The sequence below is a fragment of the Hesperophylax consimilis genome, chromosome 27 (assembly GCF_061612785.1).
Source record: "Hesperophylax consimilis isolate HC1 chromosome 27, BYU_Hcon_1.0, whole genome shotgun sequence".
Lineage (NCBI taxonomy): Eukaryota > Metazoa > Arthropoda > Insecta > Trichoptera > Limnephilidae > Hesperophylax > Hesperophylax consimilis.
Window position 1 is genome coordinate 18481003 of NC_142862.1, and position 144179 is coordinate 18625181.

At 32.8% G+C, this 144179-nt stretch overlaps 2 protein-coding genes across 2 annotated transcripts; one reads left to right on the forward strand and one right to left on the reverse strand.

The window, feature by feature from the left end:
- The first annotated feature begins 16882 nt into the window (after positions 1–16882).
- On the forward strand, positions 16883–43080 carry Dgk (diacyl glycerol kinase 1). Its single transcript, XM_089648315.1, has 20 exons — positions 16883–16893; positions 18669–18892; positions 26895–27030; positions 30290–30438; positions 31337–31461; positions 31553–31629; positions 32586–32746; positions 33390–33601; positions 34179–34320; positions 35805–35816; positions 36399–36557; positions 37984–38070; positions 38181–38271; positions 38599–38698; positions 38843–38938; positions 39570–39725; positions 40623–40794; positions 41707–41775; positions 41895–42007; positions 42988–43080. Exons 1-20 carry the CDS (start codon positions 16883–16885, stop codon positions 43078–43080), a joined length of 2385 nt encoding a protein of 794 aa, XP_089504441.1.
- Positions 43081–59832: 16752 nt separating this feature from the next.
- Positions 59833–88674, reverse strand: LOC149410695 (uncharacterized). Its single transcript, XM_089648316.1, has 20 exons — positions 88574–88674; positions 82197–82311; positions 79288–79403; positions 78463–78549; positions 77486–77595; positions 77214–77321; positions 69412–69577; positions 67654–67808; positions 67081–67196; positions 66836–66990; positions 66344–66518; positions 65779–65927; positions 65063–65232; positions 64052–64185; positions 63822–63958; positions 63484–63631; positions 62842–62946; positions 62625–62745; positions 61047–61268; positions 59833–59942 (listed from the first exon to the last, which is right to left on the reverse strand). The coding sequence occupies exons 1-20, from the start codon at positions 88672–88674 to the stop codon at positions 59833–59835; spliced, it is 2700 nt and encodes an 899-aa protein (XP_089504442.1).
- Between the last annotated feature and the right edge of the window lie 55505 nt (positions 88675–144179).

Genomic DNA, 144179 nt, shown 5'->3' on the forward strand with positions numbered 1-144179 from the left:
TATTCCAAAAAAAACTAAATATTGATCACTATCCTGACCGACCGTTTGGACACCCCTAATCAACAGCTTTAAAGCGACGCCTATGCTATCCGCCTAGCAACGCGCGCCGTGAATCCGGCGAGACGCCTACTGTAGTAACACTGTACTGAAACTGAAAGATCGAAATAAAATTTTATTTATATTTCTCTGGAAAATCGATTAATTCTTTGTTGAGCATGATTTTTACGGAGATTATTATAAAGAAACGATAGGGTTAAAATTCGAGGGTGATGATAGCTAGATATTTTTTTTAATGTCTTGAAGCAATTAAAATTCAACGGCTTGGTAACGATGACAGTAAAATATAAGAAAACAATTACAAAATTTAAAATGTATCATCATTTATAACATCTTCGTGGAGGCATAATAATCAAGAAGATATGGCACCGGGGCATAATCGGGAAGCACGCCAAACGTACACAGTTGACATTCGTCACATGAGAACGGGTCGCTTCAACGACTCGTTCTTGAGTTTAACAGCTCGGTTGTGAAACTATTTGCCGTCCTCTGCGTTTCCTCCCTCCTATAACATGGGTCTCATAATGACCCGTGTTCACTACTTCCTCTCTTTAAAAAGACCCTCTACTCTGCTGGCCTATGTCATCTCTGGAGATGCTCAGTGCCTTCTGCGTGTAATTAATATCAAAAAGGTAATATTAAATATATCATATTACAACCTTTTTGAGTATAAAAGTGATGATTTGAAATTAATTTATACTCACAACAGAGCAATAGAGCAAAAATTTGACAAAAATAAGAAGAAAATTATTTGATAAAGAATATAAAAAAATAAGTATTTAAAAAAATACATTTTTATTTTAATATTTTATAAAAGACATTAATATATGTATTTTACAGGGTTTTCCAATAAAATGTGTTATTTTGATATTTAATTGTAAAAGATCAATGGTTTCGTTGCTTATGTGGCACGTAACGCCGTCTTGTTGAAATTAAACGTTTTCTAGATCAATACCATCTAATTTCGGCCATAAAAAAATCATTAATCATCTCTCGGTAGCGCAATCCATTTACCGTAACTGTTGCTAAAGCCTCATTGTCGAAAAAGTAAGGTCCAATGACTCCGCTGGACCATAAACCGCACCAAACAGTCACACGTTGAGGATAGATAGGGTTTTCACCAATAACTCTTGGGTTTTCCGAGTCCCAGATGCGACAATTTTTCTTGTTGACGAAGCCAACGAGGTGGAAATGGGCCTCATCACTCAAGATGATTTGCATTTGATTCACGCAAGTGAATTTTAATAATTTCAATGCATTTTTGAAGCGTGTATTGTTCCATTCCTATTAATGGCGTAGTTTCTGCTTGTCAAATGTCAAAAAATGACAGCTTCAAAAGTAACATCTACCGAAATAGCGGGCTATTTAAAATAACACCTCTTATTGGAAAACCCTGTAGCTAGAGTTTAACCAACGCTCTTTCGTGGTGATGTTTCGTAATTATAAGCTCAATATATATTTTTAATAACTATATAAGTAAAAAATTATTATAATCAGTAATTTATTGCATGTAATATCAATACAAATTGAAAATATCTCCCTAGTAAAAATAAATGCGAAGGGATTTGAACCCGCGCCTTCTGATGTCCGGTGAGACGCTCTAGACCACTGAGCCACGCCAAATAATTCAATATGTACTAGTACTTTACTCAACAATTACTGATTATTATATTTTTTTCACCTTAAACAACCAACTTAATTTTTGTAGGGAAGGCTTTGTTATTGCTAAATTTCCCACTAGATGGCGTCGAGACATATTATATCTACATTTGTTGGTGAAATATTTTGACTTGTCAAATATTATTATTTTTTCAATGATAAACTAATGTTTATAAGACAAGGTTTTTATGCATAGCACAAAGGATAATAAATTATTATAAGCAATAATTAGTCGCCTGTAATATCAATACAAATTTCAAGATATTTTCAAACAATATTGCTTTAACAACTGAGCTAATCCGACCCTATTTCTTTTGGTCATATTTAACGTCATTCTTAATATTTGCCAGTATGATATTGTTAAATATTTCAAAATAAAATAGGATCGTATTAGCTCAGTTGGTAGAGCAGCGCCCCAATAAGGCGAAGTACTGGGTTATGCGACCGTATCTTTTGCTGTTTAATTTTCGTTTCACAATTGCTAATATTATCTTCAATAATTCAATATTTTTTCATTGCTGAAATTAACACATATTTTCAAATATCGAAACTCTTTCTTGAACAAATAATCAATTTCACTGGCCTTTTTAGGGCCCAGGAGTTGAAAAGTTTTTATAAATATTGAAAAAAATCAGTTTTCTATTAAATTGGCACTGGTCACACTGATCGTGAATTTCTGTTCATAGCTTTTTCTCAATCGTTCAATATTTCGACAAAAGGCTAAGACCATCTTTATTTGGAAGCCACTGGAAATGAAAACAGTTATGGCGCCAAAAAAGGACTGTTATCATTGGTCCTACAAAAATACATTAACCCTCGATCACTCGCGCGGGGTGCTGTCAGCACCCCACGCAATTTCGAACGTAATAATTAATAATAATTTGTCTAGTTACGAGTCCGCGCGTCTCAGTACCTTCAAGTGACCTTTAAACCCACGAGTGTTCGTAACGTGAGGACGTGTCAAAGTTTGCGTGGGGTGGTCACGACACCCCGCGAGTGCTCGTGATTTACTTATGCGGAGGTTACTTTATCAGCAAGGTTACAATAAATAAGAAAATTTTATTTGATTTCGTTAATTAACCCTTATATTTATGATTTTCAATGAGAAAGTTTATGTAACAAAAATAAGAAGTATAGTTTGGTTATTTGAGGAACGATCTCAATATTATGACTAAAAAAGCTAATTATTATAATGTTTTGCAGAACAGTAATAATACTTTTTTATTTACATACGTCGTACAACACTAAATAATAAAATGCTGGTATAATTCCATTAACTGATACTATATGTGTAAAATGTAGTATGTGGGGTAGCCACAACACCCCGTGAGGGCTTACGAGGCTAAAAACCGTGCGAGTGATCGAGGGTTAAGCAACGAAAATAACGGACTACTTGTATAAGGACTAATAGGATCACTTATGTTAAAAAAAAAATAATAACCTAGTACTTTACTTAGACAATTAGAATTAGAGTGTGTGACAAAACCCGACAGTTGGTCTAGAGCAGTGGCTCTCAACCGTTGCTCCGCGGAACAGTATTCACGTTTCGTTGAATCAGATTTATCACTCTACAATAATACCATAATTTATTTATGTGAATAATGCACAAGACTCCCATCTGCTTCCGACGGTCTGGAGCCAGTGAGACTATGGCATCCACAATCAGGTTATTTTGTGAGGCTAAAGGTAGTGAGGAAGGGAAGGAGATAGAAAAAAGGAAGGTGTGGGAGTACCGGGTTATTTAGAGCTGGTCACCATACATAGCTAAAGCCATTTGGACGATACTGAGAGTATTTTCCACTCAGCAACGTGCCTCAAGTATACTATGTATTATTTCAAATGAATAATTTGTGAAATAACGCAAATAATTTAATAAAGTTACATTTTTAAATATCAAAACAAGAGTAAAAATTTCAATAAAATTATCATCAAAAAATCTAATTCGGTTGTCTGTGTCTGAAATGTTAGTTATCCCTGCGTGAATTTTTAAACGTTCGTTGAAATCCAATTCGGTCTAAATTTAGAGTCATTTTTAAAACGAAATTGGAACTGATTGTGTCAAAAATGATTTAGAAGACTACCTTTTTGTAAAAATAATTATGTAAATGGGTACCTTTTTGTCCAAAAGACAAAAAATGGGACATATTTGTCCAAAAGACATTTCTAACCTGAAAAATATTTTATTCAAATTAATTAATTATTATTCTATATTTGAAATGCTTAAGAAGTATTTTTCGTTAATTTTTATTTTATACTAGCGGTGTTCATTTAAAAGGTAAATTTTGTTTTGTGTTGATTCTAGAAAAGACAAAAAAAATATAATTGTAAGTAAAACAATAAAAGCTTAAATGAGAACTTTAGTTACGGGGACAATATAAATGTAACACCAATCAGATTATAAACAAAGCAGTAAAAATATCTGGTTCAAAAACAAGAAATACAAAAGACTTCACAAACATTATCATATCAAACAACTATAGTTTGCATATGCATGAAGACATTAAGGACGGGTTGTTTTGAACAATTCGACAAGTTTCAACGTTCATTCGTCAAGTTCTGTTTTTATTTCAGTTATGTCAAACAACTAGCCTATAATAATATAGTTACAGAACTTGAGTAGGACTTTCACAAAACCCGAAAATGAACATTTGAATTTGACGAATTGTTCTATTTCTCCGAAAGAACCCGTCCTGAAATTTTGCATCGACTATGTGGTTTCCATTTATGTATTACAAATATAAAATATATTAAATAAAAAAATTTAATCTAATCAGAAAATAAATCGTGAAATACATTTCCTTCAAATTGTACAAACGATCTTATAATTAATTATCTTGTTCCAACTGTGTTTTTCAATAATTGATTCATTGAGTGTACGTAAACAGTTTGCATGTACTATTATCCTCAGCACGGGAGATCCCAGTGAGGATATCATTAAATCCATTTATTATGAAAAAAAGATAATAAAACACTTATCATTACTTCTAATTATCTTCTACAAATAATTCAGCACTCCTTACACACCAACACTAAACCAGTCTTCAATTCTGACACCTACACCAGAACAAAACACGATCACAAAATTAAATTCACTTATCGTCATCTACTTACACGACTAAATTTGCAATTAACTCCTTACAATACATTGCACATAAGCAATATAACGCATTACCTTGTAATCTAAAACTTCCGGCAACGAACAAAAAAACATTGGCAAAAGCCCTTAAAAGCTATTTCCTCAGCAGTTTTATTTATGATTGACACATACTTTCTTTGGAACTCTAAAATAACTTCTGAATTTATTTATTTTAATGTACCTATCTATGTTGTCTTGTCTTTAGTATAATGTTGTCTTTCCCGAAATGAGTTTTGTAAACTCACTGGGAATAATACATTATAAGTTATTATTTTTTAATGTATTTTTTGTAATAAAAATTATTATATAAAATCGTGAAAAACTTTACTTTACTGAATGTCCTGAATTGTGAAAAGTAGTTAAATTAAAAGTACTCACGCGGCACACGCATTCGAAAATTATTTTTAATGAAAAACATTGCAAACGAGATCGAATTAAAATAATTAGTGTTCAATATAATATAATAGCATTTTTTCTGAAGTAGATACATTCAATTGCAACGAAAATAAATATATAATCTCTGTTAAAAAAGTGTTCATATCCGAAATAAACCAAAGTACATACATTATGGGGTAACTCTTGAAGTAATTTAAAATAATCATTTGTGTTTTTCAATTTAATTATTTACTTAACCCTTCAGGCTAATTTGTTCGCTTTTAGGAACAACTGATACGGTCTTCCATACTGTCTTGAGAAGAAATATGATCTAAAAGATATTCAAATTGAGTAATAAACCACAGAAAAAATAATATGCGCACCTTTATGAAACCAAAGGTTCTAATTGCAATTCGATAAAACTTATGAAACTTTTCAAATTTGTTATTAATTATTTTTATATGAAACGACAAAAAAGTGTTTGTAAAACATATTGTTTAATAAAATGCGCGTTTTTGTATATTTTTTCTTATGAGTTTATATTATTTAGAAATATCGTAAAGTGGGCCAATTTGATTTATTTTTGTTTGCATTCAAAATTTTTATATTTAAAAAAAATATATGTATATTTCTTATAATAAAACTTGAAAGCGTATCACATTTCAAAAAAAGTTTTTTTTTTCGGATTCGTTCAGAAATATTCCATTTATTTATTTGTATTTTATTTCAAAACAGAAATACACCGGAGTTAAGAAAATTGATTCCTGAAAAGATTTAAGGCTCCGTAGTAGGCGTACAAAAAGAAGAACAAGATTACTGGAGATTATTTGGAAGGGAGGGATGTTAAACAAATGTTATAGGAAAAGCGCTAATATTAAGAAACGATTATTATTAATGGCGTATGCGACCTCTGTAAAACATTTAATAAAATACAACTCATTTAAAATAGAACAAAAATCTTGACAAATGTCTTATGGTATTTAAATAAACTCTGTGATTTTCTTTCATACCTATAACATGTTAAATAACAGAACCCGATGTGTTTTATATAATTTTCGAAGCATGCTTTGCAGTTTTTTTTAGCGAGTGAACGAAGTAATGAATAAAATGATTATTATGAATGATTTATGATAAATGATATTAAATGATATATGCCTTTTTATATCGTATAATCTTAAAGTGTTAATGATAAAAATAATAAAGAGGATGATTTGTATAGCGCCGTTTTTGTGATAAATCACCTTAAGCGCAAGAAAAGTTTGTTATATTTCGGTGGAAATTACGAATGCGACATTTTTTCGCTCTGAATTCTGTCTTTTATTTATTTACAGTGACAGTTGGTTCCAAGCTTTAGGGACTAACGTAACGCGATTAACTGATAATTTTATTTATCCAACCAAGAAAATAATTTCCCTCAAGGCCTATGTCAAATTTGGGGATGCTGTAAGAGGGATTTTTTTAGGGAAAGGAAGGAGAAGAAGTTCTGGGGATGAAAAATGAATGAATGAAACTCATGAATGAATGAAACTCATGAATGAATGAAACTCATGAATGAATGAAACTTATGAATGAATGAAACTTATGAATGAATGAAACTCATGAATGAATGAAACTCATGAATGAATGAAACTTATGAATGAATGAAACTCATGAATGAATGAAACTCATGAATGGTGAGTAGAATTCTGAGTTTCAGTGTGTCCAGGAGTGACAGACGTATGAATACACAACTCCCACAGCGGTGCAAGGCGATGGGTCGATAGAGTCCGGCTGGAGAGATCAAAAGGGCTCCTTCAACCAGTCTATCTTGATCTGGACCACCACGCAGTGGACAAACGCATCTGCCATGAAGACCCAGACAAATCTCACCCCATTAACCCCAAATCACTCGAGGAGAACTATGACAGAGGTTAAGTTTATCCAATAATTAGGTGTCCTAACATATATTTTTTTTATTGATTTCAGGATATCGAGTATGAAGGCTTTAGACGGTTTCTCGATACTTTCCTTGATGTGGAGACGCCCGATGAACTATGCAGGTAAGATTTAAATTTAAACATCCAACCTTCTATGATCCTGCCGCTGAGAGCTCAATTGTTAACCTATTTCTTAATGGTCGTTCTCACAAGAGCGACACTGAAGGTACCTTCCACTATGGTACGAAATACAAATATTATACTTAACATTTTCGTATATATACTTAACATTTTCGTATATATACTTAACATTTTTGTACATATACTTAACATTTTTGTATATATATTTAACATTTTTGTATACAATCACGCCGTTTCCTCGCAAGGGTAGACAGAGAGGAGGGACCGCCAAACAACTTGGTCTTGACACATATTCCTTGCGTAAATCACATTCATACATCGTCTCATACGTAATCTTCTATTATTATTTGTTATATGAGCCTACTCAAGTATTTGGTTAACTTGTTTGTGCCATGTCTTCCTCGGACGTCGCTGACTTCTTCCACCATTCACATTAGCATTATGTATTCTTCTTACACTATATTCTTAGTGCATTTTCTCTTTATGCCCCAAACCATCAAAGCGAGCCTATAAGCTCATCTCCAGATTTCTTGCAAGAGCATACACAATTTACCACATATATTTATATTTACTCCCCGGGGATCTCATCTCATTTCCACTTAATTTTTAATACAAAATTCTAATATTACATTCATTATTTTTTTATAGGCCAATACTGATGTCGAATTCTTTAACCACTGATTGTCCACTCAGGCATGCAGGTCGTTGATCTTACTCCGTACAAATTGTTTGTTTTTTTTTCCTTGTGTAAAAATAAATCTTGAAGAAGTATTTGTGAATTGAAACTTCTTTACGCGCGTTATGCAATTTCGAGGACCGGAGTAAAACCAACTCATGACCGTCATGATAAACCGTGATCATTTCGCTATAGGAGCCTAGCCAATATTATATACCTACTTTCGGTCGCTCTCCAAACTCAGCTTCGCGGTCTAGAAGCAAAGCGCCCGATTGTCGTCGTGAAGAACCGAGGCTCGATTCCTGCTTTAACTATTTATTTTTTTTCTTTTTGTGATTTTTTTAATAATATTTTTTTAAAGTGATAAAATGCTCTCGTGCTGCGACTTTTAGATATTTTGACTATATGATGTTTTGGTCGAATACGTAATAACCGCGGTCTAGAGGCAGAGCGTTCGACACTCGTTATGCAGGACCCGGGTTCGAATCCCATATTTCTATGACTTTTAATTTTTTTTTTCTTTTTGTGATTTTTTTAATAATATTTTTTTTTTAAGTGATAAAATGCTCTCGTGCTGCGACTTTTAGATATTTTGACTATATGATATTATACTCTACTCGTATGCAGGACCCGGGTTCGAATCCCATATTTTTATAATTTTTAATGTTTTTTTATCAACGATTTGTAATAATGTAGTAAAAAATTAGATAAACTTGTTAATTTAAATTTAATTTACTTTACGGTACCTTTATGATATTTCGGTCGAAATATAGCTTTCAAATTTTAATTAATTTTGAATCATTAAAATAACTAATCAAGGCCGATAACGCCGCGTCGCGCGAAATATCTCTCCTCGCGGTCTAGAGGCAGAGCGTTCGACACTCGTTATGCAGGACCCGGGTTCGAATCCCAAATTTTTATAACTTTTAATTTAATTTAATTTTCACATGCTACTTATAAATATGTCAATAGACAGAAAAAAAGAGAGAATGAAATGAAAAGAGAGAGAGAAGAATACTAAAAGTTTCACTTCCATCGTGCGTAGGCTTGCCACACACTGTATTTTTTTATGTGAATACCGTATATAATAACTGCTCACAACCAAACATGTATTCGCAAGATTTTGGAATTAAAATATAAATATTTTTATGTTTTGAATTCGGCAAAATGCATGTTTTGCATTTTTGTGGAAAATCACCCAAAGTGCGCTTTCGATGGTTGTGGTATTCGAAAATCATATGAAATCCAAGAAAACCTTTAAAATAACCCCCCGTAACCTCCCTTGGGTGCAGCACACGAGTGCGAATATAAATTAATAACGGCAACATGATGTTGGCGGATCCGATTCGCTTTTTCCGCCAGGCAGCCGCTCCCCCAACCCGCATCACTCGCACCACCCCACCCGGCTAGAACACCACCACCCCGTGTTGCTCGTTTATCTATTTTTGTACGGAGATGGATGATAGGGGCTCAAGTCTGTATTGCATCATCATTTTTTTACAAGGCTGATTATTAAATTATTTTTAATTAGATTAATAATTAAACAAGGGCCATGAATTAGTATGAAAACATTGTTCTCCAATACTACTGCAAATCGCATCTACGCAGAGCTGTAACCCGTCTTTGGTTCTAGCCTGTGCAATTTCGTCGTAGCTTAACGATAGTCTTAGCCATTCATGCCATAGCTTCCATGCCGTATCTCTTTTTGTGGTCAAAATAAATAATGTTTTTTTTTCTACTCCTTGGGACTTTATTTGCTGATTTTAGTATACAGTGCATCGATACCATTAGAGTATTATTCTCTATTTTACGACACAAACTGATAAGGAAATTAAAAAAGGCATTCCTTCTAATTTTGTATTACTGTAAGATTAGAATAGTGAGGTAGCAGTATTTGCATTTAAAAGTTTACAATTAATAGACACAAATAATTATGATATATTCCAAAAAGTCATCGACCGCACATTTTTTTTTTTTTATTATTTTTTTAAACATACAACAAACGATGTTGTATTCCCATGAGTTATTAAACTCATTAAGGGATCGCCAATTGGTTGTTTTGAAATAGAAGAGTAAAAAAAGTAAAAAAAGAGTTTTGTACAGAAAAATTAGATTAAAAATTAAAAATAACCAACCCAACCCAATGTGCAGACACAATGTATGAAGAAAACATTTACAAAACATTTCACAGAATCAACATACAGACACAACATATGAAGAATCACTTTACAGATATGTCACAAAAAAAATTGTCTTATAAGACTTTATGAATTATTATAATCACTCATTTGATTTATGTACTGTTGGTGTCAAAAAGTTGAAAAAGTATCCTCAATGATGAACTGTATAAATGCATAAAAACAAAATCAGGAAAATACATTAAAAAGTACGGGGTCAAAAATAAACAGACCTAATACAAGATGTTTTACATTCAAAATACATGAGAAGATTAAAAAAGCTCATCATCTCTGGATGTACAAAGTTTGGTATTTGGAGATAATTAGGACGGCTATCAGAACAGAGTTTGTACCTACTTATGACTCGTTTTCCAAATAAAATTTGAAAAAATAGGATTTCAATATATCGTTTCGAGATTTGTTAGAGGCATTTTTAGGATTTAAAAAAAAAAAATCGCACCTTGCGCCACAATATGAAGTATGTCAAAAAAATACAAATAAATAGTAGTATTATCTGTGTGTAAGGATAGAACGGCCAACCTTATGATTCCAGAGATAGCCTCATTTTTAATGTCAGCGCCATACAAATTTTTCTTAAAAAAATTATAACTCCTTCATTTGTACACGCAATTGCTTCGTACGACATTTTATAGCATAGTAATGATCAGCAGAATCCATTTCTAGCCAAAAAAAATACCCTTGAAGATTCAAGTTTCTATGTCTATGAGAGCCGATTTTCAGCCCACCGTGCGACGGATTGAACAGCTACGAAACAAATACTAAGATGTTGTTGATATATTTAGTACATCAATTTCAATTTATAACCATACCTTATTGAAGTTTTTTTCATCAGTTAGTGGAATATTTTAATAGAGGTATTTAATTTGACTAACACATAATTTTGTCGACGAAGGAAAAAAATATATTTTGGATTTTTATGTTTTGTGCCTACATGCTGTGTAGATCTCAAGTTCAGTGATTTGTATTTCTATTTATTTTTGTGCAATTGTTTTAAATAGTCGTTTCCTGCACTATTTGCGTGTAAAATTTCGTCATATATATATATATATATGTGGATGTAAAAGCCTTAATAGGCGTGAAATAAATTAAAAAAAAAATCTAATAGCGTTCTGAACCTTTGGTTTCATAAAGGGGCACATTTCAATTCTTCTGTAGTTAATTTATATATTTGAATATAAAGCATGGTGTTTTCTCTACTTGTCTTTACATGTAATGTCACCAACTTACAAACTTACTTGCACCTTTATAATCTTGATCCTGAAAGTTGATATACACCATTATATTTCACGTCCGAACAAATTGAACTCGAGAGGATCGAACGGGTGTCTGATGGATGACTCGAACGAGCTTGGCAATACTACCCTGTAGCTCAGTGGTTAGATCAGCTGCCAACCAATCTTACATGCAAGGTTCCATGTCAGATCAACGATTTAGGATTGGGAAAGGAAATATAATTAAAAGAAGGTTCCATGACTTCATGTAAGGTTATCCATGCAGAATTTGGTGGTCCGTTTGATATATTCTCTTTGATATATCTTAACAAACTGATTGCAAAATTTAGATCACAGGTGGGAATGCTTTTCATGTTCTACCAGTATTTCAATAGAAGATGCTCCGAGTAATAAGTGTCATTGATCCTTTCTGCACCAATACATAGTCAGAAAATATTCCAAACGCGCAAACAACATTTATATGCGGTTATCACCTGTCACGTAAGAACGGGTATTTTCTACAACTTGTCCGACTGCTCTGTTTTATCCTGTTACCAAGTATCACTCTAGTGAAAGACTACCGTTCAAAATGCAAATGTTGCTTGCATGGCTTTATCTGTTTTTGGTCATCAGATCTGAATATCCAGGTGCTTACCACATTTCCTCTTCCCCATTTATTTCTATCCACTCCTATCAGCATTACAACATATCGAATAGTTGAAAGCAGATTGTGCGCATTTTACATATAATTTAATAAAATTGAGATAAACTTCAGCAAGTTTCATTATCAGAGCTTTACAGTTCATATCTGCTTCTTCAGACGTCAGTCGAACAGATTTTCTAGCGTAATAATAATATTTTCACTAAAATCAAATTAACCCCTCCAGTGTTTGATGGTCATTTATGACCAGGCGGCCATATTTTATAAACGATTCTATCAACGATACAATACGGCCAAAGCTAACGATGCAAACTGTTTATGCTCTTTATCAATAACAGTCCACAAATAGAAGCCAGTATAATATCTGATAGCTGGAAATCGGTTGTTCCATGGAATTAATTAGGTGTAATTTCAGACTCCGGATCGCTTGGGTTTCCGAGAATATTACTTGTTTCCCGACTGGAGCTGTAAAACACTTGAGATGATGGATTGGTTTGGGCCGTGGGTGGACTTGAGGTGCTTGGGATTCTGTTTTGAAGATTCTGGACATCTATTGTAATGATCGACACTATCACATGAAAAATTTCTTAATTAAATCGGGTTTTAATTTAATTTTCACTAGTTTTATTCAACTTTTGAAGGTTAAACCAATCAATGTTATATATAAGAAGAAGATGATAATAACAAATATAAAATAAACATGAAACAGAACAAGACACAGAAAATAAAACAGTCTTAACTGGGAATCTAACACAGGATCTCAGTCTTACCGGGAAAATGTCTTAAACCACTAGACCAGGTGTGGCGAACCTTTTTGGGTCCGCGTGCCAAAAATCCTCAAACATTATTTCTAGATTGTGTGGCGTGCCCAAGCTGTAAAAAAATTAACCAAATAGATAAAATAAAAATGTTTTTTTTTAAAATTTTATTCATAAGCTTAAAAATTACAGATTATAGAGCTTTGTAGAAAACAGTGGCACGGCGAAAAATAAAAACCGGTAAAATTTGACAGGCAGCGAACTCCATAAACAACTTGTGAGTGTTGCAAACATAAATAAACCAATCATATTGCAAGCGTAAAAAAAATATTCCTATCGATTTCTCTGGAAAAATTGTCAGTTTCGGCGGGAACATTGAATGAAATTTTCAAATGTAACGTAAGTTAAATTTGAAATTTCGAAACAACCCAATTCTGGTTTGAAAAAAATCAACAGAATGACTGTTAAATTTGAAAAGAAAAGAAGAATATGAACCTTTGTTCAGATATTTTTGAAAAAACTGGTCAAATCAAAAAAATATATTTTTTAAACTTAAAAATTACAAAAAATTTTTACTTGGAAATCGTTAGTGTGCCATCCAAATGATCAAACGTGCCACCTCGGGCACGCGTGCCCTAGGTTCGCCACACCTGCACTAGACCATTGGAACTAATTATTACACGTCATTTTAACCGATCTTATATTTAAAATTATAATATTTTCTCGCAACAAATTTTTCGCATATTTTAGCAGCTATATTTTTTGAACGGTCGCAAATTTGAAAATAATTGTTACTTAACCTAGATAGTGTCTCAGATAAACATATCTGATTTTTATTTCTCTGGGATACCCATTGACTTCTATGCTAAGTCTAAATTAATATTCTATTTTTATTGGAACAACATCTCTTTAACTTTTAAGGCTTTACCCATCAATGTTAAAAAACAGAACAAGATACGGAAAATAAAAAAGAAAACGGTCTCAACTGAGAATCGAACCCAGTCTAACAGGGAAAACGTCTTTATTAAATTCCCAGTTGAGACCGATATCTTTTTTTATGTGTCTTGTTCTGTTTCATGTTTATTTTAGATATGCTAGTATTTTCTTCTTCTTCTTTAATAGGTTTCAATTAATTAATTTTTATTATTTTTCGGAATAACTTATTGAGTAAAACCTCAAATTATAATATTTAAATATTGAAAACAATATTAGTGATTCTTAAACGCAAATCTGAAACAGAAAAATCAGAAAAGGAAACGGTCACATCTGGGACCATCTGGGACCATCTGGTCCTAGATGTGACCGTTTCCTTTTCTGATTTTTCTGTTTCAGATTTGCGTTTAAGAATCACTAATATTGTCTTCAATATTTAATTAATTTTTGATGTATTTATACGTTTTTTTTATTTGCTTTCAGTTTGGTTCTCCATATTGTCATCCAAAGTCTTGTTGGTTTTACGATAATTAAAACTCAAATGATATTTTATTATAATTCAACATTGAAATTGCATCTCGTCTTATTTTTCATTTAATAATTGACAGGAGCTACTTGTAAATACTTTGTAATTAATTTCCTAAGATTTCGTGTACCGAATAATGTAGATTGTTATTTTATAGCCATGTATATGGATATACTATAGCCCTTTATATGGGATAGTATATCCCTGTATATGAGTATACCATGGCCCTATAAATGTGGATTGTATAGCCTTTTATATATGGATAGCAAAGCCTTATATATGAGGATACTATAACCATAAAATTGGGGATAGTATGGCCCTATAGATTAGTATACTATAGCCCTATAAATGGGGATTGTATGGCCTTATATATGGAGATAGTACAGTCATATAAATGGGAATAGTATAGCCTTATTTATGGGGATACTACAGCCCTACAATTGGGGATAGTGTAGCCTTATATAGGGTGAGGCAAAATTAATCACCCGAGGTTCTTTTCCTGTAATTTTTTTTATGATAAACTTTGGTACTGTTACGTAACCGCTAAGATGGAATAAGCTTCATCGTTCATGATAACTATCGATGAAAAATCGTCCACCTCTTCGTTGAGATTCAGGATGGCTTGAGCGTAGGTTATACACGTTTGGCAGTCAACATTTAACAGCTGTTGCACTGTCTGCACTTTGTAAGAGAACATCTTCAAATATTTCACCAAAATTCAGCGTAGGGACCGCCGGCTAATGCCCAGTTGCGTAGCACATCGTCTGTTCGATGTTCCGGGCTCGTCTTCGACATCTTGGGCAACAGCAGCGATATTCTCAGCAGAACGGCTGCTCCGGGGGCGGTCAGCCTTGGGAACATCTCGTGTTGTCCCAGTCTCTTCAAGGCGAGTGGCCAAACGCCGCAGTTTTTGTCCAGTTGGTGTCGGACGGCCAGGAATTCTGCTACGAAATTGTTACGCAAAAAAATGGAAACCATTATTCCACGTTTTTGCAGAGTAATCCAATTTATGTCTTGTTTATTTGTATTCTGCATTTGTTTACTTTACAAATGTTTTAACCGAATTGACATTTGACGCTATTTGCAAAAGTTATAGCGTTTTCCAATAGGCTGATTACTTCTGCTCACCTTATACTAAAGCCCTATAATTAGAGACACTATAGCGGTATATGGTAATACTATAGCCCTATTTTTGGTAATACTGTATCCTTATATGTGGGGATACTATGACCGCATATAATGAGTCTATAGCCCTATAATGGGACGATGGCCCCATAAATGGAAAAAATATAGCCATATTTGTGGGGATACTACGTAACTCGTTTAACCCTAAAAATGGGGAAACTGTAACCCAATATACGGGGATACTATAGCACTGTATGTTAGCCCGGAGTGAAAGAGGTCGAAAAAAAATTTTCTTCGAATTTCAAAAACCCTACATCATTTAATGTTGCTGTAGATAAATAGCTGTTGAAAAATATTTTTTATTTTTTTTTGACATGATCTTCAGGTGGCGCAGAGGACCTGAAACTTTGAAAAAATGATCGATTCTAGAAATTTTTTAAAAATTTAAAACAAAATTATTATCATATTTAACTTTATTATTTGCATTAAAATATAAGGAACATTAAGAATATATATATTTTTTAATAATTTCAGCCTTCAGTCGTGTCATATGCGTATGGGATAGCTCCCTGAATTCCAGAGGAAAAGTGTAATTTTGTTTCGAATTTCGGCATTTCTTTTCTCGATTTTATTCTTGCTCGAATATATCCATCGCGTGCTATACTTCCGCAAACAGCCAAGATAGCTTCAGTGACCAGCTTCACACCTCTCTCCACAGCCTGTGTGTGACAGGGAAAATTTTCAATCCGGATATTTATATCTTCGCTCATAATTTTGTCCCACAATTCACTTTCACCGTATTTTTTGTGAATGATGGCTCGAATATTTTTTCTGTCTTCCAGTTTATCAAATCATAATAATCGTTGGCTTTGAAGTTAATTTTTAGAGTCAAGAATGTCCTTACTTTTTTCTCCTTTGCATTTTGTCGGGCTTTAAGAATTCTTCTTACTGCTAATTCTTTTATATGTTGTCTTTCGTCTTGTAGCATCGCTAATAAAATATTTTCAGAATGAGCGAAGAAAGAGTTCCGCTCGATTATTCGAAAAACAATTGTTTTCAGCTCATATTTTAAATAGGAGGATCTTTTTATCATACTAAGGACATGTTTCGGACCATCTTTATATAAAGGTTTTGGTTTTATGGTGAACCATATTGACGCATACACTTTTATCACAAACGTAGCAATCTCAACCAGACTATGAGTTGGAAACTTTGTTGCTACATATAGTCTCAATATTCTATTTGCACAGGTTAGCCAACGAGAGTGTGCCAGCTTTCCTGGTTGCTTATTAGCCAAATCAGTTTTTACGCTGCCTTGTGTTACAGCTTGACAAATTTCATACAGATATTTTTGATCATTGCTTAGAATTTTCACGTCTATATCGGGTAAGACTGTCGTAATTTTATCAAATTTTACCACAAGGAGATCTTCACAGTGCTGTAACATCTAGCCAATGACTCCTGCAAACCTATTGGGACCTGAAGTACTGCCATCCAAAGTATTAAAAAGATGACGCAGTGGTAATTTGTTGGCATGCAACAAACATATAAACCAGTGTAATGGTTTATTTAAATGTCTTTCAATCAATGCGATTGCTCCATTCTTGAAGCCCGTGTTTACAGCCGTTCCATCGCATCTAATGGCTACAATGGTTGATAAATCTCCGAAGTGCAAATTTAAAAATTCTACAATTGAATCCTTAATAGAATTAGCGGTTCCAGAAGGAGGCGCGACGTGGCCAATGTACTGAGAATCTGGCTCGGAGAGCAAAACAATATGTTCTTCAGTAATGGTTCTCCTGTGGTACTTGTTATCATGTTTTTCCTGCACAATGGTCTTGTCTTTCCGACCATCAAAATATAACCCACTTATTTTACCGTCAGAACTCCCGAAGCTCGAAATCTGCCTTCTTTGCAACTCTTCTCGAACTTTTCGGCGCTCGCGTCGTAATTTACTTCTATCTATTACTTTTGAGAAATCTTGTTTAGAAATAAAACCAATATCTTGAAGAACTGTACTGGCGATGGTTGATGCTGATCTGTCGGAGACACCATTCCTGTCACAGGCAGTGGCAAAATTTTTTAATCGATGCCTCATCTGATTTGTTTGTGATTTCTATGTGGATGGCGTGGAGTATGCCGGAAAAAGTGTATAAAAGTCTGGATCTTGATTGTTGTCTGATAATCTTACACTATCATCCGAGGTCTCTGAAGTCTCTGGTGAGGGGCTCAGAGGTTTCTCAACAGTCTGTTTTTGAAGTAATTTATTTTGCCTCATCAGTCGTAATTGCCTACGCTCCAAAGCCTTGGTTGCCACTATATCTTTTGAGCCGATATACATTTTGCGGTTACTTCTCTGATCTTGCAGGAATTCTAGCTCCTTCTTGGGTATTTTCACTAAACATTTACAAAAATCGACACAGCAATATCAAAGAGTTTTTTTGTTGCATCTTCATAAAATTCAGTTTTCTTTTTAGGTACTCGACATTTCTTTAAGCATTTGTACTTGTGATAATACCGGGTTAGTTTAGTTACAATTTGACGTTCAGTTACAATAGGAATAGACGCTTTATTCCACAACGTAATTAGATCAATTGCAATTACTTCACATATATCTTTCACAGAAGGATCTTTTCCATTTGATAACCACTGCAAGTCATTTCTAATCCACAAATAAGATGAAGTTGGAATTTGATGATATTTTGTGGACTTTATAGGGTACTACCAAGGCACCCATTGGTAATATAGGAAACACGAAATTTGAAAAAAAGTTTTTTCACTCCGCCCTACAGTGTATGTGGAGATACAAGAGCCGAGAATGTTGTGGTCCTATAAATGAAGATATTGTGGACCTATAAATGGGGATAGTATAGCCTTTTACACGGTGTCTGGCAACTGGTAGTATCAGCGAGAAACTGGTGAATTTACAATAAACGGAGGAACCAAAAAAAATCGATCTGAAATCGATTTTTTTTATTTCGGTAACTAAGGAATTAAAAACTTTTTTCCTATTTAACAGCTGATAATAACCCCCTAGCAACCAATTTTTTCTTTAATTTCAAGTACAAAAATTCCAACTTTCGAATTACGATTTACTCGAAAACGAAAGCTCAATCAAAAAAATTTAGCCACAAACTCAACTCAATATGTGATTTAGATTCAACAGGAGTGAGAACAAAACATGTATTTTAATAACAGTAGATCTTAGATAGAATTTTAGATTTCTTTTTTCCTAAGCTTTGGAGCTTGTGGATAGCGGTAAATTACCTTATTATATCAACATCTTCTCTTTCCAGGCATTTATTCCTCTCGTTCGTCCGCCGCCCCCCGGGACTCACCCCCCTGGACGCGGATGGGGCCTCCGGGGGCGTAGGGCTTGTGAGCCAGGCCCCAGGCGGCTCGGGGGCCTCGGGTCTCGTGAGCCGCCTGCACGGTCTGACGGAGCGCCTGCATCTCACGTCACTGCATCATCACCATCATCAGAGACAGAGTAGCGAGGAGAATTCCAGAAGTAGAACAGGTAAGAGACATCTGATGTAATTTTTTTTATGTGGCACCTCACAAGATCGTCCCTGTCTGTTCAGTGTAAGGACAAGGGAACTATATTGCCACCCGATGGGTCAGACGTGTTTTATTAATGCGGATCTCAAAGAGGCCCGGATTATATAATGATGAAAAAACGAGTCAAAGAAACAACCCGTTCTCATGAAGCTAACATCAATTGTGAACAGGTGTTCCGCTCGTGTCCGTCGAGTTTTGCGTGCGTGCACCGGTACACAAGGAATCAATGCTGCTAGCTACTTAGGCTCTATTGAAATACCTGTGTAACAACCTCAGTATGCCTACTTCACACCTGTGAATTACAGATGGCAATCGATCTGTTAAAAATCAATTGTCAAGTAGACAGAACGACCTGCTTTGCATAGAAACAAGTAGGTTTATCAAATATTTCCGAGCTCTAGCCCAGAGGTGGCTCCCAAAGTCAATTGTTGAAATTACCTGATATTTGTACAGGATTAGAAACTGATCACTATCAAAGAATCTGCTACTCGAGTCTGGTTAGTAGTAACTATTTCGATTCTGAATTATAGTCAATTGTAAAACTACCACTCAGAATCGAAACTTTACATATTTATTGTTCTTAAAATCGATTTGAATATTACTCAGTTTTGTAAATATAAAGTTTAAAAAAAAAAAAAAAAAAAATGGCTTTAGATGTTATTATTAGAGCTGAATAGTCGGATACTTCGCGACCTTCCCCTCTCTCATTCCTATATCGTTCTCCTCCCCACTCAATACGGCATCACAACATTCCATAAGGGGTATGCCATTGTCCCACTGGTTCTATACCACTGAGTAGATAGTTAATTTGGAAGGCGGGAATAGGTACCGCCGCCGCTGGAATAATTTATAGGAATGGTTACTCTCTCGAAACATCGTCTTGTACCGCAGTGAGCATGTTGGATTCAAACGTCCGTTACTCCTGGATAAACTGACCCCTGGATTCCTACCCGCCCCTCATATATTTTTCCTTCTCTCCTTCAGAACTTTTCTCCTTCCTTTTCTAAAAAGACCCCCACACGGAATCCTAAAATGACCCCCACACGGAATCCTAAAATATAACATAGGCCCAAAAAAAGTTTTAAATAAACGGCTGGTATATGGAATTACCATATTATTTAATTAATAATATGGTAATTAACATTCTTTAAAATATTAATATGAAAACATATAAAACTGCTTACTAAAGTTTGAGGCCAATGAATTCACCTAGATTTCACTCTCCATCCTATATTTTTAGGTTCTATAAATTTGGCACATTATGATAAGCGATCGCTCAAAACGTTTTTGCAAACTTGGCATAATATGCCAAAAATCGCTCGAGTGGCATTTACCCTGTGGATCGTGTAAAAAATATATGTATCCATGTTTATTTAACTACACTTTCTCACCATCATTCACCTGAAAATTAATGTTTTGCTATGAATTCCAGTTTGAATACTGAGGGAATGAATAATATTTAAAAAAAAGTAACCACACACTACATTCATTTTTCAGAACGACATACACAAAATACAAAGATATATTTTCAGACGCCGATGTTTTCCATCTGTCCTTAGTTGAGTTCACTTAATGCATATTGGAAAAAATTAAATCAAATTGTTAATTACGTACCCTCTTCCTGTGCTGTTTGTAAGGATCTAAGATATATGAGTTATTTTCATTAAAGTGTGCAAGATATATAAAATATCTCGCTAATTTTTATTAAGGCGTTTACGATATCTTAGATAACTCACTTATTTTCATTAAGGTGTGTAAGATATCTAAGATATATCACTTATTTTCATTAAGGTGTGTAAGATACCTAAGATATTTCACTTATTTTCATTAAGGTGTGTAAGATATCTCACTTATTTTCATTAAGGTATGTAAGATATCTAAGATATCTCACTTATTTTCATTAAGGTGTGTAAGATATCTAAGATATCTCACTTATTTTCATGAAGGTGTGTAAGATATCTAAGATATCTCACTTATTTTCATTAAGGTGTTTTAATGTTTTTCTGTTTACTTATGTTTTTTTTTCTGAATGTAACATGAATTTTATGTTGAAACTTCACTGGTTAATGTAACATGTAAAATGTTATTATTTATATAATATTGTAAAACTGTTTGTGTCCCCAATACACTATAATAAAATAAAAAAAATACTGAAAAAAAAATCATTTTATACTAGCGTACAAAAAGATTTTTGACTAGTAAATATTATTTTCCCAGCGAGTATGATAATCTTATTTCAATAAGGTTTTATTTTTTTAATTTTAAAACGTAATCTTCTTTTAAATTAAGGGTGAAAGTGGATTTTACCAAAAATGTTTATGGTATTAATTAACTTCTCAATTTTTACAAACACCAATTAATTTTAAAAACATTTGAAGGATACGGCTCAGTAAAGAACGTACAAAAATAATATGAAACTAATTTGAATTCTATTATTTTTTTAACGCTTCATTAAAATTAAAATGTTTATTATTTTGTACTGACGCAGACCCATGAAAATCACGGGTGAGACTCAATTCTTGACTAATCTGGTTCAATTTTCAGTTTTTGTTAAAATCTTATATTCGTGTAAATCTGTAAGATTTTGAAAATGGCACCAAATTTTAACTTATTGATCCCAGAGTTACGCAGGATGCACAGACAACTGAAATTAGTATTTTTGACTCGTGCACACCACGTGTTACGACAGCCTCCATGGTCAAGGGTTAAGGCTCTCGACTAGCAATTCGAAAGGCGCGGGTTCAAATCTATTGTATTAAAATATTATTCTATTTTAAATAATATACAGTATGGTATTATTTGAGATTTTCACGGCCAAAAGTATGATAGTGATTTGTTTTTGGGATATTATGCCGTGTTGATTAACTTCTAGAGCACGGCTGATTACGGAGGCAATCAAAATAAGCTAAGCTTAGTAGTTCTTGGTATCCGGTAATTGACGGCTACACCAGAAATAAACGCAAAAAACCACTTTAAAATTATACATTAATATCAGCTCTTAGAGGGTTGGAGCTGGCAACACGGTATCGCATCTTCATACATAAACACACATTTCACCACAACCTTGGATTACACATCTGCCCTGATGATGGACACTACAATGCTGTCCGTAACGTTAGCTAAGGAAGAATATAGCGCAACACGGCATAATACCCCAAAAACAAATTACTAAAATATACAGTATACTTACTGCACGTCCCAGAGTGGATTCTCTCAGTATCAATTTTCATTCGATCTGAATATCCAGGTACCCCACCTTCCTTTTCCCCCATCTCCTTCCACTCCTCATTACCTTCAGCCACACAACATACCCTAATAGGAGATGTCATAGTCTCACTGGCTCCATATGGTTGGGAGCAGTTGGGACTCTCTTTGCGATATTCACATAAAAAAGCGCAGATTACGGGATAATCTGAATTCTTGACAATTCAATACCATTTTTGAAAATGTCACAATTTTTCTATCTAAAATGTTATAGGTAGGTACTTTATCGCTTGTCTGAATCCTTAACACATCAATTTCAATTTGTAAAATGACACTTAAAATTAAAGCAAATTTGAGTTCATTGATCTAGATTTCACGCAGGACTAACGCACAGAAAACTGAAATCAGCATGTTTGAATACAATATAAATGTAGGATAGTATTGTGACAATGAAAGATAATGATGTTGTTGTTGTCACAGCGTTTATTGTGAGTCAGAATAACATATCAGTTGAGTTGCGCAGTTGGAAGATGGCTCTGGATCGATGATGATGATGACACCAGGCGTAGACGACGATGGCGGCGATGTAGTCGTGGAGACCGGCCTTGTTGCTGCGTTCAGCACTGATGAAGAGGTGGGGTCTTCCCGGTACTCCAGTGTGAACGAGGTAGGCGAAAGTGCGATGGACTGGTCTGCAGATGAGTGGAAGATGCTGACCGGCGAATGCCACGGGGCCGAGGCGCAGGCTAACGTTATGCCAAGGTGGACTTGTTGACTGGGGTGATGATGTACTTAGGTCCTCCACCGCTTATATAGCTGCTGATTCCTTTATTCTTGTCTGCCACGGGTTGGAGTAGCGTCTGGACCTCAAACCCGCAGGACTGCTGACTCGGTTCACTGTATGAGCATTTGCATCACCCTGTATGCAAACATCCTATTATCAGCAGTTTTACGTATCGCAGTACCGATATTTTTATTGAAGTTTCATAAGACTGATTGCTGTCTCAGCTTTTTAACTCGTGCAGTCTGGTTATGATATGATGGCCCTAGAAGCGGTGACGTAACCGCTACATAAATATAAAAACAAAATGTTTACCATTCTCATTTTTTGTAACCCTTTAAAAAATATTCTCATTTGCGTTTTAAAAAAACGTTACACGAAACGATTCAAATCTGATTGATGACCATTCAACGATGGGATTTTTAATGGTTTTGAAAAGAAAACGCCTTCACCAACATTAAGAGGAACGACTGCGCGGCCTTTTTCAAGCAAAACTTCATTTTTAAATCAATAGGCAAATATCTAGGACGGATATGAAATATTTTATTTATTTGTGCAATATAATAATGTATGGTAAAAAATAGTAAATCAATTGTTCATGATTTAAGAGTTGGTGGCGTTTATATGTGAGCTAACGAAAATTATTTTTATAAATACGATTTGACGGCCTCCGTGCTCTAGGGGTAAGGCTCTCAACTAGCAAGCTGAAGGTCGCGGGTTCAAGTCCAGGCGTGCGCAAGTAAATTTTATTTGATTAATTTGTGTTATTTCACAATTTTTTCATTAAAAATAATATATAATACACTTTCAGCACGTTCCAGAGTGGAAGATACTCTCAGTATAGCCCAACTGTAAGACAACCCTTCAGAATTGAAACGTGACCAGATTTGAATAGCCAGGTACTCCGCCACCATCCTCTTTCCCATATCCTTCTCCTCTCCACTACCTTCAGCCTCAAAACATACCGTGAATAGGGATGCTATAACTTCACTGGCTCCAAATGGTTGGGAGCAGTTAAGACTCTTGTGCGGTTTTACAGATAAAAAAATATTAAAATTTTAATGTCATACTAGTCATGCAAATATTATGAAATATAGAATAAAAAATCAAAAGCATTTTGATGAACAAGTTTAAATCACAAACGACAGATTTACTTTGCAATACAAATTTTTTGTATTCGTATATCAACAAAAATTTTAATGATTAACTAATGTTAATTAGGTAAGGTTTTTAAAGGATAACAAATTATTATAAGCAATAATTATTCACCTAGAATACTCATTCAAAATGAAAATATCTCCCGAGAAAGAATCTTACCATCGGCGGCATTTTTCCTTTCTCGCGAGATTTTTTCAATTTAGGCCACTTGCACGCATTCTATCATGACTTGAAAAAATCACGTGGATAGACGTTCCTACTAAGATTACGAAAATGTTAGATTTTTTAATAATACTCGTAAAATCCTTTTTTTACTTTACAACGTCACCACGTAAATATATTTGACATTTGACATTACATGACATACATTACAAAAGGATAATAATTTATGAACGCCCATATGTTTTTTTTTACTATTTATATGTAATTAGTTATAATATGGACATGTTGATAAAACGGCAATTCTTTATTTCGCCATTAAGGTATCCATTGTATTTCGCCCGATTAAATATTTGATAAACTTACTAAATTCCGCTGCATGCAAAGGCTCTTTAAAAAAACAGCACTTGATTTTAACAATATCTAACGGACATAACGATCATATTATTATTCTTGTAGTAATTATGTTGGGTTTGTCGAATTCCGCTGAATTCTAAGGCTCTGATTTCAACTTAATTATCGAATGGAGACAACTACTTAAGTCGGGGGTTTAAGTAAACATTCATAAAATAGGTTTTTAGGGTTTAGTTTGGGTTATTGTGATTGTGTGTATTTCCTACCGTTCTTTATTATTTAATGGCATTATATTATAAGCCGTAGAAAATTTAGTCGGACGGTTTCAAGTACTACTTAGTACACAGTGCCAAGCGCCAAGGTACCTAGGCGTTATAGAACATAGTGGTAATTTCGGCCGTTGCTCAGCGTTATGGGTGGCAATTTTGGTAGCCATAGAAACTGTGAAATATAAAAAAGCCATAGAAACGTGTTCGGGAACGTTGTTAGGTGCAACTTGAATCGTATTGGCACCTTAGATAAGCGACAGCGGGAAGCTACTCAGTCAGCCTACTACGCGCTACGTTTTAACGAGCTATCAAAATAACTTACTCTTTCCGCGCCGCGATTACTTAAATAATCCTTGCTGTAATAAATCTATTATAAAATATTATCTGGTTTACTTTCAACACCGAACACATCGTCAACCTTCGCAACAAATATTATAGGGGATTGCCAATGCAAATGTTCTAAAATACCTACAATACAAAGTTAAGAAGTTAAGCCTAAAATAAAATAAAATTCTATGTAAGTTACCATTAATTTTTTTATTATCTAGTCATTTTAGGTTTTTTATTTTTTCCTCAGTCTTAAAAAAAAAATTCTTTCAAAAATTTGCTGTGAAAGGAAACGAAATTGTGTTTATATTTTTTGTAATTGAAAACTTAATTTTTTAATACGGTTGGATAACCAGGAAATGCTCTCATAATCAGTATTAATTACGTCAGTTATCATATTGTAGAATCCTCGCATTTTTCCCACATTCACAAAATACCCAGCCGGTTTAAATTCTCAGAAATTCCCGCAATCTAGGGATATTTGATATATTATTGACCGATCGGTGGCCGAGTTGACATCGCGCTTGGGTCCCACCCAGGCGTAGTGTGTTCAATTCCTCGGCTGGCTAAGTCCTCCATCACAACACAAGCGACATTTTCCGCTTTTTATGGTGGTAGTAGGAGATTTTCAAATATTGTCAGGTTATTCGTAACCCGGGAATGTTTGTCTTTCTTTTTAAAAAAAAAAAAAATGGCTTTTTTTTTTTAAATTTTTGGCTGTTTAGTAAAAATATATTCCCACCCATTAATTATGACCCGCCTTTTCGGCTTATAAAAAAATGGTCCGATTTTGCGGATTAAAATTTTAAACAAATCGCCATTGTTTCAAAAATACTATTAAAAACAGAAAAAGGAGTATTATTATTTAAAAATTTAAAATGGTATGCAAGCGACTATTATTGCTTATAATAATTTGTAAAAAATTTGGTACCTTTTTTGCATTGTTTTATTTTATATTTCACTATGTGAACTACCATGTTAATTGAGCATTTTTTTAAATAATTACTATTTATGCCGCCGCAGACGAGACTTTAATAGCGCTGACAGTAATGTCACCTCAGTTGGACTAGGTTATAAATGATTTTTTTTTCAAAAATGCCTTTTACATGCAATACCATTTCTTTGCTCATTTCTATAACAAAAAATAAGTTTCAGAGCTAACTGTGTTGTATTTCCGTAGATACTTGTATGGTGAAATTCTAACAGAAAAGCTTTAATTTATTTAACAAGGTTCTAACATCACATTGCACCTTTTGCAATTGCCATTTTGTTTGTATCTGACAGTTGTTCGTTTTTATGAGGCGCAGTTCGTCATTTTAATTGGATAGGGTTCTAACTTTGCCTTACCATGTTCTAATGTGTGTCAAAGTTTGCAAATACGATTTCTCATAATCTTTTTTTAACATTTTCTGATTTTGAGGTTCAACCTTGTGTAATTATTTTAGTTTAACACATAGTAAATGAAAACATTTAAATCTTTGACACATCATGTCTCAGAACAAGGTAAAGTGAAGTTAGAACCCTGTCCCACTGAGGTGACGAGTTGGAAACCACTCTCCCTAGATTCGTCTCGTTCTTGTGTGCACTAAACTTAATGATAAAAAATAGCGAATAATAGTAATCAGTTTCCCATTTCGTCCGTGTCATTTTTCAAATAACATTTGCTTTACGGCGGCAATATAAGAGAAATGATTTTTTTTTTCTTTCAGGGAGTGTTCATCCTGTGGTCCAGCAGCTGATGCAGACCAGCTACTCCTGCCAGGATGGGGTCGACAAGAGGCCGGTAGACTCTAGTCCCAACCATAGCCAAATGTCCAGAAATTCATCCAGAAAGTCCAATAACTCGCTCCTAGTCAATAATGGCAAGTATCAAGGTATTAAAATAACTGTGTTTATGAATCTAACTTAGGCTCATCGTTTCTGGTTCTGTACCAAGATATTTAAAATAACTGCTAATTAATATTATTTCAATCTCCCGGTTTTTTATTTATTATTTGGATTATCTGGAATATATTATTGTATGACGAACACCCCTGCTATAGGTCACCCCAAGTGATTCGCTAAGTTTGGTGAAGTTTGTTTAGGTCTTGAGACTGGTTAAGGGAGACTTTTTGGCTTCTGCAGTCGGACTCTCTCAACCCATCACCTTGCTGCTTATTGGGAGGGATGGATTCATATGTCCGTTACTCCTGGACAAATTGACGCCTCGGATTCCTACCCACCTCTCATACATTTTTCTTTCCCAGAACATTCTCTCATTCCTTTCCCTAAAAAGAACTCCGACACACCATAGCAAAAGATGACATAGGCCCAGAGGGATTTTTTTTCTAAGGGCCTCCTGTGTGGAGCTAATGCAAAAAAAAACAATAGAAATAGATACAAATGAACAGGTTTTAATAGAATCGTTGATGTTTGATCTGCCTTAGATGATGATCCAAGATTTGGTGTCTGATTTATAATTAGTGTTCTGTCTATTGACCAGTGGAAGTGCGTTGTACAGCTTTGTTTCAAGAGTTGTTTTTAGATTGTACCCTTTTAGTTCTAGTATCACGAGCAGTTTGAATATTGTCAAATACAGTTCTGTGTTTGAAGATGTAAGAGGTAAGAGATTGCATTGTCCAAAACAAAGACAGTCCTAAAGATTTTGTCCAAACTCCCAATGGTTTTAGAAAAATCTTTATAATTAGTTTCTGAGCTTTAAAGAGTTACTATTATAGTTTGACCGAAAACAAAATACCATTTTCTGGCATCGTCCAGAATGGCGCGCGTTGAGACGACGCGAGTGAACAGAACTAGTAATAAATTATGCCCTTTCTGCACATTATTTTGTTGTGGTGTAGCTATAACCACCATGAAGCTTCTCCGCAGGTGTAGACAGAGATGATGGACCGCAATTTATTTAGTTTTCTTACTAGAGTAATTCCGAATGAGTAACAAATCTCATTTTAAGGCGGGAGGCACTTACAATACATAGGTGGGAGTTAATAGGTACAATTTTACATATTTATAGGTATTTTGATGTTAAAATTATTAGTTTCACATTAAAAAAACAGCACAGAAATAGTAAAAGGGAGATTAAGTATATAATATATTTTTCTTCTATAATATTATGTATTTAATTGTTTTGATACGAAGCTGTACTCGTACATACGTCCGTTTAAGAGATACAGTTGGCCATTTCAGTTAAGCATGCACTTGGGCATATGAACATTCCAATTTTTATTTCCGTTTATCTCAAAATTATGTATTTGTAGATAGGCCTCTGTGATCATAAACCCAGAATTCGTAACTGTAAACCGTTTAAATCTCTTTAATATTCATTGTTTATAAAGGTAATAAAGCAGATAAGGATTAACGACCTTTTAAAATCAAATATGAAATCAAATCACTATCTCGTTATTAATGGGAGGGTTCTTTGAATTCTCCCTTATTTTATTTCCATCATTAGACTTTACCGCAAATCACCCCCCTTGTATTATTTTCGCGGAAATTCTACCTCTATTGCCTAAATTAAAACACCAATTAGTTTGCGTTGTATAATAATAGTAAAAATTTAAGCAAATGGAGATAATTAAATCCGCACTACGATCTCCCGTGCTGAGGATATCAATTACATATTATTAAAATTGAATAGTATGGATAATACGAAGTAATTATTAATATTTTATGTAGTTTTTTATTGTGAAATAAATTTAAATGAATGAATTTCTGATAGCTAATGTTTTGTATATTGCTTTTTATTTGAGATTTAAATGTTACTATTTATAAATAAAATTATGAGTTTTGAATGAGAGTGGGATTTTGTTGTTGAGTTTAGTACCACAGAATATGATTTTTTTTACCTGAATGTTGTATTTGTAGTTGCTTGTTAAATATGTTTTTGATTCTGAAATCTATTGTTTATTATTTTACAAGTAATAATTATTCGCCTGAAACACTCATCCACATTAGAAAATCTTCTGATAAAAGATACATGACGTCAACGGAACTCAAACCCGTGTCCCTTCGATTTCCGGTCGACATCTCTGACCACTGAGCTATGGCGGCTTATCTCTTATCCGCGAAATAATTCAATATATACTAGTGTTTCATTCAACAATTACTGCTTGTTACATTTTTTCACCTGGAAACAATCAACTTTATTTTATATGAGAAAGGCATTGTAAGTGCTAACTCTCTCACTAGATGGCGTCGACACAAATTGTCTACATTTTTAGGTGAAATACTTGAAATTTTCAAATATGAATTATTATTTTTTGGTAAACTAATGTTTAAGACAAGATTTTTTTATGCATACCACAAAGGGTAACAATATGATTAAGATGTTATTTATTGTATTTTGTGTTTATTAATATGAAGACGTATTTTTTGTAATGGAGTTGTTTAATTGATGTGATGTCAAGATTGCTGAAGATTTCGTCGAGTGACTTTCCAGAATAATGTTCATTGTGAATTTTTGTGTTTCAATTAGTGATTTTAGGATATTGTCATTTCCATTGACCCAAGCGATACCATATTCTCATACATCACACGAGGACAGTACAATACTGTCTTGTCCCAGCTCCGGACGCATTGTCCTAGTGTGAACTGTAGTTTGGAGGACAGGATATTATCCCAGAGATAAACGGGCAAGCTATCTCCACAGGATAGTGTTTTACCGCCACCACCGGTCGCGTTTTCAGAGTGTAAATGCGTTTGGACAAAACAGTAGGACAATAGCCAATCGCTCCACGTGTACATATCTCGGCGTTCGGACCTCGTATTTAGACTTAAAATGGAATGGAACGAAATGGAACACTACAATACATCTTGGTATAAAAGACTTAATATTTTTAGCGATCTCGCTCGTAACACGCGTTGCGTCGTCGTGAATTCATTTTCGTAGTGTTCCTCGTTTGAACTACGCAGAACTGTTGAATTGTCCAATTGTCCTGCCTTTCGCAATCGATGCTGTTCAAGAAACAGGGGCACGACAATATTGTATTGTCCTCGTGTTATAATAGTGATTGGTAAAGAGCCATGCAGGTCTTGATTAAAACTTTTTTGTAAAGGACATTCTTGAGGGTTTTGAAAAAATAATTTTCCAACTGTTGAATTTGGTTAGCCTTCAAATATGTTATTTATTTTCAGACATTAAGAGTCTGGTTAGGAAGTCATCAGCCCTGGATGTCCACACCGTGAAGGTGTCGCTGAAAGATATCGTCTGCTACCTCTCTCTCCTGGAGGCTGGGAGACCAGAAGATAAACTAGAATGTATGCATTTTGTTTAATTCTTAAACTTATTTCTACCATGCAAATGTCATTCTACCATTTTATAGGAAGAAATGTATTCAAATGGTACCTACGGAATAATATGTATGCTTTGGTGACCGGATAAATCATCACAATGATAATTCATCACATCTTTAAAAAGTTGTATAAAGTCATGGAAAGTGATGAAACAAAAACTTTATTAACTGGTTTAAGTAGGTAAGGTTAGGTTAGGTAAGGTTAAAAAAAAAATTCATCGTTTCTAATGACTTTATATCACTTTTTAAAAGTGTGTTGAATTGTCACTGTGTTGAGTTATCATGGAACCGTATGCTTTGAATCAACTACGACATCAGTCGGACTTTGACCGCCGAAAGGCGCACATTGAAATAACCAGACCCTGCAAATAAAAGTACAGTATGCTAAGGTAAGGCAAAGATATATTTTGTTTTAAACGAACAGCTACCTTAAAAATGAGTGAGTTTGGGAAAATTATCACACATTTGTAAAAGTGTCTAACTAGACATTGTAAAAAAGTATTCAATTTTGGGAATAAGCTGCAACTTTTTTTTACCCAGTTTTTTTTTTTTTTATTTGCGCGTCATTGTAAAAAAGTCCATGTAATTCGTAAGTAGATTTTATTTTCGAGTGTTTAAAAGTGGTTACACACTGCGAGTTGCCTGCATACAGATTCATTTATTGACAAATCACAGACAAGGAGACGGTCACGTCGCCTCCTGCGCTCCTCACAACTTGGTTTGTCTATCACTTTAAATATCTATGGATCTACCGTACATGATTTTTCTTGTTCCTCATATGTTGAAGTAAAGTTGAAGGTATGCTGATGTTATTCCGTCAGTTATTCATAATTAATTTGATCCATTTGAATTTATTTTTCCAGTCATGTTCCGTCTCTACGACACTGACGGCAATGGGGTCCTGGATACGAATGAGATGGACTGCATTGTCAACCAGATGATGAACGTGGCAGAATACCTCGGCTGGGATGTCTCGGAGTTGAGACCCGTAAGTGATATTTTCTTTAAAGAATTGTCTATCAGAAATAAGAACCTTGTATTTTTCAAAACGGAATTTCGTTAATTTTTTTTTATTACAGATTTTGCAAGAGATGATGGTAGAAATTGACTACGATGCTGATGGAACTGTCTCTCTTGAGGAATGGAAGAGAGGAGGGTATGTTTCAAAAGTATTATCTTATAATAATTATCTTTCATATGTCACGTTATTTTAATTATATCTTTTCAGCAACCATCTTTAGATCATCTTTAGTAATCGTTAATACATCTTTGACACTTCTTTATAATCTTCATGCTCACAGGACGTTTTCCTTCAAACTTAAAGCCTCCTAGTATGCGTTCAAAGATGGTGTGAAGGGGAGATATGTAAATATGAATGTTAAGAAGGGCGCTAATATTAAAAAGCGATAATAATTGCAGATTTCACGGTTGTGTCGAAACCGGTAGCAAAGTGAACAAAATTTAAGTAACAAATGTACATTAAAAAATAAAACTCAATACAACAATAATCTCCAGAAATTGTTACATAGTTAATGCCCAAGAAACACAAAAAAAAATTCAAAATCAAATTTGAATATTATCTAAAGTTTTTCCAATGATTACAAAATTTTAACATTAAGTTATTTTTATTAAATTTAAAAAATGGGTTAGTGGCAAAAAATGCATCTTTATGACTGCCTAACTATGTCCGCCTTTGGAGGAATATTATTCTATTCTTGGAAGAAATAATCAGCAAAAAATATTTTTTACCATGACACTATCTGGATTGCATTTAATTCGGAAATAATCTTGCGATATTAAATAAAGATAGCAGCCAATAAAAATATGCGTTAAATAATAAAGATAATGTTGGTAGTTCTTAGTCGAAGTATAAAAGTATAGTTACTAACTAAATAAATAAGCTTGGATTAGCTCAGTGGTCGATCAAATCTCCGACAAAGCAAAGGTTCTGGGTTTAATTCCTACATACGACCGTAAATTTTTCTGTGGTTTCTGATTCATATATTCGTTTGATAATCACTAATATTGTCTTCAATGATTAAATAATGATTTAATTTAATTTATTAGCTTCGCACAAGATCATCTAAGAACAGCTTAATACATTATGTTTAGGCTAACGACAATTCCACTCCTGGTGCTCCTGGGCCTAGACACCAGTCTCACTGGGGACGGAGAACACGCCTGGAGACTTAAGCACTTCAACAGGCCGGCCTACTGCAACCTCTGCCTAACCCGCCTGGTGGGTCTCGGGAAGAAGGGATTGTGCTGTATATGTAAGTTTGGTTCCATGACAAAACAGAATACGAAAGAAAAATGATGAACAAAAAAAACTGATCTAACCTGAACTAACTTAACCCAACCCTTTTTATCATGTTCTGTTTTGTTAATTGGATATTTGAAACAATAAATTGACACATTGCCTTCTTTTTGAGAACTAAATGAAAATCTCCAAGCTCCATGGTTCTTGGTGGAAATGAACGATTTTAATAAAAAAAATATAGACAAAACTATACAACTTTCATGATGCCAGAGTTTGCAGTTCGGTGTATTGGCTGCCTTAGTCGTTGATATTTATATTTGAATATTAATTTTAAAATCTAAATGTGAAACGTAAAATTAAAAACAAATGCATTATATCTATAATTTTATTTAATGATTCTGTGATGACAGAAGCAAATAATTTAAAAATATTCTAGAGAACAGAATGTGACAAATTCTATCCACAACCGCTCAAGATTTTTTTTAATTTTTCTGTGTATTTCTGCTTGCTGTGCTTTTAATGTGTTTCTAAAAATATGCAAATCTTACTTACTCAAAACCAAAAACAAAAATAAGTGTGGTCTTGTTGGTGTCCCTTGTAGAATTCCTGAAAATACACATTCCATACAAATTTGATCGATCCTCATTTTTTTTCAGTTTGTAAATACACAGTCCACGAGCGTTGCGTCCAGCGCGCACCATCAAACTGTATACAGACCCACGCCGGAGTTTCTCGTGGTGGGGCAGAATCCAAGGGGCCCCCGAGACACCACTGGGTGGGGGGCAACTGTAGGGGGCGATGCGCCAGATGCAGGGCCCCCATGCAGGGAGGAGTCGCGGGGGTGCGGTGTCGGTGGTGCCAGACTTTGGTGAGTCGCATTTTTTAAACAGTATGCCATTGAAAATAATTTCCCTCGGGGCCTGTGTCATCTTTGGGAATGTTGTGTGGAGGGTATTTTTAATAAAATGAAGGAGATGAAATGTAAAAGTGTGTGGGTGGGTAAGAATCTTGAGGTCAGTGAGTTTAGGAGTTACAGATACGTCCCTCCCACTGCGGTGCAAGCAAGAGGGTCAGCTCTTACAGCCAGCAGTTCTTTTCAAATCGTCAGCCCATCTCAATAAACCGTCTATGGCAATTATGAATTTTAATGAAATCCTCTTGCCAAAACAATTTGGTTTTTAGAAACAAATACTTGATCGATAAAATGATTCGCTACAGCACTAGGCACTCTTTTTCGGTTAAGGGTTGACAATGATCCTGGTTTAGAATTACCTTTTACTTCTGTTTCAAGTTTTTAATTAATTTTTCAGTAAAATTGTAAAATTTATTTGTATTTTATACGGCGATGAATCGATAAAAAGCATTACCTTTTCACAATTACTCTTTTTCGATCAAGATTGGTGCATTGCAATACATATTTATTATCTATTAATATTTATCTACAGGTCCACAACAGATGCAGCGGTGGCATCAAGGTGGAATGCAGCTTAGGCCCTCACGCCATGCACGTGCTACCTCCAGGATGTCTCTACCCTCGGGTGTTGGACAGGCAGAGAAGTCTTCCCCCACCTACACCTTCAGACGTAAGTGTATTTTAAAATACCAACAGTTATTTATTCACGTCTTGTAGGCTTTACGTGTAAAAATTGCCATAGGTAAGTCATTCAGGAGTAAAATAAACGATATTTTCAGGTAAAATACAAGTAATCATTGAGAGTTTGGCTGTATAAAGTAGTTCAATAATAAATATATAATAACAACAGCACAAAATAAGTACTTAAGGTATTATGAATGCTGTTGCAGAGCAATGTGTAGTAACTTTGTTGATATTCATAAAAATAAACATGAACAAAACAAACTGTTGTACAGCATGTTTGTAGTTAGCGAACATCTATTACGCCAGATTGGGTGGTTTATAGATCAAAGCAAAATTAATACAGTTATAAAAGGCACATGAAGAAGTATGAAAGATATAAAGATAAATCGAAAGTTATACAATGGAATTTGATAAGTGTGTTATAGTAATATAATAACGTATTTAAAAATAAGTTCGTCGGCATAAATAAGTAAAACAATAAACGTAAGCAGTTTTTCATAAAGCACGTTTGTAATCAACAAACCTTCATAACGCCCAATTGGATGTTTCACAGTACATAGAGAAATTGATATAAAGATAAAAATTGCAGATAAAAAAAGAATTGTATATATTATAGCTAAACTCCTTTTTATGGATCTGTTACAAATATTAGTTATATAGTTAAACTCCATTTTTAAAGATCTGTTACGAATATTAGTTAATTAGCTAAACTCTATTTTATTATAAATCTTTGACAAATATTAGTTCTACAGCTAAACTCAATTTTTATAGATCTGTTACACAAATTAGTGATATAGCTAAACTTTATTTTTTTTAAATCTGTTACAAATATCAGTTATATGGATAAACTCCATTTTTTATAAATCTGTTACAAATATTAATTTTATAGCTAAGCTCCATATTTTATAGAACTGTTACAAATATTAGCTATATAGATAAACGCCACTTTTTATAAATGTGTTACAAATATTAGTTTTATGGCTAAACTCATTTTTTTATAGATCTTTTACGAATATTAGTTTAGCTAAACTCTGTTTTTTTATAGATCTGTTACAAATATTACTTTTACAGCTAAACTCCATTTTTTAAAGATCTTTTACACATATTAGTGATATGGCTTAATTTTTTTTTTAAAATCTGTTAACAATATTAGTTATATGGATAAACTCCATTTTTTATAAATCTGTTTCAAATATTAATTTTATAGCTAAACTCCATTTTTTATAGATCTGTTACGAATATTAGTTAATTAGCTTAACTCTATTTTTTATAGGTCTGTTACAAATATTAGTTATACAGCTAAACTCCATTTTTTATAGATCTATTACATTTATTAGAGATATAGCCAAACTTCATTTTTTTAAATCTGTTAGGAAAGTGATGTGTTGAATTGTCATTGTGTTGAGTTATCATGGAACCATATCCGATCCCGTCGTTTTTGTTTGCCAACATATTTATTTTATCTGTGAACAAGTGCACAGCTATTGTGAAGGCGTCACCAGTGTTCTTCATACAGTGATCTTCTTCGTGTTATATTACTATGTTTTTTAGATACATGTAAAGAAGAGCATATATGGTAGGCGGGCGGCGTGGATTTTATTTTTTTGAAAGACGATGAAATTTTGCACACTTGAACTACAAAACAAAAGGAAATTCACTGTTTACATAAGATTTCGAAAAACTAGGCAAAAAGTCCAAGAAAGGCCGTGGACTTCTGATTTGAACATTTTGTGATTCAACAATACAAAAGAAATCAATCCTTAATCTGAGCCACATATTTATTGAAATATTTGTGGCTTAATAATTTATTTTCACCTGGACATATCTTGGTATAAGCGGAAACTGGCTAACGACAAACATTTTCTCAATGAATTAGTAGGTCAAATAAAGTGCGTTGCACTAATTTCTTTATGCGGTTACCACTTACCCTTATCTAGTGTGTTTTGGTTAGAATTTTTTTATTAATTCTTTACTTTCTCTTATATCTAGATTTGCCCCTCCCCTGGTCTATGCATGACCACCTCCCAATCTATGCCCATCACCCCCACGAATGTCCGCCCCCCTCCAGCGGCCTTTGTCGCAGCATCTCGCCCGCCCGGCTGTCCATTGCTAGTCTTCGTCAACCCCAAGAGTGGCGGAAGGCAAGGAGCAAGAATTATGAGGAAGTTCCAGTATATCCTAAATCCGAGACAAGTACACGATTTGAGTAAGGGAGGACCAGCAAATGGTGAGTAATTATTATACTCCTTATTTTGATGCTCTCTCTTATCCGAGGTTGGCTCTCATCGGGGAAATCCTCATGTGGCTGTGAATACCTTGTGGCTTTGAAACTGTTTCAAAGCCACAAGGTCCAGCGACGTTTTTTCCTGCCATTTATTTCTCTACTATGCCCACCCAGGCAACTTGGATTTAATAACTCTGCTAGATAAGTCCTCCAACATTGCAAAAGCATTATTTTCCGCTTATAATGAATGTAGTAGGGGGCAGTCAAATATTATCAGGTTATTCGTAAACCAGGAAAGTTTGTCTTTCTTTTTATAAAAAAGTCTTCCTTCGAATTTTCTTCAGACTTTATGTTCGGGTTAAATCTTCCCCACAAGAAAAACTAAACCCATCCACACACTTTTCCACAAATGATCATCTAGTAAATCCACATTATGAAAGTGCATTATATAAGCATAATAAATACAAAACAATACAATAACAACAACACGTCAACTCACCAGAGATACAATGGGAAAATAATTCACCGACTCTAGATATTTTCATGTCAGAGGGTTCGGCTCGGTAGAACTCCTAACTGGACCTATAAATCCTACTGATCTCTCAATATAAATATTTAAAAAATCTTTCGTAATCCTACATGTATTTAATATGAAGGATTTTCGCATTTTTATATATAAATTCTTTGATAGATCTAATACGCCTAAATTTTGAATGAGAGAGCTAGGTATAATGCCAGTATCCGAAATAACAAATGGCAATATTTTTATCGTCTGAGAGTGCAAATTCTTTTTATCTCATTTCCTAAATCTGTGTATTTTCTTATATTTTCACTAACAGATTTTTGAATATTACAGGAATTTTGAATAGCGACATCAATAGTATAAGTTATTTTTTTTTAATTTTGTCATGTAAAATTATATCGGGTCCATTATGACTAATCGTTCGGTCTGTTAGTATAGTTTTATTATAATATATTTTATAAAATTCATTTTCTAAAAATGAATTTGGTTCATATTCATAATATGATACTTTAGTACGGCAGTCAATCAAGTTATGTTTATTTACCAAACTTTGGTGAATTATTTTTATAACTTAATTGTGCCTAAATGTATACTCGGACGGTGCTAATACAGAATATTTATTTTTATTATTTTAACATATTTTTTCTAGCCTTGGTGCATTTCAGAAAGAACCTCCATGTGCGTCACATTATTTTGTTGTTCATAGCATTTGGAATATGCCGAGTTCTCTTGGACATTTGGTTGCATAGTCCCAATTTTTTTGGTTGCTAAATATGTATTATTTTAGTTAATTATCCTAATTGACAAAAGAGAAATGTTCTTATCAATAGCTTCAACCAAACATTTCACATGACTTGCGCACTTACGCTATCTCTTTTAATATATATTCCGGCTTTTTCATTTTAGGTCTCGCCATGTTCAAGGATGTTCAAAACTTCAAAGTCATTTGCTGTGGAGGTGATGGAACCGTTGGCTGGGTCCTTGAAACGATGGGTGGGTTCAAATTGACATATCATTCAAAAGCGTACCTTATCAGTCAAATATGACAATCTCTCAAGTTTGTATACTTTCCTGGTAAATAATTCTGATGTTTGGCGTTTCAGATAAGGTACCATTTGAGGTTCAGCCCGCTGTAGGAGTCATTCCTTTGGGTACCGGAAATGATCTAGCGAGGTGCTTACGTTGGGGAGGAGGGTAAGCAATCATAATTTAATTATTAGTGCACCATATTTACTACCGGTTTAGTCCATAAACATGGGAAAAATAATAATTTTTACGCATTATTGGATTTTTCAGATTAGAGGTAATACGACGAAAAATACATTGCGAGCCTAAAATATATTAATGTTGACCTGTAATTTTCAAATAGTACTTGCTATGCATGCCTGAACACATGATTTTAGCGCTGTTTTCTCTAAATTTCGGCTTTATTATAAAGATGATCGGTGTTTCACAAAGCCCCCTTCTATTATTTATTTTGTCAAATGGTTTCGTTAATAATTTTTTTTTGTATTATTTCAGCTACGAAAGAGAAGCATTACCAAAGATATTAGACAGAGTGGAGAAGTCTAGTACCGTGATGATGGACAGATGGCAGATAGAAGTACTACCCGCTGAAACTGTGAGGAATTAGTCATTATGCTTCCTTTTATTATCATTATAATGCACAAGGAGAATCTTATCTATTATCTCTAAATATTAACTTACGTTCAATTAATTGATCAATACTCTTGACACTTAACTAGTCTTCTTTCTTCTATAACAGACTGAAATGCCATCGACTCCTTCGGAAACTTGTGCAAGACGGGCTCCATCTGTAGCGCCCTATAATATTATCAACAATTACTTCTCTATTGGAGTGGTAAGTCAACTAATGCAACAATTATATCTGAATCCAATTGCAATAAATTTGAAGTTCTTCAAATATCTCTTAAACCGAAATTATCTTCTTCCCTTTATACTATTCTAGTCAACGAACCATTGTTTTGATAAGGCACCTCCAGATGTCCTTGTCCTGAACTACTTTAGCGGTATCTGTGTATTGTCCCAATCTTTCCTCAGACAGTCGCTGGATTTTGATTTTACCTGGGCTGCCCACTGGACATCTTTCCTTTAGAACTGCCATCGATATTTTATGCATACGTTAGTCTTTTTCATTCGGAGTGTATGTTCCAGCAACTTTATTTGCGACTTTTCTATAAAGACTGTAGCAGGGATTCGGATAGTCGATCTAATATCGACCGACCGGTCAGTGGTTGAGTGGGCATAGCGCTTGGGTCTCACCCGAGCGTCGCGTGTTCGATTCCTCGGCTGGCTAAGTCCTCCATCACAACACAAGCAACATTTTCGGCTTTCTGTGGTGGTAGTAGGAGATTTTCAAACATTGTTGGGTTATTCGTAACCTGGGAATGTTAGTCTTTCTTTAAAAAAAAAAAATAAAATATCCAATATCTTAACTACCATTTAATGATGTTATGTTTTCTGTTTTTTAGGATGCTGCCATCTGTGTGAAATTTCACGTGGAGCGGGAAAAGAACCCTGAGAAATTCAGTTCACGAATGAAGAACAAGTTGTGGTATTTTGAGTACGCGACCACCGAGCAATTCGCTGCCTCTTGCAAGAACCTTCAGGAACATATTGATATTGTGGTAAGTAGTCTAAATGAAATGTTATAATTTGATGATAAAGATAAACTGTGTTGACATTTTTTGAATGAGAAAACACTAAAATGATGTTTATTGTGGATCCAAGTTGATATTATTTAATTTGAATTCCCGTGCTTTATGAAAAATGAAATATTTTACTTTTTCTCAGTAGGTTATTAATTATTTTATTAGTAACTAATTATTTGTATCAATTTAAGTTAATGATCGGCTATGGCCGGTTCAGGGTTTTATCCGCATTGTGACGAAAAGAACCAAGAAACCTCATCCTATAGGGTCCACCAAGCAAGGCCTTCGGTTCATAACGGTTCGGTTATCATAACTCTCGGAAATCTGTTGTATCCATCAAATTCAAATTATTTTGTAAAGAAACTTGAACGAAATTTTGACTGAGTCTAAAATTTAACTGAGTCTAAAATTTAACATTCGTTTTTGGAAAGCAGATATATTATTATCACAAGTAGATTTAATTTTCACAAACTCTTTCGAAAAATTATATGTTTGTCGGGAAATTTTTTAAATCTGAATATCTTCCCTTAAATTTTATAGCATTTGTTTAATTTAATCCAATTTAATTTAATTTTAATAATTAATAATTTAATTTAATTTTAATAATTAATAATTTAATTTAATTTTAATAATTAATAATTTAATTTAATTTTAATAATTAATAATTTAATTTAATTTTAATAATTAATAATTTAATTTAATTTTAATAATTAATAATTTAATTTAATTTTAATTTAATCCAATGTTGGCTGAGGTCCTGAAAAGTTTCAGTGGTTTTTATTCAGCATACAGCATACACTTACAAGAAACAAACTGAACGCTTGTAACATTAGCTTGATGAAATGATGACCACAATATTTTTTTTATTACCAGTGTGACGGAGTCCCACTCGACCTGTCCAAGGGCTCCCGACTGCAGGGGGTGGCTCTGCTCAACATCCCCTTTGCGCACGGGGGCTCCAACCTGTGGGGCGACCCTCCACCGCGCAGGAGGGGGCGCCGCAGGCCTCAGCCGGCCCCGGTCACCCTATCGCAAGCCGTTCAAGGTAACTGCTAATAGATTTTATTGTTTCGAACCTACGCAGGGACGCTGCAAAAGATGACGCAAGCTGCTAAGCAATGAAATTCAATTTTGAATTATTTATCATGCGATTTTACTACTTGCATAGATAATAGAAGCACGAAAGTTGAGCCATGAATTAGTATAAAACCGCGTGTACCAAAGTATCGCCAACATCGTTCATCCCACCAAATACTGTAGAATAGTTATAATACCTCCAATTTTTGACATTTCCCATACATTATCATGGCAGTATACTACACTAGAACCTCCTAGCAACACGAGTTGTGAGGCTTAGTTTACTTTCATACATTTGAATGTATTTTTGCATGTTTACGACATGCTACACTAACGCCTATAGTGGCCAAAGTTGTCAGCCAATACAAGTAAATGCTGCTAATATTCTACGGAAGTTTTTTTTTATTTTTTTTTATAGTGAATACCTCACAAGAGTCTCAACTGCTCCCGTCTGGAGCCAGTGAGACTATGGCATCCCCAATTGGGAAATGTTGTGAGGCTGAAGGTAAGTGGGGAAGGGAAAGAGGGGAAGTACCTGGCTATTCAGATCTAGTCACTAAACACGGCTAAAGCCATTTGGAGCAACGTTTCAATTCTGAATGGTGGTCTTACACCAGGGCGATACTGGTAGTATCTTCCACTCTTCCACGTATTAAAAAACATTACTTTAAATTATATCTACAGAAAGCGTTTCAAAAGCATAAACTTAATGTGTGCTTTGATGCACAGTTTGGTCATAGCTCGACGAGAGTTGGCACGTATTCATGTCATATATGGAAAATCCACTTTCTTTCCAAGTTCCCACAACTTAACCCGTTGCTATTTTCTACATAAGAATGTTTTTACGTAGTGTCTTTCAAAGTTTTCTTTTCCTTTTCAGATATTGGTGACAAGTTAATAGAAGTTATAGGACTCGAGAACTGTCTGCACATGGGTCAAGTCAGAACAGGTAAGAAAAAAATTAAATAAATTATCTCTCTATCTCTCTATCTCTCTATCTCTCTCTCTCTCTCTCTCTCTCTCTCTCTCTCTATCTCTCTCTGACATCAATTTTATTTATCTCCACAGGTCTCCGAGCCTCTGGACAACGTCTGGCCCAGTGCAGGGCAGTAACCATAGTTACCAGGAAAACTCTTCCGATGCAGATTGACGGAGAGCCATGGATGCAGTCTCCGTGTCAAGTAAATATGTTCATTACTTCCGTAATAATAGATAAATGTTATTTAGGGGAGACCGGAGCAAAGCGAGTACATTAAGGTTTGGTGAATGAATTTATTAATCAAAATCACATTTTATTCGGTATTCATAACTTTCTATAAATAACAAAATTTTCTTTAAACTATAATACATCTAAGGATTGAACTTACCTCCCCAGGAACTGGCTCAGGGACTTAACTGCTGTGAACTACGGGGTTTTCTAGGAGGTGTTATTTTGATATTCAATCGTAAAATACCAATGGTTTCGTTGCTTGTGTACACGTAGCGCCATCTCGTTGAAAGTAAACGTTGTCCAGATCAATACCGTCTAATTCCGGTCAGAAAAAATCATTAATCATCTCTCGATAGCGCAATCCATTGTAACCAACCGTAACTGTTGCTCTAGCCTCATTTTCAAAAAATTAAGGTCCAATGACTCCGCCGGACCATAAACCGCACTAAACAGTCACACATTGAGGATAGAGAGGCTTTTCAACAATAACTCTTGGGTTTTCCGAGCCCCACCCAGATGCGACAATTTTGCTTATTGACAAAGCCACCGAGGTGGAAATGGGCCTCATCACTCAAGATGATTTGCATTTGACTCAGTGAATTTTAATAATTTAAATGCGTCGTTGAGGCGTGTATCGTTCCATTTTTATTAATGGCGTAGTTTTTACTTGTCAAATGACAAAAATGACAGCTTCAAAAGTAACATCTATCGAAATAGCGGGCTATTCAAAATAACACCTCTTATTGAAAAACCCTGTATATTTGAGCTTTGGTTTGTGAATCTCTTTTCTTTGATATGGTTTTGTTGATTTTATCTGACATGTTCATAGAAAAAACGTTTAAAAACTTTTTTTAAATTGATAGAGAATTTTTAATTGGGGGGAGCGCGTCGTTACATTGCAGGAACGCGCTGCGATGTTTGTTAATAAATCCATATTATATTTATTTTCAGATAAACATCACACATCGAAATCAAGTACCCATGCTAATGGCGCCACCACAGGAAAGAAACAAGGGACTGCTCAGGTTTCTGCCTCATTGTTAGCCTTAACATATAAACCACTTTAGATGGTAGTGTTTAGCTGATGGAGAAATCCGTTATATCATCAATATTTACTCTACAAAAGCAAATCAATGTTGGAAAATCCCACTTTATCAACTCAAAAGAATCGGGTGTCAGTAATACTCACGGGTGAAATGTCTAAGAAACTGACTCAACCTGCTACTCGTGTGTTAAAAATTGCTCATGCCAAAACTCCATACGAATTGTATCCATTTGTTTGTTTGTCAACGTTGCCTACAACAGCGAATAGGTAAAACAACATGTCCAATCACATAGTGAACAAAAAAACAGTGTACAGTTCATTGGAACCATTCGCTATTCTTTCAAGTCAAAACTAATCATAAAGCATATAATAAAAAGCCGTTATGACTGAATGGTCAAACTGATCCATAGTAAGATGAATCTGCCTCGGTGACATTTTTTTATTGTATGAATCTGGTTTTATTCTTGACTCCCCAACCTTCTGTTAACAGTGTGATTCTACTCTTGTAAGGCCTACCAATCAATCTTAACAATAATTAACATGACAAAACCCGAGCTAGAAATGCCTAGTAAATGTAAAGTTGAAGCTGCTGTGAATGAAAGAAATAAAGGTTATGACCAAGAAATGTTTTGTTGTTTTTACCAAGCCCAGAAGTAGAAATTACCAGCGTGAAACATTTAGTTTTACAAATAATGACATTCAACTAAGTCCATGCTAATAATGTAATAATTGCGATGTATAGTTCAAGACAACAGAGAAATATAAAATATTATCGTTGTTGGAAATAAATTGTAAGAGTCCTTAAAAATATTGTAATATTTATGCTAAAGAAAAAAGAATTGTACTTAGATAGCAAAATTTATGTCTAGAGACAAGATGAAATATATTAAGAAATAAGAAAAGTTAAAGTGCGATCAAAAACTAACAGCCAGTGTCCATTTAAAAAAATTGTGTACTATGCAAAAGCAAAAATAATTTTTGAAAACATTAAACCACTATGTTTTTCTTAAAATGTTTTCAAACTTATTTGGTTAATGTATAGATTTTTTAATGTAATACAAGAAGTTTTGCGGTAAACAGTAGTAACTTTGAGGGGTGTTTCTATGATATGATGCAAGCATAAAAGAAACATAACATATTCCAATTTTATAAGATATTTTCAGGGAAAATGTTTCTAATACAGCTATTTATTTCGAAAGTTCACCTTCTAACTCAAATGTCGTTTTTGTGGTTAAAATAAAATCCAAAGTTTTTATTTTTAAAAGTCCGCCGAACGATCGAAATCTGGCGGGGTACGCGTGACGTCATTCGTACGTCGGTCTAGAGTAAAGTCAATCCCACTCGGGTCGAATATTTTAAATATTTTATAAGATTTTTAATTTGTATACTGTATAGCAAGACTTCACAACGCAACTTTGCACTAAATTGTCCGCATTTTAATGCACGCGGCCGACCAATCACAGAGCGTTTAAGTCTCTGACGGTTTTAACAATTGTTTAATGTCGATCTATTAATTCTTCGTGTAAATGTGATAAAATTTATATATTCAGAGTCATGGTTTGTTGATCTATTTGAATATAATATTTGTCTTAACCCATAACATTTTTCAACCAAGTTCCTTATTGTTTAAATGACCAACATCTCGTATTATTGTTTGCTTTCAGTTTCTGCGGATTCAGATCAGACAAATTTGTGGGACTTTACCATTCTTTACTCCCGACATATTAATCGAGGTGATTTCAACCTTATATTACAGATTTTTAGAAGTAAAAACTGCATTTCGAAAAGTTATTTATCATTTCTTATCACATCTCAAAGTTACTGCATTTTTAACCGGATACTTCGTTTATGCGAAATATTAATTTGCTTTAGTAAGCCTGTAAACTGTAAACTGTAACATTTAATTGTTTACATTATTATATATTACGCAAAACACTTATTTTTAAGCTGATTTTTTTGTCAAATTTCGCAATGGGCAACCTACGCAATTTAAGTATTTCGTAATTTTTTACGACTCGGCGAACGCAACTTAGCTTCTAGAACTTTATAAAAAAAAATTAATGCTAATATTAAGTTCTGCGAAAATTTTTGTTTTTATTCTTGTAACGGCTGTTGCTTTATTAACCTGGTGTAACATTTACAAATCAAATAAAAATATGGTAGCGATGAAAAGAAAACATATAAATAAGTGTTCTCAATATGGCTAACTACAGTTTGATTATGGTCTTGAACGCCTAAGCAGCTGTCACAATAATAAAAACTTAAATACTCGCAGACCTTTATATGTAATATCACTATTCAATTTGGTTCCCTTTAAATTAAAAAAAAATGAATTAAATGGATGAAACAAAATAACGATAAATTAAAATCTAAAACTTACGACTGTATTATTGCTTCGAATTATTGCGTATCAGTGTATATATTATATTATATCTGCATATAATTGGTTGTGCTACAAGCTTTGTGACTCGATATAAATGGTTTTAATTAGGAAGTTGCTTTATTTTATACAGGAAAAGACAAATATTCGAGGAAGGTGTTAAATATATCGACTACGCACTAGCGAGTAAATGCTTGAAAGAGTATTACGAAATCTGTGTTTCAATCTAAGGTTAATGCCCATTTCAATAGATTTAAGGCGATATAATACTCTAATTTTGGTTGGCACTCACATTTTAATTGTTTCTGATGAACGTATTACTAAAATCTAAAATGTTTCTAGAGGGATACCTGCGGATGTAAGTTATTTATATTTAAGATTAATAAAAACAGGACATTACCATTTAAATATTTTATGTAAAACGGTTTGAAAATTCTCTAAAGTTTTTCAACTATATAGTTAGCGGTGAGTACCAAATTTCATTTTTTTTATACGATGTTTTAGTAACTTTCCGAGTGATCCCTCTAGAAACATTTAAAATTTTAGTAATACGTTCATCAGAAATAAGTAAAATAAATCGATTTTCTAGGCCTGCTAAGGCAAAGTCGACTGTAGGTCCATCCATTACGCCGGGCGCGCCCGAATAATATTTTTACACGACTTCATTACTTACGTCGTTAAAATTCCCACTTCATTTTAGAGATTTGATAAGAGGAATTCAACCAATACAACAGGGCCGCGCGTCTCATTTTTATGCACGGCTGCATCACTTAACGTCGGTAAATTATGGATTTATTTTAGGGTATTATCTCGTCTTACGAAAACCAGATATGCTACCATAACATAAAATTTTCTATCGATTTTTTGATTAATTGCTTGTAATTTACACCTTAAAGCAATAAATTTAATATATAAATCGATAGAAAAATGTACGTTTTCTGCTGTTATTTATTTTTTTAGCAATTTGTGGCTCGATCGAATATTAGAATTCGTAAGGCTTTTTAAAAGGTTTGGTCGCCAGTGTGGAGGGCCGTAGTAAAGTTGTTTTTTTCCAATAGGCTTAAAGATTAATCTGTGCTACCTTTATAATATTACTATGTAAAGATATTTTATAATGATAAAATCGTATTATGATAATAAAGTATTATGATAACCTTGTATTGTGAAAACATCATATTAGATAATATTGTATTCTGATAATGGTAATTGATATTCTGGTAATTTCTTACTATGATAATATCTTATTTTGATAATATCGTATTGGTGATAATTTCGTATTATGATAACATTGTATTATGAAAACCTCATTTTAGATATAATATCGTATTCTGATAATTTCTAATTACGGTAATATCGTATTTTAATAATATCGAATTTCGATAATTCCTAATTTCGATACTATCGTTTTATGATAATTCGTATTGTGAAAATATCATTTTACATAATATCGTATTTTGATAATATCGTATTATGACAATTTCGTATTATGATAATATTGTGTTGTTATAATAAAGTATTATAATCTCGTATTATGATAATATCGTATTATGAGAATTTCGCATTACGATCATATCCTATTATGAGAATATCGCATTACGATAACATCGTCTTTTGATAATATCGTGTTATGATAATATCGTATTAAAACGTTACACCTCGAGACTGAGTGTACACAGGGATTGGCACTTGATGCGAAATATCGATGGACCTAATATAGGAGACATGTATAAGCAAAATAGATCACGTGAACTGAGAATATTACCAATTCTCAACATCAGTTACTAAAATTTATTAAAACTCGTAATGTTTTAAACATAACACCTCCAATATCGCTTTGCAGCCATACATGTGAACTGTCCATTTTTCTAGGGATTTCGGAAAACGAAGAAATTTCCATCAATAAAAAAATAAATGAACTTTCTATTACTTACCACTTTAGTTTCAGTATATTTTCGATAGGTTTTCTGAACCACGTCTCCTTCGTCAGGGTTAAATATATACCAACTTTAATAATGTGCTTTTCTGAATCTGTTAACCACATAATTTCAAAGAACCACAGTTTTGATAAAGATACATGGACCGGGTATTCATCACATTAATAGCACAGCATAAAGAAAACTAAAACAATACTCACCAAAATGCATCGGATGGTTACTCCTCCACCCCAACATTGGCATCTAATAATTCAGCACCATAATTTGTTAATAACGTAAAGTTAGCATATATAATATATAATTATACGTTAAAACACTACTAAACTACATTTTTGACAAAAAAATAAATTTCAACATACACAAAATAACACTTACAGACCAGTTAGACAAGCGTACAAAGAAAACATAAAAAACTCCGACAGAAAATTCAAGCTTTGGACAAAGACACTACCAATACCATGCTATAAAAGCTTTCAACAGTGTAAAACTTGAAATTAAAATTGAGGAAAATAAAAATAAATTCACACAAAAAATTACAAAATGGATTAAAGAACAAAAAAGATAATATTACCAAAATGTCATAGCATAAAATAAAAATAAAACCTACACGTTACACACAAAACCAATATAAACACACATTACTCACTAACACACAAGATTATATTTTAAATGTAAGCACGAGCAAGCCACCCAGTGAAGCCAACATTACTGGAAAACTTTGAAATGTAAAAAATATTGTACCAAATAAAATAAAAAAATAATAATAATAATTCTTTGGTTACAGCTTAGTTAGAGGGATTCCCGTTTATTCTATTTCCAAGTATTATACGCAACTGGGAATAAATCCAAAATATGTTATATATTATGTTAACCTGACGAAGGAAAGGTAGTTCAGAAAAAATAATTAAACTGCAGAGTGTTACACTAAATAAGGATATTTCTTTTATTTTTATCTGTTCTTATGATTTTTTATGGTCTTAGCCACCATTATAATAATTGTCATCAGATTAATATTATAACGATAATCTAAGTTTAGATTCCTTCAGTTTATTGTTTAACTGGGTACAGAGATTAAGATGAGATGAAACTAATTCATGGGTTTTTATACTACCATAATATATCTGTCTCGCTCTACAGTCTACACTGACCGAGTCAAACACCTAACTTTATTGTCCCATATTTATAATGGATAACACCAGTGGCATACAATCTTCTATGTTTTGTATTTATATCTCGCATCAATTTTAGTCTGAGATAGCAAAAAGGCCATACTACATTCAAGGCATTCTATGTATAGATTTTAAGACGAACCGAATAACTCCAAACGTAGGAAATAATAACATAATAATTCTATTGAAAATGGAATTTACCAGTACTACGAATTGACTTTAGAGGTTCGATATTATAGTGTACATATCTCTAAATGTTACTTTTTTATACTTTTAGATAGAAAATATATTATTCTAAAATAACGTAATGAAGTAAATAATACGCTTTTGTAATAAATTATAAAAAATACATATACGAAGTGTTGCACTTAAAAAACACCGATAAAAGAATAAGATGAAGAAAAAAAATATTTAAGAAATAAAGACAAATAATTTTGTTTCATTTATATTTATTCTAATAAATGTGCCATTTAGTAATAAAGCATATATAATATATTTGATGTATGTAGATATCTATCGATTCTTTTAAATACTGCGATATACAGTCGCTGGCCAGTCAAACCATTTAATTAGAAATGTGTCTATGAAATTATACATATATACTAGGTATAGGAAAATATTTTAGTAACTACCAAAGTGTAGATATTTTATACTATGTTAGAAGTACCTACTCAGACTTAAGGCGTTAGTAAAATTATCAGAAATCGTCAAAAATTGCAAAAGAAATTATCAATACCAAAATACAAATACCTGGTACGACAAATTTTATGATACTTAATCTAACATTAAAAACACTGCCAAACCTACAACCTATTCACTCTATTAATAATAGCATTTACTTTTTATTCACATTTTAGAAATTTCTACACCTTTTTTACTAAAAATCAAGCACCTTAGAATGAAAAATGATAAACAAACCAGGTATAATAAACAATTAATGTAGAATAAATGTCCCATGATTAAGAATTCTCAAACAACCACTACAGAAACTTTGAAGTGATTAAAAATCCTCAGGTATAACCTTACGAATTGTCTAATGATTTCCAAACCTCAAATAAACATTATAGAAATGTATATTTATTTGCCTGCAGAATTGTGTAATGGTTGTAATCATCAATCAACCACTGTAGAATTGTCAATTGATTAATATCAATCACCACAGAATTGTGATTGACAGACACAACTATAGAAATATATAATTATTGTAATCCTCAACTAACCACTACCGAATTGTTTCATGATTAAAAATTCTCAAAAAATCGCCATATAAATGTTTAATGATCAACAATGACTATAGAATTTTGTAATCCTTTGTTTGTGATCATCAATCAACCACTATGGAAATATTGATTAATAATTTCCGAACCTCAAATAATCATTACAGAAATGTGTGATGATACAATGCCTGCAGAATTGCGTAATGATTGTAATCATCAATCAACAACTGTTGAATTGTTAAATGATTAATATCAATCACAATAAAATTATGATTAACAGACAACTATATAAATATATGATATTATTAATGATTAACAATGACTATAGAATTTCGCAATGTTTTGATCCTCAATCAACCACTATACAAATATTGTTTAGTGATTAAGGCGATGCCATACGTAGTAATGCAAAATCATGTGTTTTTGGTTTGAAAATTTGGTCGCCTAGAAATGTTTCAGATGCTTTAATTAAATACTGCGAGTAGAATACATTTTGGCCTTTGAAATAATCCAGTATTTTTTAGATAAGTCTTTTTATAAGCCCAGAAAAAAATAGTGTAAAGGCCTATGAAAACTGCTTTAAAGTTCAAAATCTCCTACTTACGAACCCTTTTTGGGTTATGATTTTTTTGTATAATGTGGAAAATTAAGTTATTTATAAAATACGAAAAAAAATAAATATTTATGCCTGAACATCCACAAAATAAAATAAAAGGCACTTTTTGGCCATGTTTTTTTCTTGAATAAATTAAAACAGGCGGATGGTGTTAAGCGGGAATTTAAACCTTATCGCCATCTACGTAAGGGTTGTTATTGATAGCGACTCAATTTAAAATATTACACGTCGTAGTGCATCGCCTTAATCAATCATAAATTGTTTAGTGATGAACAATCCTCAATCAATCACTATAGAGTTGTTTACTAAGTAAATTTTTGTTCAACCGCGTACAATCAATGTTTTTAAATTCATTATGGTAAGTCTCTTAATCAAACATGTTATGTGGAATTAATCATATTCACATGACACATTCAATTAAAACTTATTTTACACAATATTTTGGTTAAATTTGTTTTGCAAAACAACAACTATTTAAGTTTATGCCCATTTCGTTGACAAGATAATTTTGTTATTTCGTTGCTGTCAGAATAATTCTGTTCGCTGTCAAAATAATTCTGTAATAATTTTGTTTGCTGTCAGAATAATCCTGTTATAAGTAAATTTGATACTTTGTTGGAATGTTTTTGTCTGGAATTTATTATGTATAAATCTTTATAATTACTTCGGTATGAGGTTTTCGTAAAAAAATGCATTAAAAAGCTAAAATATTGCATTTAAAACATTATTTGTTAAAAAATATATTGTTTTGAGATTAACTAACTTTTGTGACGATATTTTTCTTCGTGTACCTGAGGAATGACACTGGTAGTGAAAGGGTCAAATATCACTATGAATTACGAACTACGCCAGTGTCCTATATTTTAACACCATGGAGAGTAGTTGTTTTTAAAATGGAATAATCCTCCTATTTCACTATTTATAATCTGTCAAAAACCGAGTCGAAATAATGGTTAAAAAAAATTGTAATTACAAATTATTTACAAGACTTGATATGTAAATCCGTCTTTTTTAGCCTTAGATGCTTAGTGCCTGTGTTTTATTGTGTAATACAAATTATTATGTATAAATAATATACGTAACGTTAACATTATAAGAAAAGTAATTTAATATAAAAAAAATAGTTTGTAAGTCAATGTGTTAAAAAATGCTTCTTAAGCACAGTTTAAATGGGCCGGAATCCTGCTCAGATTCTTACATAAAAAAAGGTTTCTGACAAAGGCTTCAATTGAGGCACTACTGCGTACTAATATCTCGTGAAAACTTGTTTCACTATTAGAACGCGATAAGCGGTGCAAGTAGACCAGATTCGGTAGTTTTAATTCGGATAGTTGGATGTCAGTTGGAGGTAAAAAAAAATCGAAACCTATTTTTCTCATCTAAATATACTATGTCAATGGTTTCTGACCTTTTTTGGAAACATCGTTGTAATTATTTACTGTTTTAAGGAGTCCAATTGTTCAATATGATATCCAACTAAACAGATTTTATATACTCGAGATTCTGAACAATTTAATGGCCCGTATAAATTGAGCTTTTAGATGATTAACAGATAGGAAAAATATTTTAAGAAAAGTGTAGGTATCTCTTTATAATAAAGAGTGTCAAAAAAAATCTTACACATTTATCAGAATGAAAGATCGCTGTCTGCTTTGAATCTAATTCTTCAATGATCATAACTGATAACCCGGATACTTGACGTTAAAACAAAGCTAAAGGAAATTAATAACAATTTAATTTTTAAAAAAACTGTATTAAAATACATTTTTATTACCTAAGTGGTTTTTGAGAAAAAACATCATAGAGCTTTTTAATTTAAAAAATATATACAGGGTGTATCGGCACGTACCCGACAAACTTTAACCAGCTATTCCTTAGCATATTTGTAGTAAAGAATCTTATGTGCACTTTGCTGTCCGGTAACGTTTTTTTTTAATAAAAAATTATTATTCATATTTTCACCACCGTTTTATCCTTTGTCAAAGTTTGAAAACCCATCTGACAATATTTTATTCGAATTCCATTGAATAATGCACGTGTGTACCTATATTGGCGCACTTTTACAATCACAACGAAATGGCACGGCACCATTCGTCTCATTTTTAACTATTATTATTTAGTGTGTGCGAAAGAGCGAAGACGCTTTTCGACATACTTGCTTATAACAGCTGTTGAACATGAAAAGCAAAGCCAATGACAGTGATGTAGTGTGGAAATTTTATTTTTTTTGTTTTTAATTGAAAAAAAAATGCTACCGGACAGCAAAGTGCCCATAACATTTTTAACTCCAAATGTGCTAAGGAATAGCTGGTTAAAGTTTGTCGGGTTAGTGCCGATACACCCTGTATATAAATATATATTATTATTAATAAATATATATACTCTAAGTTAGTGTGATTCACTGAAAATCAGCTAATGTAACATTGACATGAGTTTATTGTCAATCAGCGCAATTTTGTTTATTTTTACATTTGAAAGGTACCCGTTAAACGCGTAAATAATTAGAATACAAGTTGAATGATTGGCTTTAGAATTGGAAATTTCTCGCCCTCATTAAAAAAAATCATACATCTGAATTTTAATATAGAGACATCTAAACTGATTACAGTTCTATATAGCCAATAAATTCACCTACATTTGACTGTTTTTCCTATATTTTTAGGAATTGTAAAAATAATAATAAAAAATCGTAAAAGCGCGAATTCTGTGAATCAAAAATGGCATATTGTGGCTTGCGGTCACTCAAGACGTTTTGCAAACTTGGCATAATATGCCGACAATCACTCGAGTGGTTCTACTGCTCGTTTGCAGGTAACGCTAATTTAAATTCAAATACAGGGTTTTCCAATAAGAGGTGTTATTTCGAATAGCCCGCTATTTCGGTAGATGTCACTTTTAAAGCTGTCATTTTTTGACATTTGACAAGTACAAACTACGTCATTAAAATGGAACGATACACGCTTCAACAACGCATTGAAATTATTAAAATTCACTTGAGTGAATCAAATGCAAATCATCTTGAGTGATTAGGCCCATTTCCACCTCGGTGGCTTCGTCAACAAGCAAAACTGTCGCATTTGGGGCTCGGAAAACCCAAGAGTTATTGTTGAAAAGTCTCTCTATCTTCAACGTGTGACTGTTTGGTGCGGTTTATGGTCCGGCGAAGTCATTAGACCTTACTTTTTCGAAAATGGGGCTGGAGTAACAGTTACAGTGAATGGATCGCTATCGAGAGATGATTAATGATTTTTTATGGCAAAAAAATTCAACAAAACGGCGCTACGTGCCACACAAGCAACGAAACCATTGATATTTTACGATTGAATATCAAAATAACACCTTTTATTGGAAAACCCTGTACAATATTGAATTGAATCACCGTATATGCCTTTTTGAAAGAATTGTGTTTTTATTATTCATATTCATATTGAGTATGTACGGGCGCTAACAAACAATTGATCTTAATATTTTAAAGCATAACGTTCTTAAAGTGTTTTTTTTCAAAATAAATTAAATTAGCGCCATCTATGAAAGGGCACTTTTTAATTGATTTTAAATGTTCCCCTAAGTCAACCAATAATTTTTTTTTAAACTACATTAAGTAGAGTTAGTCTTCAGCTCAAATATTATATTTTTACAGAGCTAGTCAGGATGTCACCGACGTTCGTCTTCTTCCTTCTTACGCATCTTGTTTGAAAATTAAAATCACAGAAGATACTAGAACAATGACGTCAAGTATGATTTCCTGCTGGGACTAGTATAAGTGATTTACATGTATTGGTTTTTCAGTATTTTTTTTATTAATGTATGTATTTTTCTAAGTGAGGCCCCGTTTATACTACAAGAATTCGGGTTCAATGTTTTAGGCTATTATTTGTGCGTAGCTGAGGTATTTCTTTCGGAAACTGGGATGCGCATGACTTGAAAAACAAAACTTTGTTTAACGCCAAGTGGAAAGCTTTTAAAATTTAGCAGAACTCTTTTTATTTTTTTCGTTTTAGGAAAGATCAGTGTTAGGATAAAGTATATGAAGTTGAATTAGAAGGACATTTGATTTAATGCACACAAGATATTCGAATCGAGATGTTGAAAAGCGTTAATACGCGCATTTTGAAAATAATTTCTTTTTCATTGAATCGGTTGGTTAATAAAGGTAATTTTTTATGGTTGTTTCTTAAATTTGTGCCATATGTCGAAATAAAAACTGGAACAGATGTGTTAACTCTTTTTTCTATTTGTAATGTTCAATAATATATACCAAGATATCTTAAAACTTTCGTAATGATAAACTATGGACAAATTTTTAAAAATCGTTTTAAGAAGTTTGTTGATGACTAATCAGATGACGTCATAATAGTCTAGCAATCTTTTAACATTTGCATATGATAAAATGACATCGACAGTGTTAGAACTATTATTTTTTTTTGAACTGGAGTTCTTTGTTGGCGAAATTTTATTTGCCATAGTAATAGGTAATCAATTTATATAAAGGCGAGCGTCAAAAATCTACAGTGTTATTCCGACATTGATGAAATTTTGTACACTTGATCTTTAATACAAGAGGAAAGTCACTATCTATATAATATTTCGAAAAACACTCCGTAACGCCGGGGATTTCGGCTTGTACGAAATCAGTTCAGTTCAGAGTGAAGTAATAATAATTATTATGGAGATGTGCTGTAAAAAACGTAAACGTATTAAAATTGTTCATAATATTAAAGGTGGGTTGTTTCAGAGAATTTGAACAATTCATCAAATTTGATGAAAGTCCTGTGAAGGTTCTACTCAAGTTATGTTATTATTTCAGTTTTGTGAAACAACTGGTCAATAATGATATGATAACAGAATTTGAAGAGAACCTTCACAGAACTCTGATTATTATTATTGTAAAAAAGATTTAAGATGGACATGGGTAGTAAATGTGAAATTGTTTTTAATTTGAAGTGAAGTTCCTTTTTTATTAGTGCATATTCTTTAACTTTTTTCACCAACCAGTTCAATGAAAAACGAAATTTGTTAATTTTATTTAATATATAATAAGCTTTTTGGAATTAATGTCGCGTAATATAATTTTGAAAGTGCTGAAACATTTTCTTTTGAACTATTTCTTAGTGAGATGATGATATTAATACATAATTTACTGGTGCCATCTTAAATTTATAAAGTTAGCTTTTTCTCCTACTATGGATCTTGTCACCGTGAGGGTAGGCAGAACGAAAGCTTTGATTCTTGTAAAATTATAATTTTTATTACACAGCACGCTTTTTGAGATTCCTTACACAGTTTACCTCAAACATATTATAATTAACTTGATGTTATGTATAGTTGGTTAGGTACATAGATAGAAATTGAATCTTAAATTGCGGGAACGACAACTGTCTAAATTCGAACAAATTATGTTATTTAGTTTTTCTTTGTTTTCAGATAGTTTATGTTTCAGAGAATATTCCTGAGCCAGATAAGCGTATATTATCCAGTATTATCTATTGATATACCTGTGTGTATTAATCTACATAACTATTACAAGCTCGCGGAATTTAATTTTCAATATTTTTCTGCTTCCCCTCACCACTTCCTCCAGCCTCACAACAAACATCAGATTACGCAGTTCCAGTGGCTACGGACAGTTGGGACTCTTGTGCGGTTATCACATAAATAAATCACCTGCGTCATCTAATCACATAGATTTCCATTCTTCTTCTTTCGTATGGTGGGGGGTCAGAGGGGGACATCTAGATCTGCGAGCCATTTTAGGGCCTCAGGCGTCGCCATGTGAACCTCATCAATCCCGCCGGGGAATGAATGGAGCGGGCATTCGTTGACCACATGTTCGGTAGTCTGCACCGCACCACATTCATACATCGCCGACTCTTTAAGGCCCCATCTGTGCATCATGTGGGCCCAGCGGCTATGGGAGCACCGTAACCTATTGATGGCGGACCAGGTTTTGCGAGGCAGTGAGAACCCAGGCTGTCTCTCGGTGGGGTCCTGTATGAGATGGGCATTTCCCACGTTGGCCGTTTGCCACTCAAGTTTCCACCTATCTTCTGGGGTGAGAGGTAGTCGGAGGAGCCTCTCTCCTTCCGTCCAGAAGGGCTTTCGGGACTTTAAGCGGCATGCCGGGTGGGAGACGACATCTTCGTGTAGAGGTATTGCGCTTTTATTGTATTTTATTTTACTGTCCCTGAATATTGAGGGAACCTCTCGATCAAAGGTGGATAGATTTCCATTAAGGTTCCAGTTCAATGGCGCCCATCGCAAGACTCACACAATTCGTATTGCATTCCGCGACATTTGTAAAACTGTTTTTTTTTGTGTCCCTTTATTATGATTAAATCGGATAAGAAACGTCTGGATTTATATGGTAACAGATATAATTTTAATCTTATTTACGTGGATGTCATTTTAACACACTTTTTAAAAGATTTCCTGTATATTTGTCGTTGCCGCTCTGCTTGATTGAATGTTTGTGTTCTTAGCGGAATATCAACAACTTTGTGTCTGGCCAATATTTGGTCGCATGTCCAATTTATTCTGAATAATTACATTTAACCTTCAAATATTTGTATGTGTATCTAATGTTTTAACAAAAACCATGAATAAAGTAACTGTTCTATTATTTACAATGTGTTTATTTATTAAAATTAAACAAAGTACAATTTTTTTTAAATTAGTTTTATAAAAGGTATTTTTCTTTTACTACAATTTTTGAACACCTAAAATATTGTTGACAATAAAACATTTAAAAATAATTAAATTCTAACAAACATATATCTACGTGGAAAAATGAGTAAAAAATGTTAAAATAAAACCAATCCACTACTAACAGCGTTTTACTAACGGCATGTCCATTTCTCGCAGGGTTATGCAGAGAAGATGAAACACCACAAAATTCAAAACTGTTTTGGCACGCATTCCTTTTGCCCACAATCATACAGAAATGGGTACTTTTCTATTAGTTCTGCTCTTGATTATATGATCACACTAAGTCTATCTGGGGCGTCCATAATGTCTACCTTCTTCCTTCAATTGAATTGCACGAATATAATAGTAAATTGACAATTAAATTAACATAACACGATTTATAAAGATATAACAAGGAGACGTGTAGATGTACCAAAATGTGTAACAAAAATACAACTGAGGTGAAAAATTAAAAAAAAAAACATTGTTGCCGGATTTAAAAGAGTTAAAAGTCTTTTTTTATTAGTACCAACTCGAAATAAAACATTTACAGTTTTTATACAATATGTAACAAAAACACGATTTGACTGTTGTAAAGTGTTTTTTTTAGTAAGGCTGTAAAATATTAAAATTAAAATTAAAAGTAAATGTACATTGTACTATTGGTAATAGAACTAAAAATATATTATCTTTTATGTATTATTTATAAAACTACTTTCATTCTACTTATAAGGTGGTGTAAAAATCGTTGACGTTCTCTTTGTACACCGTGTTCCACGCCAGTAACGCGAAACTTTGACATGAATTTTCATTTTTTTTTTTTTTTTCTTTTTTAACCCAATAACAATATTATTGAATATATAAAAAAAAAATAAAATGGAGTTCTACAAATTAAACTTGATTACAATAAATAAAAAATAATTAAAATTTTGCAATAAACGTTAACGTAGCGCCTGAATAATGAAAAAAGGAATCATAAATTTATTATTTTGTGTGGTTTATAAAGCGTTCATATAAATATACCTTTATAAGTATCATTTTTCTTACTCGCTCAGATGTTCTATTTAAGATTAACGATTTGTGAGGGTGGCCAATTTGTTGTACACAAGTACACCATACAAGTACGTGTATTAGATACACTGGAGAATATTTATTACAATTGTTTTTTTTTTGTGATTATGCAATTTGGTAGCCAACACCTCTGCCATAGGTCACCCCAAGTGGTTCGCTCCGTTTGGCGAGTTAGCAGGGGTGCCCGGGTTCATCGGGTGAAGTTTGTTCAGGATGCGCGAGCCCAACAGCTGCGTGGCGTGCTAGATCGGGAGAGGCTGGTTTGGGGTGACCCTTTGACCACTCCAACTGATTTCTCTGCCAGTTACACACCTAACTGCCAAACATAAATGTTGGCATTAAAAATTCATCGCGGTCTGCTAATATCGCTTTCATCGGCAACTCAAACTAATTTTTTTTTTTTTATTTGACCGATGAATCTGGATAACTACTGAGTCAGAAATATGTATATATTCTCACAGCTGACACATAAATGACGGTACGTAGCTCAAAACATCTAGAAAAAAATGCCACCAACACCGTTAGATATAAGGTTTTATGCAAAAGTCAACATCCAGAAGAAAACGTATAAAAATCAAATATAAAATAAATGTACCTGTTTGTATCGCAATCATGACCGGAACACAATACTCACACTGTGACACATTTTGACACAGAATGTCGGAGTATTTCCGCTTATAATAAAATGCAAATATTTGGAATATTTTTGAACGTATCCGAAAACGAAAAACTGTTTTTGAAAAAAACGCTTTCAAAAATTATTTTTAGAAATAAACAAAAATTTCTTAAAATATAAAAACTTGGATGCAAACATAAAAAGTGGCGCACCTTACGTTTATTGTAACTGCACTTACCAATAATAAAAAATGTATTAAAACACGTATTTTATTAGACAAATGTATTACCAACATTTCTGCCACCTCACTTTTTTGTTGTTTCATATAAAAATAAATCGTTAAGGCGATGCACTACGTCGTGTAATATTTTAAATTGAGCCGCTATCAATAACAACCCTTACGTAGATGGCGATGGTTTGAATTCCCGCTTAACACCATCCGCCTGTTTTGATTTATGCAAGAAAAAAACATTGCCAAAAAGTGCCTTTTATTTTATTTTGTGGATGTTCAGACTTAAATATTTAATTTTTTTTTCGATCATTTTATAAATAATTTAATTTTCCACATTATGCAATAAATCATAACCGAAAATGGGTTCGTAAGTAGGAGATTTTGAACATTAAAGCAGTTTTCACAGGTATACATTATTTTTTTCTGGGCTTATAAAAAGACTTATCTAAAAAATGCTCGATTATTTCAAAGGCCAAGATATATTCTACTACCAGTATTTAATTAAAGCATCTGAAACATTTCTAGGCGACCAAATTTTCAAACCAAAAACACATGATTTTGCATTACTACGTATGGCATCGCCTTAAGTTTAATTTTTAAATTGCGTTTAGAATCTTTGGTTTCATAGATTTGTACTTTTTAATTCTTCTGTGGTTAACTTCTAGATTTGGTCTATAAGCGTGGTGTTTTGTCTTTCTAATTCCGTTTAGATTATATTTCTCACCGTGACAATAAGGGAGATACAACGATTGCTATTAGACCATTGTTCCCAAAAGCGAACAAATTAGTATGAAAGGTTAAAAAAATCATCACGTCATTCTTTTTTGTTTCTTCAAACTGACTCATCAAATAGATATTTCATAATCTCTTTCCTTAGCTCACGATTGGGTGTGACGATATTGTTCAAGAGTGGTTGGTTTGTCATTGGGGAGACGTATTTACCTGAAAGATAAAATAAATTAGCATTCAGAATTTCTACAAAATACCTACTGCACAATTTGTTTATGTATTAAAAGCTGTACCCCGCCACGCGTTTCTTTAGCCAGTCTATCTGTGTAGATAGAGAAACAATAGCGCGTGTTTTGCTTTTACGTCTAGCAGATGGCGTTGTTTAAAAAAAACTGTTACAGGTGATATAGGTGAATAAAAAATACACGCTTATCAGAATGCTACGTTGTGTCAAAGTTTTAAATCAATCGGCTTAGATCTTTCTGCGATTCAAAGATTTTGAACGAATATTTACATTTTTATTTTATATAGATTTATTTATTCAAAAAACAGTTTTTAACATAAAAAACATACTCTGCACATCTCACTAGGGCATTCCTGTATCAAGATGTGCAGCTTTACAATTACATCATTTGAAAAATACATATATGTATACTTAATATAATAATAACATTAAATTTAAACCCAAAAAAGAAAAGTTAATGACACATAAGATAATTGTAAAATATATATTTTACTGCCATCTATCGACACAAGTCATAAACTTTAAAGGATCCTATAGTTCACATTATTAATTTGTTAGTGCCATCTAACGGAAAATTATCACACTAAATAACTCCATTGGACATTTAAATTAGATTACTTATAGAATCAAACAGTGACAAAACAGAACAGTATGACAAAGAATAGGTTTGTTTGGGTTAGGTTAGATTTGTTTTTTTTCGATGTTCACTTTTGTCACAGTTATGTTTTGTAATGGAACCGATTCTAGGTTACATAATTATAAAGTACATTGTAGGAACTGCTTGTAAGTCAGTAACCTCATATTTTTTTCGTAAATGGCACCCTGTTCTCATAGTATTTTTAGGTGTTCTGTATGAATTTAACAATCAGATTTCACACAAATGCGGTTTGTTTATTAGGCTCTGCCACACGTACACTTTGGAGCGGTTGTAATACACACCGCTTCAGGCAGCCGCGCAGAAAAGTCACTGGACTGTGCTCTTTTCTGCGCGGCGGCGCGGCGTGGAGTGGCGCGTGGTACCGCCGCTCCGAAGTGTACGTGTAGAAGAGCCTATTGATTACAGCATTGTTTACCTCCACTCAAAAACCACTCATTAATGGCTTTCTTCTCGTAAGTGAAGCCATCCGCACATTTGACGGGCTCCAGCATGAGGCAGTGCGTGATAGGGCACAGCATATGGTGCTCCGGGGCCCGAGCCCCCATCCCTGCAAGCCCTCTGGAAGGTGACAGCGAGGCGCTCAGGCGCAACCAGCGAAGTTCCTGCGCCATGGTGTGCGCCGGGGAGTTGTTGGGGTCTGGAAAAAGACAAGAAGTAAAGTCGTAAATAATAATACATTAAAACCATAATGTCATGAAATCGTGAAAACGTAAAATCGTAAAATTGTCAAGTCGTAAAATTTTATAATCTCAAAATCATAAAATCGTTTAATTGTAAAATCGTATTATCATAAAATCTTAAAATTGTTAAATCGTATAATCGTAAAAACTTGTAAATTGTAAAATCATACTATCGTATCTAAATATAATCTATACTAAAATCGTAAAAACGTTAAATCGTAAAATGGTAAAATCGCAAAATCATAAAATCATAAAATTGTAAAATCGTTTTATCATAAAATCTTAAAACTGTAAAATCGTATAATCGTAAAATCTTAAAATTGCAAAATCATGCTATCGTAAAACCTTAAAATCGTAAATTCGTAAAAACGTAAAATGGTAAAATCTTAAAATCGTAAATTCTCAAAATCGAAAAATCATAAATTCGTAAAATTGTAAAACCGTATTATGACAAAATCTTAAAATTGTAAAATCGTAAAACCGTATTATGACAAAATCTTAAAATTGTAAAATCGTAAAATCTTAAAATTGTAAAATCGTAGTATCGTAAAATCTTAAAATAGTAAAATTGTAAAACCATATTATGACAAAATCATAAAATTGTAAAATCTTAAAATCTTAAAATTCTAAAATCGTAGTATCGTAAAATCTTAAAATCGTAAAAACGTAAAAACGTTAAATCGTAAAAACGTAAAATCGTGAAATCGTTAAATTTTTAAGTCGTTGAATCCTTAAATTGTTAAATCATTCCATTGTTAAAGAGGTATATTAATTAGGTAAAGTTGTTCGTCAGAAACCAGTAAGTAAAAATAGGAATAAAATAGAAAGCAAATACAAATTGTTCAGCTTCTCAATTAAATTTGGTGCCTTCTTTGTATTTTACTAATGTGTCAAGTTGGCATCACGACACCATTACCTGTTGTGATGTCTTTCATACTTCGGAACCATTCAAATTCTAGTGTGCGCGCGCATCGCTCGCTCGCCCAAGCGCTACCTGTCGTAAAATGCAATAACTATCTTAACTGACACACTACACCTATCACATCACACAATACAAATACTTGTTTGGGTCTTGAATGAGCAGTAAGTTACAAGACAATGATTAAGATCAAACTAAAAACTACTTTTGGTATTCAATAAAATATTTCAACGGGGTTGCTTTAGTGGTTGGAATCATCGACGGTGGGTTGTCTAGACTTGTCATTGATTTTATAACTACATAAGTCTGTTCCGCGTGGTTGATGATCAATCACAGTAATGATGTTTAAAAAACAACTTAGAAAGCCTTGGAACCTTTTCAGTGATTTTATTACCTGCTTCTATAATTATTTGTAAAATCTCTTCTGCAGCTGGAATCGATTCCCTTCCTTTGAGGTTTCTGGTCAGAAGTTTTACACTGATCATTCTCATCAAGGCATTTGTTTCTTCCTGGTCCTGTGGAATAATGCGTATATCAATTTTCAATTCAACCAAATTATTTTGAAGGCATTTATAAGTTTTGTATCTTCTACTTATTAGTACAGTACTTACAGCAGGGTAAAGATCTTTTAGCCATTCGAGCACCTCTTCACTAGACCACTCCATAGGGTTTTTGTTTGATGACATAATGAGTTGACCAGGATCCGACTCAAATACCTGTAAATACAAAACATTATGTTCAATATTATTTATTTTTAAAAGATTATTCTTCTGTCATGTGATGAGAGGTCAGATAATCTAGATCTAGAGACTCGGTAGTCACCCAGAGAATCTCACCAATTTTGCTGGCGAATGAATGGAGTATATTCGATGACTTCGTATTTAATAGTCTACAACGCACTACATTCACACATTGCTGACTCTTTAAGGCCCCACCTGTGTATCATGCGGGGACGACGACTGTGAAAGCATCTTTCTCTATAGATTATAATGATTAGATCACTTGACTGCCATATGCCAGGACCCCAAACATCATCAAGATAGATATAATGACGAATTAGCAGAAGTAACGCAGAGAAGACTATGTGAAGAAAGATTAACAGGGCTCAACAGGGAAAAAACATTTGAAGATTGGGAACGAGTGACTAAAGACCAGATACAACGGACTACTTTTTAAAATGAAGCCAAATGGCACCCTGGGGCATGCTCTTAACTTCGATAATATCATTTGAAAGAACTTATAATTTGATGTACCAAATGCCTCGGCAGTTTCCAAATACATAGTTGACCAGACAGGCAGCCAGTGGCCAGCAAAGCGCCACGGGGTCCAAAAGAAGAAGTAGCCACTAAGGATTCATGCTCCAGTACGTAAAGGCACTGCCCAGGGTATATTGACCAAATCCTGAAAAAAAAACTCTAATGAAAAACTCTAAATGTAAAAATCCCAATGACAGTACTCAAACTTCACTGAAAGTCAGAACGTCCACGATTACTAATTAAAAAAATAATGGAAAATATTAAAATGAATCCTGATTTTTGGTTAACCAACACAATGATTGGATGAAACATCACTAACACTAAAATATACAGACCTTGCTTGTTTATCAGTTGAAGTAGTGCAGATAAGATCCGATCTATTGGATGGGAATCTGACACTTGTAACACTGCTGCCATGTCCCGCCAAAATCCTCCACTCCGAAACGCTTATATTGTTGTGGGGGCTACAAGCCTGGAAAAATGGCTGTTACAACATTAAAGACAACAAATTCTTTAGTTTTTCTATAAAAGATTCGTTTCATTATATATCAATAATGAGTCATACCTTGGGAATGAGAATCTTCCAGATTTTGGCCAGACAATCATTACCACAAGTCGCCAACAGATGGCAGGTCTTGTCTTCTGGAGTTTGTAGGGGCAACTCTTCGGGTGTTGGAGCAAAATCAATTCCTTGAACACCTGAAAACATTATTTTGCAAGAGAAAAATGTTACTATTGTTATAAAAGCACGTGGCAGATTAATGGAGTCCAACGTTAACTTTTTAGCATTTACCCGTTAACCGCAAGAGTCACGAAAATGTAAGTAAAGGCGTATATGTAAATAAGGTCGAGAATCTTTTGCTAATGGAGTTTATGGAGGCGCTTATTTTAAGGCGAAGCTTAATGTCAAATCACTATTTTGATTAATCTTTATAACGAATTGGTGTACATTATGAATACCAAAAAATATGCTTTAGATAAATTGAAGGTTTTCCTATCGTTTCGCTTGAGTAGAATACAAATAAAAAAATTAATTACTTAATCAAAAATATAAATGTGAACTACAAAAAATAGTATTATTTCGATAGAAATGTATGAACGCATAACGGACATAACTTTTTAAAAATACTGTATTATAGCTAAGATTATCTGTGACAGTTTCGTTTGATTAAGTTTTTTGCTTTCTTATAAAATTATTTACAAAATAAATAAAAACAAGTTTTGTGCTTGAAATCGAACGTTTCTAGACTAAGTTTGTCAAGTGATCTTAATGCCTATTACCTACAATATAAGGTATACCAAGAATATACACATTTTTGGCTTGTAGCTTCCTCTAAAGTGGCAAAATGTCTAATAAATAATAATGGCGATTGGTAATGACGTCCAACGTAGTGGGAGTTGCACTCAAGGAACACCTAGACCTAATTTTATGCCTCCACTTATATTATATTAGGCAATGAGATTTAGAAAAGTATAAATGGAATGAATTAAGGTGCGTTAAGATTTTATGTTTCAGAAAACTAAGCTTAAGGGTGTGTATGCAATTTCCCGTGTGATAGTAAAATGGGTATTTTACCCAGATCATGAGCGCAGTCCTGAACGTGTATGGCCTCATTGTCAAAGGACATTCCATCATCAGGTAAAGCATACACCCTAAAATCCCCGTTATGAGATCCTGACGACACCAGTCTCCCATCAGGCGAGCAAGCACAGGATGTGGTCGCATCGGCGTGTTCTGGATATACTCTGAAAAAATTTGTAATTACCGAACATTTATAATAAAGATTCAGTAGTTATTCTCAAGTATTTTCACTTAAATTTAGGTCTACAAATTGTAATAGAATTAAAAATACTTGTATTTTACTATTTTTTATACCGAGTGACGAATCTCTGTCGTATTCAAAGTTTTTTTTTATATTTTTTAAATTCTTAACACACTTAAATACTCCAGAGGTAATTTTCAATACATTCACAGTAACATATAAGTTGTTTTGTTGTTTTTGGGTAGTACGTTATTATTTGGTCAACGAATGTTACTAATAAAAAGCAAGTAAGAGATTCACTACCACATTGAATCAGACATAAACCTACAAAAAATTCACAAAAAACGGTTAAAATGTTGGAAATATCTCACTTATTATAATAGAATCCTTGTTTGGTTGTAAATTTGTCAAAAAATTGGCTTTGTTATAGAATATGACCATAATTTATTATCGATGTGGCAAAGAGAAGCAAGAAAGTTGGACACCTATCTACAGTTACAAGGATCTAAGGAATACGTGAAGCACTTACACCACTGGACTAGCGCTCAGAGGTTCTAGAGACCAGACCGCAGCAGTGCCATCATCGTAAGCCGCCAGCATCGAGTTTCCTGTCACTCGGATGCAGCGCACTCCCGCCAACTGGTGCGTAATGAGGGAGAGAAGCGGACGTTTTTCGTGCTGGAAGTAAGACGGATGCTTCAGTAGCCCAATACATTGATGGAGAAAATCTTATTTATTCACAATTCTACAGATAATTTTAACTATACGCGTATACATCCTCTTCCCTAACCCCGGGCTGTTATTAGCAGGGAGAAGATTACCGTATTGATGTCCGACCTCCAATAGAATAAAGGCACAAGTAGAAGAAGATTAGTTCTTATGCATCATGTAATTCCATCTGTGAACATGACGATATGGATATTATTTTTTAAAATCCAGGTTTTGAACTGGAGAAGGCATTTGCGTCAAACTTTTATTTAAAAGTGGCCCAATTCATGTTCCCTGTGGTAGTCCACATTCCCTTCTCCAGAATCTCCCTATTTCCTTCCACTGGCTCAGGTCCGGATGAAATTAAATCACATAAAAACTCGTACCTTGTATGGCCTCCAAAACATGATGCTTCCGTCGAGAGAGCCGGAGGCCAAAAGATCCTGATTGGTGAAGGTCAGGGTGTTGACCTGGTAGCTGTGGCTGGAAAACGGGGAATTCTCAGCCTCTACAAGCAGCTCAGACTCTTCTTGTGGCTTGAAGAGTCGCACTGTTTTATCACTGGTAAAGGAAAATTGCTCTGTACTAGTTTGATTCACTTGATCGTGCCATATCTTCTTCAGGCATCCTCTACTTCTTCCACCGTTAAATTTAACTCTTTTTTCGTTCATCTGCTCTACATTCCCAAACCATTAAAGCGTCTCTTTTTAAATCTTAACCACGGTCATACAAAGTTTTTTAGATCTCAATTCTGCAACATTCATTCTACTTACACCCTTCCCCTGCAAGTTCCACGCATCAATACATCGGGTTTAGTATAAGATTAGACGGTTGTTAATTCGCAATAAATACAATTGAAAATACTATCATTATCTTACCCACTGGCAGTGGCTAAGAGTCCTTCCTTGTTGAACTCCAGGCAGTTGATAGCAGCCGTGTGCAGATTGTCAAATGTTTGCAAGAGAATCACTTCGTTGTCGTTATTATCTCCCTTAAACAGAACTATGTCATCTTCTTGTACCATAGAAATACCCTGGAGGAAGATATTGAAAAGAATGGTTGTAAAAAATAAATCCTTTCATGAAAATGTTTTAGCAGGAAAGATGGCGCTTGACTCACTAACCTTCAAATCTCCACATCCAAAATGACTAAGCACACTACACGGCTTGACCAGTTCTGAGTCCACTGTGATAGTTCCTCCTGTCATATCCCAAATTCTAACTGTCTTATCGTTTGAACCTGAAATCAGTTGGATTATTTTTTAACAATCTTTATCACGGAGCAGCGGTCCTTTCATTTATCCCCCCAGGCAATAATGAATTTTGAGATTGACTTCACTTATGTATTTACTTTCTTTGGAAGAGCACAAAAACACTCTAAAGTCCTGCCAAAAACCTGTATGGTGTTACCAAGTAGTATCCTAGGAGAAATCAGGATATTACCTAGAAGCTATTAAGGAGGAATCTTTGAGCCTCTCATCTAGAGTATTAGAATAGGCATGTATCCTAGTGGGAGCTAGGAAGGTATCAATGAACGATGTAGTGATTTCTTTCGGTAATGATAATTTGATGCTTCGGATGAGTGCAAACCGCCAAGAATCACCAATCTGGAGACATTTTTGACAGTCACATGCCGATCTAGACGCCAGACGTTCAATAAAGATAAGATATTTGCGTTTCTTTATCGCAGAAGTTACCTGAGCAAAGAAAGTCGCCATTCTTAGAAAAGCTGACGCAGTTGACATATCTATTGTGGGCGTCCAAATTCAAAAGGCACTTCCCGTTGAGATTCCAGATTTTCACCGTCTTGTCCAAAGATGAACTGCAGATCAAGTCGCCACGCTGATTAAACCTTATGATTACAACAGGAACATTATTAGAAGATTCAAAAATGCTATTGAAAGTTCTTCTTCTTCTGTCATTCCCAGGATCTGGATCATATCTCACGGCCAAATATAAATAATGAACCAGGTTTACCGATTGCTCCGCGGCAAAAAAGTTGTCAATTGTAAAGTTATATTAAGAGTGTTAGACTTTTTCCACTTTTTAGTGATTATCATGATTTTCTGGAAGATATTGCACAAGGAAAACAAGGCTGTGGTCAAAGCCGAAGAAATGTTGGCGAAGTAATTACAACAGGTTATGACATGCTTTTTATTGACACAACCTTTCACCCATATAAATACTTTTTTTAATTTTTTTTTTTTAAGAAAGGCAAACATTCCCGGGTTACGAATAACCTGACAAAATTTGAAAATCTCCTACTACCACCACAGTAAGCTAAAAATGTTGCTTGTTTTGTGATGGAGGGCTTAGCCAGCCGAGGGTGGGAACACACTACGCCTGGGTGGGACCCAAACGCGATGTCAACTCGGCCACCGACCGGTCTTATATACTTATATTTAAAACTAGAACAAACACTCTAAAACACTCGGGATTCAATTTATTTCAAATTGTAATGCACTTTAATGTTGAATAATTTAAAAAAAAGATATTATGTAAGAATATTATTGTCATGTTAATATTATATAGCTTTGAATGACGTAGTGAGAAAGCGAAATATTTTTACATTTTTTTAACCAAAGTAAATAAATATAAAAATTACAAATATTGTTTTTCTCATTAAATAATTAACATCATTAATAATCAGTTGCTGTTTGATATTCAAAAGAAATCCTAAAACTAATAAAAAAAAATATATTGATAATAGAAGGTGTATTTTGATGTACACTATGAATAAACTTGTTTCCCTTGTTCAGTAGGTTCCTACCTAGATCATAGGACATCCGTAATGAAACATGTTCAAGTTCAACTGCTCACGTTTTGTATAGTAAAAACGTGGTAAAATAATAATTAATTACAATAAAATTCAATAAATCAATTTTTTTTCATAATCAAGCAAGTAAAGGTAAAGTCACAAGTAGGAAATCCATAATTGGTTTTATTTTACTATATAATACTTATGTACAAACTGATTAAATTTAAACTGTCGATTTCCCGAAAATTAATAAATAAATAAATATCCTTTTCAAAATTAATAAAAAAAAACTTCTTAGGCTTTGAAAGGGTTGGTCGGAATTTTTAGCACCTAAAAGCCACAAGTAAGCCTTTTATAGCGACGCGACGTTTCATAAATATCCTTCCCTACCTCCATAAAATGATAGGTGCTGTCATATACACCCCCCATACACACAAGCCCTACTTATTTATGGGGGTACATCAAATACTTATATTATATTATATTATGTAATTGATAACTGTTTTATATTGTGCAATGTAATTCGATTTACTAATAATTTACTAATAAAAAAAATATATATATCTGAAATTTAGATTTTACCGGTTCCCGAACTTTGTTGGCCATGGTACCTTAAACTGCTGCTCGGATGTGAACAGAACCTGTTGTTGTAATAATAACAATCAGAAAAATAATTGTAGTAGGTAAATAACCTTACTTGGCGCAAGTTATAGCGCTTGAGTGCGCATTGTTAGTGACCTGGGCGAGGGTACCACTGCACTCCCTCTGCTTGCCCTCAGAGAGACATCGAACCGTCCACTGGCGGAGGCATTGGTCGTTTCCACTTGTCACCAACGAGTAAATACAACATTGGGGGTCATCATCTGAAAAAATATTTCATAAAAAATTATTATAAGCAATAATTAGTCGCTTGAAATATTTATTTATTTATTTATTTATTAACGCCGATTATAGCGGCTTTTACAAAAGAATAACAATTGTTTTACTTATTATAAATACAGAATATCAATCAGAGAAGCGCTGACATACAGTTTTAATTAAGTGGTGTTTGTATGAGGATAAACTAGCAATGTTTATAGATTCATCCAAAACATATTTATTGCCAAGTACATGTAGGCGATTCATTATGGAATTGAGTTCAGCGTTAGATCCTGTATTGTTGCAATGATAGGGTAATTTGAAACGAACTGATCGACTAGGTACACGGAAACATATTATTAGCGAAAGAAGTTCAGTGGAGTTCAACAGGTTGGTAACGATTTTAAATAAATAAAATAGGTCAAAACAAATTCTTCTTTCTTTTAATGTATCGAGTCCCAATAAATGTAACAGAGAGGGGTAATTAATGTTTTCGATGAGTATTCCCAATTTAAAATTAATATAACGTAAAAATTTATGTTGGACTCGCTCAAGGGAATTCTCATGTACACTGTAGTAAGGACTCCAAATGGTGGTGTTAAATTCTAGTTGGCTTCTAACAAGTGAAGTGTAAAGTAATTTGACAGTTTTTAAATTTTTAAAATCCTTTGAAATCCGTAAGACAAATCCTAACATTTGCATTGCTTTACTGGTTATATTATTAATATGTTTAATGAATGTTAATTTAGTGTCAAAGGTTATACCAAGGTCTCTTATTTCATCAACAGATAATAAGGTGTGATTATTGAGAAAGTAGGTGAACAACAATGGGTTTTTTTTCTGTAAAATCTCATAAGTTGACATTTTTTTTACATTAAGAGTTAATTTGTTTTTAAGACACAAATGTGAACACAAGTGTGTTGAGAAATGTCATGACCCTATTACAAACGAGGACAAGCACCACCCTGCTTTGTCTATAAGTATTAGTGAGACTCACTCAGGTGTTGCAAATTCATGTCTAAACCCAAGTCCAATAGAAGTTCCCTCCTATCATGGAGCTAGAACCATAAACGCATGGAGATTCAACAAAGGAAATTTCCACTTATTATATGAATTGCTTTCTGAATGCTCATGGCAACCGGTCTGCCAAAGTTCAAGAGATATAAATGCATTATGTACAAATTTTTACAATTCAATTTACAATATATTCGACAAGTGTATACCCATTTCCACACCTCGCACTACGGCACACAGAGTATATCCTAAGTGGTACACCAATAGTATTATTTCAAATATTAAAATTAAACATATTTTTCATAAGCGATGGAAAAAAACACGTCACAACTTGGACTATGCTAGTTTTTCAGCCTATCGCTCCATCGTAAAACATGAAATCAGTGAAGCTTTTAAAAATCATTTAACTTCAATGGAAGAAAAATTATCTATCGATCCCAAACAGTTTTGAAAGTACATTAAGGATCTAAAAAAATCCAACAACTCATTTAAGTCTATGATTCTTGACGGAGAGGAATTGACTACTGATGATAAAATCGCAAATAGTTTTGCGACCTTTTTTTCATCTGTTTACAAAAATGTCCAACCAACTCTCAATATTGACTCTACCCTTCACACTGTACAGATTGGGCCCTCATTCGACCTGGTCAGTATTTCATAAAAAGATGTTAAGGAGGCACTCTCAAATTTAAAGAAACCTCACTCCATCGGTCCTGACAATATTCCCACATTTATACTAAAGGGTTGTTCCGACCTTTTAATACCACCATTATGTCATCTCTTCAATGTTTGCCTAAAAAACGGGATTCTCCCAGACATCTGGAGATTAACTAAAATAACTCCTATCTACAAGAAGGGAGATAAACGCGATATCCGGAATTATCGACCAGTTGCCGTTCTATGTTCCATCATGAAAATATTCGAGAAAATTCTACATAAATATATACTTAATCACGTTAATCCAATTCTTGATGACCGTCAATATGGTTTTAGACCCCAGATGTCAGTAACATCAAACCTCTTATGCATCTCAGATTTCTTATCACAAACTCTCGACAATCGGGGACAGGTGGATGTTGCTTATTTCGACCTGGAAAAAGCATTCGACAAGGTTGACATCGACATTCTTCTAAATAAGCTAGCTTCATTTGGTTTTTCCAAAAGACTACTCTGTTTTTTTGCTTCATATTTTCGAAATCGTAGACAGTTTGTTTATTATAAGGGTTCCAGTTCTTTGGAATTCACAGTTTTTTCTGGAGTTCCTCAGTGATCTATCCTTGGACCACTTCTGTTTCTGATTTTTATCAACGATATTGGTTCAGTCATCACACATTCGCTGTATTTACTATTTGCAGATGACTTGAAACTATATCGTTCAATAAAAAACCATCTTGACTGTATTCTCCTTCAACGTGACATTGACTGCGTCTCAAACTGGGCCAAAATAAATGGCTTGAACTTCAGTACACCCAAGTGCAATATCGTCTCGTATACAAGATCAAAGAAACCGCATGTATTTGAATATACAATCAATGAAATTATTCTCCAACACCTAAATCAAATCAAAGATCTAGGAGTTATTTACGACAGCAAACTAACCTTTCACCAACACATCGATGATTTAATAAGCAGAGGATACAGGCTTCTCGGCTTCGTAATTAGAAACTCATATCCGTTTCTTAACACAAAAACACTGACGTTATTATATAACACACTAGTCCTAAGTGTACTTGAATCAAACTCGATCATCTGGGCTCCACATGAATTAACATACACTTTACGCATTGAAAGAGTCCATAAATTTTTTTTAAGGTTTTTATTCTCGCGGCTCTATGGACGTTACCCTTGGCTTTACCCATCGATTTATATATTAGGCATGACCAATTACCACTCCCTAGAGACACGTAGAGGTATTGCTTTGCTTAAATATTTTTTCCAACTAATAAACGGTCACTTATCTAATAATGAGATACTGGCCCAATTAAATTTTTTTGTACCAGAGTCTCACTCTCGAGGACGTCATCACAATCTTCTATATAGTAGAGCAAGCCGCACTAATTTATTAATGAACTCACCTGTGGAGAGAGCTACGTGCTTTTTGAATGCGGTAGATAAGAAATTAGATTTATTTTTTGTGTCCTATAGCGCATTTACGAGATTTTTGGCATTGCATATACACTGCATAAATGGTACAATTATAACGTCTTAGGCTTTATTACCTGTAATTGTTATAAATAAATGTACAAATTATATATAAATAAATAAATAAATCGTTAAAGCTATTAATATTAGATTGAAGTGTTAGACAGTCCTCTATATCAGTGCTCCGCAACCGGTGTGCCGTGGCACACTGGTGTGCCGTGAGCCGGACACAGGTGTGCCGCGGTCAAATTCAATGTATTTGACATTTTATAATATTTCATTATGTATTTAATACACAATGACAAAATATTTTTCATAATATTGTCTATTTCTCATTGTCTGCAAATACTGTTAAAAGACGTATTCACAATATATTAGAAACACTGATTAGAAAACTGTTATTGGCTGAAAAATTTGCGCTTCAGATCAACGAAACCACCGATATTAAAAATAAAGCATAGTTGATAGCTATTGTACTTTTCTTTGACGAGGACTTTATTAAAGAACATTATTTATTTTGTAAGAAGGTTCCAGAGCGACCTACCGGTGAAGAATTTTTCCAAGTAACCGATGATTTCTTCAAAATATACAATATTAAATGGAGCAATTGCATTGCTGTTTGCACGGATGGAACTGCGGCAATGACGGGTAGTAAAAAGGGTTTTGTCTCTAATTTGTGTAAAACAAAAAATCCAACGTTACAATTTACACACTGCTGCATACATCGAGAAGCATCGATGGTCAAAAATTTACCGGAGGAACTTTTGAACACGATGAATGAATGCATTAAAATCGTAAACATAATTAAATCAAGAGCCCTAAACTCGCGAATCTTTGGAATACTCTGTCCAGAAATGGGAGCCGAATATGAATCCTTATTGTTTTATACTGAAATTCGTTAGCTATCCCGAGGCAAAGTTTTGACTATATTGTTTGAGCTTCGTCAAGAGGTGTGTGAATTTCTTTTAAATCAAAATATGCCCGAATTATATCAGCACATCGATGATAATTACTGGAAAGCCAAACTTGCATACATGGCTGATATATTCGAGCATTTGAATGAACTTAATAACGAACTTTGGCAGAAAGAGTTGCAAAAATGATGTTAGGAAATGTACCAAAGGATCAACCATAGTACAATTGAAAACAAACAATTAACTGTGGATCTGGCCCAATAACATTTAAGTATGCTTCAGCAGAAATTTGGTCATTATTTTTATTCCATTAATACGGAACAATACGATTGGATTCGAAATCCTTTTGCAACCAATGCAATAAATTCTACGGAAGCACTGCCTCTGCAAATTCGAGTGGAATTTACAGATTTAAATAATGACATGACATTAAAACTTCACTTCTCCGAAGATCCATTAGATGTTTTCTAAATTTACGTTAAAAAAGAATATCCTCACATTTCCGTCAAAGCATTCTTAACACTACATCCATTTTCAACGACATATTTATGTGAGCAAAATTTTTCAACGCTTGTATTAATTAAAAATGATAAGCCATGCTTAAAAGTTTAATACATTTAAGTATGCTTCAGCAGAAATTTGGTCATTATTTTTATTCCATTTATACTGAACAATACGATTGGATTCGAAATCCTTTTGCAACCAATGCAATAAATTCTACGGAAGCACTGCCTCTGCAAATTCGAGTGGAATTTACAGATTTAAATAATGACATGACATTAAAACTTCACTTCTCCGAAGATCCATTAGATGTTTTCTGGATTTACGTTAAAAAAGAATATCCTCACATTTCCGTCAAAACATTCTTAACACTATATCCATTTTCAACGACATATTTATGTGAGCAAAGTTTTTCAACGCTTGTATTAATTAAAAATGATAAGCCATGCTTACGCTGTCAAAAAAAATCTGTCTGTTAAAACAAGCGCAGATTAATTTAACAAATAATCGCTCACTAATTTATTATTATTTTATAATAATTATTAAGATTGCGTAAAAATAAATGTTATAGTTATATGTATGTACGTATGCTTTTCAAATAAAAGACAATAAATTATTTTTAAATTTGTGTATGAATTTAATATCTATATAAAGGGTCCGCCAAATAACTTTTTTTTTGAAAATGCTATAAAAACATCGAGTGTAGCTTCGGCTGTTTGGCACGTAGCACCGTCCTGTTGAAACCAAATGTTGCCAATATCCTCCTCTTCAATTTTTGTGAACAAAAATTTGTTCAATTGTTGAGAACGACGGTGAATTGATGTTGATGGCGCTTCACGCACACTTTCTGCCACACCAGCAATATTCTCGGATGTACGCACTGTTTTTGGCTTTTCACGCTTTGGTTTATTGATGAGAATGCCAGTTTCTTTCACTTTTTCACAAGATAACGAACATACGGAGCTGACGGTGCTTCTCTTCTTCCAAAATCCGTATGCAATTTTCGCACACATTCTGCAACATTACCATGATTTTCAAAGTAATGTCGCAATATTTCCCAGCGTTGTTCAAGCGTATACACAACCATATTCGTTCAGCGGAAGGATAACACTAATTATCTGTCAAATAAGACATGAGCTAAGTGTTACCATTCACGAAATAAGCACTAGTTGAAAAAAAAACGTTAGATGGCAGACCCTTTATATTAGCTTTTGGTGTGCCGCGGAATTCTAGGACGAAATTTGGTGTGTCGTAGGTGAGAAAAGGTTGCGGAGCACTGCTCTATATTGTCAATAATTCTATATATCTTCATATCATCAGCGAACATTAGAATGAGAACACGGGTGAATATGTTTGTTACGTCGTTAATGAATAAATTAAAAAGTATAGGACCAAGATGCGAACCCTGGGGTACGCCACTGGTAGCTTCGAACATGTAGGATAAGTGATCATCAATACAGACAGTTAACTGACGTCTAAGTAAGTAACTCTTAAACCAAGATAAAAGGTTTCCATTAATTCCGAGTTTCAAAAGTTTATTAATGAGGATTTTATGACAGACCTTATCAAACGCTTTACTGAAGTCGATATATATAGAATCAACTTGTTGTTTGTTGGCAAGTGCATTGGAAATAAAATTTTCATATAATGTTAGGTTAGTCAAAGTTGATCTGCCGGAGATAAAGCCGTGTTGACAAGTTGCGATACAAGAGTTTACAAAGAAGCTGAGAAGAATCAATTTCTCAAAAAGTTTAGGTATAGACGATTGAATACAGATAGGCCGATAATTTTCAACAAAGGATTTATCACCACTTTTAAATACAGGAGTTAAGTAGCTAAGTTTCCATATTTGTGGGAAGTGTCCTGTGGAGAGTGACTTATTAAACAGTATATTAAGCGGAACAGATAAACTTTGGACACAATTCTTAAGTAAGATGGAAGGAATCTTATCAGGTCCCGAGCTTGTTTTAGGTTCAAGTGATTTAATACAGACTATAATGTCTTCAATATCAATGTGTTTTTGCGATAAGTGTAAATTTATATCCGTATTGAAGTAAGGAATTAAGTCATCTGGAATATCAGGTTCATACACGTCCTTAAAGTAATCAGCAAACATGTTAACAATTTCATAAATTTTACTGGAGCTATTTTGTCTGTAACGTATATTACCAGAAATACCAGCATCATTGTTTTTCATTGATTTTGTGTATTTCCAAAAGTATTTTACATCATGATGTATCGTGTTCTCAACAGAATTAATGTAATTTTTATAACATTTTTTTGTCATTTTTTTGCAATCTCTTCTAATATTGTTATCCATACAAATTGAAAATATCTCCCGAGTAAAAATAAATGCCGCCGACGGGAATTGATCCCGTGCCTTCTGATGTCCGGTCAGGAGCTCTGAGACCTATGCCCTTATTTCCAACACACCAAATAATTCAATATGTACTAGTACTTCACTCAAAAATTACTGCTTATTATATTTTTTCACCTGTAAACAACCAACTTTATTTTTGTAGGAAAGGCTTTGTTAGTGCTCAATTTCCCACTAGATGGCGTCGAGACATATTATATCTACATTTGTTTGTGAAATATTTTGACTTGTCAAATATTATTATTTTTTTAATGATAAACTAATGTTTATAAGACAAGGTTTTTTATGCATAGCACAAAGGGTAACAAATTATTATAAGCATAGGAAGATATTTTCAATTTGAATGGATATTTCAGGCGACTAATAATAATTTGTTATCCTTTGTGCTATGCATAAAAAAACATAGTCTTATAAACATTGGTTTATCATTAAAAAAAATAGAAAAAATATTTGTTTGAGAATGTAAGTGACTGTCTAGCAACATCTTTTTGTAAAGAACAATGCAATTGGTCCTTGTTCGAAGAAAGGAAAAGAAGGATGAAATATTTTCAGATTATAAAAAAGGCCAAGAAGACAATTTCTCCCACGCGTGTTGACTTTGATGGGAAGATAGTACTATTTACACGTGAAAAGGAGCATTGTATATCAATCTACTTCACAAGTTCTATAGACATAGGTGCAATAATGACTTACCATCAATTTTGACGATACTAGAAAAGTCACAGCAAAGGACTCCTAAGTCATGAGCATCATCCACTGATACCATAGGAACTACATCTTCAACGGTTGTGTCTCGAAGATCTAGAAGCAAAAAAAATAGTTTTTCAATCATTTTTGATCAACTCTATTAAGAAGTTCATATTTTTACTCATTTTTAATAGAGGAGCAAAATTACATTTCCCTTTGAATTTGAATAACGTTATTTAAAAGAAGAAAAAAAATTCTCTGAGAGGTCTCATATCTACCTGAGAAGTTGTAAAGTTTGATGGTTCCTTGGTTGCAAGAAGTCAGTAAGTAGTTGGAATCTGGTGTGAATGCCAGACTAAATACTGCATCTTCGTGATGTTGAATAGTCCTTAAAACAAACAATGTATTTCAAGTTACAACAAAGCACTTAATTAATTACTATTCTAGAACAACGGAAGGTGGTCTACCAAAGCGATCTTTTTTTTTTTATAGTGAATACCTCACAAGAGTCCCAACTGCTCCCGTCTGGAGCCAGTGAGACTATGGCATCTCCAATTGGGGGATGTTGTGAGGCTGAAGGTAAGTGGGGAAGGGAAAGAGGAAGGTGGGGAAGTACCTGGCTATTCAGATCTAGTCACTAAGCACGGCTAAACCCATTTGGAGCAACGTTTCAATTCTGAATGGTGGTCTTACACCAGGGCGATACTGGTAGTATCTTCCACTCTGGAACGTGCCGCAAATATACTATATATTATTTTAATTAATTAATTGTGAACTCTGTGAACTTCTTTTCAAGTTTTCCGAAGGTATACATAAAAAAACTCTTTCAGCTTTTTCGATTGAGTTTTTGAATCCTCGGTTGCCAGTTACACTTGTGTGATTGGAGTTGTGTAAATGGATTTTACAGCATAGATCACTATTTTGGTCTTGTAGTACTTACTGTTTCGATTTCTATTTTAGCTTATGTTACTGTAAGACAAGGGCGTAGATATAGCATTCACGTGAAGAGGGTTCAATCCCAAGGGGGGAGGTTCGATACTGGGGGAGGCAAGGAAGTAGGGGAGGGGAGTGAAAACTTTGAGACCGCTACTACCGAAACTTAATTTACATCACATTGATAAAAAAAGATTGTGCAATTGTTGTATTTTCAAGGAATGTAATCTACGAATACTATTCTTTTTTTTCCTACACAATACTGAGACCGATTGGGGGGTTAACTTAACCCCGCTAACCCCTAACAACCCTCCCAACATACCTCAGTAATGTTCGGTTGACCAGATCCCAGATGCAGACAACCCCGTTGTCCCCTGCTGTTACAAAACTGCAGCTATCAATGTTGAACCTGAAAAAAACGTTTTACATAGTTTTTAGTGACATCAATTTTCTTCTTCGTATGACAGAAGAGAGTAAAGTTGGTGGAGGTGAAAGTCGTATTCTTAGATAATTAACCCAATCGACGACAACGGTAGTCACTTGGTTCAGCACAAAAAACACTCCGGTAAACTGACAAAAGGGGACATTTTTCTAAGATATTATCTGTCCTATAGGACCAATTTGGTCATCATATACGATATTAAATACTAAATACATGGCTCTTACGTAAGAATTGAAAAAAATATATAAAGTATTAACAAAACTGAAATGCCTCACTAACAATCTTGTTCGAAGATAAATTGAAGATGTCCACACTAACTCAGCGTAATTATTTGCTTTGAGGAATGAGGAATACATTATTGTAGTTAGTAGGTTAGTACCACAATTTATGCACTTAAACAAATCCCTAATTCTAGTTCTACGTAGTGGACTCCGAAAGCTTATCAATGCAAACAATTCTGAACTATCAAATGCATCATTTAAAATTTTATAAAGAAATACCAAGTCAATAAAAATCCTTTTGTCCGACAATTTAAACGTTAGTCATTTAAAATGGTGTTGTAGTTCAACAAAATTGTTGGAATTCCTATTTTAAAATATTCTTTCAATAGCTTGTACATGAATATTGAAAGATGGGTTCCAGACGGGAAAATTGAATTCGATGTTAGTGAATTAATAGATGGAATGATAAAAAAAACGTTGATACCTGCATATTCTGACCGGATCTCCATTGACCTGAATGAACTTGTGGATCTTTTTGCCAGTACGGGCACTCCAGAGCACGGTACTCCCATCGATACTGGAGGACGCTAGCATTGTACCCTGGAAATCATTTTTATTTACTTATTTGTCATGTTCCTACTTTCTCCTGTGATTGGATTTCACTTTAACCTGTCATATTTGTGTGTCAGAGTTTGTTGTTCTGAGAGATCACCCATAAATAATAACAGTTTTAATTTTGTATCAATCAGTTAGCATACAATGCAGCCAATGATGTGGATTTTCGCACTGATTTTAAACTTAAACAATAAATTTATTTATTTATTCATTTTCAGGAAATCGACAGTTTACATTTAATCAGTTTGTACATAAGTATTGTTTAGCTAAAATAAAACCAATTTTGGATTTGCTCCTTGTGACTTTACCTCTACTGAGACAGTATAATATGGAATAGATAAATTAAATTTGTGAGAAAGGAATATGAAATAAAAAATTTATACAAAACAAAAGATTATATAAACGAAAAATTTACAAAACAATACATGTATAGCCATGGAGAGAGGTTGTAGATATAAATCAAATCATAATTGAGATATAAACAATAGAGACATAAACATTATTCACAAACCACCAGAAAAATATTCTTTTATGGACCTCTTGTATTTGGTAAGTTCGCAACTGAAAATATCAACCTTGGATAATACGCTATTGCAATTATTGCATGGTCTGTTCAGGCAATAATTCTGCTTTGATCAACCTTGAACGGGACATATTGATAGCGTATTGAAAACAGATTGATAAACAGTTGATAAACAGATTTTATTAGATTTAAATCATAATACTCGCGTTGTTACGCTTTCAAAAGCTGAAGCATACCAAGAATCGGGGTTAAAGACCTCACATTCTGAATTTCTACCGACATATATAACATTCTTCTCTTGAACAGTAAGGACTAGTTGTTTCAGAGAATTTGAACAATTCTTCAAATTTCAAAGTTCTATGAAAGGTTTTTTATTAGTTTTTCTTTTATTATTTCAGTTCTATCAAACAACTAGCCTAAAATGATATAATCACAGAACTCGAATAACACTTTCACAGATCCCGAAAATTAACGTTTAAATTTGATGACTTATTATTCAAATTCTGTTAAATAACCGATCCTAAAAGTTTTACGTTAAAAAATTATAAATTTATTTATTCAACTCTCAAAAAAAAAGTGAAATAGAAAAATTAGAAAAAGATTCGGTTGCATCTAGAAAATAAAGCCAGAACCTCAGCCTTTCAGAACTTTGCTCTACCACCGAGCTAATTCGACTACATCAACATCGGTTATATTTAACTGTATCACACTTCGACTAAGAACTACCAACATTGCAAGATTCTTTCTGAATTTAATTGGAGATAACAGTCAAAAAACATGCTTATATACCCGTTAATTATTAGGAGACCAAATTTGGTCCCATACATCATATGAATTATGATTCCTAATTTTTAAAGGGTTAAGAAAATGAAGATATTTGTGGAATTTCTTAGTTGAAGTATGATACAATTAAATACGACGAATATGGTCGAATTAGCTCAGTGGAAGAGAAAAGTCTTGGGTTCAATTTCTAAATGCCACCGAATCTTTTTCTGATATTACTGTTGCGCATTTTTCTTTGAGATTTGTTAAAATTGTCTTCAATTATTTAATATTAAAATTTGAAGTTTTACTCAATCAATTAGTTATACCACTATTAAATTCCAAAAAAAAATCCTTTTTGAAGATAATCTTTGGTCAGATTCTGAGTACAAAAAGTAATTGTATGAAACTCTTTCGAATCGCAAATCGTAAAGTATGCTCCTATGAAAATTAAGAAAAAAACACATCTGGTTCTGTTATTTTATATGTTATAGGTATGAAAAAAAGTCGCAGTGTTTCTTTAAATGCTACTTAATTCAGATGTCAAGAAATTTAAAAAACATTTTATTAAATATTTTCGCTAACGCATTTTAATCATAATAGTTTTTAATATTAACGCGCTCCTTTTAGCATTCTTATTTACATCTCCCTCTAAAATCATCTTCAGTAATCTTCTTCTCCTTTTTGAACGCTTATAAAGGAGCTATAAGGATTAGTTTAAATGTTAAAAATTGAATCAATGCTGATCGATAATTTTATGGAAATATTTTTTTTATTGTCAAATGCTTCTGGCCTTCACCATTGAAAAACCCTAAGCCAATATGTCAAATTATGGAGAGAAAAGGTGAGGATTGGAGTCGAATTAGAAGAGATAAGATGATGAATGGAGAGGAGGCAATTTTAGATAAGATTTGATAAAAGACAGGAAGTTTGAATAGAGAAAAAATATGTGATATAATGTTACCACTTGTACACCACAGATTGTACAATCTGAGGAGTCAAGTAAAGCCAAGTCAATGAATTTTAAAAAGTTGAGAATAATTTAACGTAAATTAGAAACATCTCAACCTAAGTAGTTATTTGGATAGTTAAATGTTATACTAACGGGCAGCCAGTAGGTGAGTTAGGCTAATAATGAGTGGTGATGTAATGCGTACACTTTAAAATTAGTCAAATTGTGTGTACCCAAAGATATTAGAAGAACGAGATGTGCTATGCGCAGGTCGTACTGAGTGGAATTGTTTTGCCGAGTGTCGCCGGTTTTGTTCACCAATACTACTGCACACCTTCGCTTGCGCAAAGGTATCCGCACTAATACATAGAACAGATTTCTGTGCGTACACGTCCCGATACCGTTCAAATTACCCTAATAAGGTAGTACTCCGGCCACGGTCCGGCGGCCAACATACCATATCTCGTTCTTCTAATATCTTTGTGTGTACCCTTCTGTAAACATGCAACAAGTTTAGAATTATAATGGATCTTTCTTATACCTGTGGTGAAAATCCGACACCGGTGACACCATACTTGTGACCTTTCAGTGGTGAGAAGTCCAGTTCCACATATCCTAGTCCTGGTTTCCACCCCCAAACACGAACTGTTTTATCCCTAGAGAAATTATTAATTAATCATTTTTAGCATAACGACCTACTATATATATATAAAGGGGTGATTATGATATTGTCGTGCTCTACATGCAGCAGATGTTTTATTACATTTATTAAATTATCTTTTCAAAAAGACATACATTACAGGGTTACGAATAACCGAACAATTTTGTAATTGGTACTGCCACAATTATAAGTGGACAACGTTGCTTGTGATGGAGGACTCCTTTGCTTATGCAGAAGATTGAACACTCAACGCACGACATAAGTGTATTTGTCAAAGCCGATCAGGGCACGCGATTTTTGAAGTATCACGTGATCAAGTCAGTGACAGTTTGCAAATGGAGGTGATTGTTGTTGATACCCATTTTTACTGCAGATTTGTGTGTCGTTTTACCGCAAGCATAGTAAATAAACAGAGTCATACACTATTTTAAACAGGGTAGTTTACTTAGCGAAAGCGCTGACTTGGTTATTTTGTCTGTACTCTAGACGGCCTTAAACGTATAGCCACATTTAGAGGCGCTACTATATACTAATATCTCGTCGAAACTTGTTCCACTATTAGAACGCGATAAGCGGTACAAGTAGACCGGAATCAGTAGTTTTGGTAAGAGCGTTGGGAGAGTTGGAGGTTACTTGGAGGTCAAAAAGCGGAACCTGTTTTTTTTCTTCATGTCTCATCTAACATCAACAGCAATAGTTTTGGTTAGAGCGTTGGGAGAGTTGGAGGTTACTTGGAGGTCAAAAAGCGGAACCTGTTTTTTTTCTTCATGTCTCATCTAATATCTATAGGATAAATTATCAAAATGAATAATTAATTATTAATAATTAGGATAAATTATCAAAATTAAATTAAAAATTATTGATCATTAATAATTGTTAATATCAAAAGGATAAATTATTAAACTTCATCAAATCAAGGGTAGGTACCTAGCTATGGCGCGTTAAAATCTATGAATGTAATTCTTGGCTTTGCGGTGAATCTTTTGTATTTAAACAATTATTTTTTTTACAATCAATTGTTTGAGGAACTCCACAGGATCCTTTTATTTGCCTTGGCGGAGGAGGTCCGTGCACCCCAAGCGTGTTGTTCTATACAGGGTTAATCAGCACATACCCGAAACCTTTGAATTAAAAACCACAATAAATAATATTTATCATCAAACGTTTCCTCTGGATAAACCTAGTTCAAAACGCGTTCTGCATTCCGTCTCGATCTGGCAACACCATACAACCGGGACAGAACGCGTACCACGTGATCTATTGCGACGTATGGCAGTGTTATCAGTGGTGACGTGTGACAGAAAGACAGTTGGTTTTTTAAAAAATAATCATCAAAATCAGCAAAATGACATTTCCGTTTTTACTCCAAATATTCTCAGAAACTGCTGATTACAGTCTTTCGAATACTTGCTGATACATTCTGTATATCACATTTTGAACACCTTTCATATTACTACGGAGTAATACAAAATCAAGAGTTTTTCGTTTTAAATTTGATCGCTTAGAAATATTTCGGATGCTTTAATTAAATACTGCAAGTAGAACACATATTGGCCTTTGAAATTATTGTGCACTTTTATGGACACATTTTCGATGGTGGTTTTATTTTATAATATGGCAAATTAAGAATATGATCACAAAGCAATTAAATATTTGTGCTTGAACTTCGCAAAATAAAATAAAACAAACTTATTGGCGATGTTTTTCGTGCATAAATCTAAACAGGCGGCTGGCATTAAGCGGGAATTTAAACCATATCACCAACTACATAAGGAATGTTATTGTGAGCGGCACGATTCCAAATAGAAAATTTTCCAATAAGAGGTGTTATTTTGATATTCAATCGTAAAAGATCAATAGTTTCGTTGCTTATGTGGCACGTAGCGCCGTCTTGTTGAAAGTAAACGTTGTCCAGATTGATACCATCCAATTCCGGCCATAAAAAATTATTAATCATCTCTCGATAGCGCAATCCATTCACCGTAACTGTTGCTCCAGCCTCATTTTAGAAAAAGTAAGGTCCAATGACTCCGCTGGACCATAAACCGCACCAAACATGTTGAGAATAGAGAGTCTTTTCAACAATAACTCTTGGGTTTTCCGAGCCTCAGATGCGACAATTTTGCTTGTTGACGAAGCCACCGAGGTGGAAATGGGCCTCATCACTCAAGATGATTTGCATTTGATTCACTCAAGTGAATTTTAATAATTTCAATGCGTTGTTGAAGCGTATATCTTTCCATTTTTTTATTAATGGCGTAGTTTTTACTTGTCAAATGTTAAAAAATGACAGCTTCAAAAGTAACATCTACCGAAATAACGGGCTATTCAAAATAACACCTCTTATTGGAAAACCTGTATTATGTCGCGTATTTTCACAAAAACCGGACATTCTATTGTCCGATTTTCAAAAATTTTCTAGACCGGACAATACGGTTTTTTGAAAGGCATAATCATACCTCGATTTATGTTAGGTCTTATACAAATCCAGTATTCATTCAACTATTATTACACTAGTAGATATTTCTTTTGATTATGTATTGTCTAACTGCACTTCTATTAACAACTGTATCACTTGCAATAGTATTTTTGTGTACACATTACTTGTTCTGTAATTTATTACTAATATTCTCCTGTGTACCACTGTATGCTTATAAGCCGATTTATCATTCTATTGTAAAAGCCATTTTAAATAAATAAATAAAAAATAAATATTCTTTCTCTGTTTGTCCCATATAGACTCAAAAACTTAAAATTTTGTTCTTATTAGTGCACGGAGTATTTATTGGGAAAACTTAACGCATTTTCATTTGAATAGGTACGTCATCGAATTAAAGACGACATAATGTATTTATGGTGATTTGTTTTTGGGGTCTTATGCCGTGCTACGCTACCTCCTTATTTAGCCAACGTTTCGGACACCATTGCAATGTCCATCATCAGGGCAGATGTATGGTGATGAAAAGGGTAGATGTGTGGTGGCGATGATGGACACTGCAACACGGCATAATACCCCAAAACAAATCACTAAAATACTTATGGCCGTGAAAATCTCAAATCGTAGCATTATGGTATGCAATAGTGAATGGTGAAAAAAAGTCAGGGACGCCCAAGGAAGACTTAACATGCTATTGAGTTGAATTAAAGTCGGTATGATTAACTTTATTTAACAATAAGTAACAATGTGGATTTCGTCATACTTCACGACGTGAATGGTACAAATGTCGGGGAGACCCGAGGAAGACATGAATCAAATGATTATTTGTAATAAACTGAGGCGTGAAGAAGTGATGAACTAAGAAAGTTAAGGCGATGCCATACGTAGTAATGCAAAATCATGTGTTTTTGGTTTGAAAATTTGGTCGCCTAGAAATGTTTCAGATGCTTTAATTAAATACTGCGAGTAGAATACATCTTGGCCTTTGAAATTTTCGAGTATTTTTTAGATAAGTCTTTTTATAAGCTCGGAAAAAAATAATGTAAAGGCCTATGAAAACTGCTTTAAAGTTTAAAATCCTCTACTTACGAACCCATTTTCGGTTATGATTTTATTGTTTTATGTGGCAAATTAAGTTATTTATAAAATGATCGAAAAAAAATTAAATATTTATGCCTGAACATCCACAAAATAAAATAAAAGTCACTTTTTGGCCATGTTTTTTACTTGCATAAATCAAAATAGGCGGATGGTGTTAAGCGGGAATTTAAACCTTATCGCCATCTACGTAAGGGTTGTTATTGATAGCGGCTCAATTTAAAATATTACACAACGTAGTGCATCGCCTTAAGGAGAATGTATGACGTGTATGTGAATGGTATAAGAAGTCGAGGACGCCCGAGTAAGATATGGCACGATCAATTAAAATAAATGCTTTTAAAAAGTTAACTTTTTGCATTTCCATTTGAAAAATGCACCCACTTTCAGATACATAAGAATTCACAACTCAAAATTTTATTATTCAAAACTATTAACAACCCCGAGTAACGCCGGGTGCACGTCAGCTAGTAGGTAAAGTATAAAAACAGAGATTTTCTAAAATTAACAATTTTTTCCAAATGTTAAAATTCTCAACATTTAAAAATTTTAATGAATTTATATGAAATTACCTAAGAATACAAAAGAATTTTAAAGTGTTGTAAAAGATTATCGATTCTAAGCAATTCATCTGTGGTTTTGTTACTACACGGTTTATGAAGAAAAACCTCAACTTTCCAAATATAAGTATAGGTACTTTTTTGGCCATTATATTCCACCCTAATGGAGAAAAACTTTAAAATGACAACATGGAAATAATGGTGTACCCAATCATAACCATTCGATTCACATTACAATCATTCATTACCATTAGTAAAAAAATGATTTTTCCTTTATCTTTTTAAATAATGTATTTTAAAACGGTATTGTATAACCATACTTGATGGTGTCTAGACTGAGTGCGAAGTGATGTCAATATAAAAGTAGTTAATAAAGGTAGGTAGGATATAAAATATAAATGTACAAGGAAGATGAAACAAGTTAAAATAATAGTAACATAATACTTAACCACTCGAGCCATTGCTACCCAAATTTGGGTTATACCCTTATACGATAGCTACCCAAATTTGGGTAGAACTTTAAGCGATGGCTACCCAAATTTGGGTAGTCCCTTAAGCGAAAGCTACCAAAATTAAAAAGTCCTTTATTAAAATTACATATAAATTTAATAGCCCCTTAACTTTAGAGTTACCAATATTTGGGAAGCTGAAGTGATTTTAATGAATTATATTTTAATTATATTTTAATGATTTTAATTGTCCCTTTCTAAACAAATATCCTCTCTTCTATCAAGCCTTATCTAAAATTGCCTCCCCTCCATTCAACATTTCATCTCTTTTAAGTCTGAACTCGACTCCAATTTTCATTATAATTTTGAAATTTGTCAATTTAAATAAAATTAATATTTAAATTCACCTTTCATTTCTCAATAATTTTAAATGATGGCCAAGAACACCCTTGAAGGGTGAAAGCCAGAAATAATAAGGAAAAAAAAATAATAATTTATTTTACACTTTACGCAATTATCTAATATATTTAATAATAATTGGATAATTTGTAGAGCGCCGTTTTTGTGAAAAATCACCTCAAGGGCGCTGTACAATTTATTTCCTAGGAATTTATTTCCTAGGTGCTAGCTTCTATCAAATACAAAGAATGTCACTAATGTTCCTCTCATGGAATATTCCATGTATATATATGATGCAGTTTTTTTATTTTTTTTATCGTGCAAACGCAATTTAAAATTGCACTTTTTAATGGTTGTGATTTTATTCCAGTAGACCATAGACAACATACAGAAATGGTAATATTCAATACTGTCCCAATTGAGGTGACGTAAGACTCTATTAACGGGGGTTTGCTCGACGCTCAAATTTTTTTTCTAATGAACGTATTACTAAAATCTCTAATGTGTCTAGAGGTATCTCTACGGATTTAAGTTATTTATATTTAAGATTGATAAAAAACAGGACCTTGCAACTAAAATATTTTATGGAAATAGGTTTGAAAATTTAATAAAACGTTTTTCAACTATAATATTAGTTGTAAGCACCACATTTTATTTTTCTAGACGATTTGTTAGTAAAATACCTCTAGAAACATTGAAGACTATTGTAATACTTCATCAGAAATAATTAAAATAAACTCCACGGAAAGATCCACTTTTTAGGTCTGCTATGGTAAATTCGACAGTAGGTCCATCTATTAAGCCGGGCCGCGCGCCGAATATTGTTTGTGCACGGCTTCATCACTTGTGTCGTTAAGATTCCCACTTTATTTTAGAGATTTGATAAAGTAAATTCATCCGCAAGTTTTTCCATGCACAAGGGCCGCGCGTCACATATTTTTGTGAACGGCTACTTCACTTACGTCGTTAAGATTCTGGCTTTATTTTAGGGCTCCTCTTCGAGCAATTTAAGTAACCAGCATACAGAATGCACGCATTCATAAATTTTACGATATTTTTTCAAACTTTTTAGAAAATCTGAAAATATAACCGGTTAAATGTGGGTAGATTCTTTGGCTTTAAAACCACAGTAAGCAGCATTAATGATATATTATGATTTTTGGAATGAGATAAAAAACAGAACGCCCGGAAATATCTATCGGTCAAGGCGTTTTTTTTTTAATACACGCTATCGCTTGAGTGCTTAATGGTTGATATTGCAAAAAAAATCTGTAAATTTTTATGATATAAAAATGTCAAAATTTGTTATCTTACCCTGAACCAGTGACCAGGAAACAGTCCAGTGAGAAGTCGAGACAGGTGACATCACTGGTATGTGACTTTAAGATCTGCAGATCCTCAACTTGGCAGCACATGTCTACAAAAACATACAAAAAATAACGGTAAAAAAAACACATTATTATTTCGTGCCAAGGGGCTAATATTGAAACAAGCATACCAATAAAAGAAATGCAATAAAAAAAACTATTCACGAGGATTAGTTCTGTTTTATAAAAAATTATAAATTAATTCGGTTGAAAAAAATTTAACTCCGACATAAAAAAAAGTTCCGGGCGAATTCTGACGTCATTAGACCCGTCCGGGCTTAGTTTTAAATAAGTTAAAAATTCCACATAATTTCTATAATAATAAAAATAATATTTGGCTAATTTATATAGCGCCGTTTTCGTGAGAAATCACCTCAAGGGCGCTGTACAAATATATTTCTTAAATACTAGAACTACTGACTTATCTCTAAGACTTATATCTAGTGACTTACGACTAAGGCCTATAACTACTATCTTAGCGACATATATATGAGTATTTACATATTTAGCAACTTACAACTAAAATTAAAACTAACAATCTAATCTTACTAACGCCAGAAGAAGAAGGAAGTTCCATTATATTAGGGTGTTTTATTGTTAGCTGGATATATATGTTAAATGAATTAAATTAATGAATAAAATCAATCGTCAATCTTAAACGCATTCAGGTTATTCATCTGCCAATAATTAAACCGATTGACTTGTTATGTTCCCGCTGATATTGTCCATTGTCCATTGGTAGGCAAGTCAACAGAAATATTGAATAAACGGAATCGCTAGATAATGTAACAATTACAGTATAAAAAAAATGAAAAAAAGAAATAAAATTATACTATCGTAGATACGTGAAAATTACGGGATATTATAACAGTAGGATTTGTGAAGCAGAAAGTATTTTCAATTTTTTTGCCTCGGGATCATTGCCTTTCGGAAACAAATAATGTCAATTTATTATATAATTATATATTATTTGTCGATATATTAATGAATGAAATAATGAACACCAATAGTTAACTTGAAAAAATCACAAAATTTGTCAAAAAATTTAATCAATTCAATCAGTCCATTTAAAATATGGAATAATTGTGAATTTTCAGGAACAAGTTTTTTCTTTAGATTTTTTGGGGGTTATACCCATCAATGCAATAACTCGTTGAATAATAAAATACTACTAATAAATTTAAACGAAACAAGAAACATACAAAAACTTGGAATCGAACCGAGAATCTCTTATCTTACGGGGAGACCGTCTTAACTACTCAACCATAGTGATTTATTTATTGAACGTCATATTTATATCTCAAGATTTTACTTAAAGCTTAAAGTTTTTAACCGGATTACCAATAACTTAAAGATATTTTTAATAATTTAGAAATACTCGATAACCTAAATTAATACTATTTCTTTTTTGTTTTGATAGCATGAATAATTTTTTGTTTTAATAAACTACTTAAAGGGAACCGTCTGATTTTTTATTATAACACGTGTTTCACGCTCATAGAGAAAACTTTATGGGTTAATAATTATTAGTGAAAATCTTAGAAAAGTGAAAAAAACTTCTTTTTTTTGGTGTAAATTAAATATTTTAATAAAAAATTAGCGTATACTTAATAATGTTATTCATTTATATATTTAAATTTACAAACACATTACCATAAATTTACAAATACAGATATTTCGAAGCTTATTGCGAAAAAAAGATATTTTTTAACGAAACTGCCCAACTCAATCGTCAAGTTAATGCTGAGGAACGTGTTTTAACAATTAAAAAACATTTAATTAATTAATTATACATTTATATTAACTCTTTTTCTACCAAACGCAGAATCAAATGTTATAAAATTATTGTTATTTAAATTATGTAATAAAAACGTTTTTTTAATCACTACCCCATAAAGTTTTGCAACGTGAGCATTAAGGTATTACACCACCTTGAGATTTGCAAAAAAAAAATATTTTTTGGCTAAATAATTTGTGTATACTTATAAAAATATTTTAAACATTTAACTTTTCCAAACCATAGACTATTTCCGAAGTTTTAGCAATTAGAAATTAGCGCGGCAGAGAAAATAAGTAGGTACACAGTCAGCAAGGATTTTCAAAAGAGGGTACTCCTTGACAACGAATATCTCGGTTAGTTTTTGTTTTTTATTCTTTATTCTTTATTATTTCAAATTATTCATAAAACTACTATGTACAAATTATTTTATGTATTTAATAGCGTCAAAATTTATTTTTATACGCCAGGGTTGCGTATCACCTTAAACACAGTGAAAACAACCTAAAAACAACTTATATCAACTGTCTATTAATAGGTTGTTATATGCTCTCGTAGAAAAATATGATAAAAAATTACATATACCTATACAAAGTTACCTATCACAAAAATAACGATCCAACAAAGATATTACTTAAATAACAATATCACGATATCAATCAATTCACATACAGCCTAAACAGAAGCACAAAATGTAAACAAAGAAAACACGAACTAAACTCAAACTGTTTTGTAATCACCTGTGTTCGCTTCGTACAGTTAACTTATATTTCCTCTTTTATAACGATCGATAAATTTCTTATTATGAAAATGCTCGATACGTTTTGCTGCTTATTTCACGAACACTCTCTGAAAAACAACCGACTCTTTCGGTGTCTACAAAACGACTGAGGGTTTATTAAGTACAGAGTACTTTAGGAAGTGAAATTCAATTTCCAAGTGGTGTCGCTTCTGACCACTGCCCCATATTGTATTTATGAACCTACGTACGATACACTCGACCAATTGAGAAAGATTAAAATGAGGAATAGTGTTTTATAAAATGAATTTTATGTTTTTTTTTAATAATCTTTACATTTTAAGTCATTGGTGGGGTTTCTTCAATGACAATCACTTCTTAACTAATCTTTCAAATATTTTATAGTGATTTGTTTTTAGGGTATTATGCCGTGTTGCGCTACCTCTTTCTTTACCCAACGTTTCGGACAGCATTGCAGTGTCCATCATCAGGGCAGATGTGATACCGTGTTGCCACACGGTATCACATCAGCATACATAAGCACATATCTTCATACATAAGCACACATTTCACCACAACCTTAAATTACACATCTGCCCTGTTGATGGACACTGCAATGCTGTCCGAAACGTTGGCTAAAGAAGGAGGTAGCGCAACACGGCATTATACCCCAAAAACAAATCACCATAATACTATAATCTGAAATCTTTCAAATATTTGTTTTTTTTCGTTAAATTTAAATAAAATATGCTTAATAAAAGATGATTTAAAAATTAAACCGTTAAAAAAAAGTTTTTTTTCTCTATTGCATCTCTTTTAAAATATTTTACAAAACTTAAAAAAATAAATACAATTAAATTTTTTTTACTGAGGATTGTACCTTCCTTCCCGGGGTATCAACCTCGCCAAATGTTAATCGGGTAGATTATTAGTTTTGATTTCGAATATTAACTGTTGTAATAACCCCACTTACAAAAATTTACGACAAAAATGCACTACTTCAGCTACACAAAGATATTTTTAATGAAAATAATACCCCACTGCTAAATATTAGCATAAAGAATACTTCTGTTGGTGGACTAACTGTACCGCCCCACAGTGGCCAATTTGTCGCGACATCGCTCTCGGCGTTCGACCATTTGGCATCATTGATGTTTTTTTAAAGTATTAATAAGAAATACCACTTATTTTTTGTTAATTCTTATTAGTTGAAATGTTGATAATGATTTTAATGCTTTTATAAAAAGTAGCGTGTAACTTGGGCGCTAAGTTTTTATTTTATAGATTATAATTCTTTAAGAAAATAATAATTCTTGAAAGTTCTGCTAAAAATATGGGTCTTGTAGTAAACCAGCAGAAGACAAAATACATGGCCGTAGGATGTACCCAACAAACCCCATCTCTCGTATGTGGAAGCCAAAATTTTGAAACGGTACCAAGATTCACATACCTGGGCTCCCTGATAACAAACAATAACAACACTACAGAGGAGATCCAGAAGCGCATCGTGAATGCAAACCGCTGCTATTTCCGCCTACAAAAACAAATAAAATCCAGACTGCTTTCCAGAACCACCAAGGTATTAGTGTACAAAACACTAATTAGACCAGTGCTTACGTACGCAGCCGAGACGTGGGTTCTAACTAAGAAGAATGAGCGAGCACTGGACGTTTTTGAAAGGAAAATTTTGAGGCGCATCTTCGGACCGGTTCTAGAAAATGGATTTTGGCGCAGACGTTATCACAATGAGCTCTATACTCTGTTTAAGGAGCTAAACGTCACAAAATTCATAAAACTGGGAAGACTTCGGTGGCTAGGTCATGTGGAGAGAATGACCGAGCATCAAGAACCAAAGTCCCTGCTGAGTTCAAGACCGATAGGGAGAAGGAGCCTGGGAAGGCCAAGGTTAAGATGGAGCGACAACGTCCTTAAAGATTTGTCTGCCTTGGAGCTTCGAAACTGGAGAGAGCTGGCGCGGGACCGAGATGAGTGGAGGAAGACTCTTGAGGAGGCCAAGACCCACCAGGGGTTGTAGAGCCAAAAGTGATGATGATGAATTCTTTAAGAAAACAGATAATAAAAATACAGTGAACAATTTTGTATATTATAATTCTTTAAAAAACCAGATAGTAACATTTTTAAATAATTATTTTATAGATTATAATTCTTTATAAAACAGATAATAAAAATACAGTGAAAACTAAATAATTTTATGGATTATAACTCTTTGAAAAAACAGATAAATTATGTATTGAAAACTAAATATTTATAACATAATTTAACATAAATACAAAATGTGATTTCCAGTAGTAACCCTATGTTTATAATTATTTGGGTAAACTGTTTAGATGAAATATAAACTACATTAAAAATGTGGATTTATAACTTTGAGCAAGTATTTAAATATTTACAATAATATACATTGTAAATAACTTACCTTGAAGAACATTATCCATGGTTAAGTTTTCACTTTGAATCAACGATAAACAGATTAAGAACTAAACTCGGCACACCTTCAAATACAACTAAAGAATAAGAGGGAAATTCCTTCTTTTATATTTTTTTTCTGCAACTAAATGCAAATATATAAATAAACCAACGTAATTACGTTCTGGATGTAAATAACAGCAATATTTTTAGTGGATAAATACTTTCTAATTTTATTTATGATGGTACGCAGAACAAAATATTACATTAAGTTGATCTTTCTTTCACATATAGGAGTTAAAGATTGGATTCTGAAATAAAATTGACGAAAATTAAGTACAATCATTTCTTAAAAATGCAATTACTGGAGTGGCTGGCTTAAATTGGTGGTGATTTTTTTTCCGTGTACAAAAAAGACACAGCAATAATATCCTATTAAAATTAGCGTGAAGACTCGTGAAGATTTTTATTCCTACTCCATTAAAGGTAAAAAATTGGAAAAAAGGTAAACTTTGAACCAAGGCAACAGTTATAATTTATGAAAAAAAAAAATTTTTTTCATTTATTTAAATAAATCACATATCTTAAAGAATATCTCAAGTGATTTTTAAAAATACTTTTTTTGTAAAATAAGTACACAAACAACCTGATTTCGCACGCCTTCAAACTCGCCTAGATACAGCAGCATAGTTGCGCGCCCGAACATCTCAGTTCTGTGCGTAATTACCGAGTAAGTAAGCTTCGGATATTATTTTCAATGGATTTTTTAATGTCAGTGATTAATTGAGAACACATTGGTAAAAAAAAATTCATTTCGGGAACATGCCGATCTGGGGTCAATGTCGCGCCAGCGCTCAAATTTAAGCCACTATGTATATAAAGGAATAAAATGATTTAATCAATTACCAGCTAATATGCGAACAGAAAAATAATACGACAAATATTAAAAAAATATTAAATCATATTTTTGTAGTACCACCATATAATATTTACTTCCTCTTAGATTTATTCTTGACTGTTTTGTTATTCCTAGTGTTTTATGTTTTATGTACATTCCATATACATCTCTTGTTTTAATTACGAGTACCTTTATAATCTTAAAAAATATTATGTCTATATCTCTAATATGTTAAATTCTTAAGTTGTTAATAAGTTGTCCTCTCCTAACCACAAGCGTCAGCTTCATTAGGAGAGTGTATAAAATATGCTTTAATATGTTATATTTTGTATAAAAAAAAAAAAACGTCTTCCGATTTCAGACAAATGCGTATACGTTCGCGTGTGTGTACGTGATTGCCTTCAAAAGTTTATTGAATGCATTGTCATCGACAACGAGTCTATCTGCCGAGATCCAGCTAGATCGGATGTCGGGAAGTGGGTTAATATCCGCCATATTAATAAGATTTGAGATCATTCATTCGCGAAAACAAAAGTGAAATTTAAATGGACGTATTTAAAAATTAAATCGTTTTTCTTAACCGATGGCTGATTCACAAATAACAAACATTGTTTTAGCCATATGTAAACGTCAAAGTTTATTATCTGCGTAAAAATATGACAAGTATATTTATCATTGTCTAATTAAGTAATTAGATGAATAGATAGATAGTTACATATCAGATGGGTTTGTTTTAAAGGTTTTGACATAATGATGATAATGTTTGTGTCTTACTTGAAGACAAATAAAATACTATGTAACTCGTAGCGTGGTCAAGAAGGGATTTTATCGCACGCCATCAGTTACATAACATTATTATATTCTTGATTTTGAACTTCAGGATCATCATTTCATAATAATGTAATACTTTTACATTATTATTAATTAGCTGCAATTTTACTTACTTACTCAAACATTACAGTAACGCTGGCGTGTTGTCATGGGGTTGGAAGCAAATTTGAAGAACCCACATTCCAAATTTCAACCAATTTATAACATGCTTCCCTTGAATATTAATAAGTTTTAAGCTCTTTCAAAAATACATGTAAACTTTAAGGTCCGTAGTAAGCGTTCAAAGATGGGTTGAAAGGGAGATATATTAATACGAATGTTAGAGGGGCGCGCTAATATCAAAAAAACAATAATAATTAAGTGAAATTGGTATAAATATTTAATAAAACACGACTCGTTTGAAAGAGAGCAAAAATCTCTCAACAAATTCTTAAGTTGCATTTAAAGATACACTGTGTATTTTTTCATGCCTATAACATATATATATTTTTTTTTGTACTTAAAAACTTAAAAAGTTAACGATAAACTTGTTATAAATCGGTAGAAATTGGGTATGCGGAGGTTAAGAGATTGTCCATACATTTTGCAAGTCTTAAAAGTAGTCGATTTAAATTCTCTCGATAGAAAAAAATCGCAAAGTATGCTCCAAAAAATCCATCTGTTTCTTTTATTTAAAATGTTATAGATGTGGAAAATTTACAGCGTTTCTTTAAATGCCACTTCAAACCTTTGCCAAGAGATTTTTGCTTTACTTTAATTAAGTCATGCTTTAAATATTTCCTCTTAGTCGGTATTAGCGCGCTCCCTCTAATATGTTTTGTTACATATCTCCCTTTCAAATCATCATTTTCTTTTTTGAACGCTTACTACGGAGCCTTAAACTTGACAACTCGAAGATTAGAACATGAAAAAATTACAAAAGAATGTCACAAAAATTATTTGTTGTTTGAAAATTAGATGTTAACATATTGGTGGTTCTATCAAAAAAGCAAGGATAATATTTGTGAAGGTAACGCTGCGTCTCATCTTGGAGTTGGAAGGAAGTTTTATAACTTTGTAAAGCGAAGGTTAAAGAAATAATTTTAGCAAAAATATAAAATAATATTTTTTAAATTGAATTTTGTGTGAAAAGTAGACGATTATTTACATCTGGTAAGTAGGATTTTAAAATGACTTAATAATCGGGTATACGTTTGTGCCGCCTTGTGAGGGACATTAGTGGTGAATTATTGAAGACGAATAAATGGTTTATTATTTCCCGCGGTGTTTGAAGGCTGGAGAAGTTAACGTGGAACAAGGCGATTCGCCCACGTAGAGGGAACTACCGGGTGGATGTGAATAATCGATTGATTTTATGAATTAAGTGGATTACATGCTTGTGATAAGTTATTTTGAGAAAAAAAAATAGGAAAGAATATTTTTCGAAGTTGAGCATCATGAAATCATCAATTAGGGAATGATGCAAGAGAGAATGTGCGGTAGAGAAAGGTGGGGATGTACCTACCTAGCTATTAAGATCTGGTCACTAAGTACGGCAAAAGACGTTTCGTAGATTTTATTTTTTTTTATTTTAAAAAGAAAGACAAACATTCCCGGGTCACGAATAACCCAACAATGTTTGAAAATCTCCTACTACCACCACAGAAAGCCGAAAATGTTGCTTGTGTTGTGATGGAGGACTTAGCCAGCTGAGGAATCGAACACGCGACGCTCGGGTGAGACCCAAGCGCTATGCCCACTCAACCTCAACCACTGGCGGTAGTCATAAAGCTTACGCCAGAGTCCGTCAGATGTCACTAGGGTGTAACAGGTACTTGCGAGATTATATTATCAGAGAGCAAGTTCTTGGGGTGCAGAGAATTACCTACCCTCGGTTAACGAACAGAATAGTTTAACCAGACCTTTAATTGAAACGTAAATATACACAATTATAATAAGAACCTTTTACTAATGTAAAGAGTTCCTAACACCCGAAGTCTGCATAGGTAAAGGCAGATATAACAGTTTCTATATAATGAAATGTAAAATAACACATATTATTTATGAAACCAAATTTCATGATTTTAATTCGCAACTGCCGGATTCGTAGCCGAGGATCTGAACGCTCAGCCATGGAGAGTGTCGTCTTTAATTTATTTTAATCATTTTATACAGTTTTTATAGAATATATATTATTATATTATATTATTTATTTTTGTTGACAACTTAAAATTGTTGATAAATTTGACACCTCTGCCAGAGGTCAACCTAATTTTTCGCTACGTTTGGCGATTTTGAAAGAGTGCCCTGGTTCATGTGGTGAGGTTTCTCCATGTCTTTGTAGTGGGTGCCCACCAGAGGACCTTTGACATCTCCAGCCCAATGTCTTGCATAACATTGCGTTACTCCTGTACTAGACTGACCCCCAGATTCCTAACCACTACTCATACGTTTTTCCTTCCGAGAACTTCTTCTCCTTCCTTTCCTCAAAAAGAACCTCCGCACAGTATCCCCAAAGGCCCTGACATAGGCCCAGATCTAAATTATTTTCCTCAGGACCTCCAGTATGGAGTTAGTGTTTTAAAAAAATGGTATTCAAAGTACCTACCTACCTACCAACCCGGGCAAGTTCTAAAATTACAGTTACTGTAATTTTGATAAAATTTTACACCTCAACGCTACTGAAAAAATAGTCTCTCCACGCCACTGGCCAATTCTAAGCAGATTCCAGTCAGAATCCGCTGAAATTTCAGACCCCGAAAAGCCTGGAAACCGCGCTGCCTACACACCCCGGATTGTTGAATTCCTACTAAAATCAACTAAATCAGTTACATCTCTTTTATATCTTGTACATTCACTCCCCAGCGGTAGTAAAATAAAAAAATAAAATTAAAAAAACAATATTTAAGATTCGCCGCCAATGGGGAGGTATTAAACTGTTTGAATCCATTAAAATACCTGTTTTATATTTTAATTTTTGTGTCCAACCTCAAAAATCCAGGAAACTCGTAGCGGTTTTGTGAAATAAACAAATTTCAGAGCGCTACCCTACGGGAAACCTATGAAAAATAAAACTTGTATAAATTTTACAAATTTGATCGCTTGAGGATCAAATTTTACAAATTTGATCGCTTGAGGATCAAATTTTTTACAAATTTTCCAATATATTCTTATTTTCTACACAACTAAAATCTAGTTGTCAAGTCTTACTTCTTAACTCATATAGGTAATGTAATAAAACACTGTATATATTACACAGTAGAGCCTGTATAATCATTTTTGTAAACCCAATTTGAGCGACTAGCTATGAGGAGCGACTAGCTTTGACAAAATGACGAAGCAACTTTTTTAATCAGCTTATAAAGTACTCTCAATCGCGTCCGCCGAATCAAATATAAACACCACATTTTTACAAAATAAAAAAGTAGGTAGGTACTTCCCCACCTTCCTGCTCCAAATCTCCTTCCACTCCCCACTACCTTCAACCTCACGAACCAATTGGGGTTTCCAAAGATTCACTAGCTCAAGACGGTTGGAAGCAGTTGGGACTGTGGAGTTCCTTATTTATTTATTTTTTTATTGTTGATCCATTATTTTACAATATTTCATATTTTAATTCAGTAATGTTGGCCTCACTCGGTTGTTAACCCGTGCTGAAGCCTCCATTTTATAATATAAGAATTTATACATTTAAAAAAAAAGAAAAACAACATTAAAATAAAGATAAATTTAAACTAAAAATAAAGATTAAAAATTAAAATATAATTATCACACTAAAAGAAAAATATTAAAAGAGAATGTAAATCGGCATTTATAATTATTATTATTATTATTGTTGATACATTTTTTTTACAATATTTCATATTTCAATTTAGTAATGTTGGCCTCACTGGGTTGTTTACCCGTGCTGAGGCCCCCATTTTATAATTTAAGAATTTATACAATTAAAAGAAAATAAAAGAAAAACAACATTAAAATAAAGATAAATTTAAAATAAAAAATAAAGATTAAAAATTAAAATATAATTATAACACTAAAAGAAAAATATCAAAAGAGAATGTAAATCGGCATTTATAATGATATATGTGTTTGTGCGTGTTGCGTGTTTTATATATTTTTTTTGTGTTGCGTGTATATGTTTTATTCTTTTATGTTATAGTATTTTGGTAATATTGTCTTTTTGTTCTTTAATCCATTTTTTTATTTTGTGTTTGAATTTATTTTTATTTTCCTCAATTTTTGTTTCAAGTGGAAGACTGTTGACTGCTTTATTAGCGTGGTATTTATGGTGTCTTTGTCCAAAGGTAGTGTTTACCGTCGGAGTTTTTATGTTTTCTTTGTACGCTTGTCTGACCGGTCTATTAGTGATATTTTGTGTTTGTTGGAGTTTGTTTTTTTGGTCGAAAATGTAGTTTAGTAGTGTTTTAACATATAATTGGCGTATATCAAGTATGTCACAGCTTTTAAATATTTGGTAATATAATAATAATATTTATAATGATTTATGTGTTTGTGCGTGTTGCGTGTTTTATATATTTTTTTGTGTTGCGTGTATATGTTTTATTCTTTTATGTTATAGAATTTTGGTAATATTGTCTTTTTGTTCTTTAATCCATTTTTTTATTTTGTGTTTGAATTTATTTTTATTTTCCTCAATATAAATAAAAAATGAAATAACTATAAAATGAAATTTAAATAATTTATATTCTTCAAGTCGTGTAGCATTTAAATACTGAAGGAAGTTGGAAAGAGGAATGCTAACTAGGAGGAAAGTGGTCCGTAGTGGCTTATTTAAAATGACACTAGATATAAAATGTTAAATTTGAACTAAATAAAATATACTTAAAAATAAAATATTTGTTTACTCACTATACACGATTTTTTTTAGGCTAAAGGTTTTATTTTATTATTTATAACCATTTAAAATTTTTTCCATAAACCCCACACACAACCCTCATCAAATTCCCTCAGGGCCTATGTTATGAGGGTCTTTTTTGAGGAAAGGAAGGAGAGGAAGTTTTGGAAAGGTAAAAGGTATGAGGGTTGAATAGGAATCTAGGGATCAGTGTGTCCAGGAGTGATGGACATATGAATCTATCCCTCCCATTGTGGCGCAAGGCGATGGGTCGAGAGACCAGTTATAGAGGTCAAAGGGTCTCCCCAAATCAACTTCTTCTATCTAGCACCCCACGCAGCTGGTGGACACACCTCACTCGATGATACACACATCACTCTCGGGCATTCCTGCTAAATCGCCAAACGTAGCGAACCATTTCAGATGACTTATGGCCGAGGTGTTGGTTATCCAATAAATGATTCGTGGGACATTCAACAAGACATGCAACATTTTGGTTACGAATGATGATATCTCACCAAAATAACTACATACTTCCACTCTGAAGAGTGATGCTAATACAGAATTTTATTTATTTATTAACACATTAATTATACTTCACACCATGGGAAATCATTACTTGGGTGATGTTGACATATTCAATACCAACTTAGCAAGTTTTGTGGATCATTTAAAACATTTATTTCAACAATACTTCTAAACACATCGTGTAAACCAACAAATAGCTGTAATTTTCTGTTTTTGTTTCTTGTGTTTGTATGACTTGTTGCATAGCTTTTATCAAATGTAATTTTATTCTTATTTTTTATGTTTCAAAGTATCTGTCAAATTAAAATTATACTACCAACCATGTAAAAGCCCTCTGGGCGTTAAATAAATAAATAAAATAACACCTTGAAGGCTTTCACATGGAAACATTATTTTAGGCAACTTATTCAGAAGTATAATAATAAGTACATAAAGTAATAAACTGAGTATGAAGGATGTAAGCAGGTACAATACAAGCTATCATAGAGTGATCTGTTATACAAAAGAGTTCAATGAGTGTACGTTTTCAATAACAAAAATAAGTCCAAGATAGCATGAAAGTACTTAAATATTATAGTTTCATTAAAGTCAATAAAACGTATATTGTTCTACTATACACGGTGTCCGGAAACTCGTAGTACAAGCGGGAAACTGGAGAATCTACACCACATGGGGAACCCAAAAAAACATAAAGTTTTTTGATTTGAGCATTTTCAAAAAAAAAAAAAAAACAAAAAAAAATATTTTTCGGCTATTTTAGGGTTAAAGTTTTTTCTGGTGTTTAGGGTTGAATAACAGATGTTTTAACCCTGCAGAGCAGAAATATTTTATGATTACACCGGGTTAAATGAAGGGTGATTTCAAAATAATGCTTCAAATCCGAGTTTCTTCATTTGTTTTACTTTCAAATAGTTTTAATTAGTTGGGTACTTTGATCTTCAGTAATAATTTATAAGAATTTGATTGAAAAAAAAAAAAAAAAAAAAAAAAAAAAATCAACTTCAAACTCGATTTACTCGATAACGAAAGCTCAAATAAAAAAAAAATATACTACAAAATCGACTCCAAATGTGATGTAGATTCACCAGTTTCCCGCTTGTACTACGAGTTTCCGGACACCCTGTATAAAATGTGTTTCATCGATTTGGCTTGACATAAAACTATAATATTTTAGTATCCTTTATTATATTTATAATTTTAATTGTGGAGGGTAATAAAAACGCGTCAATTAATCAGTTTAAATCATAAAATAATAAATACATATTCTTCGATTCGATATATTGCATTATAAAATTAGTATTGTTTTACATTCGAGTCGCTCTGCGTTTGGCTTATTTTAAATATTTAATAAAAACGATGAAGACTTACTTGTATAAAAACCAATATTTCTAATCAATTTTTCATGCTCAGTGCTTGTCAATATTTCCAACCTACGAAAAAATAGGACAAATAAAAAAAGTTTAATTTAATTTGTTTAAAAAATATATTATGTAGGTACCAACCGTGACCAATTTATTATTACAATTAACTAATCATGTCACAATTTATCCGCAAGAGTCGATATATAATACTCGTACATACAACGAAATATCAGCCCATCCAAATATTAGTTGGTTTTAATTTTGACCTAACCCAACTCAAGTATTTAGTAAGTTCGATTTAAATTTGTGTTTTTGATTTTCTCTTACATTTTTATACTAGCTTCATCCAGGAGGCCTTGAGGAAAACTATTTCATTTTTGGTGATGCTGTGTGGAGGGTCCCTTTAAGGAAAAGAACGGGAGGAGATTCTGCGAAGGAAAAAGGTATGAGGGGTATGTTGGAATCTGGGGTCAATGTGTCCAGGATTGACGGACTTATGAATCCATACCTCCCACTGCTGAAGAGGTCTAATGGTCTCTCTCAACCAGGCTCTTCCGATCCGGCCCGCCACGCAGTAAGCTGACGAATTTACCCCCAAGACTTCCTCAGAAGAAATCTTACCGGGCACCCCTGCTAAGTCACCAAACGTAGCGTGCCACTTGAGATGATCTACTGCAGAAGTGATGGTTATCCAATAATGATTCTCGGGGCGACGGTACCCATACCCACCTCTAAAGTGTACCTATTAAACAAAACCAAAATTTCATCTGAAATCATAAGATTTCCAACTAATTAACTACTTAGTTATAAACCAGAAATATTTTATATATTTACTTATCATTTTTTTTATATTTCAAACAAGAAATTGTTCATTTTTTCCAAAAAAACAATCTTAGTGAAAATTATTTTTTTAAACATTGTTTAGCCAGATAGGTACCATAATATTGAATTATCCAATTTTACAGCTCATAGTAAGAATCGCGATCGTACGATCTCTGGCGGGATATGAAGGTAGTATACAATACAGACGCCATGTTGACCCGGAACCGGAACGTAAAAACAATTTAACAGACAGATTAAATGCCAAATGTTTGAGTTGAAACAGGATTACGCTACGCTTAGTCGATTACGATTTCTTCCTTTCGCTTGAACGAAAAAAGGGTAACCGGACAACTCAACACAGTGACAATTCAGCACACCTTTGTGATAAAAAGTCATTAGAAGTAATTAAACAAACAATTAGATAAATAGGTTAGTTTTCATCCCTTTTAATAACTTTATATCAATTTTAAAGGTGTGTTAAATTTTCATCGCATTGAGCTATCGTGAAACCGAAAAACAAAATTCTTCCGACAGTTACAGACGGACACACATTGAATGTGAATTTTTCTCTGTAACTTTTTCATTTTACTCAATTTTGTTACAAAATAATACATATTTATCGATCGATCGACATATCTATGCAGTCGGTTTAGTCAAAATGCAAAAAAAATGTGTAGTTAAATAAAAGATTTTTCATTCATTCGATAGATTTTCTTATCAAAGCCTGCAGAGATAAGCATGTCAATCTGTGCACGGTTCTTACGTTAATACTGCTGAAAAAAATAAGAAATTGAATACATGAATGTGAATAACTGCCTAGAACTAGCGGGACTGGCGCATCACCTGTGCTGTAAGAGAAACTTGAGAAATTCTTGGCTATGCTGATGGAATAACTTCCTATACATTTCTCAAGTCATTTTGAAGCATTGCGTTTCAATTGGGAATGACGTTATTTAAACAGAACGGTAATAATTATTAACCTATTACCACTTTACAACGTGCCGCAAATATAAAGCGCATTTTTATGGTAATATTAATGTTGTGTGAAATGTATCTATTTATTTATTTTAGAGTAAGAACAATCCAGTTATAAAAAAACTAAGTTAGTACGCAAATAAGTGCATACAATTAAAAAATCTGCTCAGACATATGATACATTAAATTGCAAAAAATTAAATAAAGATTCAAATACAGAACAATAATAAAAATGCAAAATGATAAAAACTCATCAATCACAACCTCAACATAAGCTCACATTTCACCACAACCTCAAATAACACATCTGCCCTGATGATGGACACTGCAATGCTGTCAATGCAAGGAGTTAGCGCAACACGGCATAACACCCCAAAAACAAATAACAAAAAAATATAAAAACTCAGTCTATTGCCAAATAGTACAAAGATAGGCTAGAGACAAAAAAGACACACATAGAAACACAAGTAAAACATAAAACGTAAATTGTTTATTATTCTCTTCTTCAATCTATCATTGAGTATGGAATAATCGCATGGGGATGTGCAACACTATCAGCTATATATTCATTATCGAAGGAAAAAAAATTAATTATGAAAGTTATGCTTAAAGTTCCTTTAAAAACAAGTACTGCTAAGATATATTCTACAAATTCCACGTATTAGATATCCGACAAATTTACACAAAAACTATCTGTACTCATCTGTTTAAAAATAAAACATTTACATTTTATGAAAATACGCAAAATATTGTAAACACGAGGCACAAAACCAAAGAACTCATACAAACACCTAAAACAAACACAACATTTGGTCAAAGAAATTTCAAATACATTGCGTCTAAAATATACAATAACCTACCTGAAAAACAAGAAAATCGAATAATGTTAACAAATACAAAATCCTGATCAAACAATGATCAATAATTAGTCACCTCACCCAAATATAATCCTATATCTCATTATTGTTACCACTACCTACCAACCTGAAAATTTTTGTCAAATATTTTTGCTTTATTGAAAAATGTACTTTATTTTAATATTATAAAATATTTGTAAACTAGTCTGTCTCGGCGCAGGATTTCCTAGTGAGACAGGCAAAGCCCAAAAAATATATGTAAACTTTTTTATATAGATGCACATAATAAATAATAAATAATATGATTAGCGAAACATATTTCTTAGCAATAGTAGAGCATTATTTTCTGAACCTCTTTAAACTATCGACAAAAATGTCTACTTCAGCACACTCTATTTTATTATATAGTCGACACATTTGTGTCAAAGGGCTAAAATATTAGAAATTATTTTTAAATGTTTTAATATGAAACATCTTAGCGTGTTAAAACGGGAATTGGGAATAACATTTGAAAAATAACAGTCTTTGCAGAATTTTTAACAGATTCTACAATGTTTTTATAATTGCAGTAATGTGGATTTAAAAAAGTGCTTCCATTTTCAAGTTTACCTGTAATTAAGGCATTGTAAAGGTTCATACATAACTGCAAATGTAATTTAAATTAAATTTATTTGCGTTAGCCAAATTTTGAATCCTTAACATCCGGAGTTACTTTCAAAATCAAAATTAAACAGAATTCTAACAACCTTTTGCGATTCTTGTATTTCCTTTCAATCACATTATTCAAATTACTGCTTGACTAATTTCATCAAATTCCACCTCAAGGGATTTATCTGATATAATGTCAATCTATTATTATTTAAGGTTGGTTGATTTTACGGCATTAATCCGCTAAGAAACCTTCTCCTCGGTGATCCAACGTTTCGAAGAGCCTATCAGTATCATCAGGAGAAATGTAACAAATAGGCACTTATCAATAAGTAGTTGTAATAGTACCTTCATAGTACAGAGGCCTCACATCAATGTTAAACATATATGACAGGTACGAGCTGTGCCAGGCCGAAGACAAGGATGATGGTGGCCTACCTCCAATATGGAGTGCTCCAGAAGAAGATTTTGAATGCAAACTAGCTGAAGTACCCACCCACCGCTGCCCGAGATTTATTCTTCTTTGGTAATAAAATGGAATGGGGTGGTTTTTAAAATCTAGTGTAAGCAGTGAACTTCCTCTTGTTCTGTAGGTCAGGTGTATTAACCTATATCAATCTCGGAATAAAACTGTAGATATATATTAAAATTAAAATAACCCACATCTTTTTTTTTTTTTTTTTACAGTAATACCGCACAAGAGTCCCAACTGCTCCCGTCTGGAGCCAGTGAGACTATGGCATCCCCAATTGGGGTATGTTGTGAGGCTGAGGGTATTGGGGAGGGGAGGGAGATGGGGAAGAGAAAGGTGGGGATGTACCTACCTAGCTATTCAGATCTGGTCACTAAGTACGGCAAAATACGTTTCAAGCAACATTTCGATTAGGAAATATGTATCACCTGGGTGATTCTCAACGCAACTACCACCACTCTGGAACGTGCTGTAAATTTACTTATGTTTCTGTGATGTAAGGTTGAGTACTTAATCGATAGATGGCGGTAGTCATATAGCTTACGCCAGAGTCCGTCAGATGTCGCTTGGGTGTAAAAGGTACTTGCGAGATTATATTATCAGAGAGCAAGCTCTTGGGGTGCAGAGAATTACCTACCCTCGGTTAACGAACAGAATAGTTTAACCAAACATTTTATTGTAACGTAAAAAAACGCAATTATATTAAGAACCTTTTCTAATGTAAAGAGTTCCTAATACCCGAAGTCTGCATAAGTAAAGGCAGATATAACAGTTTCTATATAATTAAATGTAAAATAACACATATTATTTATGAAACCAAATTTCATGATTTTAATTCTCAACTGCCGGATTCGTAGCCGAGGATCTGAACGCTCAGCCACGGAGAGTGTCGTCTTTAAGTTATTTTAATCATTTTATACAGTTTTTATAGAATATATTTTTTTATATTATATTATTTATTTTTGTAGACAGCTTAAAATTTTTGATAATTTGACACCTCTGCCAGAGGTCAACCTAATTTTTCGCTACGTTTGGCGATTTTGAAAGAGTGCCCTGGTTCATGTGGTGAGGTTTCTCCATGACTTTGTAGTGGGTGCCCACCAGAGGACCTTTGACATCTCCAGCCCAATGTCTTGCATAACATTGCGTTACTCCTGTACTAGACTGACCCCCAGATTCCTACCCACTACTTATACGTTTTTCCTTCCGAGAACTTCTTCTCCTTCCTTTCCTCAAAAAGAACCTCCGCACAGCATCCCCAAAGGCCCTGACATAGGCCCAGATCTAAATTATTTTCCTCAGGACCTCCAGTATGGAGTTAGTGTTTTAAAAAAATGGTATTCAAAGTACCTACCTACCTACCAACCCGGGCAAGTTCTAAAATTACAGTTACTGTAATTTTGATAAAATTTTACACCTCAAAGCTACTGAAAAAATAGTCCCTCCACGCCACTGGCCAATTCTAAGCAGATTCCAGTCAGAATCCGCTGAAATTTCACATCTCTTTTATATCTTGTATATTCACTCCCCAGCGGTAGTAAATAAAAAATTAATAAAAAAAAAAATTAAAAAAAAACAATATTTAAGATTCACCGCCAATGGGGAGGTATTAAACTGTTTGAATCCATTAAAATACTTGTTTTATATTTTAATTTATGTGTCCAACCTCAAAAATCCAGGAACCTCGTAGCGGTTTTGTGAAATAAACAAATTTCAGAGCGCTACCCTACGGGAAACCTATGAAAAATAACACTTGTATAAATTTTACAAATTTGATCGCTTGAGGATCAAATTTTTTACAAATTTTCCAATATATTCTTATTTTCTACACAACTAAAATCTAGTTGTCAAGTCTTACTTCTTAACTCATATAATGTAAAAAAACACTGTATATATTACACAGTAGAGCCTGTATAATCATTTTTGTAAACCCAATTTGAGCGACTAGCTATGAGGAGTACTTTGTAAAGTACTCTCAATCGCGTCCGCTGAATCAAATATAAACACCACATTTTTACAAAATAAAAAAGTAGGTACTTCCCCACCTTCCTCCTCCAAATCTCCTTCCACTCCTCTCTACCTTCAACCTCACGACATACCCCAATTGGGGTTTCCAAAGATTCACTGGCTCAAGACGGTTGGAAGCAGTTGGGACTGTGGAGTTCCTTATTTATAAAATGAAATTTAAATCATTTATATTCTTCAAGTCGTGTAGCATTTAAATACTGAGGGAAGTTGGAAAGAGGAATGCTAACTAGAAGGAAAGTGGTCCGTAGTGGCCTATTTAAAATGACACTAGATATAAAATGTTAAATTTGAACTAAATAAAATATACGTAAAAATAAAATATTTGTTTACTCACTATACACGAATTTTTTTTTAGGCTAAAGATTTTATTTTATTATTTATAACCATTTTAGATTTTTTTCATAAACCCCACACACAACCCTCATCAAATTCCCTCAGGGCTTATGTTATCTTTTGGGATCCTGTGTGGAGGGTCTTTTTTAAGGAAAGGAAGGAGAGGAAGTTTTGGAAAGGTAAAAGGTATGAGGGTTGAGGAATCCCTAGGAAACTAGGGATTAGTCTGTCCAGGAGTGACGGACATATGAAACTCTCCCTCCCATTGTGGCGCAAGGCGATGGGTCGAGATACCAGTTAAAGAGGGTCTCCCCAAATCAACTTCTTCTATCTGGCACCCCACGCAGCTGGTGGATAGTCGCATCCTGAACACACCTCACCCGATGATACACACATCACTCTCGGGCATTCCTGCTAAATCGCCAAACGTAGCGAACCATTTCAGATGACTTATGGCCGAGGTGTTGGTTATCCAATAAATGATTCGTGGGACATTGAACAAGACATGCAACATTTTGGTTACAAATGATGATATCTCACCAAAATAACTACATACTTCCACTCTGAAGAGTGATGCTAATACAGTATTGTATTTATTTATTAACACCTTGAAGGCTTTCACATGGAAACATTATTTTAGGCAATTTATTCAGAAGTATAATAATAAGAAGTACATAACGTAATAACCCTTAAATGCATGATTTATTAATTTTTCTGGAAAAAAATATATTTGTAAATATTTACATGCATTTGCAAGGAAATATAAAGAATTTTATTTTTTTGTAATTTTTTAATGATATTTGATTAAAAAAAATTGTTGCAGGTTTACAACACCATGTATTTAATAAAAATTAATATGAACAATTTACGTATGAAAAAAAAAATAAAAAACCTAAAAAAAGTTCTCAAAACTAATAAGTGTACCGGAAAAATACGAGTTATTACATATAAGTATTTTATTATTGTATCTACTTACCTAAGAAAATCAAAATAATAACACCAAAACAAAACTTTAATTCTAACCTACAACCAATTTTGGAGAAACTTCACTTTGTTAAAGAAAAAGTGACATTTGAAAAAAAAGGTGATGCCACTCGATAAAATATATTACCGTGAACTTGATAATTCTAAAACGGCATGAATTAAGTATACACCAAAGAGTTAAAGGTGGTTTGAACGGTATGTTGCAGTTTTACAACAGTATGCATTTAAGGGATAAGCTGAGTATGAACGATGTAAGCAGATACAATACAAGCTATCATAGAGTGATCTGTTATACAAAAGAGTTCAATGAGTGTACGTTTTCAATAACAAAAATAAGTCCAAGATAGCATGAAAGTACTTAAATATTATAGTTTCATTAAAGTCAATAAAACGTATATTGTTCTACTATATAAAATGTGTTTCATCGATTTGGCTTGACATAAAACTATAATATTTTAGTATTCTTTATTATATTTATAATTTTAATTGTGGAGGGTAATAAAAACGCGTCAATTAATCAGTTTAAATCATAAAATAATAAATACATATTCTTCGATTCGATATATTGCATTATAAAATTAGTATTGTTTTACATTCCAGTCTCTCTATGTTTGGCTTTGTTTAAATATTTAATAAAAACGATGAAGCCTTACATGTATGAAAACCAATATTTCTAATCAATTTTTCATGCTCAGTTCTTGTCAATTTTTCCAACCTACGAAAAAATAGGACAAATAAAAAAGTTAAATTTAATTTTTTAAAAAAATATATTATGTAGGTACCAACCGTGACCAATTTATTATTACAAGTAACTAATCATGTCACAATTTATCCGCAAGAGTCGATATATAATACTCGTACATACAACGAAATATCAGCCCATCCAAATATTAGTTGGTTTTAATTTTGACCTAACCCAACTCAAGTATTTAGTAAGTTCGATTTAAAATTGTGTTTTTGATTTTCTCTTACATTTTTATACTAATTTCATCCAGGAGGCCTTGAGGAAAACTATTTCATTTTTGGTGATGCTGTGTGGAGGGTCCCTTTAAGGAAAAGAACGGGAGGAGATTCTGCGAAGGAAAAAGGTATGAGGGGTGTGTTGAAATCTGGAGTCAATGTGTCCAGGATTGACGGACTTCTGAATCCATCCCTCCCACTGCTGGAGTGGCCTAATGGTCTCTCTCAACCAGGCTTTTCCGATCCGGCCCGCCACGCAGTAAGCTGACGAATTTCCCACCGAGACTTCCTCAGAAGAAACCTCACCGGGCACCCCTGCTAAGTCACCAAACGTAGCGTGCCACTTGATATGATCTACTGCAAAAGTGAAGAAAATCATTTATTGTATAACCATATCCAATAAATGATTCTCGGGGTGACGGTACCCATACCCAACTCCAAAGTGTAATAAAACAAAACCAAAATTTCATCTGAAATCATAAGATTTCTGGTTTATAATTAACTACTTAATTATAAACCAGAAACATTTTATATATTTACTTGACAATTTTTTTATATTTCAAATAAAAATTGTACAATTTTTCCAAAGAAACAATCTTAATGAAAATTCTTTTTTTAAACATTCTTTAGCCATATAGGTACCATAATATTGAATTATCCAATTTTACAGCTCATAGTAAGAATCGCGATCGTACGATCTCTGGCGGGATATGAAGGTAGTATACAATACAGACGCCATGTTGACCCGGAACCGGAACGTAAAAACAATTTAACAGACAGATTAAATGCCAAATGTTCGAGTTGAAACAGGATTACGCTACGCTTAGTCGATTACGATTTCTTCCTTTCGCTTGAACGAAAAAAGGGTAACCGGACAACTCAACACAGTGACAATTCAGCACACCTTTGTGATAAAAAGTCATTAGAAGTAATTAAACAAACAATTAGATAAATAGGTTAGTTTTCATCCCTTTTAATAACTTTATATCAATTTTAAGGGTGTGTTAAATTTTCATCGCATTGAGCTATCGTGAAACCGAAAAACAAAATTCTTCCGACAGTTACAGACGGACACACATTGAATGTGAATTTTTCTCTGTAACTTTTTCATTTTACTCAATTTTGTTACAAAATAATACATATTTATCGATCGATCGACATATCTATGCAGTCGGTTTAGTCAAAGGCAAAAAAAATGTGTAGTTAAATAAAAGATTTTTCATTCATTCGATAGATTTTCTTATCAAAGCCTGCAGAGATAAGCATGTCAATCTGTGCACGGTTCTTATGTTAATACTGCTGAAAAAAATAAGAAATTGAATACATGAATGTGAATAACTGCCTAGAACTAGCGGGACTGGCGCATCACCTGTGCTGTAAGAGAAACTTGAGAAATTCTTGGCTATGCTGATGGAATAACTTCTTATACATTGCTCAAGCCATTTTGAAGCATTGCGTTTCAATTGGGAATGACGTTATTTAAACAGAACGGTAATAATTATCAACCTATCTACTACTTTACAACATGCCGCAAATATAAAACGCATTTTTATGATAATACTAATGTGTGAAATGTATCTATTTATTTATTTTAGAGTGAGAACAATCCAGTTATAAAAAACTAAGTTAATACGCAAATAAGTGCATACAATTAAAAATTTGCTCAGACACATGATACATTAATTTGCAAAAATTAAATAAAGATTCAAATACAAAACAAATAAAAAAAAATTATAAAAGCTCACTCTAATGGCAAATAGTACAAAAACAGGCTAGAGACAAAAAAGACACAAGCAAAACATAAAACGTAAATTGTTTATTACTCTCTTTTTCAATCTATCATTGAGTATGGAATAATCGCATGGGGAGGTGCAACACTATCAGCTGTAGATTCATTATCGAAGGAACAAAAATTAATTATAAAAGTTATTTTTAAAGTTCCCTTAAAAACAAGCACTGCTAAGATATATTCTACAAATTCCATGTATTAGATATATTCGACAAATTTACACAAAAACTATCTTAACTCATCTGTTTAAAAATAAAACATTTACATTTTATGAAAATTCCCAAAATATTGTAAACACGAGGCACAAAACCAAAGAACTCATACAAACACCTAAAACAAACACAACATTTGGTTAACAAATACAAAATCCTGATCAAACAATGATCAATAATTAGTCACCTCACCCAAATATAATCCTCTATCTCATTATTGTTACCACTACCTACCAACCTGAAAATTTTTGTCAAATATTTTTGCTTTATTGAAAAATGTACTTTATTTTAATATTATAAAATATTTGTAAACTAGTCTGTCTCGGCGCAGGATTTCCTAGTGAGACAGGCAAAGCCCAAAAAATTTTTATTTTTATTTTTATTTTTTTTAATTTAATATTTGTATGTTTTTTACAATAAATATACAATTATACATATTATACAGTGTTATCAAGGTAAATAATAATAGCTTTTCCTCACCATAAAGAGACAAGGCTCTTGTGTTTGGTGAGTGAATCCTAGCTCAATTATATGGAATCATGTAAGTAAGTAAATAATATATTTGCAAAACCAAAGGGATAAGTAAGAAATAGGCAAGATTTATCAATAATACAGTTTCAAGATTTGAAGGAAATAATAATAAGAGTAAGATATGGACTTTTATAGTAGTTTTAGGTAATTTTTTAATTTTATTTTAAATTAAATAGTAAACTTTTTTATATAGATGCACATAATAAATAATAAATAATATGATTAGCGAAACATATTTCTTAGCAATAGTAGAGCATTATTTTCTGAACCTCTTTAAACTATCGACAAAAATGTCTACTTCAGCACACTCTATTTTATTATATAGTCGACACATTTGGGTCAAAGGGCTAAAATATTAGAAATTATTTTTAAATGTTTAGCGTGTTAAAACGGGAATTGGGAAAAAGATTTGAAAAATAACAGTCTTTGCAGAATTTTTAACAGATTCTACAATGTTTTCATAATTGCAGTAATGTGGATTTAAAAAAGTGCTTCCATTTTCAAGTTTACATGTAATTAAGGCATTGTAAAGGTTCATACATAACTGCAAATGTAATTTACATTAAATTTATTTGCGTTAGCCAAATTTTGAATCCTTAACACCCGGAGTTACTTTCAAAATCAAAATTAAACAGAATTCTAACAACCTTTTGCGATCCTTGGATTTCCTTTCAGTCACATTATTCAAATTACTGCTTGACTAGTTTCATCAAATTCCACCTCAAGGGATTTATCTGATCTAATGTCAATCTATTATTATTTTAGGTTGGTTGATTTTATGGCATTAATCCGCTAAAAAACCTTCTCCTCAGTGATCCAACGTTTCGAAGAGCCTATCAGTATCATCAGGAGAAATGTAACAAATAAGCACTTATCAATAAGTATTTGTAATAGTACCTTCATAGTACAGAGGCCTCACATCAATGTTAAACATATATGACAGGTACGAGCTGTGCCTGGCCGAAGACAAGGATGATGATGGCCTACCTCCAATATGGAGTGCTACAGAAGAAGATTTTTAATGCAAACTAGCTGAAGTACCTACCCACCATTGCCCGGGATTTATTCTTCTTTAGTAATAAAATGGGATGGGGTGGTTTTTAAAATCTCGTGTAAGCAGTGAACTTCCTCTTGTTCTGTAGGTCAAGTGTATTGATCTATATCAATCTCGGAATAAAACTGTAGATATATATTAAAATTAAAATAACCCACACCTTTTTATACATATATTAGCGCAGACCCGTGACAAATCACGGGATAATATAAATTATTGACAAATCAAATGACGCCTCCGTGGTTGAATCCCAGCGGGCGCAAGTAAATTTTATTTGATAACTTTGAGATATCAAATTAAAAATAATTCATAGTATACTTGCGACTTGCGACACGTTCCAGAGCGGAAGATACTCTCAGTATCGCCCTGGCGTAAGACCACCATTCAAAATTGAAACGTTGTTTGAAATGGATTTAGCCGTATATGGTGACCAGATCTGAATAGGCAGGTACTCCCACACCTTCTGCTTTTCCCCATCTATTTTTCTCCCCACTACCTTCAGCTTCATAACATACCCCAATTAAAATAAAATATAATAAAAAAAAAACAATGTCATTTCTGAATATGTCACAGATAAAATATTGTATTATGCAAGTGGGTAATTCTTCACATAATGAGTTCCATTTATGCAAATTACAATTAAATTTTAAAAATATTTGAGTTCGTTGAACCAAAGTTAAGCAGGACGCACGGACAATCAAAATTATTACTTTTGATGATTTGCTTGTTTGGGTATAACTTTAATTTATTTTAGTTATTTGTAAGTTTATGTTTATAAATTAATAATTATAACTTAAATTTTATAATATTTTATCTTGCTTATCATGGTTCTATTTTTAAATTATAAAGTGATGTAGTTTCTGGTCTGTAGTTCATTTTTATGAATTCAAATGTAAACATTCTCAATATTAAGTAAGAAATAGCAAGATTTTAATCTTGAGAACTGTTAGTAGCCGAAAGAATAAATGCGTCGTTTACCACCCAAGTGTCCCGGGATCAGTTCATTACATACGCTTTCCATCAGTTTTGCATTGTTTTTATGGTTTGCGAAGAAATTCAAATATTGGAGAGTTATTTATAACCCACGAATGTTTATCTGCATTTAAAAATACCTCATTTTACCACCAGTAAAGTTAACCATGTTAATGGAATGTTTTTATTTTTTTTTCTATAAAAGTAGTCATTTCTACATAACCTAGCGGAATTTCCCAGAAGTTTATTCACTCTGACAATCTTGACATCGCTAGATGGCGGTAACAGTCATGCAGACAAGATAATAAAAACTTTCCGCACACAGAACAAAGAAAATTTCTTTATTCTATGTTCCCGCGTATTTAATAATTAAATTAATTTACCATGTATATTAGTATTTTAATGTCCCACAAAACATACAATTTGTAAACTACGTAGGAATTATAGGAAGGTATTTAATGTAAAAAAAGACTCAATTTCGGAAAATACGGAAGGGTAATAATTATAAAATATGTTAATAAACTGTTGTTATAGTTGTCTAAAAGAATGTTGCTTTAAATAGATTTAATAAGGTTTAATGACTAGATCTAAACAGCGAGTTACTTTTATACCTTCATCATCCACGAAAAAAAAAAGATTTTTATTATTATGAATGAACTTTTAGTAAATTATGTATATATTATCACGATGTCGGAAAAGGCGATAATATATTCGTAATTTACGGAAACCTGTTAATTCATACATTTAGGCCTGCAGTCCCGTTTTTAACCGGATTACTGCTCCGATTGAGAATAACATATTCCAACTAACTCCGGGCAGTTGGGGCTTTTATTTTTAAAAAGACTGTTCAAATTTTAGAATCTTTTTGCTTTCTGCTTACTTTTGGGTGTTCTAGTGTGAAAATCTAATTTAGATGCAAACCGTTATTTTCATTAGTTAACAAAATTTAGTAACGAGGATAGAGCGCATACAAGTATAAACCTTAACAAGTATAAATCTTAACAAATATAAATCTTAACAAGTATAAATCTTAATATAAGTATTCAATTATTTTAATCATTATAAGTTCATGTGAGCCTTTCATAATAGGTAGGTAGCTACTTAAAGGTAGCCATCTTGAATTATTACATGAAATCTCTTTACCAAATCATATTCCTAATTATTTTCTTATGGCTGATTTTTTTGTTCAAATCTTTTGGAACGACTTTTAAATGGTTTTACTGTAAATCTCAAGAAAGAGACAAAATATTCACAAACATGTATCAAATCCATCAAGTGCGAGGGAGATAAAAAATCATTAAATATTTAAAACAAAGCCTTAAACGTAGGTGCAATCTCGTAAAAGTATCGCATGAAACAGACGTGTGCTGATTACACGAGTGCGAAAGAAACAGCAAAATAACAGGAAATTTCTTACGTCATATTATGGCATAATACTAGTAACAGACAAGAGCGAAACAGCAATACAGTAATAACTGGAGAATAAAAAAGATACACGATCTCGTCACGTCTTTTTCATGCTGCAATATCTTGAAAGAACGAGAAGTTGTTGAAATCAATTAGTGCGAAGGAGATCGACGTATTTTATGATTCATCACTGCTAGCAAGTCAAGCCTGTTTTCCTAGTGCAGCCTCAAAAGCTAGGCAGATATATTGTAAGCATGGAAAATGCAATAGGTGCGAGTGAGGCAGATGTTGAAGTAGCTGTGTCAATTTTTCATGCTGGAGTGAGACGAGGGATAGTTTACCCGTACGGTGAGACGCGTTGGGTAAAGGACGCTTTACCGTTGTGTTCGGTCATTGACATTTTGGACCAGTCAGAATGGAATTTTTAGAGAACCGTGCGCCGATCCTTTTTGTTGAACTTTGTACAATAATTAAAAGAACTACGTTTTAATAATAATTTTTACAATAAATGTTTTCTGAATAAGAATTTGTTAAGATGAAAATGGATTCTACGATTTCAAAAAAATATTTCACACCTACAAGATAGAATAACAGTTTTTTTTAGATATACCAATACCTTGAAAAATACATTATTAGTGTTCTACTTTGTGCTTTACTTTTTCTTTGATCGTAGTTTTATTGTACTTTGCTTGTATTTTGATGGTATTTTTTAACTTGTTTGAAATTTGTTTGTAATTTGTTTATATTTTGTTTGAACTTTGTACTTTTAACAACCATATTAATATTTTTGTACTATTATTTTGTTTTAAAAAGAGCCAAGAAAAGCCAAAAAGAGGCAAGAAGAAAGAGGATATAAGAAAAAAACATCGTTCAATCAATTATTTTCTTCCTGTCTATCCTAAATTCCAGTATTGGCTTATTAGGTTGCCATGTATACCGTGTATATTGAACTCCATTATCGTTTCTCTTCTCAGAGCACGTTTTCCAAGTCCTAACAAATCAGTGCCCCCTGGTGTACCAGGACAGAAGTACTCCAGACTGGGGTGGTACATTCGTATCGTATTGTTTTATTTACACTTTTATTGATAGTTACCATGCAGAAAATTTGTTTTACTTCATCTTTAATATTTATATATTTTAAAATATTTTTTTGTAAATTGACTGGAAGATTTTTATCTTCATTTCAGTTTTTAGAGAGAGGGCTGGAATGATTTTTTTTTGTATCACTATCAACGGCTTAAAATCGACACATCTAATTCAATAACTGTTTCCCACGGTAAGATAATACAAATTATTATATTATATAAATTATTATTATATTAACATTTCTTAAATTTTAGGTTCGATAATACTTTTGCATTTATGATTTAATTTATTACGTAATCGGTACTTCTCCTAGCATTGTATTTGTGTGCCATCGGCGCATAGTTCCAACAGTCACCTTTAGATTCTGTATTCAAATTTTTGACAACGATCCCAAGGGGGTATGCAGCGCTGATGGTATGTAGCGTGGAGGCAATTTAACAAGTAGGACCTACCAAGGGAAGCGAAATAATGTAATTGGCCACCCGTATTTGCAACGGTTCATTTGGCAGATGATTTATTCATTAAAATACTTTTTTTATTATTAATGTGCGTGAGACATAATATTTTTAATTAAAATTACAGACGACCGGTTTTGCGGAGTTGTAAAACTTTTAGGGTTAATTCTATACATTTTTTTGCTTGTGAATTATAAGAGAACTCCAAATCGGTGGAAATACCCGGGAAGTCATTCACCCAACTTACTGGAAAACTAAAATGACAAAATGGATTAGTTTGGAACCAATCGATTTCAAAATTATTGGTAGATATGAATTGATAAAAACGTTAGTAGGTAGGTGAGTAAGTTAGTTATGCCGAACGCTGGAGTACTGTGTACCAGTGATTTTTAATAAGTTCTAAAATAAATGTGCCTCTGAGGAAAATGAGAGTTTAAGCATAAAAAATGTAAAGATGTGGCCTATGAATGAAAAATCTATGTATCTGTAAAAAATAAAATAAACAAAAAAGAAAATAGTGATGATTGAAAATAGTTGTTAACTTTAATAATAATTTGACCTTTTTGTTGAATGATACGAAATATGTTTTTTTTTTTTATTTTATTCTTCGGAAAGGCTATTAAAATTTTGTACCTATGAAAGTATGTATATCTTTATATATAAATATAAATGGATTTATATTGAGGTAAAACCTGCAGACAAGAAGTCATGTGGCAGTTTCGCGGGACTACTTATCTATTGTCTAAATATATGTACTATGCCAAATGTGTTTTGTTAGAAATAAATAAATAAAAAGTTAGTATGTAGGTTAAATAAAAGTTAGTTAGTAGGTAGGTTAGTATGTTAATTTTTAAAATATTTTTAGAATTTCGTGAACTCAAAACAATCATCTTCTGAAGTACGATCAACGAATTTTCAATCTTTTGATGATTATTTTCATTTTGTCTTTATCCCTGATACTGCATCAAGAGAATCTCCATCTTCTATATTCGTCAAACGTGACAGCGGTGCTGCCAAGGTCTGTGAGGATATTGTGTCAGCGCTTTATTAGCAGCAGACGGATTACGAACCTCGTGCTGGCACTGTTGGTGGACGCAGTGGACTCTCTCGCTGCAGCAGCTGGTCCAGTTTCTTTACCACCTAGGATTCTTGCTGCTCAGTCTCCATCTTCTATCTTCATGTCGCCTGTTCCTGTTCTTCATTTTACTTAACTTAACTACACTTTATTTTTGTAATTTTTATATTGTTTGTAATACCTGCATCAAATGGAAAGCGCCTCTGAGGTGATACCTCACAAAAGCGGCGCTATAAAAATTGTCTAATATTATTATTATTATTATATATACTGCTTATAATACTTCATTTACTACTGTCTTTATCCCTGGCACTACTGGTAATACTTCAATTAATAATGTCGGAATAAGTAATGATGATACCATGAATTCAATTAATTTCAATGCAATTGATATAACCGCAACTTTAGTGTTAAATACATCAAAAACGTTGATACGAAAAAGAGTGAAGGTTGTGATAAATTACGCCCTATCTTCATTGTTAATTATGGTGATTAGTTACTCCTGTAACACTGCTTTTTAAAAATATATTTAAAGATGGTGTATTTCCTACAATTTGGAAAAAAGCGTTCGTAAAACCTGTTTTAAATAAAAGGGATAAATACAATATTGAAAATTATAAACCTATCTCTAAACAATGTATCTTAAGTAAAATCATGGAAAAACTTTTTAACTTATACAAAAATACTTTTATTAGTCCCGACCAACATGGTTTTTGAAGTGAAACTTCTTTACGCGCGTTATGCAATTTCGAGGACCGGAGTAAAACCAACTCATGACCGTCATGAAAAACCGTGATCATTTCGCTATAGGAGCCTAGCCAATATTATATACCTACTTTAGGTCACTCTCCAAACTCAGCTTCGCGGTCTAGAGGCAGAGCGCCCGATTGTCGTCGTGAAGAACCGAGGTTCGATCCCCTCGTTAACTATGTTTTTTTTCTTTTTGTGATTTTTTTAATAATAATTTTTATTAAAGTGATAAAATGCTCTCGTGCTGCGACTTTTAGATATTTTGACTATATGATATTTTGGTCGAATACGTAATAACCGCGGTCTAGAGGCAGAACGTTCGACACTCGTTATGCAGGACCCGGGTTCGAATCCCATATTTTTATAACTTTTAATTTTTTTTTATCACATGCTACCTATAAATATGTCAATAGACAAAAAAAGAGAGAATTAAATGAAAAGAGAGAGAGAAGAATACTAAAAGTTTCACTTCCGTCGTGCGTAGGCTTGCCACACACTGTATTTTTTTTCAAGGCAGATCTGTTGAATCGAACCTTAGACAGTTTACATATTTTGTTCTCAACTCTATGGATAGGGGAAACAGATTTATTACATTTACACAGATTTTTCAAAAGTATTTGACAAGTAAATTACGACATACTGTTAAACAAGCTTTTGAAAATCGGTGTATGTTGAAATACTTCTGAGATGGTTCTCTTCTTATGTTTAAAATAGAAGTCAAGCTGTTGCCTTAAAAGTTTACATGTCACAAATTATAATTATTCCCTCAGGGGTACCTCAAAGCTCCCATTTAAGGCCTCTCTTGTTTATTTTATATATAAACAACATAAAACGTGTTATTAGTCATTTTTCTTTCTTATTTTACGAAGATGACATGAAATTATATAAATTATTGACTCTACAGATGACTGCAACATGTTACAAGAAGACGTTAGCAAAATTAAACAATATTGTAATAACAATCAACTTTATCCAAATACAGACAAGTGTAATGTTATTAAAAAAAACAGCCAAACATTATACTTACAAATTAAACCATATACCCCTGCAACTAGTAGAAACAATCGGAGATCCTGGAGTACTGTTAGATTCTAAAATGTTACTTAAGGACCATATTGAAAATATTTTATTAAAAGTTTATAAGCAACTGGGATTTATTATACGCATTACAAAGCCTTTCACTGTAGCACACACACTTATTATGCCATATATGTCATATGTAAGGTCACAACTCGAGTTTTCCTCAGTCATTTGGAATCCTCAATATAAAAGATACATTAATCATATTGAAAATATCCATTACAAATTTATAAAACACCTATCGTATAGCTTTGGTGATTATCGGTTTGACCCTACCGCTTTATATAAACGCAGAAAATATTCTGATGCCCTATCCTGATACAAAATCGTAAGTAATTTTGTTGATTCATCACATCTGTTAGAAAAGATTGCATTTCGTTGCCCTGAACACAACACCAGATCGAACGACTTATTTAGAACACCACACTGTAAAGCCAAATAATATGCTTTAAACTGTTAATATGACATATCTGTAAAACTCACAATGCCTCTAGAGATGTACACATTTTCAAATTTTATTTGAAAACATATTAAATGCAGCTCAATAAACTGATAATAATACTATCATCGTAGTTTATGGAAAACTGTATTACTGCTAGCTGTCTTTACTTGTTTTTTAACATTTTGTAAAACCTTATAATTTTTATATTCATTTTTCATTTATAAATACATTGCGGAGGTAAAAATACTAAATCAATAAATAAATTTAAGGCGATGCACTACGTTGTGTAATATTTTAAATTGAGCCGCTATCAATAACAACCCTTACGTACTTCGGATAGCCAGCTCCTTAATAATAATAATAATAATACTTGGATGACTTGTATAGCGCCGTTTTTGTGCAAAAACACCTCAAGGGCGCTGTACAAACTGATAATACATTTGTACAGTGGTCTATGTTATTACTTAACTATTTATGGAGAAAATATACAGTTCAATACTTACCTGATAGGTCACTTGAGATTAACACTTAATTAACATTATCTAATTGTTTATTGGCGAAATTTAGATACAGGATTTAGGACTTAATTGAAAAATTGAATATAACTGGACTTTCTCTTAGGATTGGTATATTTAATTTAAGGATACGACAGCTTAAAAAGGTAAGTTTTTAATTTAGACCTGAATTCTGTTGGACTTGTTATGGATCTTAGTTCCGGAGGGAGTTTATTCCAAGCCTTCGGCCCAGATACTCCGAAAGCGCGATCACCAAACTTAGTATTTGGCTTGCGCATAGGTTCTATCAGTCTGCCTACAGCTGCTGATGTTGCTGATCTAAGCGTTGACTGCCTCAGACCAGTGTTTTCCGGGAAGCATAGTTCAGAGATGTAGGGTGGGGCCATTTCATTGATGGATTTAAACACCATCCAGCACAGTTTGTACTGGATTCTTTCAGGGCACTTGAGCCAGTGAAGGTTACGAAGGTGTTCTGAAATGTGCGAATATTTTGAAACCCCGGTTATGAGCCGTGCTGCTGCATTAAACACTGATTGAAGTTTGTCAATTTGATATTTTGGAAGGCTGGCATAAATGCCGTTGCAGTAATCGAGACGTGAGACTACGTAAGAGTTGATAAGTAGTTTTGTTGCTTCTGAAGGAAAGTTTCTCCGGACAGACTTGAGTTGTCTTAGGTGAAAAAAACCGGTGCTTACAGTCCTATTTATTTGACTTTTAAACGAAAAGTCTGAATCTAAATTGACACCGAGAAGTTTGACTGTTGTTTTTGGGATGATATCGCTGCCGGAAATAGTAATAGGTGAATTGTCTATGAAATGTTGACATTTGTTTGTGGCTACCCAGAGAAACTCAGTCTTAGATGGATTGAGCTTCAGCTTGTTTGAAGACATCCAACGAGTTATTGCTTCTAGACATTCAGTTATACGGATTTTGAGACTATTGATATCATTTGGAGCGCAGTAAAAATAAACTTGCTGATCGTCAGCGTAGCAGTGAGACAAGAGATCAAATGACTCGATTATTTTGGCGACATCATTTGTAAAAAGGATGAAGAGAAGTGGACCCAAACCGGATCCCTGGGGTACCCCTGAAGATAGTGTTGCGAAGTTGGACAATTTATTTCCAACCCTCACGGCTTGTAAGCGATTGGATAAATAGGATACCAGCCAATTTTTTATGTCGGAATTCAAACCAAATGTTTCCTCTAATCTCCTAATGAGGAATTCATGATCAATCGTGTCAAACGCTGCACTCATGTCTAGGAGTGAGATAAGTGATAACTTACCTGACTCTACGGCCAGAGTTATGTCTGATAGCATACGAAGTAGTCCGGTTTCAGTTGAGTGGAACTTTCTGTACGCAGATTGACGTTTTGCGAATAATTTATTTGAATTCAAGTGACTGGTTATTTGTGCGGCAGCAATTTTCTCCAGGATTTTTGAAATAAACGGTAAGTTTGAAACGGGCCGATAATTACCTAAGTTATCGGGGTCTAGTTTTGAATTTTTCAGGATTGGTGTAACTACAGCTGACTTGAGTGGTTCAGGAAAGTCACCCGTGCTAAGTGATTTATTAAAAACGTGAACTAGGAATGGAGCTAAAACAGTAGAACATTGTTTTAATAACCATGTCGGTATGGGATCAAGACTGCACTGTTTATTAGGCGAGCTTGAAATAATTTTTATTACTTCTTCCAGCGTTGTGGGTTTGAAGGAAGACAAAATTCCTTTAGAATTTAAAATGAATATTGGCGGAGGGGCGTGAGATGCGGAAGCACGAATGGATTCAATTTTTTCCCGAAAAAAACTTGAGAAAGCTTCCGGGGTAATATCTATTTTCGTTGGAACAGTGACTTCGGAAATTACTGTCTTTATTGAGTTCCAAAGACGTCGCGGGTCGGTTCGCTCAGAGTTAATCTTTTCTTTCCAATAGTCTGATCTTTTGGAATTAATTTTACACGTATACTGTTTTTGAGAAAGGATCCACTCGTCTCTTGTAGTTACAGAAGAGTTTTTCCTATAGGTCCTCTCTAATTTCCGCATAAGTCTCTTCTGGTTTCGACATTCATCGTCAAACCAGCCGTCAGACTTTCGAACTTTCCGTGTTTTTGATGATGTCGGGGCATATTTATCTAACAGACATGAAAGTGTTTTATTATATGTCTTGACAAGTTCGGTAGGGGTCTTTGTTTCCCAAACATTGGGTGTACATAAGAGAGAGGTCTGTAACTCTTCCAGAAAATCGCTAAAGCAAAATTTACGCCATTCCCTTGATACAATTGTTTTATATGGTACTTTAGGCGGGTTAAAATCAATATCAGTGCAAACGAGCCGATGGTCTGAATGGTCTGAATGGTCCTTAGGAATGCCCCTGCTACAACAGGACCTATGACTGGTGACCAAGACACAAAACCGGAGACAGAACACCTCGGACAAACTTCGTATTACCTTCCACAGCCTAAAAACTAGGGATTCTATTTTATCTTTAAAAAACGCGGCAAAGACATTCAATTCAAACTCACCAATCTACATAAGTGAAGTAACATCACCATACTATAAAGAATTACTTGGGAAAACTAAACAATCGGCAAAAGACAAACATTATCAATTCGTATGGTTTATAGCCGGCAAATTACTCGTCTAAAATGACTAAAAATGGTATAACTAATATAGGTCACTCAGACCTCATTAGAACACTATACGAATTTGCATATCATCATGGCTGAACTCCTCTCTATTAATCTAAATAGTGCATACCAACATCATATAACCAACGACACCAAGCATTGTGATTCTATTTTTAACATTCAAGACTCTCTTACACTACTTAACCAAAACATAAGATCCTTTAATCAAAACTATAACGAACTCGACATACTTTTATACAACTTTAAAAATGAATTCAAAATTATAATACTAACTGAATATTGGATATCAACCAACTTTACAAAAAAAAACATAAAAATAACTATACTACATATCACACATTAAAACATAAAAATCAAAATGATGGTATTGTAGTATACATACCAACTGTTTACAAATAATAATAATCGACTCAGATACGTGTATTCTTACCCTATACAGATCACGATCCATACATAATATTGCACCATTTATAACGGCTCTATCAATCAATCGTTATGGTTTTCAAATGCAAAAAGGAAAACGACCTGGAAGACATCGTGGATATGGAAAGGCAAAGAAGAACGATATCCCTTAGAGCAGGTATGCTGTCAAGGCGTTTTCATTTTTGCAGTTAAAAGGATACTTTTCAACGCATTTTGCACTTCGCTTTACACGTCAGAACTGTAGGTAGATTACACTGCATCCCAATGGCATAAGCTAAAAGTTGCTTACAATAATGCATATAGAGATACTGCAGCGCCACGGAAATGTTCCTGGAGGGACAAGTACACTCTTTCAGAGCGCTTCTCCGCTATCACATGGGAAGCTTATGGCGCAGACTACGCCAATCAAATAACAAAATCATCACTTCAATAGTTGCCTGGATGAATTTCCCCTGATGGCTATCTGGAGACAGGAGATATCCAAATATCCTCCATAAACGGTGCTTACACTCATTTTTGTGTTTATCTTTTTCGTTTTTTACTTATATTCCGTTTTATTTGTGCCTATCGAAATCGCCTATGTATTATTATTTTTCTTACTCTAATTATGTATATTATTTCAAATATGGAATGTATTACATTACACTACCCCTGCATACATTCTGGAATAAATTGTTATTATATTATTATTAAATAAGTTAGTCGGTAGGAAAGTAAGTTAGTTAGTAAGTAGGTTAAATAAAATATAGTAGGTAGGTGAGTAACTTAGTTAGTAAGTGGGTCAAATAAATGTTCGTAGGTAGGTATGTATATTAGTTCTAAGTTAGGGAATCTCAAATTATTTAAAAAAATTATGTAAATCAACTATAGCAATGCCATTATTAAGTTCTGAAACTGTGTTAGTGTTTAAAAACTTTAGTTGTAAATTGAAATTTTTATAATTTTATTATTTATCTATTTTATTATTTAGCAGATTATACAAAAACAATAGATTTGACAATGTCGATCTTTTTTTGCAAAGTTAACATATTATTTATTGTAGTTTTGTCGTATTTCTTAAGAGGAAGCTACAAGCCAAAAATTTGTATATTCTTGGTATACCTTATATTGTGGGTAATAGGTATTAAAATCACTTGATAAACGGAGTCTAGAAACGTTCAATTTCTAGCATAATTTTATAAGAAAACAAAAAAGTTAATCAAATGAAACTGTCACAGATAATCTTAACTATAGTACTGTATTTTTTTTTAGTTGTTTCCTTTACGTGGTCATACATTTCTATTGAAAAAATATTTATTTTAGTAGCTTACATTTATATATTTTATTGAGTAATTTTTTTTATTATTTGTATTCTACTCGAGCGAAACGATTGGAAAACCTTCAATTTATCTAAAGCATATTTTTGGTATTCATAATGTTCACCAATTCGTTATAAAGATTAATCAAAATAGTGATTTGGCATTAATCTTCGCCTTAAATAAATATTTCATAATTTAATTCCACATACTTTCTGCTAAATCTGTGAATACCTTTTATTGAGGATTCCATGTTGAGAATCATGCTCCAGTGTACTGATCAATGAACAAATCAACATTTCTAGAGATTGATAAAAAAAAGTAATATTTAAGTTTAGTTATTGATTTAGTATTGGTACCAACACAATATATTAATAAATGACAAAGAAAAATAAAAAAAGTAAATAAACATTATAAAGAATAACAAATTATTATAAAATAAGTAAAGACAGTTAGTAGTAATACAGTTTTCCATAAACTATAAAATAAACTACGATGATAGTATTATTATCAGTTTAGTAAGCTGCATTTAATATGTTTTCAAAGAACAGTTAAAAATGTTTACATCTCTAGAGGCATTGCGAGTTTCACAGTTTCGTCATATTAAAGAGTTTTGCGCATATTTGGATTTACAGTGTGGTGTTCTAAATTAGTCGTTTGATCTGGTGTTGTGTTAGGGCAACGAAATGCAATATTTTCTAACAGTTGTGATGAATAAACGAGTTTGTATAAGAATAAGGCATGTGAATAGAGCAAGAATAAGTATGTTCCTATGAGAAAACTTAAAGAAAGATAAACTTAATAGAGGACTAAAAATAAACCTTTCTACGTAAATACTTGTCTAAAAAACAAAATCTAAACACAGATTAATAAAGTCATGGATAACCCACGGATTAGTGATTTCAATCAGAAATAAGGAAGAATACTATCCCCAGTCTAAAAAATTCCCTAACGACGAAAAAATCGCTATTTTCTACAAGAAAAACCGAAACAAACTAATGCTTTTAATTAGACTGACAAAATAAAAGTATTTTCGTGATAAATTAAAAAATGCTGGTCAAGACAGCAAAAAGTTCTGGAAAATTATTAAAACAATAACCAACAATAGCACAAAACAAAAATTTACAAAAGAAGTTACTCATCAAGGAATCAATACTGACACAGAAAAAAACCCAAAACTTTATGGCGATATCTTTAACGATTATTTTGTTAATTTCGGCGCTAATCTTGCTAGTAATATTATCCTAGACAAAAAACAAACTCAACAACCAGAGCTAAACCCAACTTTTGAGGAAGGTTTCCACACATTTTCCTCAGTAACTGATAAAGAATTTGAAAACGCTATAATAAGTTTACGAGGATCATCAAGCCCTGGCTACGACAACATAACTGTAAAAACATTAAAAACTGTACGTGAGATAATCAGCAAATCAATTGCTCATATAATAAATATAAGTCCAAAGAAGGGCATATTCCCGAACAACTATAAGAAGACTATTGTGACCCCTGTTTTTAAATCTGGTGACAAAAAAAACATTTCTAACTATCTTCCCATAGCACAACTCAACAACTACATAAAAGATAAGAAGATAATGAGCCTAAACCAGTATGGATTTAGGGACAATCTCAGCACACAGGATGCGATTGCTAAATTAACATCAACAATAATGCAAAAATTAGATAATGGCGAAAAGTGTCTTGGAATCTTCATTGACCTCCGCAAAGCATTTGATGGCATATCACACTCAAAACTCACTGAGAAACTAAAACAAATTGGATTGGAATAGTGCTATCATGATTCCAAAGTTATCTAAAAGAGAAATTTCAATATGTCAAAATCAATAATACCCTTATTGAACCCAAAACTTCATCTTTTGGCATACCGCAAGGAACTGTTATCTGTCCAATCCTTTTTATTGTGTATGTAAGTCAAATGTTCACTCTTCCCAATAGTTGGAGATATCATATCTTACGCAGACGACAATGTAGTTATCACAAAAGGAAAATCATAGGAGGAAACAATGAGGATAGCCAATATCAATATAAACATACTCAACACATGGTTCGACCTAAATTGTCTTTCATTAAATACCGAGAAAACATATTTCATCCCATTCTCTTTGCAGGAAAATAATTTCGAAAACAATATTATCATTAAAATCCATTTTTCACAGTGTGAAAATAAAAAAAATGCGGCAATGCAAATTGTTTACCAATAACACGCAAAAATAGTGTAAAGTATCTGGGTATCACAGTAGATAGAAACTTAAAAAGGAACGAACAAGTACAATATATGGCAACCAGAGTAAGAAAACTTATTCATTAGATTTAGAAACATCCTACCATATAATATGATTAAAACTATTTATGTCTCTCTTGCCCAATTTATTCTACAATATGGTATAATTGGGTGGGGGGGGGACTTTCAAAACCAACCTCTTACCTGTAGAAAAGGCACAGAGGTTGATTCTAAAAGTCATCCTACGTAAACCATCTATATTTCAAACAACACAGTTATTTAACTCTTTTAGGGTTCTCAGTCTAAATAATATATTCAAAAAGAACTAATTGTTACAAACTCACAAAGATCATTTCAATCCTAGAATAACATTTCCAAAAATAAGTAACCGATCAAGATCACGTGGCAACTTAGAAATCCGTAAATTTAAAATGAGCGCTTCTCAACACCATTATACTTATCAACGAAAATTTTTAATGCACTCCCATATAAAATCAAATCTGAAAAAAATTATAAAGCCTTTAAATTACAAATAAAACAACTTCTTGATCAACCAAATAATAATTATAAGTTTTAATTTGATTTTTTACTTATCTTTTAATTACAGGTACATATTAGTAGTAATTGATCAAGTTCAAATTTGAATAGTACATACTTAGTATATAATTAACTATTTAATTTCATCATTAATTAACAAAAAAAAATATTTCCTTTTTTTAACATATCCTCTTGAGATATTATATTATTATCAGCATTCAAACCACCAATAGCTTATTGTCGCAACTTATTATGTACCTTCGCTTGCAATAGTATTAGCTCCGTTTACTCCAAATGAAGAAATAACTCCATTTACTTATACCACCTACTAACTACTTATTAATCAAAGTGTAATAATATTATTTTTATTTTACTACTATTCTTAAATTAATGTTAAATGAAAATAAATATATTCTTAAATTTATTTACATTTACTGTGTTTCTAATTTAGTAACAGCTATTTTAGTCTATTTTCATTATCTATACTTTTGTTATCATGCTATATACATTTTGTTTATTTCTTACTTTATAAATAAAAAACTTTCTTTCTTTTCTTGTATGTACTCGTATATTGCAATTGCCCTACACCAACTCAAACACGGTAAACGTTTTTCTCTATTGAATTGGGTAGTTACGTTAAAAAGAAAATATTTTTATTGTAATTAGTTTTTTTAGTGTAACATATTTATGTTTTTATAAAAAAGAATTATATTTTTTAATGAAAAAAAATATATATATGTGAAATTTCTGAAATATAAATGCTATTCATATTCTGGATGTCTGAAAATCTGAAAAATCAATGTTTTCCACATTGTGGAAGTCTGAAAATCTGAAGAATGAATGTTATCCATATTGTGTATGTCTGAAAATCTGAAAAATTAATGTTATCTATAAAACGGAAGTCTGAAAATCTGACGAATGAATATTATCCATATTGTGGATTTCTTAAAATCTGAAGAATGAATGTTTTCCATTTTCCACAATCATTCGCATGCACATGTCTGAAAATCTGAAGAATGAATGTTATCCATATTGTGGATGTCTGATAATCAGAAGATTGAATGTTATCCATATTGTGGAAGTCTGAAAATTTCAAAAATGAATGTTATCCATAATGTGTATGTCTGATAATCTGAAGAATAGATATTATCCGTATTGTAGATGTCTGAAAGTCTGAAGAATTAATGTTATCCTTATTGTGGATGTCTGAAAATCTGAAGAATGAATCTTGAAAATTTTTTTTTCCATTTTGTAAAAATATAATATGACTAACAATTAGCTAAAACCAAGTTATTAAACTATTAACGCATTTTTAAGTGGCTTTTACATAGTAAACATTATATTGTATTATACAAAAGTTAACTGCTTCAAAAGCAATCTTCTGTATTTATTTAGTGATGAATTGACTGTCCATTGATTCGGCATAATTATTACAGTCTATTTGTATTCTCGGCAATGAGGAATACATATGGTAGTTTAGTGAGTCTTAGAATTTCTGCTTTGAAAAAAATATCGATAATTTAACTCGATAAATTAGTGAAAGTAAATAAATAGTTATCGGTTAGGTACAAAAGTACAAACTGTAAGCTATTGAATTTAAATCCTGATATTTATCTAAGCTACGTTAATAAAGATTAATACCAAATACTTATAATATATCTCTTTATTTATTTACTCTTTTTGTACGCCCGTATTTTTTAAATTTTGTACGTAAGGGTTATAAACAACGGTTGCAAAAAGAATTTTTGTACCGTTTCATATGTGAAACTTGTTTTTTTTATTTATTTTTTTAATAAATAAACCGTTTACAATGTATAATAATATTTGCTATAAATATGATATAAAATAATAATGATATAAAAAATAAAAATAAAATAGTTTTCACAATTTTTTTTTTTTAAATTTTTTGATGTTACTCTTTTATGGAAGCAGACGCTTGTGTTTAAAAGAGATGCTGAGTATCGAGATGAACATTATTTATGTAAGTATTCTTATTAATAATTTAGGGAGTTAAGAACATTAAAAATATAAATGTATATCAACAATGTACAATTTAATGATTTATAACGTTACATTATTTAATTGACGAATTTCGTTATTTTGATTTTTTTACATTGAAATGTTCTTTGGTCGCTTTAAGTAGGGTTTTGTCGTCTTCGATTTTTCTGATATTATCAGGTAGGTTATTGAAGTATTTTTTGCCTAGTAATGTGTAATTATGTTGTGCAAATGAGGTGTTAAATTTTTGTATTGGAAATATATGTTTTTGACGAGTACGTCTTTCAGTTGAAAAACTGTGATTTTGTTTTCCTTTTATTATTTGAATTATTATGTTTTTCGGATAAGATTATTAAATTTTAGTACTTTAAATTCTTCAAATATAAGTTGAGTTGGATAATCTCTCGGTTTTTTCAATATTATTTTAACAATCAGACGTTGTACAATTTCAATAGGTAGGAGATTAGTTTTGTATGCAGATCCCCAACTGGTTACACTGTATTGGAGATTCGATTGTACTAATGCGTAGTAGACTGAAGTTAAATTTTCCAATGATAGAAAGTTACGCAGTTTCAGAAAAATATAAATTAATTTCCTTATTTTGTTAATGGTAAGGTTGATTTGATCTTTCCAGTTTACGTTTTTGTCCATTATTTATTCCTAAGTGTTTAATTTTATTTGTAATTTGTAGTGTGGAACAATTTATTGTACAGTGATTTGTATTATGTTCTTTAGTTGTCGTGTATAATTATGTCAAAATTTTGTGGAATATCGTTTGATTTTATTGCGAATGGCAATACATGGGTTTTTTCGCTATTTAGGGATAGTAGGTTATAATTTTGATATCAAAATACCAATGCGAAAATTGTAACTATTAACTCCTTCCTATGTATTGTAAGTTTCTCTCGTCCTACAGTGAATTTTTCAACTCATCAGGATTGCTCTTGCAAGAAATAAAAATAAAAAAGTTCTTAATTGCAGTGGTTTACAATTGGATAAAATTTAAGATAATAGTATTTGTAGTTTTGGCCTAAAAAAATTGTGTGTGTTTTAAACATCGAATTCGTTACATTAAATAAGTCAATATCATTGGGAAATTATTATTTTTTTATTATAGCGACTATTTAAACAGTGTATAGTATATAAAATATAAAGTTAAATATCTGTACAGTAAGTTGTATTTCTTAGGTCTCCTCATTAGGGTAACCTATGCTGAGGCGATTGCTAAATTGACAATTCATTTACTAAAATATGTAGGCGAGGAATTGGTGAGTTTGCTACACAATTTATTTGTGAACAAGACACTGTGTTTTTAGTTACCACGGCAAAATAGGTCATTATGCCTAGCGTGTGTGTGTGTGTGTTTGAGGGGTTCTTTTTTATTAAATGTTTATTAAAAAAACTTAATGTTACATAAACTACAGAAAATATATTAATCGTTTCACCTAATTTAATACATTAGATGAACAGCCATAATAAAACTAGGCTTCTTTGTATGAGGGATGTGTCATTTTGTTCGTTATATTTTTTTATACCCCCTCAAGTGTTTAGTTAATATTTTCAGTGTGCTTTTAACGTGAAGTTTAAAAGCTTTTATATTATTCATATTTCGGATACCATCTGGTAATGAATTCAAAAAAGTACTTATAGTTAAATTGCACCATTGTCTTTTTTACATTTTAGTAATTTCAATTCTCCCAAAATTGATGATTGTCTTAGTAATCTATTGCTTTATTTTTATTTTGCCTTTTTTTAATACATTTGAATATTTTTTTAAAATCTCAAGATATCATATTGCGTACGTTTTTTGAGACATAATTTGATATTCAAACAAAAACTGATTTCAAATACAATCTGGTGAAAACTTCGGCCATGAGGTGCAGTTCAATGACAGACAAACCACAAAAATCTTTGATCATTGCAAGGCGCAGTGCGTTTATTTTTTTTCTCACAATAATTGTAAGAAAAAGATTGCTCGTGAATTACACAATAACAACCAAAAACATAATGATTGAGCCATTACCTATCAGTAGAAATAATAACTAACCATAATATTTACATTTAATTTCAGAAAACTTCTACAGATATTTAATTTTTAATTTTGGGGAGGCGGCTTCCTTGACACTTCCTGGCTGCGCCACTGACTACCTAAATGAAGATACAGGCTTATGTACGAAAATTATGTATACCTAGAATTATTTCAAAAAAGTTAATTTCTGTTAAATTAAAATTATATTCTATAAATTTACTTATATAAAATCAAATTTATCTTAAGGTGGGAAAGGGTGGGTATGAAAAGGAAAAACATTGAGGTGGACGGAATCGGAACAATTATAGCTGGGGGATGGAAAGGTTAAATAAATTAACATATTTATTTTAATTAGAGCGGTCAAAATAAATAGTGCAATACTTTTCCAAGCATAAAAATTAATTTTGCTGATTTATTAAAATCATCTTAAAAATGTGATAGCAGGCCATTTTCTGATAACCTATTAGTGCTTTCGTAATATATCTGAGTACATTTTCATGCAGCTGCATTTTTCCTATTAAAGCGATGCACTACGTCGTGTAATATTTTAAATTGAGCCGCTATCAATAACAACCCTTACGTAGATGGCGATAAGATTTGAATTCCCGCTTAACACCGCCTGTTTTGATTTTTGCAAGAAAAAAACATGGCCAAAAAGTGCCTTTTATTTTATTTTGTGGATGTTCAGGCACAAATATTAATTTTTTTTTTCGATCCTTTCATAAATAACTTAATTTTCCTAATTATACAATAAAATCATAACCGAAAATGGGTTTGTAAGTAGGAGATTTTGAATTTTAAAGCAATTTTCATAGGCCTTTACACTATTTTTTTCTGGGCTTATAAAAAGACTTATCTAAAAAATGCTCGATCATTTCAAAGGCCAAGATGTATTCTACTCGCAGTATTTAATTAAAGCATCTGAAACATTTCTAGGCGACCAAATTTTCAAAACAAAAACACATGATTTTGCATTACTACATATGGCATCGCTTTAATATATACCTAATGACGAATTGCGAAAATATTATAATTTTTATGAACACGTGTTTTATTGATATTATATTAGGAAATCTGTCAATTCATTCGTTAAATGCCTGCAGCCCCGTTTTGAACAGGAATACGAATAATTTGAAAAGATTTTTTAATTAATTGGCAATATTTTATATAAGTTGGTTTTTTTCGTGTAATAACTAGTTACCAGAATTTTATTTGGACAAATAGAATATAATAATAAATCTTTAGGGATATTTTTAATAAGCAGCAATCCGATGCAGGCTAACCGAGAAATTAGTGCCAAGAACGTAGATAAAGTAAGTTCAAGTGGATAGACTAAGAAATCGTGGATGCCCAAGAGACACAATGATAGTATCCTTTTATATTTGTGGAGTCTGTAGATCGGGACGACTACACCCTTTGAGTAAATAATGAATTGATAAATAATTGAGTTCTTAAAGAATCCGAACTGACGTCAATGCGAAGTTTAAGACCTAGAACTTCTTGAAATATATATGTACCTTTTGCAACACCACAGTGCACATCACCATTACGAATAATCCCTCAATAATAATCCCTCCCTAAACACAAGTTATTCTCAATTACGGAGGTTTTAATTAAATGAACAGCTTAGAACTTTTATTTTTTGCACTGTTTATATGTTTCTCATTTTTTTATATAACCTAATCATTGATAATTACTAAAGCTATTTAAAGATTAATAAAAAGCTTGAAAAACATTCTAATTTTTGTAAAACTAGTGTAACAATTTTATTATAAACCAACATTTGATATCTAAACCAACAGTTTGATATTTTACCGATGATTTTCAGATACAAAGTGTCCCAAAAAATAGTGTCAAGATGAAGTCCAGAGGTACAGCACCCCTGGGGATACCTAAATCACCCCCCATGTGTGTTCCGCGATAATTTTTTTCTTCATATTTTTGTGAATCCCTGACTTACAAGAGATTATTGCTCACAAAAATGTAAATTATTGAGATACATGCTTGATTTTTGTTTCTAATTAGGTAAATAGTATGTCTTGTAGATACAAAAATAAATGTAGATAGATCTGATATCATTGAGCTATAAAAAATGTTGAATCCTAAAGTTAGTTGAAATTTTAAACTTTTATAATTTTCGAGGACGATTAAAAAAAATTCCCTGACAAAATTCCACCCAATCCTTTTTTTAAAAACTGATTATTATTTTTTAAGTATAAGTAAATACACAATCTCTCCAGTCAAACGAAATTTCGTTCGAATATTTCTCTTTTTTTTTATTTTTTTTTATTTATTTTTTTTATTTAAAACAATAATAATAATAATAATAATACATTCAAAAATCTGTTAATGAAAAAATTAGAAAATACACAGATTTAGGAAACGAAATAAAAAGAATTTGGCATTCTCAGACTATAAAAATATTACCATTCGTTATTTCGGCTACTGGCATTATACCTAGCTCTCTCATTAAAAATTTAGGCGTATTAGATCTATCAAAAAATTTATATATAAAGATGCAAAAGTCGGTCATTTTGAATACATGTAGGATAACGAAAGATTTTTTAAATATTTATGTTGAGGGATCAGTAGGATTTATAGGCCCTGTTAGAAGTACTACCGAGCCGAAACCTCTGATATGAAAATATCTGGAGACGGTGAATTTTTTTTCCCATTTGATCTCTGATGAGTTGACGTGTTGTTGTTCTTGTATTGTTTTGTATTTATTTTGCTTATATAATGCACTTACATAATGTTGATTGACTAGATGATCATTTGTGGAAAAGTGAGTGGAAGGGTTAAGTTTTTCCTTTGGGGAAGATTTAACGCGGACAACTAAATCGGAAGTTTATAAAATGATAATAATAAATATCTTTATTTAGGAAAGTTTACACATTACAACTATACATACATATTATGGTGTACATTAATTTGTAACTTTTATATTTAAGGTTATAAATTTAACAAAAATTAAGAACTTTTAATACAAACATAATATTTTGAAGGTAAATAGAAAATAAAAGCACAGTTGTGGTTTCTCAAATACCGCCTCACTAGGCTAGCCTGTGTTGAGGCAGAATTATTTGTGTTAGTTCCTAATACCATTGAACATACCTATACTTGTATTAAGAAGTATTCGCTCAATAATGTGGTGGTAATGTGGTGACTTCAATAGCTGCAAATTTGGGTGAATGCACCGGTAAAGGCCCTATTCTTATTTTTTATCCAAATTTTTACATTATCTTTGAAATTTTTTTGTGAATCACATTGTTTTATGCTGTCTGGAAGAATGTTGTAGAGTCTTGTCGCAAAGTATTTAAAATTTCGTTGACCAAACGTAGTATGTGTTTTCGGAATTTGTAATAAGATTTTGTTATTGCTTCGAGTACATCGTGTATTTGAACTTTTTATGTAGTAATTATTTATATTTGAGTATAGATGAGTTAGGATAGTTTTTGCATATAGCTGCCGAACATCGAATACATTCATAATATTAAAAATTAGATTCGAGTCTGTAATTATAGGTAGCCTTAGAATTATTTTTAAAATTGTTTTCTGAGCCTTTATGATTGGGTCTAGTGCAGATGAAGTGCCGCCTCCCCATGCTATGATACCATACTCAATAATAGATTGGCAGACTGCAAAATAAATCATTTTCAGGTCTTGAAAGCCGAGAAAGTTTCGTATGATTCTAAAAAAGTGCATGGTTTTTCTAATTTTGTTTGCAATTATTTGGGTATGAAGGTTCCATTTGAGATATGGATCAATGGTGAGGCCGAGGTACTTCATCTGAGTAGAGCGCTCAATGTAGGGGCACTGACAACATTCATCGGAATTCAAACACGAGTGTATTCTGATGGAGGCATCATCAGGAGGTTGACCAGTAATATTAATACTAGGTGTGACATATTTAGTTTTCTCTGTGTTCAGTGTGAGCGTGTTTATATCCAACCATTTTTTTACCATGCTTATGTCCGTTTCAGCTTTTTTGTAGACAGCTAGCCAAGTGTCAGCTTCAGACAGTAAGACGGTGTCATCGGCAAAACTAACGATTTTCCCCTGAATATTAATGTTGCATAAGTCGTTAATATACAACAGGAACAAAGACGGACCTAATATACTACCTTGTGGTATACCGTAGTTAGATGAACAAGTGTTGCTAAGTATGTTATTTATTTTAACTTGTTGCTTGCGCTCATTAAGTTCGTTTCCCGTAATACCGATTTGTTCAAGTTTGTTTATTAATTTACTGTGTGATATTGTATCAAAGGCTTTGGAAAGATCTAAGAAGATTGAAATACATTTTTTCCTTTTATCAAGGTGTTTTACAATGAAATCTGTGACAGCGGCAATAGCGTCCGAGGTGCTCTTGTTTTCTTGAAACCCGTATTGATTTTCTGAGATCAGTTTATGGCTCACGAGGAATCTTACCAGCTGTGAGTTGATGACTTTTTCAAATACTTTTGATAGGCTTGTTAGTAGGGTTATTGGTCGGTAATTATTTATATCAGTCTTGTTTCCTGTTTTATGTATTGGAATAACGATACCTTGTTTAAGATTTGAGGGGAAGTGGCCCTGAGTGATACTAAGGTTTATTAAATGTTCTAGGGGCAATGCAATTTCCGTAGACAGCGTTTTCAAGATCTTGGTTGTTATGCCATCAACCCCGGCTGAAGAAGTGATTTTTAGGGAATTGATAATTTTTAGAATCTCTTCTTCTGACACCGTTTGGAAATTGAGTCTTCTGTTGGAGTATTGAAGTCCTCTTTCAGTAGGATGAACATTCCCATAATTTGGTAGACGAGAAGCAAGATTTGAACCAATATTAATAAAGAAATTATTGATGTAATCCGCAACGACCTTAGGATTTTTTGATGTGTCAATAATTTTTCCATCAATGCAGAGTTTTTGTATGTCCTGTTTGTCTTTGGCATTTTGAGTATTTGTGGCTTCTCTTAGAATTTGCCATACTTTTTTGGGATCGTTATTGCTTCCTTTGATTTTGTCTCCATAGTAGATTTCTTTTGCCTTTCTAATGACTTCCCCGCACGTATTTCTGTATCTTTTATAGATGTTTAATGAGATTACGTCGTAAGGATTGTCTTTCACTTTTTTGTGTAGTGCATTTCTTCTGCGAATGCAGTTGATGATTGAATGACTTATCCATGATTTCAAGGGTTTAATTTTGTTTGGAATTTTTTTTGACAAAGTTGTGGTATTATTACTTAATTCATTTTTCAAAAAGTCAACAAAATATCTCCATGCATCATCTGAGTTTTTTATTTGAAAAAGCTCTTGCCAAGATTTATTTTTAATTGAGGTTTTTAAATTTTCAAAGTTAATATTATTGTATATAAGAGACTGATCTCGTCTATTTTGTGTGGTGTCGGATTGCAAAGTGAAGATTGTTGTGTAATGATCTGTAATTGTTGATTTGTAAACGATGCTTTTGTTTTGTTTATTAGTTTTGACCATTATGTGATCAATACATGAACTTGATTCATTGACTATTCTTGTTGGTGTATTGATGGTACTAATTAATCCATGGAATTCTAACATGTTCAGGTAGTCGTGACATTGGTGATGTGGATTATTTGGGAGTATGTTGATATTTAAATCTCCCATAATTATCAAATTTTTAGTATGGGAAAGATTGGATAATATGCTATTAAGACTGTTTAGAAATGGTGTGATATTACGATTCGAAGGAGAGCGGTAAATTGCTAGAATGCAAGTGTCATTATTGTATGTTATTTGCAAACAGTTCGCGCCAATAATGTCTATTTCCGTTACAATGGGGTTAAGATCATTTTTTTGTGTATACGACGACTCCATCGTTCTGGCTATCATGTTTTGTCGAATTGAAGGAAGAGTAGTGATTTATTAATTTTGGAGTATAAATGTTTGACAACCAACATTCCGTGAGAATAATTATATCGAAGTCTATATTAAGGTGGTTAAGCTGTATCTGGAGTTCATTAAAGTTTTTATTAATTGACCTAATATTTTGGTGCATAATTGTAGTGTTTTTTACCTCTGCTATAAGGTATTTGCAAATTTTGGCATCTGAAGTAGTAAAAGGGTTGATTTGATCACCATGTTCTGCATGTACGCGATTAAAGTTAATAGCCATTATAAAATTTATAATAAACAAAAAAAAAAATTGTTTAGTTCCCTTGAATGAGAGCTCCACTAATCCGTGGCCATCACTGGGGGTTTCAACCTTTTATTGCTAGTGTAGGAGTTAATTATTGTTACAGTGCGAAAATAAGCATAAAAGATATGACTCACCAATATTGGGGGAAACGACCCAGTGAATGACCGGTAAAAGTTGGACTCTCAATCAAAGAAATTAATCAATTTTTTTAAGATCATCCGAATGTTTGATGTAGTGTATTTGCCTATCGCCGTCATTTTTCCTAATCATTATTTTACAGTCTTTGTACCAGACATATTTGAAGCCCATTTCTTTTGCCTTTGTTTTAGACCTCCACAGAAGATCTTTGAAATAGGGACCAAGGATTTCACCAACAAAAATCTTCTGGAATCCGTTTCCTTGTGTTGTAATTGTATTAAGTTGCCTTTTGTTCAGTAGAATTTGTCGTCTTTTTGGGGGGTTAGTAAATCTGACGTGGAGTTTTGGGGGGACTCCAGGTCGTCGGTCCGGAATTTTCATGATGTCGAGGATGTCATCGCTTTTTAATTCGATTCCTGAGACTGCGGCCACCCGTTTAATAATTTCTGCAGGCTGCTCACCCTCTTTTACTTCGATCCCAGTAAATTCAAGGGTGTCTTCATGAGTTACTTGCTCCACTACTGCCAGTCTGACTTCCAGGCTCTTTATTATTCTGTCTTTTTCCGTTAGCTCCTTTCTCATTAATTCAACTTCCGAAACCAGTTTGATAATGGTCTCCATCTTAAGATGAATGTCATCGTACTGACGGCTGATGAAGTCCCTTGTGTTTCTGGTTTCTTGATTTTCGTCATCTATTTTCTTTATTATTGCTTGTTTAAATACTTCCAATTTTTTTCCATTTTCATCTCCATTTTCTCCAGGAGATTATCGAAGTTTAAAACGTAGGGCTCAGATGAAAGGTTAGCAGCTGTCGATTGTCCTTTGCTTCTCAGATTTTTTTCTGAATTTGCCATTTTGGTTGACACTGTGGGTCAAACACTGCCTCTATTACCCTTTTGGTTGACTTGCGATGTACTGATAATTTTTCGATTTTAAATTATTGATAATTATTTATTCTCTGGTCAATCACTGACAAATCAAACACTGAATTAGTAAAACTAACAATTCTCATCGGATTTGACACATCCACGGGGAAATTTACTCGCTGTACCAGATTGTTAACTATTTATTTCGGGAGCAGATCAAAACACAGCTGTCACTCGATTATAGGTATTGTTGTGAACAATATGTATAACACTTTTTTATTTAACAAAATAGGTAGACCAAGAAGTCTGTCACATGCCAGCTTGTCTGCAGGATCCACCGAATCAAAATATCTTAAGTTTATGTCTATAACATTGTATGATTGTACATGAGTAAGTCTTATTTCTAAGTAGGTACATTTCACAGATTTTATTTTATTGCAGACATTCGCAAAATATATTTTTAACGAGTAATTGTAAATACATAATATATCTAATGCACCTCACCTCACCTTCTAACTGGGTAATTACATTAGTTAATTAATAATTTCATAATATTGTTAACATATTGTTAATTTGCATATCTTTGCGTTACAATTTCATAAAAAATATAGAAAAATTTAAAAAATAATATATACTTTATTTCTTATTCGTTTCGCTTAAATTATTTGCGCTTAACAATGTCTTATTGGTTGTTCGAGGTATACATAGGTGAAGACTGCCAACGTAGATATGTATGATTATTACCAGATCTTAATAATTTATTCTGTTAATCTCCTTCCGTTCCCTCATCCTTTTACACCTCACAAGATTCCAAATTTGTTGGCTTAGGATCATAGAATCTAGAATGTTCCCAATAAGAACACACAATATATTTCTAGTTGAAAACTTCCAAATTCAAAGATGGATCAGAAAAATACGAAAACAAAAGACGTCAAATTAATTATTCTATGGAATCTTTACAAATAAACTGAATTTTTTATAAATCTATTTATGTGTGTAACAGAATAAATTGCTAAGATCTGGTAATAAACACACCTAAATCAATTTGGAGTGATTTCAATTCCAAGATAATTTTAAATTGTGTTACTTTTTGAATTGGGTGTGTTGAAATTTAATGGTATTGCTATAAAATTTTAAATTGTGTAAACCAATAATTTTATCAATTTAAGTCTTCTTATAAAATGAATCAAACACTCACAGTTGTAAAAGGTCCTCCACAACAAAAATTCGCTTATACAATACTAACATGTATATTTTAATTGGTTTTACGCCCAGATGAACTTTTACATGGATTATAAGAATGAAACAATAACAAATATACAACAAAAAATAATCATGCAGTAACGTAAAACTGATGAACTAAGTTAGTATGGTAAACAGTAGTTTTTAAACGTGAAACAGTAAAATAAAATAAAATTGAAACTGGATATAAGTTACAATAATGTGTAGGATTCAGCACTATTATACCAGAGTCAGGAAGTATATCAATAGTACCAATATTATTAATTAACGTATCCAAATTCATTACACTAAACATTTTCATTTACCGGTCTTAGGTTTTGAATCCCAAATTACTTCCGTCATTTCCATCTGCCTCTCTTGAGATACAATTTTGCCTACTATGAAATGCAAATATAAAAAATAAACACAACCATTTGACTGTTTTTTATATCGGTTAATAAAACATTTGCCGCCTTCATAGCGACTAAGAAACTACAACTTAATTAAAAAAACCAAATCAAAATACTCAATTAACATTTATCTTGCGAGCTCGTAATGAATCTTTTGAATGGCTAACGTAACCGTAAAATAATAATAATAATTGCATCTCGGTGACCGCTACCAGGGCGGCGGGAGTGAAGAGTTGCAGGTAGTAGAGTGGCAAGGGAGGTGGGAGACAGGGAAGATGAAGAAGAAGCTGTCTGATAATAAGAAACAGAGGAAGATGCTGGTGCTTGGTTGTTACGTGTCCCAGTGGTAAGGCAGAGCGCTGTACGGCATTAACAGTTAGATCGAAGGCTGTCGCAGTCCAAGATCACGGCTAATAGGAACCACTAGAATGTTTATATACCGCAAAGATGGTGGAGTAAAAAGGTGCCGATGGAAAATTAAATCTATTTTTTTTAAATGTCATAAATTGATAATTTCATCCTAAAACATTTTGTTTGATTGACAGTTTTGTGACAGCTGTTTCGTTTTTTTGATTTTTTGTCACTAGAAGGTGAAAGTTTTTTCAAACTTTCGTTTTATAATACATATCAGTATATTATATTTTAATATATATATATATATATATATATTTTTTTTATATATCTTACGAATAAATTATTTTCCTGTTTTCAGTCTTACTGGTTTGCAACAAACATGCATAATTGTATGTATAAATGAATTTACAATGTACATACTTAGATTATATTGTATTAGCATTTGATTTTTATTTTTTGTATATAGTTATGCTATTATCCACGTAGGTACATATAAGAACTGTAAATTTCATCTGTAAAAGCTCTAGGGAGTTAATGAATAATAAATAAATTGCTTCACAGGCAAAAATAATGTTTAATTAATTAGTGGGTATCAATAATAATTTTACAAATAAATTTGTTTGTTTGATTTTCTTTCACTCCTAACTGGGATTTTACAAGTTTATGTTTTTAATACAAATAACATCTCAATGTGCACAAAAACTTAAGAACAGAATACTTTACAATAAAGATGGTAATATAGTAGATAAGGAATAAAAACATGTAGAGCCGTAGAAATGTTCTGCTGGTTTGCCAGAAGTAAGGTCAAATCCACATAGATCTTTTTGTCATCCAGTGCATGTACGTATTTTACAGGTATCAATCGCACAATAAATAAATAGGCAGTTTGTTCAATTAGATTTTTTGTTCTGCTTACCGAAATTAATTCCATTAAGATCTAATATAGTACAATAATAATTAATCTCAATAGTCTAATTATGCCTCGGGAAAGTAATGCATTGTAAATTGTCATAATAGTTGGAGATGTGTAATTACACATCAGTGATGTGCGGCCTATACAAGCTGGTAAAACGTTAAAATTAATTTAAATACGTAATCGCTCTAGTGTAATAAAATATTTCCTGTCATAAAATTTACTTTTCATTTCCAACCTGTCTTGCTTCTCCCATATTAAATACTGCCTTCACCAGGCTAGTAGAAAGTGTATTTAGTTATATCGAATGTCACTCACAAATGAACTTAATGTTGAGCTAAATCTATCACAAAATTTTCCCAGCCAGCAAAATTACACTTGGTCATAGAGAAATGCGCAATGCACGCCACTGATAGGTAAGATTTCCCTGTTATAATATTCATAATTTCTGGATCAATTTAGTAGCAAAAAAATATCAGTCTCCCAAAGTTCAAAACAAAAACAATAAAAACTGAAAATAATAATAGTTACCTGTGTTTCGTTGCTAGATCTGGATATTCGTGTATTTTCTTCCTTTCCTAGTGTCAGTAATATACGAATAAAGAAAATACTCAATTTATTTTTTTTTAAATCCAATTTGTTTCAAGAAAGTCACAAATCTTTCAAAAATATATATTTTTTTAAATCAATTTATTTAATCATTGATGAATAAGATAATACTAATACATCTATATGAAACATTAAACAGAATAAGACACAGAAAATAAAATAAAAGTTAACCGTTTCAACCTAGAATTGAATCCAGGATCTCTGATCTTACCAGGACAACGCCTATAACCAAGCGTCCAATTAATTACTTACGATTAGGTACATATATACAATAAAGATTGAATTCTTAGCCGGCTTTAATAGAATCGGTACAAAATAATGAATTCGGATATATCTCAATTCCAATAAGAAATCAAGAGAGTTCCAGCCAAAACAACAAAACCCCCCTTTTACTGGGTGGTAGATTTCAACGGCCGCAGTAGAGCCTCTTGCGGGGCGAGGTTGAACCTTTGCGTTTGGGGTAACAGTTATCTTCCTTAGTATGTATCCAAGCACTGTGCCGAGTGGTCACGACTAACAGACCGAAATTCGCGGTTCAAACGGGTTTACAAACGCTCCGTACAATAACATTACATCCGCCGGTACAAAATCTACATTTCACCGTTAAAAAAATATAAAAAATGTGAATATACTCAAAAAAAAAGTTTGAATTTGTATTTTTTTATAATATATTTTAATAATAAATATTATTTTTTTAAAACTCTAAGTTGTTGTGATTATTTATTGATTGATTATCGAAACACAATTATTGTTATATTTTAATATGTAATAATAATTTTCATACTGTAGTGAATTTGTTAATACACGCACATTCAATTATAATTATTGTGATTTGTAACAAAAAGTGATTAAAATACATTAATACTTAGTGAATA

Bases quoted from the DNA above. Each gene is read 5' to 3' on its own strand.
- Dgk (XM_089648315.1), top strand. The intron at 18,893-26,894 runs GTAAGAGACATC...TTTTTCTTTCAG, and splicing joins GAATTCCAGAAGTAGAACAG to GGAGTGTTCATCCTGTGGTC. The intron at 33,602-34,178 runs GTGAGTCGCATT...ATTTATCTACAG, and splicing joins GTCGGTGGTGCCAGACTTTG to GTCCACAACAGATGCAGCGG.
- LOC149410695 (XM_089648316.1), bottom strand. From the start codon at position 88,674: ATGTGCTGCCAAGTTGAGGATCTGCAGATCTTAAAGTCACATACCAGT. The intron at 62,947-63,483 runs GTACATCAAATT...TTGTATTTACAG, and splicing joins GGAAACTGCCGAGGCATTTG to GTATTTGAGTCGGATCCTGG. The intron at 59,943-61,046 runs GTAAACAATGCT...TTTATCTTTCAG, and splicing joins TGAGTGGTTTTTGAGTGGAG to GTAAATACGTCTCCCCAATG.